The 116,830-nt window shown below is 31.6% G+C and overlaps 9 protein-coding genes across 9 annotated transcripts; 3 read left to right on the forward strand and 6 right to left on the reverse strand.

Annotated features, from left to right (window-relative positions):
* Positions 1-23,528: 23,528 nt before the first annotated feature.
* LOC132737445 (PAT complex subunit Asterix-like) lies at positions 23,529-27,904 on the reverse strand. Its single transcript, XM_060724735.1, has 4 exons — positions 27,753-27,904; positions 25,677-25,776; positions 24,510-24,607; positions 23,529-23,710 (listed from the first exon to the last, which is right to left on the reverse strand). The coding sequence occupies exons 1-4, from the start codon at positions 27,800-27,802 to the stop codon at positions 23,641-23,643; spliced, it is 318 nt and encodes a 105-aa protein (XP_060580718.1). The 5' UTR covers positions 27,803-27,904; the 3' UTR covers positions 23,529-23,640.
* Positions 27,905-34,996: 7,092 nt separating this feature from the next.
* On the forward strand, positions 34,997-42,844 carry LOC132737446 (serum paraoxonase/arylesterase 1-like). Its single transcript, XM_060724737.1, has 9 exons — positions 34,997-35,155; positions 35,556-35,626; positions 36,381-36,436; positions 38,791-38,938; positions 39,646-39,763; positions 40,560-40,769; positions 41,216-41,297; positions 42,019-42,153; positions 42,535-42,844. Exons 1-9 carry the CDS (start codon positions 35,091-35,093, stop codon positions 42,754-42,756), a joined length of 1,107 nt encoding a protein of 368 aa, XP_060580720.1. The 5' UTR covers positions 34,997-35,090; the 3' UTR covers positions 42,757-42,844.
* A 135-nt stretch (positions 42,845-42,979) lies between these two features.
* Positions 42,980-49,783, reverse strand: LOC132737447 (serum paraoxonase/arylesterase 2-like). The gene is made up of 9 exons (XM_060724738.1): positions 49,588-49,783; positions 48,860-48,930; positions 47,842-47,897; positions 47,285-47,438; positions 46,681-46,801; positions 45,106-45,300; positions 44,502-44,583; positions 44,002-44,121; positions 42,980-43,417 (listed from the first exon to the last, which is right to left on the reverse strand). Exons 1-9 carry the CDS (start codon positions 49,650-49,652, stop codon positions 43,238-43,240), a joined length of 1,044 nt encoding a protein of 347 aa, XP_060580721.1. The 5' UTR covers positions 49,653-49,783; the 3' UTR covers positions 42,980-43,237.
* A 2,500-nt stretch (positions 49,784-52,283) lies between these two features.
* LOC132737448 (serum paraoxonase/arylesterase 2-like) lies at positions 52,284-58,028 on the reverse strand. Its single transcript, XM_060724739.1, has 9 exons — positions 57,900-58,028; positions 56,994-57,064; positions 56,662-56,717; positions 56,185-56,338; positions 55,416-55,536; positions 54,783-54,983; positions 54,241-54,322; positions 53,369-53,497; positions 52,284-52,985 (listed from the first exon to the last, which is right to left on the reverse strand). Exons 1-9 carry the CDS (start codon positions 57,962-57,964, stop codon positions 52,809-52,811), a joined length of 1,056 nt encoding a protein of 351 aa, XP_060580722.1. The 5' UTR covers positions 57,965-58,028; the 3' UTR covers positions 52,284-52,808.
* Positions 58,029-64,358: 6,330 nt separating this feature from the next.
* LOC132737449 (serum paraoxonase/arylesterase 2-like) lies at positions 64,359-69,004 on the reverse strand. The gene is made up of 9 exons (XM_060724740.1): positions 68,795-69,004; positions 68,476-68,546; positions 68,030-68,085; positions 67,467-67,623; positions 67,018-67,138; positions 66,343-66,543; positions 65,628-65,709; positions 65,110-65,241; positions 64,359-64,646 (listed from the first exon to the last, which is right to left on the reverse strand). The coding sequence occupies exons 1-9, from the start codon at positions 68,857-68,859 to the stop codon at positions 64,473-64,475; spliced, it is 1,059 nt and encodes a 352-aa protein (XP_060580723.1). The 5' UTR covers positions 68,860-69,004; the 3' UTR covers positions 64,359-64,472.
* Positions 69,005-71,854: 2,850 nt separating this feature from the next.
* Positions 71,855-77,167, reverse strand: LOC132737450 (serum paraoxonase/arylesterase 1-like). Its single transcript, XM_060724741.1, has 9 exons — positions 76,916-77,167; positions 75,721-75,791; positions 75,206-75,261; positions 74,842-74,989; positions 74,535-74,655; positions 73,909-74,112; positions 73,456-73,537; positions 72,549-72,686; positions 71,855-72,080 (listed from the first exon to the last, which is right to left on the reverse strand). The coding sequence occupies exons 1-9, from the start codon at positions 76,978-76,980 to the stop codon at positions 71,907-71,909; spliced, it is 1,059 nt and encodes a 352-aa protein (XP_060580724.1). The 5' UTR covers positions 76,981-77,167; the 3' UTR covers positions 71,855-71,906.
* Positions 77,168-80,207: 3,040 nt separating this feature from the next.
* LOC132737444 (serum paraoxonase/arylesterase 1-like) lies at positions 80,208-85,741 on the forward strand. Its single transcript, XM_060724734.1, has 8 exons — positions 80,208-80,292; positions 80,801-80,856; positions 81,763-81,913; positions 82,381-82,501; positions 83,604-83,804; positions 84,375-84,456; positions 84,834-84,974; positions 85,426-85,741. The coding sequence occupies exons 3-8, from the start codon at positions 81,832-81,834 to the stop codon at positions 85,597-85,599; spliced, it is 801 nt and encodes a 266-aa protein (XP_060580717.1). The 5' UTR covers positions 80,208-80,292; positions 80,801-80,856; positions 81,763-81,831; the 3' UTR covers positions 85,600-85,741.
* Positions 85,742-86,577: 836 nt separating this feature from the next.
* On the reverse strand, positions 86,578-91,547 carry LOC132737441 (serum paraoxonase/arylesterase 1-like). The gene is made up of 9 exons (XM_060724732.1): positions 91,432-91,547; positions 90,990-91,060; positions 90,577-90,632; positions 90,222-90,369; positions 89,481-89,601; positions 88,869-89,072; positions 88,338-88,419; positions 87,577-87,714; positions 86,578-86,918 (listed from the first exon to the last, which is right to left on the reverse strand). The coding sequence occupies exons 1-9, from the start codon at positions 91,494-91,496 to the stop codon at positions 86,712-86,714; spliced, it is 1,092 nt and encodes a 363-aa protein (XP_060580715.1). The 5' UTR covers positions 91,497-91,547; the 3' UTR covers positions 86,578-86,711.
* Positions 91,548-93,776: 2,229 nt separating this feature from the next.
* On the forward strand, positions 93,777-99,809 carry LOC132737443 (serum paraoxonase/arylesterase 1-like). Its single transcript, XM_060724733.1, has 9 exons — positions 93,777-93,931; positions 94,151-94,221; positions 94,979-95,034; positions 95,368-95,518; positions 96,771-96,891; positions 97,363-97,563; positions 98,051-98,132; positions 98,692-98,829; positions 99,452-99,809. Exons 1-9 carry the CDS (start codon positions 93,867-93,869, stop codon positions 99,623-99,625), a joined length of 1,059 nt encoding a protein of 352 aa, XP_060580716.1. The 5' UTR covers positions 93,777-93,866; the 3' UTR covers positions 99,626-99,809.
* The last annotated feature ends 17,021 nt before the right edge of the window (positions 99,810-116,830 follow it).

Consider the following 116,830-nt stretch of genomic DNA (forward strand, 5'->3'; position numbering starts at 1 on the left):
CTTCTTTTCTATGAGATAGTAATTTAAAATCCAGTGCACCCCACAATATATAAACCATGCTATTTCATACAATTTCTTTCAAAATTACTATTCTTACTTCAGTTCAATTTCACATATATTATTTATTCACAGCCTTCTATTTTGAATAAAAGTTTTGTACCCATAGCAAATTCATGATATGCAAATTATCATTTAATGATTACATTGTACCAAAGGACTTGATAATCTGAGACTGGACAATTAGGTTATATTGGCATCCAAAAGCAGGAGCCAAAATAGGCAATGCCCACAACCTTTCATGAGAAAAAAGGTTGGTAATAAGCACAAGTTTTGTAACCACACGAGCAAATTATCTGATGGGCACCAACTTTTCACAGAAGCAAAATGGGTAATGGCACCCAGCTATCACAGGGGCAAAATGGCTGTTTGGCACAGAGGTATCACAGGAGCAAAATGGATGATGGGCACCCAGCTATCACAGGAGCAAACTGGGTGATAAACACCCAGCTTTCACAAGGAGTAATTAATCTCATGAGTCAAATTATCATACAATTTAGGAGCAAAGTAAAGGAAAGCCAGGTAAAAGGAGCCAAAATATGTGATGAGCAAACATAATGATTTTGCACCCATATTTATATTTATATGAATCAAAACGGGTAATGAGCACCAGTACCACTGGAGCAAAAAAGGTGATCATCACACTGGCACTCAATGAATGGAGCAAAATGGGTGATGGACACACTATAACATTAAGTTAAAATGGTCACCCTAGCATAGGAGCTTAGACAGTCATGGGCACCCTGTGAATAAAGCAAAATGGCTGATAGGCATCTTACTAAAGGAGCAAAATGGCTGATGGACACCATGACTTCTGGAAGCAAAAATGGGTGAATAGCATCTAGCCATGGCAGCAAAAATGGGTAAGTGTGCTGTACCTTCTAGTCAGGAGCCAAAAGCAAAAACTGATTCTATGATTCTACTGAAAAACATCATGCAGAAGGCAAACATAGCCAAAGACATCAGATAGATATTGCTGTCACCTCCTAAACATGTAATTCTGCCTATTTTTTAATGGACTCAAAGTTCTGACTCCTAGCTTGCTTCTGCTAAACAAGTTTGTTAATTATTCAGGTTTTCAGCTGATTTAACATGTTTGGTAATCTTTCCTAGGTTGATCAAACTATAACCAGCTCTCCTTGCTCCTGGATAACTGGAACCAGTAATTACCAATTTCTCCACAAAAGACCAGCTATTAAAGCCACATGACTTCTCAATCAGCAATTAGAGACAATTATGACCGACTCAGTATGTCTAATATTAATTGTCAAAGAGAAAATTTTGAGCCGGGTCATGACAAAACCAACATAATGGGTTTGCGACCAGCATGGATCCAGACCAGCCTGCGCATCAGCGCAGTCTGATCAGGATCCATGCTGTTGGCTATCAGTTTCTCTACTTGTTATAGGGTTTGTAAGCGAACAGCATGGATCCTGATCAGACTGCGCGGATGGGCAGGCTGGTCTGGATCCATGCTGGTCGCAAACCCATTATGTTGGTTTTGTCATGACGCGGCTCAAATATTGCCTCGCCCAAAGGATCGAACCAGTGTTGCCAGGGCTACAAATCCAATGCTTTCCCTACTGATCTAAACCAGCGGTGGTATTTTTTAAAAGAGAGTAATGAAGAAAAATTTATCTATAATTATTTCACCTTAAACAATTTGTATCTAATTCAAATAATATATAAGGAAATAACTGCTGCGGTACATTTTTTAAAGATGATGCTTCATAATTAATGATAATTACTATTACTGATTACTATAGATACATTATAAATAACAAATGAAACAACTTTCACGTAGGACACAGTGTTTAATCTATTTATAACACACAGTGTGACCGATGTATTTCAGGTATATTTAATACATTACGACCCTACATGAACTTTTGTCTGTACGTTTTTTTTTGTGTGTTAACAAGGTTTTAAATGATTGAACGAGGTTTGTTTAACTACTAGTTTTCTGTGTTGCCACCAGTAATTTTTTTTACTATTTTTTTGTGACAGCCAAAACTATATTTAAATAGTGAAATTTTAGCATGCTTATTTGTTACTACAGTTTTTACCCACTAATAAGACATATTTTAAGTATCATTTTAATACATGTATACAATTATATGCAACAAATATACATGTAAAATATTGTTAATTTATGTTATTTTTAATTTATGCAGCAAATATAGAATAATTATTCATCCAGTTAGCAAAATGGAGATTGAAATTATACTCAAATAAGTCTAAACAAGTCTAAGCAAAACAACAACAAAAACAACGAAACTCAAAATTGTTTGCACGCTGCTTTGAAAACTTTAAAACACATTAAAAGCTTTGTGTATACTGTATACTGAGTTTTTCTTCATTCATAAAATTAATGCTCGCATGATTTTCGACCACAAAAATGTAATATATTATTTCTGAAAACTTAGTTTAAATACGTTTTGAATAAATCGATCACATCTCTTTTTTATGATCAACAACTTGACAATATGAGTCACTTTCATGGGAAAATACCTTTTAATATGTTAAAATTCAATGCTATATTTCTGCTTCTTGACTAAGTATTACTTCAAATCTTTGGAGTGGCGGCTTGGCCAAGTGGTTAACGCGTCCAGCTAGTAATCTTTTTTAGGATTGCTGACCGCGTGGGTTCAAACCCTGTCAGGGTCAAGCCGTTGTTTCCTTGAGCAAGAAACTTTACATTCATTGCTTAGTACTGGTTGGTTCCAGGGACAGATTGGAAAGTGTTTCAATAAGCTTAATTATAGCTTCCATTTGACACAATCGACCTAAAATGAATTTGCATGAACTAAATCCATGGTACCCAACAACATGTATAAAATACAAGATTAACTTATGCTCTTACTCGAATTTGCTAGGAAATTAAATTCTATATTACTGAACAGTTAACCAAATAATTAAATTGAAAAGAAAGATTCACCTGTAAAAAACATTAAATCTTGGGCTAATAGAGAGTAGTCACTTTGCTCGCAGAAAAACGCGGAATATTTTAAGAAACATGTACAACAAAATCTTTAAAATTAGATTTGATTAAAATAACATTACTGCCAATATCCCGAAATTACTTGCGCATAAACAGTGCAATTAACAGGGTGCCCTGTGTCAGGTCAGACTGCATACTAGATATTTATATTACTGTAATGGACGACAAGCAAGCAACTGCTCTAAATTTCTGGCGATGATGGCAATGACGTAAAATTAGCATTCAAAAGGCAATATTAAAGCTGTGCGTCAAAAAATAAAATATTACACTTAGTTCAGTTAAGTTAGGAAAGTATAATGCATTTAAGTCACTAAGTACAACCCTTATAGCTATTGGCAAGTTTTTAAGTAACTTCAGCTAAAAATATCCCGCACTACCAATTGGTTTGATTTTTGGCACCAAAATAGCCTGGTTTATCACTCAGTCCAGCATGCATGCCTGTGTAGGCATTTAGCAGATACTTTACTTTTTGGCTGTTCCGGCAATCGGCAATCCAAACTCAAATTTCTTTTAATTTAAAATAACTGATGTGTCGTGTTTTTCGGCCACACAATTTTATCCGACCCCCTAAATCGTTGGTCTTAAAGTGCATGGGGTACTGATACAATAATTATCGTTCTTGAATTAAGTGCCGATAATAAACAATAATAAACGGCAATAGCAGATTACAATACGATATCAGTGTGAGGTTTTAACAGAGTAAATGGTATCACAATTAAATCTTAAACCGATTTTTGATACACTGACAACACCGAGGTAGGGAAAGTTGAGCATAATGGCCGCATTGTATTAATTGTCGACAGTGCGTTGTGGTATCTTGGTACTACCCTGCACTGATGTTTATCTATGAACAAATTTACACGGCCCATATGACAATTTTCCTATAACTATTCAATATAAATATAAGCCCTTTTCTATCACAGCATTTTATATAAATAGTTTTTCATTTATTGCAAGAATGTGTGAATTTAATATATATATCCTGAGTGTTTAAAAGGTATACGGTGTGTGGTATGAAATATATCTCCCATTTCATTTCCAGTGTTCTATATTTAGTTCTTTTTGCTACTTTGCTGCAGTCGAGGACGTTTAAATTTTATGATTCAATCACTCTTCAATACTCTTCAAATAACATTAAAGGTGAGCGGTGGCCTAGTGGTCAAGGTGTCTGCCTCTCAACCCAGAGATCAATTGGGTTCGAGCCCTACTCGGGTCACGACCATGGTTCTTCATACGACACCAGTACTGGTTGGTTCCAGGAAGCGGACTCGAAAGTGATTAATATAAGTTGCAAGAACTTGTTTCGCAAGCGAGCTAAAATAAATATGTTTAAACATTAAAGGTGCATGCCTCCATATGACCCAAAATATTAAAAAAATATTAAACTTTTGAAAAAACTACTGTGATTTTTAGGGAAGTAATATGATTCAAGATTCAAGTAATAATTTACATGTTTAGTGTGGTAAATAATAGATTTTGCAGTATTTATCACCATATTTCTACAGCGTTTGTCATGCAAAAGGGCTATTTTTACATATTTTTGGTAATTTAGGTTCATCATAAGTCTAAATAACTTTCTTTGTTCACTTCACAATATTATACTTTAAAATACATTTTCAAAGTTTTCATAAAAATTTGCATGAATCTGGAGGTATGCTGCTTTAACACCAAAATGAACATTTAATTATAAAGTTTGTTTGTTTGATTGGGCTCTTTACGTCACACTGACACAGTATAGGTCATACAGCGACTTTCCTGCTTTACTGGTGGAGAAAGACCTCAGGTGCCCCTTGGAGCATTATTTTAGGAAAGAAAGAGCACAGGAGTAGAACCAACAATGTTCCGTAAGCTAGCTGGATAGCTTCCTCACATGAATAAATCCAAAGTCCCTGCCGGGATTCAAACCCACAGCGGTGAGGGGCAAGTGGTTTGAAGTCAACATTTAATTATAAAGAAGCAGACCTAAGTTATAAGCTCAGGAAATGTATAATTGGAGGCATAATTCTTTAAAAGAGCTTAGCAGACAAATATTGCACAGCTTTATTGACATAAGTTTAAGTCATATAAGGGAAGTAATTAAGTAAAAATGTCTTTGGATTATCTGCCCCTTAGACATATACCCTATTTCAAATTTGACAGTAAACATGTACTCTAAGTTTAACTCATAATAATGCGAACTTAACTCATAGCCGTACAAATTATAATGTTTAGCAACAAAAAAGGTTTACCAAGAATTAGTTAGAATTAAAAGGGCATAACTAAGCAGACAAAATTAAACAGTTACTTTCCTTTTGAAGTGCTTTAATCAAAATTAAAATTGTACAAGACAAATATTCAAAATTTGAAGTAAATACCTTCGGTAGTCTTTGAGAATTGAACAGTACTAGTAAATAGTTTCAAGTTGAAAAAGAGGGATAACTTTGCTAAAATGAATTTTAGGAATTCTGCCAGTCTGAAATGGCATATGATAATGATATTTATACCAACTTTAAAATGAATAGCCTTTAATAGTTTCTGACAAAATGGGCCTCAACAAAAAGATTGACCAACTCTAAAGTCAATTCAATGCCGAGTCAGTCATGACAAAGAGGAGCTAACAAGGAAAAAAACCAAAACACGGCAAATTATAAAATTTAGCATTTGAATGTGATGAATTGTAATATATTTTCTATTTTTAGAATAGGGGGCTAATGAGGGCCTCTTTACCTCCTTATATCATTGAATGTCCCTAAACTGGTGAGGGCGAACAAAAACAAACTGAATAACTGTATCTGAAAGGCATCTGAGTAAATTCAGCCTGTCCAGTGCTATATTTGACTTCATCAGTCAAAATGACATAATTCCATACCAGACAATAATAATCTCAAACAGTCTAGCCAATATCCTAAACCATATAAAATGTAAATATATATATACACACATTTGGCTGTCTGTAAAACATACCTGTATACTTATCTATAGTAGAGTGACATTCTTTAAATGCTAGGCTAAAATCTACACACAGTATCGCCTCATTTTTTTATCAGCTTACAAAAATGATAATCACTTAATGCAAGTTTTAGATTGAACAACCTTTTCAAAGCATATTTACCAATATCTTTATGAACATTTCAAAAAGTCCTTCCCGAAACTATAGCCTAAATGCCTATACTATATGGTTATGTTGACGCTGAAATTATTTCTATAAAACCTATCAAGACATTATGAGCCGGGTATTAACTAAACGTAAATGTTACACTTATACCTCAATTGTTTCATAAGGCAGCAACATCAAGTTCAAGGAATTTTTTTTGGCTTATTTCATAGCCGATATATTCGGTCATATTTCCAATTGAAAATAGTATGTTATTTTCCCAATCCACAGGAAAAGTTCCCAATTGAACGTTTCAAAATAAAAATATTGAATAACAAATTCTAAAATCTTTGAAAATAAGAACTTCTTCACAGTGCTTAATTCTGTGAAGATGCCATCCTAGAGTTGGACATTTAATCACTGCAAAATTTCAGTCATAATTCTTTCCCAATTTTTAACAAAACATTGCTGAAATTCCCAATTCCATGGGTATGGGTCATGTTTCCAAAATTCTGGAAAAAAAACACTTAGTTCAAGGGCTCACTGCAAAGGAAAAGGCTTAAATTAAAATTTTAATATGATGCTAAGTATTCAATAGCTGTCCTAATGGCAGCGTGCTCCAATTTTCTCTTCATTAATTTTGTCATGTAAAAAAAAAATAATTTTTATCAAAACAAAAGTCCCATTGACTTTTGACCTGAAAATGAATGTGGCATGTAGCACACATACAGGTAAAGGTAAATGAACTTTGATTAATGGCCAGTTAAATGATTTTTTTATTACAAATTCTAGTGACCTTGACCTTTGACCTGAAAATAAATGTGGCAAGGTTCATCTGTAGGACTACAAAACAGTTAAAAGGGTGTTAAGGTGTTTGCCTCTCAACCCAGGGATTGTGGGTTAGAGTCCTACTTGGGTCAAGACCATGTAAATTCCACATATGACACCAGTACTGGGTGGTTACAGTAAGTAGAATCCAAAGTGATTAATATAAGTTGCAAGAACTTGTTAAGCAATTAAGCTTAAATAAATATGTTTTAAACCCATTCAATTGCCAGACTGATATTTGAAAGACTGACAACACAAAAACCCATAAGAACACCTCATTCCCTTTTTCTGCCTGAAGTTGATAGATTCTTGATGAGAACTGTTTGGTTCCTGGCTACTTCGTGCAGATTTTTCGTGTGATTTGACTATGTATAATTTCCTGCTCATGACTTTCTTTCATATATATATATATATATATGACATACATGTATGAATATCAAACTGTGTAATTCAGTTAAACAGTCAATACTGCGTACAATTGTAAAACTATTTTATAAAACCACAGGTTTAATGATAAATATTGTATGTATATTACTAAGTCTGAAAGCAGAAGTTACATCAAAGTTTATAGACATATTATTAAATACTGAAATAAATATCACTTAAATTTCCAAAAGTTATTCAACTTAATTTACACGTTATAATTAACAAAGCGAAAAAAGTCGGTTAAAGATGCTTTTTTTTTGCTGCCTCTCCTACATAAGAACATTACCAATTATTAACGTCCCCGAATAAAGATATATATTCCCGATAGACATACATGATTGAGTATGAAAAAATCTTTTTCCTAATCTGTGTTATGTACAGAAAATTAGTAAATACGATTCCCTAATTCTCTCTTCGGACCACTAACAAAACTAAATGCTGTTAAATATTACACGCATAGATAAATGATTTATGCTATAAGATCACCGACATTATTTACACAAAAGACAGAAAATCGGGTCAAATGATCAAAGGCAAACCAAGAAAAACATAAACTGTACTTAAGTACAAAATGTATAATGCATTTAAACAAAACCAAGGTGCGTTTAAATCAAATTTTTTTAAATGTATGTACAGACAAACTACAATTTATGGTCGGTTTTAAATGGTATTTGAAATGGTCCTAAAAGAAGTTGAAGTTCGCTTTACTTGCTACTTTATACATTGTTACTAATAAGTAAATTGTTGTTATCATTTTTAAATGATAACAGTTCTGTAATAATAATATCTGTCATATGTTGCGGTTCTGATCGGAGTATCCGTCCCAAGGGGACTTTGCCCATTGGTTGGCAAGCCTTGTCCCCTTGGAACAAAATTATTCCGATCTGAACCGCAAACCTGTCAGATATTTTTCCTTGCATATTCTACCATTATGCCATTATATTTCAAACTCTTTACTTGAATAAAATAATTTTCCATGGAAATTTATGCTAGTACCCAATTAATTACAACTATATTCATTACGGTAATTTAATAACATTATCATTAAAAGGCCTATTGAACAGCATACGACTCATTCCCCATGCCATATGAACCGAAGATTCCGGCATGGGTAAAACCAAAGTTTTACCAAAATAGTTGGTAGGCGGACTCGAACTTTGCCATATTAGACAGGAAGTCACTGAAAACAGTAGGTCACTATGGCAGTTTTGACTGTATGTCTTGAAGTTGGAGGGTGTAGCTAGCTATTTAGCAGAGATATGCATTTGTTCAAATTCTATCATGGGTCAGGCAGTCAGACTTTATAATTACAACTTATGCATATAAACAATATCATTTTGTTTCTTACCAAGAATTTTGAAAAATTAATAAAGTTAACTTTGATATAAAGAACATATTGTCAACTTAGTGCAATAACGGGTTAACTCCTTATATACGAGGGCTGTCCGGAAAGTTCGTAGACAAGGCTATAAAATTATTATAAGCAGTCATATCAATATGATGATTAAATATTTTGCTAAAGTATTTATATGCTACATATTTTTAAATTAAAAAACATTATAAAAGTAATATTCGCAAAGCGCCAATCACCATGGCAACATGATCAACGGATCACGGAGCACTTTGATTTCATGACGATAGCTACTTGAATAATAACTTGCTAAAAAGTGTATTTTTTACGCAACTCTCGTTTTAATTTTGCGACATCAAATGATACTATTGCATGATATTTTGTGAAAATTATGACGTCATACGTAAATAAACAGCTTGTTAACGACGGTTTTAGGCAATGAAGGTGCGTAAATTTTGTGTTGCAAAATGACGTCAAATTCAAGGACGGAGCAACGTAATGTTATTTAACTTTGTAGCAACTCTAATATGGGACCAACTTAGATTTTAGCCGTTACTTTAAAAACAAATTCAGCCATAAATTGTTCAAGACAACTTGCGTTTAAATGTCAAACAAGATTAAGAAGCGGTAATGACAGAATTAGGTAAAAGAGCGCCCCAGACGACCATAAGTAGCATGGCCAAAATATCGTAGATTACGTTATAAAATTCTTTGAAAAAAACAGACATCTAACACACACTGTATGGGAACCAGTGAAATCTTTGTTTTTAAATAAATTTTAGTGTATGAAATTCATAAAGTAATGGCAAAGGAACAGACATTTATTAAGTATACGCCATACAGGTACCATGGCTGTTGAAAACGGAAGAAATTGAATAATCTGTAAACGTGAAGTTAATTTGACGCCGTTGACGTTGTCAAAGTGCTCCATGACGATGTATATATGTTGTATGTAACTACTGTTAAAATACAAATGCAACTCACAGTTCAGTAATCTTTTATAAATGTGTTCGCTAGATATGTATAATTGTGCTGACAAAATTTGTACAACATAATTATGTATTGTCATAGTTTAAAAAATGAAGAAGTATATGAACTTTCCGGACATCCCTCGTAATTTAATAGGAGTTGACCCATTACTGCACAAATTGATAATTATAATCACTGAGACATTTATGCCTAATTTATATAAACCAATGAGATCAGGGGCAACCTTAGAATTTTCCACTTTTTAACCACCAGTATATATTATGATATATGCCAATTATTCACTTACAAAAAAAGATAATAACTCTGACAGCAAATTGTAAATGCTTTATATTGCATTAATGCATGACAATAACATGCACAATATTAAACAAACACAGTGTCCTTCCATTGATACAGAACAAAATAAACTTAATATATTTGTATTACTTTGTTAACTTAAAGCAGCATGCCTCTAGATTCAAGCTAATTTTTATAAAAATTTTGAAAATGAAAATGTACTAAAAATAAAATTCTGGGAAGGGAACAAAGAAAACATTGCAAACAACACATATATATTACAAAAAAAGAGGTCAAAATCTGCAAAAATAGCCCTTACTGAGTTAGTAACACAGTAAAAATCTGGCCAAAAATACTGCAAATTCTGAATCATAAATTGCATGTCAAGCAGCCACCAATTTCAATGTATCTAAGACTTTAAAATGCATTTTCTTAGATTAAGAGATCAAAACATTAAAGTGAGAGGAATCGATATCATATTATCTTATAAATTTTTCAATGCACAATATGATTTAAGAAATCTGCCAGTCTAAGTATATTTTTATAAACAGGGCTCATTGTCATAACAGGAAAACTGCAGTCGGGTGACCTAAGTAGGCCCACTGAGAGACAAACACAATTACCAACAAGGATTGAATTCACGAGTACATTTAAGTGAACGAAACCCGTGATCCGGACACTGATCATCGCCCTCATTCAGGTGGGGATCCCAACATATTTTCCAGGGTCACAAACTTTTCAACAAGCCCAGCATATTCCAGAAAGTGTCTCATTCAAGACATTGGTTTGATTGAACAAAAATGTTTGCATGATTTTCAATAAAGAAACGTGAGTTGATATCCAAATCTCAGAGGGGTTCAACAAACTAGCCATACTCTTAAGTTGGATGTGAGGGGCAGTCAGAGTCATGACCCATTTATAAACACCCTCTCCGTATCTTATATCATCTTAGAGCATTAAAGCCATAATTTATACGATATGTAAATATCAGGTATTAGAAAATTTAAAAACTTTAAAAAATCAAGCATTGCCTGAAAATTACAGAATTCTAAAGACATACAGAGATTGCAATAGGACTTCAATATACAAAAAGCTTAAAATATACTTGTATATACTTAATGAAGCAAAGGACATAAAATAATTACAAATGAGCAAAATGACTTAAAATCAATGAACACAAACAAAAATTGTTTCTCTTACTATATATATAATAATTATATTTATCACACACCCGTGCCGATTTTGCGACTCCGTAAATATGGTATTGCACGGCCGTGCATATATTTTGACGTGACGTCATTAGCGTTATACAAACATAGTGTAAAGACGCGCTATATGTTAGCGTTATACTATAGACGCGTCAATGAAAAATGACTATCATTTCACTTAAACCGGTCTTTATTTTAGATATGTGATAAATAGAATATTAAATTCGTGTAAGTTCAATACTGACTTTATTGCACTCGTTGAATAAAAAAATATTATGCTCGCCAGAGGCTCGCATAATATAATTTTATTCAACTCGTGTAATAAATTCAGTATTAAACTTACACTCATTCAATATCCTCTATTAATTTAAATCATCTCTAAATGCAATCATGATGCAAGAGGTCTAAGAAAGTTGTTAAAATCACAAGAAAGGAGTTAGGAGCAACAAATCTTGCCACTCATGCATTAAGAGGGCAAAAAGTTGTGACAAAAAAACCCACAAGAATTGTCACTCATGCAAGATGGCATGAAAATATTTTGAGATAATAATCACACTGCCCTTGTTAGAATTATTTGCTACCTTTAAGTCAATAAACTTGTTACGGTGATACAAATCAAATCTGCTGTAAAACCCAGGCACAGAAGTTTATCATTTTAACATATTTGATATACCACCTACAAAGACATTCAAATAAAGGGACGTAATTCAACAGTGTCAAATTGCCAATAATTAGGGCAAATGATGCTATTGTATTTCATTTTATCAGTGATTTGTCAATTTAAGTCAAAGCCATTCTTCGCTGTAGGAAGGAATTTGTCAAGTAAGTAAACGAAATAATGGATTAAAAAAGACTTGTAAATTTGTCAAATGAAATCTGATTATAGGGTCGATATAAATAATATGGATGAGAATATAAAAAGTTGAGTCCACTTTTTGAAAGGTGACAATAAATAACACTCAAGCACACAATAGTATTTACATAATCTACAGGCATTCTGTGACTAAAATAAAGTACAGACGGAAAAAAAACAAAAAAAAAAACATTATTACAGCATAAATTATCAATAAATTTTTCGTGATAATTTGTCTTTTAATTAGATTACTGAATTTTGCATATTTCATGTGTCATTCCCAGCAGATTAATTTACAAACTTTTTTAAGCTTTACACAACCATTATTAATTTTTATTCTTCTAAAAACTCAAAAAGTACAGCACTAATACTTAAAATGCATATAAGACATTACGCTTAAAAATTCTCAATACCTCCTTGCCGAGGCCCACCCTGCCCATCATCCCCCCCCCTCCCCATCACACACATAAACACACACACAAACAAACACCTGGCTTTCATAATCAAAAACTTGAACAAGCATTTTTAATATAGTATTATCATTATATAATAATGATGAAAATTTGAACAAACAAAATAACATTTCCCATAAAAAAATAACATTTAGTAAGACATATATCATTAATAACCATTTATAATAAATGTAAAACCCCATTAAAACATATTGTCAATTAATGCGTCAGAACGCTCGAGACTACACGTACAGACTACACGAGTGGTAAAAAATTCATTGGTGACGATCTATTAACTCTCCGTCACTCTCGACTTTTTGATGACATGACCTGCCCAGGCCGAGCATGGCTATGTAATGTACCGTAATGGAATGTTATCAACAATTAAATCCGATGTTAGGAATGTAAAACATCCCTGATCAAGCTACTATGTATGCTTTATAGTGTACTCATTTTTATGATAGTGTAATTACTTTTCGAACAGCATACTTCAGTACTGTTGTTTAGGCCGGTTTTAAACGAAACCATATCAGGTCGTAAAAGTATTAAAACAACGGTTTTTATTACCACTTGTCTGTATGTACTTGTTCTTGACAAGTGTTGAATTTTTGTAGAAATTTGTACATTATAGGTTTGTACTTTGATGATGTTTGATAAATTGCACTACATTTGCAAATAATTAATATTATTATACTTTTTTTAAGTTTTTATTAAATTTTCGTTCAGTTTAAATGTTAATTGAACTGTTTTTGTTGATGTTTACCAGCAGTGTTCACTATTCAGTCAGTATTTATTTTCAAATGATACCTGAAATAATGAATGAACGGTTTTGTCCAGATTGGATGCGGGACAAGTTTAATTTAGATAATTAGAGGTGTAAGGGTTAACCCCTCCCCCCCCCCTCCACTACCCCCCTGACTTTAAATGCAGACAATTACGTAATAGAAGCTAAATAAGAAAAAATTTGACAATTTAATCCTCTCAAAAAAAATAACTCGCCCTCTTCAATAATAAGGAAAACTTAAATGTTTTTAATTATTAAGCTTCATTTGCTCCTTTTGAGTTTTTTAAAATATTTTATTTTAACTAACTTAGTCATTGACCTACTTTAAAGTAGACATGCTTATAGTTTATTCCTATAGACATGACATTTAAATGAAATTTTGTTAAATCATCACAATTCAGAGCACATGTTTTATAAGTGCGATATAGACTGTCAGAATTTTCAAATTTTGGCATTCTCATTGGATGAATAAGTTTGGGAAAGATTTATAATCTTAAATGATCCCTTAGATATAGTCATTAACATAATTTAGTCTGGGTAATATAAAGCTTAAAGCTACATGCCTCCAGAGATTTGTCAAAATATTTCAATAAAATCAAACTTGATAAAAAATGTACTAAGACGTAAGGAAAAGTAAATTAGTTTCAAGATTCAAGTAATATTTTATACATGTATATTATTTGCAATTAATGACTGATTTTTAAGTATTTACAACTAAATTTCTACAGGGCTGTTTTTGCATATGTTGACCAATTTTTGGTAATTTTCTTGGATTGCAAGTGCTGTCTGCAATATGTTAATTGCTTTATTTATTTATGTCACAATATTTAAATACATTTCCAAAATTTTCATGAAAATTAACACAAACCTGGAGGCGTGCTGCTTTAACATAATTTACATTAATATAAAGCTTTAAAAAACGTAGCTTTGGTTACACTCAAGTTGTTACATTAATTCTTGTAATTGTAATTGTTTAATTATTGAAACTTTCAATAATGTAACAAACAACTGAAACTTAAATGAGAACATGAGCAAATCTATTTAATTGTAACAACTTCAGGAACGATGGTTAGGAAACTACACGCCGTTATGACTGAAATACTGTTGGGAAAAGGCGTAAAATGAAACAAACAAACAAACAAAATAATTGTAACAAAACTTTTATTTCAGTCCAGCCTTAAAAATCTTGATCACACTAGTTAAGATTGATCCCCTTATAACTGCAAAACATTTGAAATACTTGAAACAAGAGAATTTTCAAACAATCGTCAAATCCCTCGACTCTGGGAGGTTGTCAAAATGCCGACTTCACTCAAATTGGACTAATTATTTGCCTTTTTAAGTTATAAATCCCGATCTATAATCAATAAATTTATCAATATTACAAGCAAGAAAGTAGAAATTCATAATGATGTATATATAGATAACACAGTTCGGTAAGTGAATATCATATCAATGTTGTACTACCCACAATAAACATTAAACCGAAATCTATTGAAAGACTACGTAGCCCCAATACCGCACAAAGAGGATTTGGCAAAAGAACAACTATTTTTATACTATGTTAATCCAATGGACTGCATGGTTTTATTACTTGCAAACACTTTGTACCATATATAGATATACAGAAGAAAAAAACATGTGTATTTAAATGCTGTCAGCTGATATATATACATTATATATATTGCACATTAAAACAGTAATGACAAGAAACATTAACATTAATATTAATGCCTGTTTATAGCTTTTAATTTTAAAGGGACTCCACAGAAGTTTTTTTTTTCACAAATAATTTTCTAGATTAATGTTCCATTTGATATATGGTCTAGACCAATTACTTTCGCACAAAATTTAAGATCATTCACTCACTCTTTTTTTCCAGAAAAGTTGCTTTTGCTGTGAAAAATTAAATTATAATAAATATGATTTACAATTTATGTTTCTGTATCGAGTTTGAGTAAATTTCTAAATTATCCATTGCTTATCTTTCTGCTTTAAGTGCCCCTGAGCTGATTCTATGTATTTTTAGGTTTTTGGACCTCATTGTTGTTCCTTTAAGTAACATAGCTCAGGGAAAATAGTATTATATTATTTTTCCAATCCACAGGAAAAAATTCCCAATTGAAAGTTACAAAATAAAAATATTGAATTACAAATTCTAAAATCTATGAAAATAAGGGCTTCTTCACTGTTGCGGTGTTTAATGTTTGCAGATCTATGCCATCCTAGACAGTATAATTCTTTGCATTCATTAATAATAATAATAATAATAATAATAATAATATCTTTATTTAAAGAAGGTTACACATTAAGAACATACAATAACAATCATATATATCTTATTTCCAATGTGGCCTTCTGAAATAGAAAACAACAACAACAACAACAACAGAATATGCATAGGTAGAAAAATGAATGTATAATATGTAATTTTTAAAATATTACAACTGATATATTTTCGACAGACACTCAACAATTTGTTTAAACATATACGTATATTGCATCATTTGTTCGTTCGTTCATATATTTATTCATTCATTCATTCACTCATTCATTCACTCATATGAACATCAAGATATGCTTTGTATTTTTCTTTAAAACTTTTAAGGTTATTAGCATTACGAATATTTAAAGGTATATTGTTCCAAATGTTCATGCCATAATAAGAAAATGTGTCTTTAATATAATTTGTTTTAGGTCTTGTCCATAATACAATATCTTTTCGTGACCTAGATCTTAAGTTATATATTTTGTTGTCGGATTAAAACAATGCAAAATTTAAGTCATGAAATTTTTCCCAATTTTCAACAAAACATCACTAAAAATTCACAATTCCATGGGTATGGTTCATGTTCCCAAAATTTGCAGATCTATGCCATCCTAGACAGTATCATTCTTTGCATTCATTAAAACACTGCAAAATTTAAGTCATGCAATTTTTCCCAATTTTTAACAAAACATTGCTGAAATTCCCAATTCCATGGGTATGGGTCATGTTCCCAAAATCCTGGGGAAAAAAACCTGTAGCAGAATCATCAAACTTATAATGAGGCCAATATAGTTTCAAAATTTAGTCTATAAAAATTGTCAAAAATTATTTATGACGAATGTGATTTTATGCAACATTTCTGGCACAAACTGTCAAGAAAGGATAAAACAAAATCAGAAAAAATAATCATGTGAACATTGTCAGTGAAAATCCAGTTTGCTGTCAGCGTTAAACCATTACATTGCCATTATTTTGAATAATTTGTATTAAGATGTTTTAGGTATATTATGGAATTTATGCCCTTTTAAGATCATAAAATTCATAGAAATTTAAGACTGGACAAAAAACTGACAGCTAAACTGATGTCTTAAATTAAGTTAACTTGGTTTTAAACTTAGTGTCCACTGTGTGTTATACCCGAGAGTCATGTTTGAATTCATGCCATTGTATTTCCAGATGTTTCCCTATTCTAAAGAAGCTACCAACATAATTATATTGACACTGGACATAATATGTATTGCCAATGTATTAACAGTGTAATTCCATACTGCTTCAGTATTGTTATTCAAAATCAGTGTTTTGTCTGCCAGGGTTGCCAGCATGATGTCAGAGAGCTTTTGCACAAGAGATTAATAGGAGAGCAAGATTATGTAACTTAATTCCTTCTTTAAGCCTGCTTAAATAATGTCATATATTATATATTAATATTAGACAATTGGTTTACATGTCATACATTAGTTTCCATTTATTTTATGACAAAATTTGCTAATGCTGGACATAATATTATTTTCTTAGCAGCAATCTGGTACATATCCAAAAGAGGCCAGGTGAGCTATTGAGATTTCTCTGACAAATAATTAGATACAATTCTGGTACATTTTGTAAATCTCCAAACAGCAAACCTTTTTAGTGAATAATTATAGAAAGTTGTGGGAAATGGTCCTTGATCAAAGTTGATTTAACTTTTTTAAGCACTGATTATGTGCTTTTCAAATGTCTTTGAAAAAAGGTCTGCTTGTCATAAGTTAAACTTTTAATTATTCAGAATTAAGTATTATAAGTCATTATATATGCAAGGTTGAACAGAATCATGATGGCATATTTAAAGAACCTAACTTGAGTCACAATTGTGAATGGGAAATGATTGTGGGTTTTAATGCAAATTATGTTATTTCATCCTGAAACATTAGTTTTCTCCACATTGTGTGCATTTTAAAATAAATCATATTATTCAATCATTATAAGCTTATATAGAGCATATATATAACTTTATAACTCTTTATAAGTATAAATTGAAGGAAATACATGTTTACTCAAGTTAAAATTACTTATGATCACTTTGACATTGAATGTAACATTTAAAATATACTTGTTTAGTTTGTATATTTTAATGTATGTAAGTTTTGGCTACCATAACTTTATTATGTGCTTTTTATTTTGATGTCTAGCAGCTAGTACTATAAAACCTGTTCGCTGAAGTCTCTTTAGCTATATATGTATGTACTAAGATAAAATCTCCAGGTTCACTGACACACTAGTCTAGTGTTTTATCACAGTACTACAACTCCTATAGTATAAGTGTATACAACTGTACAATTAAAGTAAATTTATATAGTACTACAAAAATGTGCATTAGGTAGATAAATATCCTTAAGGTTGCCTTACACTTAAATATAATTATATACATGACTTGTGTACATTTCTTACTGTCACAATAATAACAACTTATTTACATATGTGGTATTTATACTAAATCAGTTCTTAATACGCCCTTATATACATGTAATTAAATTCACCTTTTAACAGTTTAATTACGTATTAAAAAGATCAAAGGAAGATCAAAGACCGCCGATCCGATTTAACCGAGGGTCGTCATAATACACTAAAAGATGTACATTACCTGCACTGCAGAAAGATAGAATAAATCCAAGTATCAAAGCTGATCCCCCGGGTTTTCTCATTCTATAAATTTATTTTATCAACAAATACATTTGTACCTTGAAATTGTCATTTTTCTTTTCATATTTTCAATTACAATACACAAAATTTTACTATACACACGCAATCTTTACCAGCTTACAACATAAATGACACATTTCTCACACGGTGACAAGTATTCCTCGTTTCTAAATATATTCCGACTGTCGAATGAACACAGAATCGTCATATCCATTCAATTTCAATTATCCAGTATGAAAATCTGACCGTTAATCCATCCAATTAACACTTTTGATCCTAATTAAAACTTCCAAAAAACTTTTTTCCCACCCGATAACATTATGCCAAACGTTCCACTTGATGTAATATGTCCTGCGCGATATTGTCAAAGTTTATTTCCCACTTGCGCATAATAAAAGCTCATGTCATGACAAATCCGTTTGACAAGTAGCCAATCAGGCTTTACAAATTTACCTGTGGGTTAAAAATAGACAAACACGTGTTTCGACGGGTTAAAATGTAAACAAATAAAATTAGTACAATTTATCTTGCAATTACACCGATAATTAATCCTGACACTGACATGTATGCACTTTTGACTTATTTCCCACTTCAGGAAGATAATTTTCCTGATATAATTAGTGTAAATTACGGATGCATTAGGTTCCGCCAACGGCAAAGTAACAGCTAAGAAGTAGGCCTGTGCAAACACAGTAAACTCGTGCAACATGCGCTACCTTGTAGATCATCTGATACGGCGACGACTTATCTTATATCTCTATCTATATCATTGAAAGAAACTGGTCAAGAGATCTGACATTAATTGACTCGTTACAGTATTATTCTGTATCAATGAACCCATTATCTGATATCTCAGATGGTGTGTTTTTTGTCGCCTCTTAAGAATAAAAGAAGGAAACTTCGTATCTTATCCGTGAAAAGGGGATAAATGCTGTACACATTAGAAAAAAAAATTACACATTATTCAATATCATTGGATCAGGGGTTTGGCCAGTTAGGAAGCTGAATAATTCTAAGAAACCAGTATAAGAATAAAAGCACACATCGTCGGATACCCACGGTTGATTAACATAGCATATTATGTTAATGGTTTCGACCGTGGGTATCCGACGATGAAAAGCCAGTGTGTTAAGCAGCATGCTTAAATTAAGGTTATCTGATTCACTAAATGCAGAAGTTCTCGCGAAAATTGCTTGTATGTTATCATTCACAACAAAATTCAATTAATAAAAGAAGATAAAATCATATTTTGTACATGTATTTGAAATCTATCGGTGACAGACGCAGATAAAATAGATATCATTTTTTTGACATTCTGACATTTAGCGGTGTATGGAAGTCAGCTTTTGATTATATTTAAGATTTTTAGATAGGCCTGTCTTTAATTCATTCATAGAAGGGTCACTACACTTTAGCCTATGGTACGATGTCTGTTTGATATTAAACAGAAACGGTCGCAGTACAAAGTAGCTCTGCTTATCAAATTAAGATATAAAAAAAGCATTCTAAGTCATTTGGAAAGAAAAACACATCTAGCATAAATGTTTTCTTTTCTGCATGAATTTACGATGTGTAAGAACGATATTGGCATTATTACATGACAACCTATATTATATAAAAACATTTTTGACATGTAAAGAAATGGTGTATTTTCGAACAAAACCTCTTAAATCCGTGCTCGACTTTGCTAGACGTCACTCACTTACGAATGCCAGGTATTGTCGATTAGTCTATGAACCGTGAAATAACTGGAATGGTAGACAAATCAGAGAGGAAACGAATCGTGGAAAATGCATCATGAACGTTGGAAATTATTTCACTGACGCGATGATGCCGAAGAAAGACTTGATCCGCAAACGCCCAAACTTGTTCGTCGCATCCAAAACCTTTCATTGTTTTCATTTATGATACCATTGCATTTTAGATTAAAATTTTCTCATGTATTTGTACAGGTGCTAATGGGAGCCTATGTGCATGCTTTGAGCCACGCTTTTGTTTTCTTTTTACGTAGACCATGAAATTATACTTACAGTGCATTTCATAAAATAATTAGATTTCAACAAGAAGTTATGCATGCGTCAGTGTATAAAAACTCGGAACAATCTTTGGTTATATTTGCATAATGCTTCCTCCATGCATCAGTCATTTCTTACACCAACTCCAGTCCTGGAGGAATGCACGAGATAACGGAGAAAATGAACCCGAGTTAATTCCCGCCGTCCCCAATGTAACAATTTCTTTTTTTGAGCCAAAAATAACAAGGAACTGGAGCGTTATGTTATTAATGACTTATATATATATTATTAAAATTTATTTTTTATGTCACCTACAGAAAATGCCTGTCTGGAATTCATCAAAAATGTGTAGGTCTTGTAACATTAAAATGCGTTTGTCATTTTGACACCAACCATATCCGTGCCACAAAAATGATTGATAATTCTGAGAAAATCTAAGCCTTGTTGCTAATGAAGTTGACGGAAATAGCATTGTAATGTCAGTACTAGCCAGGAGTTGGAAGTAAAATGCACGCGAAGGTTATTTCTCATTCAGTTTTCTTACTGGAAATATCTTTCTATAGGTACCTGTGTTACTGGGTACTTTAAGTAGAGAAGATATGCTTGTTAAACTAATACCGCTATAAGAGAAAGTATTGTTTTCTGATTTTCTTGAATATAATGCTGTAGTTGAAATATCTTAAAACTTCAAACACGTTTTTAGACATGTTTCCATGAAAACATACGCATTAAAATGACTTTAATAGTTCATTTCCTTGTCCTTCGGAATATATACTACACAGACCAAGATCTATATTTTGTTATACATAGTCGTTGATTTGCGATCGAAAACGAATCACAGAAACTGTGAACTGAACTGTGATTTCACGTTTTCGTTTTCTCGTGGCAAAATGCGCCGTGTTGTCGCAAAAAAAAATAATAAAAATGAAATAAATAAAAAAACAAACAGAAAATGTGCCGTTTTTTACGTTTTTGCTTGCATTGCGCCACTTCAATCAAAGCAGCCATCAAAGTTAATTCTATAAAAATTGTTGCCACCCATTCCATGCAAAATGGATTTAAAAGACCGAGAAGCGTTAACTATGGGCAAAATAATAAATAAGTTGAAAAATAGACACCTTTAACGAATAGTTTCTCTTCATTGAAGTCAAATGTGTTGCTGTTGTTGCAATGTCAGTATAGTGGTAAGACTTGTATTCTGTTAGAATATTATGACGTATTAAAACCTAACTAGGTTTTTGTTTGTTTGTTTGATTGGCTTTTACATCACACAGACACCGTATAGGTCATTCGGCGACGTTCCAGCTTTACTGGTGGAGGAAGACCTCAGGTGTTCGGATTCGAACCCACATCGGTGACTGGCAAGTAATTTGAAGTCAGCGACCTTAACCACTCGGCCACGGACGCCCTTCCCAACTATAGGTTAATCCAGCATCATTTTTCCCGTTGGTGTGATTTATTGAAGCGAATGACATTGGCGTGAAATAATTATATTTAATTGAATGAAATACGTGTAGAATGCTTGATATAAATTTCAGAATCAAGTAACAAATGCTAAGATTTTGGGCTGGTCCTCTTCATACTTATAACCATTACACAATTTCAAAACGGTGATTTTTATTGTACTGACGGTGGATGATGGAGACTAATATGGAGACCATTCCTTTATGTTGTATTTAAATGTAATACAGCATCGACACAAGATGTGCATCAATTTTTTAGCTGAATTCTTGAACATATCAGTGGCTACGATTTAAGATTTGAAGAAAGAAACGTTTATTTTCTGGTCACACTCATTCTGTTATCAGATTTCTAGGCCAATATTCACTCAGTCGTGAGTAACATATGTCAATGACTCAATGTCAGATACATTAACCAATCGGCCATAAGTTTTAATTAGTGTTTGAATAATGTATTACACGGTAAAAATCTCACAAAAAACCCTCATCAAATACATGTCAAGGAGAACAACAAGGATTTAGACTTCACCAGCAGCACTTCCTGTGTATTGGCCAGCATGGACCTTGTAACTACATGTATCCTTTGCTTTTGCCTGGGGTTTCAAGAACAAATTGCTTAAAGGGACTCCACTGAGGTTTTTTTTGACATGACACAACTGGGAATAAATTTTTGAAATAAATGTTCCATTTAATGTAGTTCTAGACCAATAACTTCAGCGCAAAATTTCAGATCATTCTCTCACTCAAATTCTCCAGTATAACTATTCTTTTTGTGAAAAAATAACCTAAACTGAAAAGTGTTGCAACTTTTAAAATATAATTTTCAATTCATTTCGGAGTACCGAGTATATTTCTTAATTATCTATTGCATATGTTTCTGTTTTAAGTATCCCAGCTGATCTTTCTAAGAAATTCAAAATTTATGTTACAAGGATTTTGGACCTAAGTGAAGGCTACGAACAGTAAGGTATCTGGCCAGATTCTAATGAAGTAAAGTACCTGGCCTAGGAGCCTGTAAGTTTTTGTTTCTATTAACATTGATCAAGTTGAATAAAAGGAATTGTAAAACTAATATTATTCTATATTTTTAATTGTTTAACTTTCTAAAACATTATACAGAAATAACTGATACAAACAAACTCAATATTTGTTTCTCTTTATTTTAATATTCTAAAATTTGTAAAAAAAAAGACCGATGCTTCACATTGCACTGAAAACACTACTACACTGTACAACACAAGGCAGACACATTTTTGTGGTAGACATTCATCTCATAGTCATACAATAATATGGTACTATAAAACATGGATAAAACATAAAAAATAATGTGCAAATTGTACCCAAAATGATTCAATGACAAAATATTGTAATTGAATAAAAACATAATTTACACAAGAAATCTGGAAATATTGTCAACTTGTAACTAAAGGGAAGTTACTCTACATAAAATTACAATTTTAACTTAGTAGTAGTAATGTTCATCTCTCTTTTAACCCAAGCACAAATAGCATTTGATGAGAATTTCTTAATAAAATAAATCAAATAAAAACATAATTTACACAAGAAATCTGGAAATTGTCAATTTGTAACCAAAGGGAAGTAACTCTACATTAATTTACGATTTTAACTTGGTAGTAGTTATGTTCACCTCTCTTAATAGCATTTGATAAGCAATCTAATATCTAATCTCTTTTCCTAATAAGCAATCTTTTAAGACTGGATATCTTCATATTATACATATAATATGTATATTAAAGAAATAAGTACATAACAACATTGTGTAATTTCTTCTTCCGTTACTAGATCCACAGCATTGTTAACACTAAATTTGCTGTTCTGTCTTTTATTGTCTGATTATATTCTTGGTTATGATGATTTTTAATGTGATGTTTCAAAATGATGATAACTAAGGTCAAGGTCATTGCCATGGCGGGGTCATCGGTTGAGGATTTTGTAAGTATGACATCACTACTGCTGATATTGATAACCTGCAAATTGAAAAAAGACAAATTAATGCAAAACATTATTTTCACACAAAATAACCTTTGAAACATACACTTATAATTTCTAATTTACGGTAACTCAAGCATATTGACCAGTAAAATGCCAAACACTCTCTGGAATATGCATCACCCTTTGTCAAAAATGTGTGACCCCATCTGTTTAAAGATCCCGGATCTACACATATATCGATTTGAATGAAATTTAAAAAATTAAATTTTTTTTATAACATTAAACAAAAGCAAGATAATAACTGTCTGGTTAGCATAATAGTTGGACTGTGAACTGGGCCTTGGTTCAATTCACTGCCATTGTGAATGATCAGGTTATTCACATTATACGGTACTTCTGCTCTGGCATGTATAGAAGTTATCAGCTCCTTGCCAAAGTGAAGGCACTAATACTAATTAACTGCTTGACAACCTGCCTAGGAACGATGAGGGGGCTGAACTGTGCTCTGGTGAATCCAAAAAGGCTCACTGCCGTGATCTGGTGGGTAAACTACTTACACCATCACCACCAAGCAGGATTCTATCACATAAACAAAGTCTTAAGACAATGTACTAACATACTGTAAATACCTCTTCTAAACAAGCATTTTCAAAAATTCTTATTCTAAATTCAAACAATAACTTTTTGCACCAGATACAACTGTATATAGCTTTATACACTCCAAATTTGAGCTTTTGGTGTGTGCAGTTAAAACTTTTATCCAATACATGTACTAGGATAATTTTTGTAGCACAGAATGTACAAAAATCGAAATTAATCCACCATATAACTTACATAAAACTACTCAATGTTTGTTTGGTATCCTCTGAAGCCCTGGAGTTGGCAAAACTGATGAAAGAGCAATATACAGCACACCAGGCACACCACTTCAACTGCAATACAAAATCAAGTAGGCCATTATTTTTTTTATTAATTGTTTACTTTATTTTTATTCATATTGTGACAAAATGTTACGTATTCTTAATTTATTTTTCTGGTGTCAGAATACTTTAAAATATCTTTATCTTTTGTGGCAATTCGAAATTTTTATTGTAAATCTAAATACATGTTTGTGGTTGTAGGATGTCACACACACCTGTTTGTCAGCAAACATGGCTGTGCCTACTGGTTTGTAGAAGTCAGTGATTTAGTGAATCAAATTCTGTTATAAACTGTATAATATCATTATCTGAACGCAGAAAATTTGCAAATTTACTATCTATAGCATACTTTTTCTGACAATAATTTTTCATTTTAACACTGCCTTTCTCTTTAAATGTCACTGTAAATCATTTGTACAATTACCATGACAAATCAGCTGGCACAATAGTAACCATTTTGTTACAACCAAGTGTAAACAAATTTCAAATAATATTATAAATCTCAATTAACTGCTTTCTATTCAAATTCTTTTTTTGTGTGTTAATACATCAATACTACAATAATGAAGAATAATTTCTTTCAATCTATGTCACAGTTACAATCAACGTATTTAAAACTGTTGATGTGAAATTAAGCAATCATTATACATTGTTGAATATACAATAATGATTGCATTGGACTAGAACAAAGCTGCAAAACCTATATCAGATTCGGCTAGCACCTCTTCAATATAGGTTTGACAGCTCTGTTCTCATCCAATAGAATTCAGTATTGTACTCAACAATGTAATTAAAAGCTGGTTTAACCTTATAATATAAGACATAAAGCATACCTTCATCATAAGCCCACACATATAAGCTGGTTTAACTTTATAATATATGACATAAAGCATACCTTCATCATAAGACCACACATATAAAGTGGTTTAACCTTATAATACAAGACATAAAGCATACCTTCATCATTAGACCACACATATAAGCTGGTTTAACCTTATAATATATGACATAAAGCATACCTTCATCATTAGACCACACATATAAAGTGGTTTAACCTTATAATATATGACATAAAGCATACCTTCATCATAAGACCACACATACTAAATATCATGCCAAGAAGATTCATGTAGTCAGGTGTCGGGTCATCTCCAGGACCGCTACTGCTTGGAGGCTTATATCTGAAATGATGAAACATAAAGTTTAAGACACTACTACAGAAGGATTCTGGAACAAACCACATACCCAACAAAACATAACACATAGCTGTATAACCTAAAAGGTGCAGTTTGTTTGTTATGTTGTATACTAACTAACATCACACTGTACATTTATGGTAATGGTCAAACAACTAGCTTTCTTAAGAGTACTTTAACTGGTAGAGAAGACCACTGATACACCAATGCCAATGATTTCTGGATTGAGTCCGCACCTTAGTAGAACCACCAACCTTCCATTTCAAAGCTAGCTGGATAACTTCATTAAATGACAGAATCCAAAGACCCTGACAGGATTTGAACCCATAGCTGCGAGAGACAAATGATATAAAGTTGGCAGCCTTAACCACTAAGCCAAGAAGGCTGAGTTCAGTAAATTTGGCACAAATAGATGTAATTTAAACCAAATTTATTAACAAGTTTACAGAGCGAACATTTCAGTAACACGAGTATCCTTATATTCAAACAATAGTTTTGAAACTTGCCATAGTACTGCAAAACTATGGATAATAAGTTTGCTAGTTCTTCATCTATGGTTATTTTGGTTCCCTGTCCTTTTATATTTGGAGCATGCCAGGAATCAGTACCAGTACATTTAGGTTACCTGCACTTATATTTATCGTAGAACGTTGGGAAACAGTTTTTCTGGTTTACTGTCTAATTATGGTTCCAACTCAAATTGATATTCGTAAAACCTTGCCAATTACACAGATATATAAATACAACGAATAGGAAGCTCCAAAAGTAGACGATAGTCAGATTCAGACCCACAATCCTTTGCAGGTTTCAGTGATAATCGGGTTTTCCCTGCTAGTCTCAAATTTTCGCTCTCTCGTTAAACTTTGCTGATATCCGTGTCAGAATTATTGTTTGCATTGCCAACATGGATTTTCACCGCAGAAATATTTGTATGGAAAAGTGTGCATTGTACGTTTAAGAATAAATAACTATTGCTTCTTATATAAGTAAAAATTATTATTCTTTTTGTCGATGTACCTCCGGGAATTCAATGACTGCAGGACAGGGCGGACCGTGAGACAGGGCGGACCGTGACTCGAGACTAGGCGGACCATATTTTGGGACAGGGCGGACCGTCTCGGCGTCTGTAAATGTTCTGAAATTTTTATATTACTACTGTAATCTAGTTTATATCATAAGTGTTTCGTGTTTTGTCTTAATTACATCGTCCAATCAGCAAATTAATATACAATTACACATGAAATTTTAAAACTAATTTTATATTTTTACTTTTATATTTGCTTTAAAATATTGATATGAAGAACAAAAAATCAATAATTTAATACTTTTATTACATTAATCCACATATAAATATTTTTTAAATCACTGTCCGCCTCATCTCGAGTGACGGTCCGCACTGTCCCACAATATGGTCCGCCTAGTCTCGAGTCACGGTCCGCCCTGTCTCTCAGTCCGCCCTGTCCATAATTCAATTCAATATGGAGGTATTTTAGCTACTTTTTTCCAGGATGCATCAAATCTCTGAAAATTCCGCCACATATGATAACTTGTGAGAACAGAATTCCGTCGATACTGAATTTAACTGTGTGATGTCACAGTTTCTTCTCAATGTATATTTAGCTCCATGCCAATTACCATCAATCATTACCGTAAAACCAAGTTTTGCCAAAGTACATTTCCCGAAATGGGACTCTTAGCATAATTTGTCACCACTCACCAATGTTTTTTAGAAACTAGTAAACATATAAAACATGAAATGTTCTTTATTTTTTAACGAAAAATAGTGTGTAGAAGTGTTGTGTGAAACTGTGAATTGGCTGAAAGTGTGCAGACTTGTAAAAATTTCTCTATCCGAATCCATTACACGACCGAAAACTCATCAATTTACAATAAGCCGATTATCAAGATAAATAAATGAAATAAGTACCAATACCATTAGTTTCCTATATATCAATTATTACCTTGTTATTTTGTTAGGTCTTTTTGGGTCATTTACCACGCTGGCTGACATCTTTAGTGTGGAATTTGATGTTTTCTATAATTGACAACTACCGGAAGTGGCACGTACGTACAAACTAAAATTACGAAAGTTTATGGTTGATACGAAAAGTTTTTTTTTTTTGCGAAAAAGACTTCTTTGCGCGAGTCGACATAGAAATAATCGCTTTTATAGTTAATTGTATACTTCTTTAACCTTAGTAAGTGTACATACTTTTTTCATGCGGATATGTAAGTTAAAAACAAATACTTATGCAGATAAGTTTACGATGGCACTAGATTGACACACAAAAACTACGGTATAAATAAGATCGCGCTACGATAAGATTTATTTTTGAAATAGTGCATTTATCTGTTTAAATAATTATGTTAGTTTTATATTTATGCATTCATTCAATAATTTTACAGAAAATTAAATTTCAGAACCAAAAAAAATATCTAAAAAAGTGCAGTTTGAGCCGAAAATTCATACGTACGAAATTAGCTCAAAGTGCCGTGTGAGCGAAAATAAGATCGGGTCTACGAAAATAAGATTTATTTGTGATATAATGTATTAAAAATGTACTTTTGTTGTTATTAAATGATTTGTATGAATGAAATAATAAAGAAAGTAAATATAATTATAGTAAATATCCCATATAGTATAGAAAGAAGGCATGCGAAAATAACCAAAGATGGCGAATACGAAAATAAGATCATAACTTATAAAATTGTATTAATTGCAAATACGATTGTAAGTATTTAATCTTCTCTTATAAAACAAGAAAAGGTAGATAATACCAAAAATATGTTTTGCATAAATATATTACTAACATAATTATTCAAACAGATAATTGCACTATTTCAAAAATAAATCTTATTTTCGTAGCCGCGATCTTATTTTCGGTATCCATCTATACCCCACAAAACTATATATAATTAAAAGTCTCTGATTGACACAAATAAAGTCAGTCCAAGCTAGTGTACATACTTTATTGTGTATTGTGGCAATAAAAACATTGTATGGGATTAATCGAAGAGTGGTGGCCTAGTGGTTAAGGTGTCTGCTTCTCAACATGTACGTGGATGGCTTCAAGCCCTAATAGGGTCACGACCATGTCTCTTCATATGACACCAGTACTGGTTGGTTCCAGGAAGCGAACTGTAAAGTGCAAGAACTTGTTTCGCAATCGAGCTTAAAAAATATGTTTAAACCCAAAAGGCATCTACGATTAAAGTCAAATTCGCGAATGTTTATAGTATTGAACATGTTCAATTATCTATATGACGAGATTCATGACATGTTGTACCAAGTATGAAAGTATTTCTGAAATATTAACGTACGTGTACATGGGATCATGGGGATGACAGAATTAAATAGTTGTGACAAGAGGAGCCTTCGGGACAACATTGCCATGGCCTTTGGAGTAGTTAGATCTTTGGTCCATGAGGTGGCAAAAAACGAACTATGGATTATACGATGATAAAAAGAAATAGATAAATAAAACAAATCTTACAACATAAACAACGAATTGAAAATTGTCTTTCAAAGACCATGATTTCATAATTATAATAAACAAAAAGTCCGATTTCTAGAAAATAAATATCAAAACATCAGATAGTGATGTGATATTTGATAAGAAAACCTTACATTTTTGATATTACTGATAAAATTACAAGTTCCAGTTATCTTACTGAAGATCTTATCGATGACCTTAGGGCAAAGAAAAAGAAAACAACAACAACAATATATATTTTAAAAAAACAACAACATAAAACCGCTCAGCCATTTGGAGTAAGATTATACAGGGTCAGCGGCGGGATACAAAAGTCCATGCAGCAATTAAGTATATGTTAGTGTTCATCCGTGCTGTTCTACAGAAATTAAAAACTTCGACGGGAGCGATAGCGACCGGAGAATGTTTCTAATTTCTGTAGAACAGCTACGGATGAATACTAACATATTTATGTCAAACTTTATTGGGCCTCATTAATATTTATTTTATTACGTCACTACCAGTCCACTAAATATTAAACAATTACCTGAATGGTGGGTTTGAATTTGACCTTATATTATTTGACTTTGCGCGCGAAGACGCATGTTCACCTGTAATATTGAGGACCAAAGGGGGTTGTAACGGTGCCTGGACTCTATATTGGAGTTATTTGTGACCAAAACTAGGGCCAGACCAAAAAAAAAAAAAAAAAAAAAGGATTGTCACCTGTTTTTTTTTTTTTTTTTGGTCTGGACCTAGTTTTGGTCACAAATAACCCCAATATAGAGTCCAGGCACCGTTACAACCCCCTTTGTTGAGGACGGCATATGGCTGATGCGAGTTTTTAGAAACATTTAATTTCGGAAAACATCTTTATTGATATCCAGTATTATTTATACATGTATACACAAAATGTCATGTGTTAACACAAGGTCACGTAATGTATTTAAAAAAAAGTAACGTCTACTTTCACTTTCTGTCTACCGAAAATAATGAATAGACAGTATGATTGCTATTGTATGTTCTTAATGTGTAACCTTCTTTAAATAAAGATATTATTATTATTATCATCATCATCATCATCATCATCATCATTATTATTATTATTATTGTTATCATTATTATTATAGTCAGATATACAAAAGCTACATTAAATAAATATGTAAAAAATATTTTGCCGTCGGCCTAAAAACCAAACATTCTACAGTTTCATTAACCTGTTTAACAGTATGGTTGTAAATCTCATCAAACATTGTTCATAAATTAGGATTTTAAACGGAAAACCCCACGGTAACACTAAAGTTCGTATACGAATTTTAACATGCAAATGAAGACTGTAATAAGCTCGTGTATGCGCTACGTCACAGTTGAACACAGCAAATATGATATTTTCTTGTGCAAACACATTTTAACCGTTTTAGCTTCACGGTGCACTTAGTCTGGGGTTCAGTGAAAGTAATCATCTCGTAAAAAGATTAAATTTGTATGAAAACATCCGTTACCATGCGGAAATATACCGTTAAATTAGGACTGCTACTTATAGTCATGTTTGTTGATTTAATATTGATGTACGGATGATCTGAAGGCGGAGTTTCTCATTCAAACAGAAATTGTACTTCCCATTTCGCCACAATGATGTTACCCATTTGTATGTTAATAAAACTCATTTTGGTTGTCTGGACACCAAAATAAGACCTGGAGTCGATATAAAACACAATTTATTAATGAAATGTCGCTATTTAGTTTTTTATGAAATTTATTAAATGTAGCTTTAATTAATTATGTTTTTTGTTTTTTATCCCAACAATTGCATGAAAACCCTCAATCTTCACCCCGCTAAATGGACTTCAACGTGAAGATGGCAGTAGCAGTAGCAGAGCAGTAGCAAAAATGTATGGGAAGTAAGCAGTGGCAGTAGCAGCAGTAGAAAATGTGAAGTTAGCAGTAGCACAGCAGTAGCAGTAGAAAAATTATAAAACGTGAAATCTGCAGTAGCAGTAGTACAGCAGTATCAGTAGTAAAATCATGGAGCTAAATATAAGATATATTGTTTATATATCTGTGGTTAAATTATAAAACGTAAAATTGGCAGTAGCAGAGCAGTAGCAGTAACTCAGCAGTAGCAGTAGCACAGAAGTACCAGTACCACAGCAGTAAAACGTGAAATTGGCAGTACCCTTGGCACAGCAGTCGCAATAGCAGTGGCACAGCAGTCGCAGTAGCAAAATTATAAAACGTGAAATTGGAAGTGGCGCAGCAGTAGCAGTAGCATAATAAAAATATATGAAGTTAGTAATAGCGGAAGCACAGCAGTAGCAGTAGCAAAATTATAAAACGTGAAGTTGACAGTAGCAGTGGCACAGCAGTAGTAGTAGCAAAATTTATTTTTGCTACATATGTATGGGAAGTAGGCAGTGGCAGTAGCAGCAGTAGTAAACGTGGAGTTAGCAGTAGCACAGCAGTAGCAGAAGCAAAATTATAAAACGTGAACACAGTAGCACAGCAGTAGCAATTGGCAAATTATAAAACGTGAAATTGGCAATAGCAGAAGCACAGCAGTAGCAGTAACGCAAAAAAAAATATTTTCAAACAACTTTATATTATGGTTTCGTGGATATCCGTGATGACAATCGGAACATCCTCGGTTAGGCTATTAGTCCTTATCCGAAGAGTGATGGAAAGGGCCGATTTGCGATATAGAAAATGTTATTTCGAGGTAACCATTTACGGCTGTGCAGTACATTTCTAAAATAATTGATTAACACATGTTTTGAAATGGTAGATACAAGAACAACATAATAAATAGGTATTTAATAACAACATCTTATCATATAATAATGACCACATCATAATGACCACATTCAATTAATTGTTTCAAAATGAGCAAAGAATTTATGTTATTAGCTATGAAAAGAGAGACTAACCATAAAGTACTATTTATTCATTAGGAGTGAGAAGAAATCATCTTGTAAATAAAAGTGATATAGTGAGTTAGAAGAAAGCACACTTTTCCATGAAATTAAAAAAAACAACACTACACTTTCCAATGTAAGAATGCAGCATGTAGTAACCATTTTAAAGGTTTAATGAACGAATTTACTTGCAGACATATAGAGGCTGCAATTTACAATGTAAGAACGCAGGATGTAATTTTGGCAGCGATTATCTTCCATTAACAGAGTTGGTTACAGCAATATCAGAACTGCGGTTCTATAAAAAAGAACATGACTTTTCTAATATGTTTTTATTGCCTATTAACAGTCCTATTTATTTACTTTCAGTACTCGTTTGTGTCTAGTCCTTTATCATAGCCCCTCGAGCAAGGACACGAATGTCAGCCATTGTAAAACACTATAGACCTAAAAGCTACATTAACTATTTAGGTGTGAAAATTCAATTGTATTACTCAATTTCTTGTTTACTAATGTGATAATGTATATAGGGACTACAAAATAGTTATAAATCAGAGCGGGCGCTGTGGTGCAGTGGTAACACTGTCTGACTACAAGTCTAGGGGTTGCGAGTTCGATCCCCCGCTACTCCACTAAAATACTAACAACAACATTTATAAAATGACTCTTGTAATGGCGATTTCAATATAAAACGTAATTCACACACTTCATAGCTTTCACAATGAACGGTACTAACGGAGCACCATTCACGCACTGACAGGCAGGACACTACTCACGCACTGACAGACAGGACACTACTCACAAACTGACAGACAGGACAAAACTCACATACTGACACACAGGAAACGACTCACACACTGACAGACAGGACACTACTCGCACACTGACAGACAGGAACAGTCAGGACATTACTCGCACAATGACAGACAGGAACAGATAGAACACTACTCGCACACTGACAGTCAGGACACTTCTCACACACTGGCAGTCAGGAAAATACTAACATACTGACACACAGGAAACGACTCGCACAATGACAGACAGGAACAGACAGGACACTTCTCACACACTAACAGCCAGGACAATACTAACATACTGACACACAGGAAACGACTCGCACAATGACAGACAGGAACAGACAGGACATTTCTAACACACTGACAGACAGGCCACTTCACACCCACTGACAGACTGACCACTACTCACAGACTGACGGACAGGACACTTCTCACAAATTGACAGACAGGACACTACTCACACACTGACAGACAGGACACTTCTCACAAACTGACAGACAGAACACATCTCACAAACTGACAGACAGAACACATCTCACAAACTGATAGACAGGACACTATTCACATACTGACAAACAAGAAAACGACTGACGCACAGGACACTACTCACACACTGACAGACAGGGCACTACTCCCACACTAACAAAAAAGGAAACAACTCACACACTGACAAACATGACACTACTCACACACTGACACACAGTAGTCTAACACCTACCAACAGGACACTACTCACACTCTACACTACGCGACACACCGTACCAACAGGACACTACTCACACTCTACACTACGCGACACACCGGACGCTTCAGGCACACAGTAAACGACTACAATAACACACAGAGCATAGAACGCACACACTGTCACACATAGGGAGCTATTGACACACACTGTACACTATTCAAACACAGACATACTAATAACACACTTGACACCATTCACACTCTGACACATATGGCACATAGCATTACTCAAACATAAGAAATGACACGCACTGACACACAGGACACAACTCAAACAATAACATACAGACACCCAAAGCACGCATGGCACCCCACACAAAACGTACACACTAACACATTGGGTGCTACTGTCCATGTATGTGTTTGGATAATATACGGTGTTATTTGGAAATTCCGCGTACATCTAAGAGATAAATAGTCTCAAATTTGGCATGTGTTGACCATAATGTAGTTCATTTTGTATTGAAATTTGAAGTTTATCAGCATTTTAGTTTAGTGTAAATAGTGTATTTGATAAAAGTAAAAGTTACAGAATTATGCATTTTTTATGTTTGTTGTCTCGTTACGTGACCATTAACCAGTCTATATTGAGATAATCTCATTTAATGATCAAAGAAAGTGTTCGAGACCCGAGTATACGTCATATGGACTTGGATTTAAACGATGTTCCAGTCAAAAAATTAAATATCCAAAGGCACAAGTTTGTAAATTTATCTTTAATTCCTCAGCCGTTTACACTGATATTGATCAAATTTCAAATTAAATGCAAATAATCGAGCAATCAATACATTTCTGCAAAGTTTGATACCAAACATTCCATTATTTGGCTTAAATGAGAGTATTTCGAATTTCCCTGTTTCCATGTACACATTTTCTTTTGCAACACAGTATATTTTATATTCTATAAACATTGCATTTGGACAGTTTATTTTCATAGAAAAATCAAGTTTATTTCAAAAATGTACTTGAGAACATCTTGTTTTACTGATCATCAGCTTACGTGCATATTCTCACACGGCCCAACTGCAAGAAATATTTAACATAGAAACAGACATAGACAAGATAAAAGTTCACCTAATAAAGACACAGGCTAATATAGTCATAATATACTATATTACGAACCATGCTATCCCTAACAATATAGTTATGATGCGGTATAAATGATTTTAAAAAAGTATAATCTATTTACTCAATGCTTTACCGCTACGTAGCTAAAATATGCTGACAAAGACACACCGCCTCTCGTCAGCAATATTTTGTAATAGAGGTGAAAGTTTAAAATAGGTGAAGGTTATGGAATAAGAAAACAAAACAACGAACGAAACTATAAATTTATTTCACAATCATTTTAATGTATAAATCAAACTTAAGCAATGTTTGGTTCCGCAGCTAAGCTAGTTTTCCTCGGTTTTATCCTTAAACAGATTTTGGACTATAGGTTGTTAATTGTAGAAAATATTATTATTATTATTATTATTATTATTATTATACCCGTTTAAAAGTGCTTTAACGTTGATATTTTTTGTTAAAAAATACTTAAAAATACATTTTTGTATAGATTCGCGATGAGAAATGTCTTGTAAAATAGAAAAGAAATATCGTGAAAACCGTAAACATACGCCGTCTCATAAGTGCAGTAAAGGTTAATACCTTCTAGTTTTAAAAGGAGTTAACCAATTATTGCAATAAGGTGACGATATCATAATTTTTATAAATCGTTATTATTCACACGAATTCTCCAAAGTCACATATAGTATGCGTTTTAAACAAAAATGAACTACTGTGTAATACTCAAGAAGAGTTCAAGAATCTTAGAAATATGTTAAAATTAATTTCAGGGACTGGTTGGATTTTGACCGTGAAATTATTTTCTCTGTTGCTCCTGGGAAATGCCGAATTGTTCTCCATGGTAAGAATTTACTTTCTAGATTTATTCTAAGTTAAATGAAATGTGACACAAATTCAATCTTTTTTTCAACTAGAATAAGCTTTTTATCTATTCATCTCTCGATTGTTGCTGCACTTACAAAGACATAATGATATGTCTCAAAAAATTTTTTGTCACCAAAAAGAATAGGTAATTAGATGAACAAAGTTTAACGTTTAAAAATTTTAACAACGCACATTGTTTTAACTGCAATATCTGAAAACTTTAAAAAAACATATTGCACAAAGGTAACTCTTATAGATTATTTTGACCGTGACCGGAACATGCAATATTCAAAGCATAGATTTGCAAGGCAAAATTAATTATGAAGAATAATAGAAACTGTTATAGCGATCGGATGCTTTTGCTCACCGCATATATAGTACGAGTTATGATTCAGCACTTTTGTAACGTTGTTTTCTATTGGAAAATCTTGACGTTTTTATAAAGTGGTTCCGATTATATATATAATAGTTAATAAAGAGCCATATACTAGTAACCTGTCAAAAATCTTTATAACTAATAGTATTCTTTTATGGAAGAAAAGCAAAAGAACCAAGATAAAATGATTTTTATTCCAACATTTAGGCAAGAAATACCAAATGAATGCATCAAATAAGATGATTTTATATTCCAATAGCAAGTTGGTATACCCGTGTCGATTGCAATTAATACTGTGAATGAGATTAATATATCTGTCTGGAATGATACTAATAGAGGTATAATTGTTTTACAGAGGGAGGCTCGGAGGATTTGACTCATATTGGTAATGGTGTCGTTGTGTTTTCAACGGTAAGATATTTACTTGTACTAAAATAGAGATGAAAAAAACAACAGAATCCCAAAAGAAAGCCCAACACGTCAAAATTGAATATGTTGCAGGCTCGGTTTGATTAAGCCGTTCATAGACGGTAGTGGTAGTTGCAAGCTACCGTCCATGCCCCCTAGCACCGGCTTAAGCAGAATCCAACATTTAAAATAAACTGGCAAAATTTTGAATTTTTAAACCCCCGTAGATGTGTTCATAACCCACTTAACCTGCTTAATTTCTGTATTTGTAATTAGTTTGTCCTGTTTTGAATTGGGAATAGTCCATTCAAAGTTTGATTATTTCAGTATCTTTCCAAATTAGATGTTAAACCCTTGACTTTGATTTTAAGATCATTTCAGTTTACTTTACTTTTTTTAAAAAATATGTGTACAAATGTGAGGTTTTTACACTTGAAGCTTGTGAGGTGTGAAGAAAAGAAAAGAAAGCAAGCAACAACAGCAAATAAAAACCTAAAAAAACTAAAAATAAAAAACAATAACAAAAAACAAAAACAACAAAAAAAGCAACAAAAAAAAACAAAAAAAAACAACACAAAATAAAACGAAATACTCCTCGAACACACTATCCCTGTGTTGAGGAGCAACCAGTTAAAGCACTAAGCCAACGCTCACCCTAACCTTGCCTTTTCAGTTAAATTCATTTGATTTGTAAGCTATTCTGCCCACCATTGTAAAATTAAGAATTTAATTAAAAACCATAAGAATGTAATTCAAGTCAAGGTTACTGTGACCTTATTTAAATAGTGTTATAAACTAAACAATTAAAATAGATTAAATTAAAATAGATTATTATCAAAACAAGCAATATTACATAAAATAGGTTTACTTAAATCCTATAGTTGACAAGTCTAAGTTTCGATTGACCTGACGATGTCGGTATTTTGTTTAACATGACAACGGTGTCTGGCTAAGACATCAGTAAATAACAGCGTCCATTATCTTACTTTCATGTCTAGTAGACACGAGGCGTCTCAAGGCCGAATTTGTATTTTAATCACCTCCACCCACTTGTTTTTATATATTGATCCCATGCGAAAGTGACCTTGTTGAGTTGGTAGATTTTGTAAAATTAATCTAAGTAGCTTTTTAAATACTACTTACGGATAAGAAATATTTTATCTTTATTTAAGGAAAATATCATGTAAGGATAAAATTTCTTAAGATGTATATTGACTACGAACCCTGATTTACAGAAAACATCCTCGATTTCAATTACCAAACATTTTTTTTTCGGCAAATATTTTCAAATAAACCCTCTAAGATAATCTAGAATATGTTTGACTATTGTTATATGAGGCTACAACACAAGTCATATCATTTAACAAGAGTTGTCGGTAGGACAGCAACGCTCGACTATTCTTAGTGCTTGATAGTAAAAAAAAGCCTTGGTAATGTAAAATTTTCTAAGTTAACAAAAGGGCAAAATTTGTCTTTAAATCCATGTTACAGATATAGGCCTTGAAGAGAGCCGTATTGTGTTCTCAAGGAGAAGTAAATAATTTCAACTTGTTTCAAAGCCAGATGTTAATAGAATATAAAAATATCTGAGGTGGTATGCAAACTTAAATGTAAATTCTAATGTAAATTGTAATGCTTCATAGAGTTACCTCCTCCTGTCTACAGGTTGGGGTCATGATAGTGAAAAAGTGTGCACAGTTTCAAAGTAATAATATAAACATATTATGTCAATGGACTTTGAAAATATTTGAAGTATTTGAAGTATTAAAAAACTTTAACGAAAATTCTTAGTCGAAACAGGAGCATAATTCTGTTAAAATGCTTGATACAGTTACCTTCTCCTGTCTACAGGTTGGGGTCATGATGGTGAACAAGTGTGCAAAGTTTCAAAGCCATATGTCAATGGACTTTGAAAATATGTGAGGTATTACAAAAGCTTTAACGTAAAATAAAATCGAAAAAGGGGCATAATTCTGTCAAAATACTTAATACAGTTACCTCGTCGTGTTTACAGGTTGGGGTCATGATAGTGAACAAGTGTGAAAAGTTTCAAAGCCATATGTCAATGGACTTTGAAAATATTTGAGGTATTACAAAAACTTTAACATAAGTGGTTACGCCGACGCCGACGCTCGGGTGACTACAATAGCTCTGCTTATTCTTATCGAATAGTCAAGCTAAAAAGAAAAAAAATATTTTGCAATTTGAAATACATGACCTTTTACGTGTAAATTAGTTTTATAATTTCTGAAAAGAGAGAGAACTTGCTTTATTTTTCTTCTTGTTCCAACTCGTTACATTTTCCGACAGAGGAAGAATAACTCAAATTTTCAATTGCCTTACGTTTCAATTTTCAGGGTTTAGAGGCTTCAGAAGGATTGATAAAAGCAGTTGATTTAAACAAAAGTCTAGAGGCGTTTACTCTCAATATTACAAATGCTCCTGCCAGGAATGATTTTATGTCCAAACCCCATGGATTGTCCACATGGCGAGATCCCAATACTGGTAATTGGTTATTTTATGATTGAAAACTGATATAAGTTCTACCTTTATTATAAAGAAGATTTGTTTGGTTGTTTGGGTTTCACGTCACACCGACACAGTATAGGTCATATGGCGACGTCCAAGCTTTACTGGTGATAGAAGACCTCAGGTACCCTTGCGTCCATTATTTCAGACACGAGCGAGCCCCTGAGTAGAACTACCGACGTCCCGTAAGCTGTATAAAAGAAGAGCAACGGACATACAATAAAAATATGACCAAATGTAAAATTACAGGAGGATTGATTATTCTTTAAAAGAAACTATGTCAAGTGCAATATCTTTCACGACAATTGGGCAGGTACAGATTTAGTGTGGATACTAATGATATATATACTATAGTGTCAGGAACACTAATGGCTGAACTGACTGCATTTATGTAGAATAAAATTCGTCAAATTAATTTTCATCCCACTTGCGGAGACTGAATGTGATAAGTTCAGGACAACATCATCCAACACATCTATGCCGTGTTAAATTGTCTGCTCAGTTTACCATTCGGTCTGTACCTATTTTAAAATCTTCCTTGAAATGTTGAATGGTTTTGTCCAGATTGAATGAAGAATAAGTATTTTTAGCTTGCAAGAGTAAGGTTGCGTTCATTTAAATCTGTTATTCTATGTGTTTGTTATTCTAACAAAGAATATAAAGTATAATTTCGTGTATTTCAGGGAAGCGATATCTGTATGTAATATCACATGCCACAGAAGAAAGTATTGAAGCATTTGAGATTGAAGATGATTTGAATTTAAGATACCTTAAAACGTTTACAGACTCGAGTTTTAGATTGTAAGTCATCGTTATATTTCATAGCTATGGCATCACAGCATGACATTAATATTATTAAGTTTTTATTAGTCTTTGAACAAGAGAAATTGATAACAACCAAAGAGAGGGTCAATGAAGGCTGTCCCCACAACATTTAGATACATATGACAACAAGGAAGCAAGCAGCGCAACACCAAGCAGTAGTTACCCACACTTGGTCGATTTACGTATGTTTTACTCTAAAGAAAATGTATCCATGATCCACAGTCTCAGGTACATTGTAGTTGGACAACACGTTCGTAATATAACCACACAATAGCTTTGCTACCAAAAAGGTTATATTGTATAAAATAGTTTTCAGTTCCCATCTGTGAAATTTAAAATGGATAATATGTATATGGATTGTTATTTAAAAAGAAACACGTAAATGCTAATTCCAGTAACATGTAAACAGTTTTTGTTGTAACAAACGTTAATTCAGTTTTGAATTCACAAGGCAACACACATTGTAGGTATACTGATTGTTTTGTGATGTTAAAGAAATTGTTAGGTTGTTTGCAAATGAATAATGTCGTCATCCATTTAAATATAAATTTAGTATTTTCTTCAAAATACTGGATCTCTATAGTTCTTATATGTGACCCTTAATTTGTTTTAACTTTCGTAAATTTACTTACCAAGAAACTTTTCATACTACGCCAATAAGGAAATGGTTTCACCTGAGAGTCAGAACAATAGTAAGAACACAATGAGTTATATTTATGTGATATTTTTAGGTAGTCCCAAACTATATGTAATTCGTATATTCTATTTGCAGTGTAAACGACCTAGTCGTTGTCGGGAAGGATAAGTTCTACACTTCACAATTTGCTTATTGTTCCATCCATGACGAATCATATAAAATAAACCTTGAATGGCTCTCCCATTGGAAAAGTGGAAAAGTGTTTTACTTTGATGGTCACAGAGCTCGGGTTGTGGCATCAAACCTCCGTCAACCAAATGGAATCAATGTTTCCCCGGACGGAAAGTATGGCATAATATTAGTTACCAATTTTCATGTGTTAATCAGAATCCTTACTATAAGACATGTATTGATAAATGGAAAACCCAGTTGGTCACCTTACACGTCAAAAAAGTATTTCTGGTTTGGCATAATACAACCCGAAAATGTGCAGTATTGATATTATACTAGAACATTCCACGTATATAAACTATAGCACCGCCTCAACTTTGAAATAAGTTAAAAACTGTTTTTAATGATTGAGCTTTTTGCAGGGTTATTAATACATGTACTTGTAAATGTATATAACGGACAACAAAAAGCTAATATTACTAATATACAAAGTTTTAAATTTTTTAAATTTATTTTAATGCATGATATTGTTTGGTCAGGAGAGGCTTACTGACAATGAAATGATAAAATGGTACACATAATCTGTTAGTATATGTTTGTATATTTCTTTATTTGTAAAGGGTGTTGTATCTAGCAGAATGGGGAGCAAAGACTTTAAGAGCATATAGAAGGGAAACTAGTAACAATCTTGTTGAATTATGGGTAAGTATATAATTGTAAAGTTTGCTTCGTATATACATAAATGCTATCACCTAAGTGAGACTTTTTGTACACCATAATGTATATATAACAGGATTAGGGAAAGCAAAAATAAATGGATAGGATTTTCAGACTCGATTTAGATAAATATTTTTGTGCTCTATTTAAATAAAAGCGAAACAGACTCCATCTTGCATTGACCCATTTCCAAACGTATCTACATAGCATTTTGAAATGTCCGTCAGCTTAACTCAACAGTGAGAACCTTGGATAAAAAAATGCAGAGGTAGCTGGTTCAATCCTCGGGCAAGGTGATATTTCCTGATTTAAATTTGAGTCTAATAATCATTTGTCTCTTACCGCTGATTCACTTGCAAAAAAATACTTAGTATCTGTTTGGTTAATTCACCATCCCCAATATTTTATAAAAATGTGCTAAAATCCGCATAAATCCCCCAAGACTGATGTGCAAACGAACAAGGGTATTGAAATGATTGATTACAATTTGCAATAAAAAAACAGACAAGATTAGGTAAAGAATCATTATCTATGATTATTTCAAAGTAATAAACACAGATGCTTTGTATAATGTGGAAATGCATATAAATCGAATTGCAGTACACATAATTACTACCGAGTTTATTTTGCTTAAACAGTTTAAAATAAGTAACTTTCAGACCATTTATTTCAAAATACACGTTAAATTCTATTGTTGACATTTCAGAGTACGTATCTTGGAACTGGTATTGATAATATCGAAGTACAACAAGACACCGGCGATCTTTGGATCGGATCCCATCCCGTTATGTGGAAAACCATTAGTCTTATAAACATATTTGGAGAGAAACTTCCCGGTCAGGTATGCGATTTGCAACCTATTTAAGTTTAGGTTTGAAACTCAGGTTTTCTGTATTTTGAAAACGATACACATATAAAATTTTACATGCATAAACATAAACAGACATTGATAAAATTGTATAAATTTGTACGTAGATATTAAAATAAACACTTGCTTGTATACGATATTTATTGCCTTTGGGACTTCACTTATCATTTTCAGCACTGTTCGCTATTCACTGAGTACATATTTCAAAATTGTGTTCTAAAATGATGGATGGTTGACTCTAGTTTTAAAAAAGACCTTTAAAGTATTTTTGATTATTGAAATATTGCTTCATAGCAATAGTTGGTCCAAAACCTAGTTTGGATATTTTAAGAAAGCTTTTTTTTCTCTGATTAGGCGTTGCGAATAAAGATGACTGACAATGCTATCTCCGAGATTGAAGAAGTTTACTCCGAGGATGGCAATATGTTATCAGGAACATCATCAGCAACGTATGTCAATGGGAAGCTAGTGATTGGAACCGTGTCCAAGAAGGCCGCAATATGTGATATGGACTATTTGTCAGACAATGGTGATTCGGAAAGTGACAAGCTTCCCGGGACATATATTAACATTTGAATACTTGTAGATGTTTTACTACAACCTTTGTCAAATAACTTTTTACATGTTTTTATTATCATACCACTTAAATAAATGTTGGTTAAAAGTAAGAGTTTGTTCTTTTGTGCTGGTTTCAAATGTGGGAAAGAAAAATTGTGCATTTTGGGATGGTCTGGTATTATTATCAGCAAAGTATCATATCAGGTTTTCGTTTCTTCATTTATATTATTAACTAAATGAATATCGTTTTAAATATCTTTTATTTATCGATTCTGTACCAGTATAGTCCGGATACACATTCAATTCAATATACAAAACATTCACTTCACATACAATTTACTGATATTTAAGTAATTGGCTCTGAATTATACCAGGCGAGTTAGAACTGAGATCAACACACTTGACACCATCCTTCAGACATTTTCAGCTTCACATTATCAGTCTTATACTTGATGCTAAAAGCAAATGTCATTAAATTCTTGTATCTTCCCTAAAAGTTCTAGTTGTTTGGTGTTAAGTAATTCACATCACAAACAATAGCTTGGTCATTGACAGAGCCAACGACAATTTTCCCGGCAGCAAATGTTGCTACAGATGATCCAGCTATGTTTCTACCGTCATCTTGGTAAATTGTTTCCATCTCGGAGACCTTGTTCTCTCGCATTTTGACCCGGATTACCTGTATAGATATAGAATTGATTGTAATATGAGTATTATTTATAGCCATGAAAATTACGCTGGCAAGGAGAAAAAATAAAAATGTGACCCAGAAAAAGTGACTTATGTCCCACATTCCCAGAAATCATACTTGACAATCGAATTCATACAATACTTGGAATGGGGAACATTTGAACATTACTTCAAACCCACAATGAAAGGCTTTATATGGACCGGTATTGTAACGCAGTCTACAATTTTGGCTTTTGATCTTGATCTTTGGGCTACGGACCTTGCAAACTACAGTCGTATCAACAATTTGAATAGTTTTGCTCAGTATAAAATCCACTAAAATTGGAACAACTTGATCGCGCACGATTGTGTACAAACTGACAGAAATAAAGACGGAAGGCCAAGAAACACTTTGAAATTGATCATAGTAACTCTTCTTGATCACGCTAGTGTTTATATCTCAATACCAATAGTATTTAGATATATATTTTTTTAAGATTTCAAAACTGAGTTTGATTGACATACTACGAAAAATAAGCATATTTTGATACGATTAAATAATGAACAAAAATCACAAACTAACTGACACTATACCTGACTTGGACGTAATCGGCCCATGAGAACTTTCCAAGTGATAGGAATTGCACCTATCCAAAGGTCTCCCGAGTCAGGGTCAACCTCAATATTGTCTATTCCAGTACCAGTATTCACGCTCTAGAAAAAGACATGTTAAAAGAAGACGTATCATTTGACAAATGTTAAACAATCATAGAAATAACCAATATACGCAATTTCAAGAAAAAAAAGTATTTAATCAGGTATTTTGAATTATGATCAAACTGATTGTATATTATAGTTTCAATGTAAACCATCCCATATTTAAAGAATAATGTTGGCATCGGCTATGTTCATCGGCTAGGGCTATTCACCACTGGTCTGGGGTTTTTTGATGCGTAGGAAATGACATAAAACAAGTGCAAAATATATTTATTGCAGCTGATAAAGATGCTATAGCTGGACAACAACCATCTGAACATCATAATTAAATAAATTCACCATTGTATATTTTTCATTGTATATCAAATGTACTTTACCCATTCTTCTACAAGATTGTTTGACGAGTCTATTCTAAGGCCTTTTAACGAACGTGTTCCCCATTCTGTGACATATATCATTCTAAAAATAATATTTGTACGTTAGCGGATATAACAACACTTTAGCATGATAACAAATATGACAAAAATTAAAAAGAAGCAGGGAAGCCTTGTTACCGCCCATTGGGCGGGTCCTCTCGAGACGGATATTCCGATCTGAACCGCAACATATGTCTTTTGACATTCGTTAACACCTTTCTCACATAAAACCTTGTTCTAATAAATCTCAAGTCAAATAATGTGTCGTTAATAAACTTCTGCAAATTTAGGTACTAAATTGACCACCGTTTTGTTTCCATTAGTATATACGTTCTACAAGTGTGAATATATCATATGAAACGGGCAAAATTAGAAAGTTTTATCAAAGTGGATGAACGATATCACTGTACAATGTCTTGCAAGCCTATCGATTAAATGCGAACCACTAAACTTTATAAACGTGAAAGTAATTTGTTAATATATGTAAACACCAGAATATATGTATGTTTCGCAAAAATACAAATTACTAAAATGATTTATCTTTAGAAAACAAAGCTTAACTTACTTTTTATCTGGCGAGATATTGATTCCATTAGGTACATGGTATCCCTGGATAACTTCTCTCGCTTTATTACCATCGTAATAATAGATACCACCAAATTTAAGAAGACTTATCCATTCTAAAACTATGTATTTACGAAAATGTATGCTTTTTGTTATGTAGAACTTATCTTTTCCAACAGCAACCAAATCGTTCATCCTATAAGAATAAAAAGGACAAACAATCAAATACTCAATTACATTATAAACTTATTCAAACTAAGTTAACATGCAAAAAAGTCACTTGACTTATTAAGATGTACCCTAACAGTTCTGGTTGCATCATATGTTTGTGGCCGAAGAATTGCAGACATCATACCTGATACTTGACCGTGAAAAACATCATTGAAATATGTTTTGGAATATGAACAAGATGACAATTGATGTTTACACACGCCTACTTCTAACATATAATGCTACTTCTAAATTAAACAAGGAATGGTTTTTAATGAGCTGAGCCTGTATTTTTCTCAATTTTGTCGTTTTAGGCGTTCTTTAGGGATTCCGTTTCTCTCTATTTCCTGTGCCTCTGCCGTGCAGATCTACCTTAAATTCTACAATTAATCAACAATAATCAACGAAATAAAACGTCTTATGTTTAGAATGATATAAGGAGGAGCAAACTGCAATGATTCATTTGTTGGGTTTTAAGACACACCGATACGGAATGTCAGGAAAAACCTACGTGCCCCTCCGTGCATTATTTCTTTTCTGTAACTGATAAAAAACTTTTGTCTGTATTTTAATAACCTATGGCCCATTTATTGCAGATTAATGAACAAAATGACTCATGTCATTTTCATTCATGAAAAGTAACTAATTTTTATTCTATTTCCTATTTATTATTAAAGAATGACTGATTTATTGCACATTAATTAACAAAGGCTAATTCCATCCACATTATCGAGCACATACTCATCACAGTATTGTACATTAATAAACATCGACTGATTTATAGCAAATTAATAAACAACGGCTTAGGTTATCAACATTAATTAACAACAACTTATTTATTGCAAATTAATGAACAAAACGACTCACTTTTTGAATGTCAATAAACAACTACTCACTTATTGCATGTCAATAAACAACTACTCACTTACTGCATTTTACACCGGTTTTGTCGTTTTTATGCGAAAAAATTAACCACTCAGGTCTACGGCCTTCGTGGTCAATTCATACGCATCAAAATTCCAAACCGGTTTTAAATAGCCGATAAACACCGCTAAGACCGATATTATTTCTTAAACAACGCCTCACTTATTGCATGTCAATGAACAACGACTCACTTATTGCATGTCAATAAACAACTACTTACCTTATTGCATGTCAATAAACAACTACTTACCTTATTGCATGTCAATAAACAACGCCTCACTTATTACATGTCAATAAACAACAACCCATTTTATTCACACTATTGAACAACTATTCATTTAATTAAATCCCATTCACGTTATTAGATCTATTTTGCCTGTGTACATCATTTTTATACAGATAATCAAACATGTAGGAGTGAAATATCTGAAAAAAGCCTTACAATTTGAAAAGGGGATCTGTAATTGATCTGATGTACTGAAGTTCAAACGATTTCAAAACCTCAAAAACTTCAACCCGATCTCCCTCCATTGGATGAGTAATCACATACAGAAACAACTGATCTAAAAACAAAAACACAAACATTGCATCAACCATGTAAATAAGTTTAATAATGACACTTTTTGGAAAATAGAGTTAACATTGTCCAAAAATAGATTTAACATTGTCTACCTATAATTAAAATTAACCTTTCACTAGAAGGGCAATCAGATAGTTTAGGACATACTACTGTTATTTTTTTATGTTGAAATCTAAGTAAGAATATAGAACAATACCACACATGGTTTCAACTACAATAAAAAGTTTTCAGACATTATAAATGTCCTTACTTTATATACCTAGAAATCAATTATTACATATATTTTGTTCTTTGCATGTGTTGTATCCCTTATAAAATGATAAGTCTGATGAATGAAACTTTCGTTTCCGTTGAGGAATGAATTTCAAGTTTGAGATTAAAAAAAAAAAGAGAAAAAAAGATAATATAAGAAATTATGTAATAATGTCACTGGAAAAATTATCTCTTTTTTAAAAAAAATTCTAACCTGTATTTGGATCTCGCCATGTACTTATTCCGTGAGGTCCCGCCAGAAAATCTTCTCTTTTAGGCGCGTTTATAATATTTAGTGGAGTTAACTTGTTGTGATTTTGTAAGTCCAACATTTGCAGCTTTCCAATTGATCCGGAAAAACTCAAGCCCTTTGTGCAATGCAAATCAAAATATAAGAAATCGTCATTGATAAAAAACAATATGTCAAAAGAATAAACGACTTTACACATTTCTGCAATTGTCAGGAAATTATGGTGCGGATCGAACAAACCGTTTGCACAAAACCCAAATTATTATATAAGCAGAAACAAGTTTTCGAATGAGTCTTTTTTAAATATTATGAAATAAGACAGGACTGTGTATCTTTGAGAAATAATTTCTTAAGCTGACGAAAATGGACAATAATAGCTCTTATGATCCGATATCATGACAATGAATATGAAAGACAACTAGTAATCTTTACAGTAGTGATATTTTTCTTATTTATTTTGTTAACATACTATAAGCACAAAAAAATTAACTACTAAAGGAGCGAAACAATATTCGACTTACTGTTGACATCAAGAGAACCCCGTTAACAATGTGCGTAACATCTTCTGCCCCACCATCTACAAATACAGTTAGTTAAAAACAATGAATTACAATTTGCATACATAATATATAATAAATAAACAAAACCGACTTACTTCTTCAGTCACGATGCATGATACCGTTCTTAAGAAATGTAAGTAATTTTATTATTTTTGTGCAGAGCAAAATATGATTTTCTAAATATACTTATCATAGATGACTTAAGAAAATGACTTTTGGAATCATGACAGCATTTAGAAAATGAGCAAACATTTTCACAATAAATACGACTGATTTATTATAACTTACCATCAAATAGACGTGTGTCCGCTAAACTTATATATAAACTTAGGAATAAAAGAAATCGTATATCCGATAAAATATGATTATAAAAAGTAATCAATAAAATATATCCATTAAAATTACACTATAAAAACCAAAAGACGTGTGTCCAATTAAAAGTAAATAGAGGAATTTCCGATAATATGAAAACTTGCGTTACTGCCAATGAACATGTATTCTATACCTGATGCAGCAACAACAACAACAACAACAACAACAACAACAATATCAACAACAACAACAAATGTTTATCTGATGAATAACATAGCCGAAAAACCTATATTGGACGAGTTGCAAGTCGAGTATAATATAGATTTAAAAGATGTCTGCCAGTCCAATAGAATCAGTATTATGCTCAACAATGTATAATGACCTCTTTGTTTTACACCACCATTTCTAACATTTAATAGTACGTCAAGGATTTATGAATATTTGGACTATTAGAAATGGAAACGAAGCTTTAGTACGATATGCATTCAATATAGATATTTTGGACGCTGGAAATAAAAACGAGGCTAAATTAATAAGATAATAATGATGATTTCTATTAGAATATCACGTGGTTCAAAAGCTGATTGTTCGTTGGTTATATTTTATACGGTGTGCAGTAGGTATGTCTATATACGGTGCGCAGTAGGTATGTTTCAAATAGTCTTACTTTCTAAGATTGTTGTACAGTTGCCTGGTCTGACATTAAGAATCACATCCTTTTCCCAGTCTAGCCAATCTCTGTAATACACCATAGAAAAAGACTCCCTAGTCAACGGTTCTAATTGTTTCATCTTTAATTAAAGAATATTGATATACTTAATGAGAAAACCCATGATTTTAGTATTCCAGAAACAGATATGCATTGTATTAGATTTTTTTTGTAAAATAGCTACCTGATCGCTTGTGGCTACTGAATAAAAATTAATATAAAATCAGAAGTTTATAAATTCAATTCAATAGTTATTTGCGATACTCAGCATATAATATGCCACAAAACACTATAACATGCACACAATCGCTAATGATTTATATAAACAATATTATCATAAAGTAACTTTTATACTTTATATATCAAAAGGAACAAAAATGCCTTTGAGAAAATACTTTTAATGGCCACAAAAAAAAATCTTTTTAAATGTTTGATAGATATATAATGCAAATATACAATAATTTGACTATATTTTCAACTACATGTATTCTATATCACGTGTGACAATATAGTTATTTTTAGCCGTCACGTGACCGTCGTATTATTAAACGGGTTCACAAACTATGACGCATAGAGAGCCGTTTATATTATAGCGATCTTGGGTTCGAATAGGTTAAATATTATAAATCACGCATTTAAACAGAAGTTGTTTGTAAGTATATAAGTATTGTTTCACACACACTTACCTATAGTTAAGGAAATATCTGAAACCAAATCCAAAAAGAGCTATAAACACAACTTTTCCAATCATAATTCAGTGATAAACTCCCTTGAATAACGCTAAAATCCATTTACGATTAAACCTATCTTACTCTATAAAAATATTGCCTGTGTGTAAATGATAAACATTCGCTCAACAGATTTATCATTTCTCAGCTGTTGATCTACACATCACACTTTAAAAACATTGCGGTCTACACGGTTTACAAACATTGCGGTCTACACGGATAAACTATAACACCGTTTGCGAATCAATATTGATGCATGGCAGTAGCTCCCTAAATTTATGAAAGTACGAAAAGTCATCTATTTTTAAACAGGTCGAAAACTCCTTAAATGTGTTTAAGCCATGTGACTAAATCAGGAAATAACTCCAGTAAATACACCATTACAAAGTTACTAATCAGTATAAAATTCATATATACTCGTATATGTTTAATTGCAACTTTTGACTATACGAAATCGTCACACGTGTGAAAAAGCGTATATATCACAAATTGTAGTGTCCTCATAGTTCACGTTCAAAGCATTGTTTATTATTATTTATTTAAACAATTCAAATGAGTTTTATGTCAGTTTCATGTTGATGTCTTTCACAGTTTTAAAATAATTTTACTTTATAGGTAATTTTGGCGATAATTTTAAGTTAAAAAGGGCAAAACTCTAGAAATGTAGCTTTCAGAATAATGACCCTTGTCTCACAACTGTACGCTGTCATGATAAGCAAGTTCTCCAAGTTTCGTGTGAATACCTTTTAAAATCTTTGAAATATGGGCTATAATCTCGATGATGACAATACAGCAATCTTCGAAACAGACAACCTTTACCTCGCTTTAGTTTGGAGGTTCTTCTTAACAGCAATATAAGGCACATAACTCTTTACCAATGGAATTGGCCTCAAGAAGGTCGCATGGCATGACTGTTTAAAGGATCGGCGATTTTTCTTAGATCGACTGAAAATAAAGCAATCATTTTCAAAGAAATTCAACCCACAGTGGTCTTACAACTTCATGAAAACGTAAAAAATTTGTTATGTGACATTAACGTGCACGTAAGAGCATGTTATTGCCAAAATTTACTTACTTTATAGATTATATTACATTGTAGGGTCTTCTTTACAGCAATATAAGGTTCAAATATCTAACGCAAGGGAACATGACGGCAAGATAAAATCGTGTTTTGCATTGACCATTAGTTTTTTTAGACATATTAAGTGTATACATTTTCGTTAAAAAGCAAAAATATTTGGAGCCACTTTTGTGATTCTTATGCGTAATACAAAAACAGCGGGTGGTACGACTGTATAATCATATGAACACTATCTATTGACCAGTATTACGATATAATCACATGCTGAAGTAATGACATAAAGCTTGTTTGTGAAGTCTTATGTCGATACTTTTGTTTCCATTTTTCAGATCATCCGCATTTATCTGCCAAGAAGTGTTTGGTTAAAATACCATGTTTTTTTGTTTTATATGTTAATGAACAATATAAAGTTTATGAAATATGCATAAGTAGAGAGGTAAATAGTGAAGGTTCCTTTTATTTAGTCAGATATATATCGGAAATCTGGGTCACGATTACTGCTAAAAAAGATTCAACCAAACGTTGTATGTACCGACAGAAAAGGCAGTATGACAATGACAAAAACATCCTATTGGTATTGTGATGGGATTGCGCAAATAAATAATTAATTTAGGACGATCCCCAGGTTCTTTGGTTTACAACAATTTATTGAACATTATAATGACATGTATTCTAAATTGATAAATTTACAAAACGTATCAGAAATTTCATGTTCTCAAAAACATTTCCGAACATATATGTTGGGGATTTACATTTAAGTTTAAAAGATATAAAACAAGTGCCTAAAACTTACTTTGTGCTCAGTGTTGTTTTTAATTTAAAACAAATAAAGCATTAAGTAAAATTGAATAGATGCGTCTGATTTGTTGATATATCTTCTGATTCATGTTAGACATTTTCTCAGTTCTAAAACATTGCTGTATGTAATTGAGTTTATACCAAAAATGCTGAATAGAAGATATGGATGAAAATGAAATCGAAGAAGTTGCAATACAACCGGACAATGTAATGTAGTTACAGGTTCGCATCCAGTGTTGATTGTTTGTTTCACTGAATTCATTATCTTAGTTTCAATGGATCTTATCAGAAGCAAGACAAAAGTCATCGTAAAAGGTTCTTATCCTGCAACTAGCAGGATAAGCAGGCTTGTGTTATTGAAATTACAAAAAGAATTAAAAGCGCTTTATAAGTGCAAACGTTTTTCACATATATAAAATTACTACGGGCATATGTATTTCTCACATTTAACGTCGAAGCAACGAAAATTGCAGCATCAATAGCATATCAAAAATGAAATCATCTCAAGATGGCACGTGCATTATTGAGTACTTTTTGTTACAAATAACTTTTTATAACTAAAGGCTTTCAATGTTTCTTGATTAAACATTTCATCATTTTACTATGTTTTAGTGATCCGCTAGGTGGCTTGAATAGTATTTTGCACTTACCACTATCAATGGCCGTTTTTGATATACGTTCTTTTCTATTTCACTAATCAGAAACAACTATTTTAAGTTACTTTGCATAATTACTACTTTATTACTTTATTCAAAGCATACAATTAAGCGACAAATCAGTTCAGTATGTTCATCATCATCATCATCTTCATCTTCACCATCATCACCACCACCACCATCATCAACAACAACATCATCATCATCATCATTCTTGTTAAATTGTTATTCATATTAAGTATTTGGGAAAGAATTTGATATTGAAGTTCTTTTATAGTTACATGTATTTGAATGCACATTTGAATATTATTTGTTTTAACAAATGATGGACGAATCACAGTTCTGTCTGTAGATGACATATAATAAAAAAGCCTCAAACTGAAAATGCTTAGGTAAGTGGCGACAAAACCTTACGTTACATCTTAACAAAATGTGTTTGGCATTTTATGGACATAATATTAACTTTTGCGACAACTTATGGTTTGCTGAGGTTACAGAAATCCAACATATAAATATGTCGAACATATAAATATGTCGATGCTGCACAAATTACATTACAAACACTAGTTCCCCTCTGACATACACAACAATAGGTTTTCTGTCCTATAATACCAGGGATCATATGGATAAAAATCACGAATTGTTTAGTTTGGAGTTAGATAATCCACTTTACAAACAACTGTCTGCTCCCTCACGGTTCCGACGATCATCTTCCCGGCGGCGTAGGTTGCGGCTGTCGATCCAGCACAGTTATCTCCGTTATCTTGATAAATAATTTCCATTTCAGAAACTGAGTTGTCCTGCATCTTTACTCGAACGACCTGGAATACAAACAAGAATGTTAATTTCCACATGCAACGTATGCATAAATTCTGTAGTAAGTATTTACAATTCCTCTGGTTTTAATTGAAACTCCGCCTCCCTTAAACACACAGAAAAACACACAAAAGACAACAACAAAAACAACAACAACAACAGCCCCCACACTATTAGAATTGATAAAACAAACGAACAAAACACTATTATCATTACAATTCATACATAATTTTTAATTTATTATCATAGTATCTGGAGCAATCAAGTTCAGTTAGGTGTTTACATTATTTAAACTTTTTTGAAATATCATTTTGGAGAAGCCCTGAAAGATTATACAATTTAGCCAGAAGAAACTCCTCCACTCTAGAAAAGTTGACATCCGTTTTACCTGACCAACAGGGCGCGACCCGAAAAATAAATCAACGATTCTCCAAGTAACAGGATGACAACCAATCCACAGATCTCCGGTGTCAGGGTCTACTTCAATATTGTCAATTCCAGTACCTGTGTACGTACTCTAATGTACAAAAAATATTGTTTGTGAGTACGTAACTTTACAAATAAATAGGAACATAAATGCATCGTTTCGATAGTTATAGACTTTTTTAAAATATATCGATCATTTCATTTTGGAAAAGAAAAATTTTCTATTTCGTGAAAGATCCTGTAACTCGTTTTTTGTATGGTTTGATATCATATATATAAGGATAGGGATTCTTATTTTCTATATTTGATATCATATATATAATGCTCAAATGAAGATTGATTTATAAATATTTTAAATTCCAAAAAGCATTATTTGTAAAGATATTACCGACTTTACAATTCATGTTAATAAAGGGAGGTAACTAGAAATTTATTTTCAATAAAATCCAAGTCAAATTTGTCAATAAGAAATGAATGCATATATTTTAATGATTACATATAATATGAACAAATATTTGCAATACAATGTTTGAAAATTGTTTTAGAAGCATAATTATATACATAATATATATAATTTATCTTAAGTGTGGTAGCAACCTGAATTACAACAAATACTTATATTTGATGAACGACCTAATGGGTGCAGATCCAGACAAATATTCATGTACTTTGATAGATAATATACTATGCTCGTATTGGGTAGAATACTTTAATTGCAGACATTAAATTTTATTGAAATTCAGGGAAATTCTTACTGTCTCTCATCAAATAATTTCAACACTGATTGTAAAAATATTGTGCAGCCACAATTAAAGTAACTGTATTGAAACTTACCCAGATTTCAGCAAGATTATTTGTCGAGTCTCTACGAAAACCTCGCAATGTCTTTGTTCCCCATTCTGCAACATAAACTACCCTAAAAGATAAATAAAAACACCCTGATAATGAACTTAAAATTAAGGAAAATATAATTATAATATATGCTTCAATTTATAGTTAAATTTAATTGATGTTAAGAAATGTTTAAAATTCAATGATTCAATATTTTTTATTTGTTTTTTATTTACATTTAACCGATATAAGTACATGAATTATATAAGTGTCCCCTACAAAAACTTGCAAACACCACATGTATATTTGAGCCGCGCCATGACAAAACCAACATAATGGGTTTGCGACCAGCATGGATCCAGACCAGTCTGCGCATCCGCGCAGTCTGATCAGGATCCATGCTGTTCGCTATCAGTTTCTCGACTTGTAAAAGGGTTGGTAAGCGAACAGCATGGATCCTGATCAGACTGCGCGGATGCGCAGGCTGGTCTGGATCCATGGTGGTCGCAAACACATTATGTTGGTTTTTTTTTGTTGTATCTTACTTTTTGTCAGGTGAGATGTTTATTCCATTGGGCATGTAGTATCCGGTTGCAACTTCCCTAGCTTTGCGACCATCATAGTAAAATATCCCGCCAAATTTCATCCCACTGAACATTTCCATGTTATATCTTTTGAAGTCGCGGAAACGGGCGAATTTTGTGATGTAGAATTTATCTTTTCCGACCACAACCAAATCGTTCATGCTGCGAAAATAATTAATGTTAATAATTATGAACGTTTGTTTTTTCAACTACAAATTTATTTTAAAATACCTCTAGTTTAAACATTATCAAGAGAATATATGTTGTGAACAGAAGAAATTTGTCAAGGTTCTTGTTGAAACGCAGTATAAAAAACTCATTCTTTATAATTAGATTACTTGCAGCTATAACAGTAATTTGTAACAAAGCTGGCAAGATAAAGAAGTAATGTAACAGTTAAGTATTATTTCGTAACAAATCTTACCAAAGATACCATATTTGTAATGACAAATATATTGTTCGAGTATGAACGAGTACATACAAAAATGTATTGTACAAATACTGCGTCAGTTAGAACAAATATAATATATTGTTGTTGAAATATTCTTGTGTGAAATAAAAAATAGTTTAAACAAACTATGAGGATGAACGTACAAGTCAAAGTTTGGGTCTGTTATTGTCCGGACATAGTTTAAGGTCAATGAAGTTAGGACCTCAAAAACCTCTATGCGATCTTCTGGTTTCGGATGACAGATCACATACAAAAACAGCTGATCTAAAACAAGCAAAGAAATGAACGTGACCTTCATATTCGACAAAATAAATGAAAATGTCACAGACTTACTGCATATGCCTATTTAAAACAAACCTCAATCCTTTGGTATATTAATATGATACGGATCATTACTAGAATAAATAAGGAAAAGCCTTAGAATCATGAAATAATATTTTTAAATAACGATAACTTTATGTTAATGATAGAAAACTATTTCTCGTATGTTAATGTATAATCCATATTAAATAGAATCTACGAGCTCTAACTTAGAATACAAAAGTTCGAACTAAACAGTTTACATTTCTTTGTTTGCAAATTGCCGAAACCTAAAAAAAATAAGCTTAAGGAAGATCAGAAATATTCATGCAACATCTATCATGCTCAAATTTCTGGAAAGATAAACAAGCGAAAATGAACAATTGGGCGAGTAATTATTTCATCATACGATGCAAAAATAAAATGATTTTATGGCCGCCAAACTCCAATGAATGTATTCTTTATTAAATAAGTTGAGAAATGTATACACATTGCTTTTATGTACACCGTCAGTAGAAATCTAGTCCACGCTCCATCGTAATGTAATTTATCTAAAATAGAATAATAACGACATTTCTACATCTTAACATAAATGTAAGACTAATTACAGACCTGTGTCAGGATCTCTCCACGTGCTAATTCCATGCGGTGCTGACATAAAATCGGCCCTCGCAGGTTTATTGGTGATGTTCAATGTCGTCACTTTATTTCCATTTTTCAGATCAACAGCTTTAATCTGCCCTGGTGGTCCTAAAAACTCAAATCCCTAAAATACGAACCACCGCTATGAAACACATTACTGTGCTATAAACTACACATCATTAAATTGACACAAATATATTTTAACAATTTTAACATTTTCATGTTACAGGGTAAGATATCCTACCAAATTCAATTGTAGGGATATTTCAGATATCGAAAACATATACTTTATTAAATTTAGATAGCAAAATGACTAAATCGAAGAAAATCGGTAGGTTTCATGAAAATGCGATCAAGTATTATTGAAAAATTATTTCAAATTCATGAAAGTAATTTTATGTTCAGAAAAAATACGTATTAAGTCAATTAGATTTTAACTCATTTTACCGTTGATATCAGAATAATACCGTCTCCTATATGTGTAACATCCTCCGATCCACCATCTACAAATATCGCAAAATAAACAATACTTCATTCACAAAATTATTTTTTTTACAAGAAAATATGAGGAAAGTCTTGGTGATAACAAACACATGCAGTTACATTTTGTAATGTATCTCTTGTATTTAGTGCTTTCATGATAATAATAAATGATGAATAAATATCCTGCTTTTTTCAGTTCATTTTTTTTGCAACGTCAAGAAAATAAATTTAAGAAATAACAACAACAACACGTGCGCGCACACACATAGTGAAAAAAAGAAAGTATATTGTCTTACTCTTTAAAATGGTTTCACAAGAGCCTGGGGTTACATTCATTACAGCATCATTGTCCCAATCAAGCCATTGCCTAAAATTTAATCATTTAGTTAGAAGTATAATTTGAATCGGAACGCCTCGCCGATAATTCATAATAATCTCGAATAGGTATAGAAAGTAGTTTTAACACTTGACCTCCGATGTAAATATATAAATACATACTATATGTATTGAGTAGCAAATGTATTTATTTGACATCCATGGTTGTTAAAATATTATGATTGAAACGTATGTATGATTGAAGACTGCACATTGACATACAATTATAATCAAATCAACAAGATAACATTTTGTACAATCATTATATAAGAGTCCTTTGTAAACTTTCACTCTTACATTTATATATTTTCCGAATAAAAATCGACTTTTACTGGTAATAATGAAATAAACACAGGCAACAAATTCCAGTCTTTACTTACATAAATATAAATGCAAAAGCGTACAAAATGTTTTGCAATATAACGGCGTTAAATTAATCATTTGTGTACGTGTGAAACGTTTCAAATGGGATTCGAAATTTGATAAATGTAAATGTATTAAATTTATATTATCTTGCACATTATCTATATTTTATCTTTACTTTAAATGGTTCAAAAGCGCACACTGTTATATCACAAATTTAAAGTACACAATGCTTTATTGATTAGAAAAAGTTATCATTGAACATGGCAAAACAATTATAACGGATATTAAAATAGATACGGAGGACGCGACATTAATAAAGTGCATCTTAATTTTGAACATACCGCTTTTTTTCTTTTTTGAAAATGAAAATTATAACGCAATTATATCTTTATACAACCTTTTCGTCAAACAAGTATTATGGCTACTGAAGAGTGATAAAGATGTATTAAAGAATGACGTACCTGTAATTAAGCAAAAAGTTTATGCTGAATCCAAGAAGTGCAATTTTAATTGCTGCCGACAACATTATTACACAATTTCTTTTCCACTACCTTTTTCTTACACAATTTCAATTTTACTCAAACAACATATAAGAAACATTATTAACTGTTCGATATAAATAGTAACCTTTATTTCGACTACATCAATTTAACAAAGAAAAGAATACATAAAGACAAGATAATAATAACCATCATGATTAAAATGTGTTTCTTGTCAAAATATGTTGTTGTCTTTTTCTGTAGAAAGGGTAAACGTGTGTTTTATCATGTTATTCGTATGGAGTTGGAACATTTAGGATGCGTATCGTATAAAGTTAATAATATAGAAATATTCCTGATAAAGATAAAAAAATGTAAAGAACGAGCTATTTTGACTTTAATACAATAGAAGTTTGACTCAGATACATGGCCAGCGAGTTACATTTTGAAATCTGTCACAGGACATCAAAAATCAAAATAAAAAAGTTTTTAAATTTAATGAAAATATTACAATTTGTTGAGGCTTAATTGACCTTTAAAACCTGCCAGAGACAAGCAGTTATAATGAAACGGTTTTTTACCAGTGTATAGCTATGTCAGCCTTCAATACCTACATCACAACCATAACACCAAAAAGGCTACTAAATATTACAATTTTGATATTAAATGCTGGGGTATCCATCACCAATATTTAACAATGTTTCATACTGATCACTAATCATTGTCTGTTGTATTCCAAATCAAATACAGATAAAGATTTTCTCACTTTTGTATACATACGAAATTAAACCAAATTAAATCAGAAGAAAGGAATTGAAAAATGTCTTTCCATTGTAATGAGACAATTCCGTGATATAAATCTATATTAGCAGTGTTGGCAATATTTAAAGGGAGACACAGGCAAAATTTTCATATTTTCGTTTTTCATTAATTATTCTGTAAATAATGTCCTCAAAATGAATATACTAGGCAGTCACAGGAACAATTCTGTTCTCATTTTAAGTATTAAATGATGGTTTTCTAACCTGACCCACGTGGGTCAGGTTAGAGCCTTAAGATTTCACAATAGTTGTCACAGTGAACTTTGGAAACGTTAAAAAACATAACAAATGAATGACTTCATACAATATCCACAGCATCTGTTATTTCTGTAATTTTCAGCGTTTGTCTAAGTCACAAAACTCGTTTTTTAAACTTCTCAGTGATTCTGGCGGCTTCTAAATTTCGTTCAACATATATAGGTATATTTACGCTTCAAAACCCCAAATATATAGACTTTAATACAGCAATTCATTCTGGGATTTTGAAAAAAAATGCCATTTTAGCTTGATTTGAATTCATAAGATCATTTTAATATTTTTGTCATTAATTTGCCTGAGTTTCCCTTTTAGCTTATATTTAGCTTGTTATCTAAATGTTATACTGTAAAATCCTTAAACAGTTCTATTATGTATAGAAACTCCACTTAAAACGATATCGCTTATAACGATATACCCCTTATACCGATGCTGCTTTTAAATTGTTTGCATCTCGGAGATAACGATATCCGGATATGACGATATCAATTCGGCGATTCTATAAATATCTTTATAAGTGGAGTTAACTGTATACGAAGAATTAAAAAGCAAAACTAGTTTTTGAAGGTACGAAAAAAAATCAAATATTGCAAACAAACCCTTGCCTCATAGAAAATAGATTAAAATCTTAAGCATTCCGTTTTTGTCAAATACATCTACATTAAGCTTTCAACTAACGTATGACTTAAATATTTTAAAACATAAAGCACCGAACATGACGACCTTACTATACTGATACCTATGTGTGCTTTTACATTTATCATATAAAGTTAATCTCCGAGTTAAAGGTAGTCCGCCCGATATTTTCTAAATGTTTTCTAACATATTTTATTCATAATATGCTCTTTATTTTTTGAATGATCCTTTCAATTTGAGTAGTTCAAATAATGTTGCTTTACAACATAATCTGTGTCAAGTTTTAATTGTTTGAATGTTTTTTTTCTTCAAATAAATTATTTTTGTAGTACAAAGTATGGTAAGCATTTTTTATTTATTTAAATTATATTTTGTATTATTATAAATATCTATTTTGATTATTATTGTTTTAATAAATTAAAACGTAGGCATTACAATCTTTGCCAATCAGTAACTTTTGTTCAAAATATCTTATTAAATATGACTTACATTTTAATTTCATGATCGCATAGTTCTCGTATCAATTTTGTTTTACATAATAGGCGTGGGGTGTGAAACAAATTAATAGGCAGCTTGCGACTTCAAAAAGACAAAAAGAGGATCTTGTTCAGTTAATTCTTCTGCCAAAAAGAAAAAAAAGTTGATGTGACTGAGTTTGTTTATGGTTGGCAGTGGTGTATGCAAGGTACTGTCAACAAATATGTTTTAAAAAATTAATGCCATCTCTAAAATAAAACATAAAAACAGTATTTAAAGAAATTAAAACATTTACGCACTTATACATTTTGACCAGGAAAAAAGTTCATTACTATATCATTTATGAAATATCTAAAATTCATGTTATAGTAAGAAAGATGAAAATATCTTTAAAACAGCTTTCTTAAATTAGAAAAGAGTGGCACAATTTGTCTACAAATTTCAGAATATCAACGTACAATGCTGGGAATAAAGTAATACCTCTGTTCATCCCAGTTAATCGACAGAAATAGTAAGCACATTTGTATCTAGTAGTATTTTATTTCAGTACATAAAGTTCATCACAAAATTTTGTTTATCGTTCATATATACAAATCACAGTCTTATCTGGACTGGCCCTCAGTTAGTGATATAAATTGTGAATGATATAAATCTGCCATGGAATAAACATGTATACATTCACACATATTCAAAGTTCATATGATAGTTTCTAGGTCACCATATGGATAACAAAATTCCTGAAATAAAAGTACATTCATGTGAAATAGCACAAATCTTATTAAACATACTTTGTATTTGGTTAAACAATATAAATATTTAAAATTGTCTTTGAAATATATGAATATATGTAAACGTATGTCGTTCAATTATATGTTATAGATATATTTCATGTTTATTATTAACGTTTATTTATCAAGGTAAAAAAATACCTATTAGTCTAATAAATATATGTTCTTTCTGTTTTATATAAAAAAGACTAGCAAAATCTTATAAACATTTATAAAGGCTCAATTAAAACTAACAATCAAAATCAAAATATTAAATAATCAAAGTACTGAAAGTGATACAAACTGCAAGTAATGTAATACAAATACGTAAATGGGTAAACAAGTATACTCTGAGGCTAAGGTTTCAACTTGCCCTAGTATGTATACTACTGAAATACATTGTATTATAAGTACGTATTATCACATTTTAATAGGTTACTAGGTTCTGGGAAGGGCTTAATCTAATGTTGTAAGAACTTGTTGCCCAACCCATTTGCATTTTGATATATACTCATTATTTGTATGATATGTTTGTTAACATGTATTTAATGCAATAAAATATGTTTAAGCTAAACTAGGTTACAAATTTATATCCCTGAGTTTTGTTCTCTTGTTTATTTTCATTTAATCGTGCATGTTGTATGAAAGGATATATAAAGAAAAGTTATTAATCGTTTCTAAGACATTTAGATGTTAAAAATCGACCATATATACCTAACTAAAGAATGCAGTTGGAGTACATCGGGTACTAAAGCAGCTGACCAACAGAATGCATCCCTAGGAAAAGGCTAACTAAAATAATTAAATAAATTGCTTGTGTATCTTAGCTATAAAGCATGGCAATGGTAATCTTCAAATACCGTTGAACAATCAGGGATCACATGCGTCGCCTAAAGTTAGCCAATTGTATGTTGCAGCTAATATGTAGCAGAAGACACAAAATCACGAACAGGCCAAGATGCGCCTTTTTCCAAGTGCCATAACTCCTGTCAAAAACCATTTAACCTGATACCCGTTTAATTAGCGCCGATGCAAGAACATGAGGTACCGATCAATTATGTAAATTGCTTTTAAATGTAATTGTATCAGTTGTATTAGAAAAGAAGTCCGGAAGAAACTTTAAAAATACAAATCAGTAAAGGGCTATAACTCAATATACAAAATCACTGAACCGGAAAATGCTGACAATTTGCACAACTCGACGTACTGCTGGTCATTACTGTGACGTTTGGTTAAAATTGTACAAGTACAGTAGTTTCTGAGGAGTAGTTCGGACAATCTTCTGTGTAGCTGGCAACACAAAAATTATAAACAGACCAAAATATCTTTTTCATTCAAGAGTAATTTCCACAAGCACTGGAGCTAGTGATTAATCCTGTAAAATTTCATTGAAATTGCATCAGTGGTATCAGTGGAGAAGTCCGGACAAAACTTGTTAAAACTAGAACTGCCACTATCATGGCGTGAATACCCCCGCATACCACTTTGTCAGAATCAACAGTGGCCATTTAGAGCTCAAGGACAACCTCCCTGCCAAATCTGAGGTTACTAAGCCAGTACATTGCTAAGTTATGTATTCTACATGCTTCAAATGTGAAAATGTCAAAATCAATACATTGCGGACAGGACATTCTTTAGCAATTGAGAAGAAAAGCTTTTTTTTGTCCAGGTCCCTGTGACCTTGACCTTTGACCCAGTGACCTCAAAATCAATAGGGGTCACATTATTGTGATGATCAACATCCATGCCAAATATGAAGACTGTGGTTCAAAGGAATCTTAAGTTAATGGGTGGACAAACTTTTTGAAGTCAAAGTCCCTATGACCTTGACCTTTGATCCAGTGACCTCAAAATCAAAAGGGATCATCTACTAATCATGATCAACATCCATGCCAAATATGAAGACTGTGGGTCAAAGGAATCTAAAGTTATTGGGCAGACAAACTTTTTGAAGTCAAATCCCTGTGACCTTGACCTTTGACCTGGTGACCTCAAAATCAATAGGTGTCATCTACTAATCATGACTAACCTCCATGCCAAATATGAAGACTAAGGGTCAAAGGAATCTTAAGTTATTGGGCGGACAAGAAAAAACCGACGGACAGCCGGACGACGGCCGGACGGACAAGCTGATTCCAGTATACCCCCCTTACAACTTTGTTGTGCGGGGGTATAAAAAAGAATCATTACACGGCCATAACCGGAAAAATGCCGAAATTGCATTAGTAGTTTCTGAAGAGTAGTCAGGACAAGTTTTGTGACAGATTAAAAGACGGACGGATGGACTGACGGACGATCAAACAAATGAGAAGTGATCCCTATATGTCGCGGCAAAAATCAATTAAAACTAATATTTCAAATGCTGATTGCAAAGTATAATCAGACGCAAATCACAACGATCTATGTTATCGAAATATATATCTCGTAAATGGATTGTATTCATAATGTTCTCTCTTTCAGATTCAGTTCATGTTCGCCCTTCTAAATCTAATACTGATAACGTGAATAAGTGATGAATCCATCTTTGACAGTCATCCACTTATTTAAATGAGGCAACGAGAAGACATTTCGGTAAAGCCGTTTAACTAACATGTGACAGTTTACGTACGTGATGGTACATTTCCATCAATATGGCAATCTACAGCAATTCAAATATTTGTTAAAAGTAGCTAATCGCGCATGGTATAGATATGACGTTTTTGGAAAAGCAACATATCTTTATCATCTGTCACTATCTAACAATGACATTAAGTAAACTTTCCTTGTCTACATGTGCTTCATTTTTTACTGCACCCTTTTGCAAAATTACCATTACGATATTCTAGCTATGAATTAGACGAGTTGACAACAAAGCCTTTTTTGCTCTTTGTCTTCATCCAGAATCACGTCGTCAACATGTCAATTATGATCTCCATGCAAAGCAGTGTAAGGGAGCCACTAGCATTCTTTAGGACACTTTAAGTTAAACGATTCATACCTTAGACGTTTTGAACCTCTTGTATCAATTGCTTACACTTGCAAGAGGTTCAATACGTCTTAGGTATTTCAATACGTCTAAGGTATGAACGTTTTGTCTAACTAAATTCTTTAATCTGCAATGCCAATTTTTGTAAAAAGGCAACATCTATAAAGTAAGTTAAGATGTCTCTGAATCGAATTATTTTCATTATCAATTCAGAAGATAAAACTGTCCTGTTTTATCAAAGATTAACAGAAATCAGGTCAATATCGATTTCCTCCATTGATGACATTTTAAAGCAATTAAGAACCACTCTTACAAATTTGATAACTTGACCACAAAAAAGGAAAAGATATTATTTGATACAATGTCGTAGCATTATAGCATTATCTGAAAACTTAAACTATATCTTGGTCATGTTTTGCATAAATGCGATTGATATAAAACTTTAAATATGTTCTACAACAAACACTTCTCATTATGGAAAACAAACAACATAATATTCCAGAAAGTTAATTTTATTCTATTTCTCAAATATGCATCAAAACACTACTAAAACATGGAGACATAATTTAGTTTTTTTTTAAATAATGTTGGTTATATATAGGCACACCTGCTATAAAATATATTATTATAATCATCATTTTGTAAGATATTTCACATTGCAGACAACGGTCTGCTTGTAGACTGTTCCAATGATAAGTTTATCTTTCTGGTAACTAGCTACAGTTGAACCACTGCATTCTGTACCGTCATCCATGTAGATTTCTTCGACATCGTCAACAAGAGAGTCTCTTATCTTCACACGTATCACCTTGAAATAAATTTCTTGAAATATGAATACCATTTTCACTGTGGTATCAGTCCATTTTAGAAATAACCTGTTTATGTTAATTTTATAATATCAGAATACATTAAGGAAAGTCCAAAATGAATCTAAATCTTGCCAGATGAGCATGCAGTTATACAGTTAAAGGTAAGAAAAAACCAGTATTTTTTCTAATATAAGATCAGACACTAATAGATTAGTTCATTTAACTAATTTCTAATATAAAATTAAAAAGTAATGTTATCAGTTTGTAATAAAATATGAGAAGGAATATGTAAAGACTAGCAGTAATACAATGCAAAAGTTTTGTCTCGATTCATCTGACGAGTAAACTATAAAGACTAAACGACGCGGCACAGTCGTTTTCTTTTTCTGAACACTGAAGCATGTAACACAACTATTCAAAATCATTTCCAGTATAAGTGACATTTCATAGACATAAACCTACCTGAGACGGAGGCGTTACGCCAAATATGTTTAAGAAATCCACAATCATCCACGTAGTTGGATGGCACCCTATCCAAAGATCTCCTTTCTCGTCTACCTCAATATTGTCAACACCGGTACCCATATCTATATCCTAAAACAAATTATATGCAAACACATGAAGACATTAATAACTGGACCCAGTGGTCATACAAAATGATGTAGATTTTTTAACCTTGATGAAAGAAAAGAAAACAATATCGCCAAATTGATAAGAATTACATATAGATTAACTGATATAATTTGATTAATAGTTTAAGTTATACGAATACGTATCTCGCGGATAAATATCACAAATGACTTTCACATACAATCATTTTATTTTCAAATTCAAAATGTGTACGCAACATGATCTAAACTTTTTTCATCGCGCAATGTTGTAAGTATAAATCTATTTTAAATGACAATTTATATAGTCATGCGAAATAATTATATTCAAATTATTATATGTATCTGTATTAAATAGATCGTATTTCATACCCATGCTTTTACAAGGTTGTTGGTCGAGTCACGTCTGAATCCGTAAAGCCTCTGGCCTCCCCATTCCGCCATATAGATCATACTGGACAATACAAAAAATCCATGTCTTTACAAAACTTAATAGCAACATCTTAAAAGAATCAATGGTTTTGGAAAATAATCTATCAATGATCTTAAAAATTGCTTTTTCTAAAAGCAGTTAAAAGTAATGTAACAAGTACAATCACTGAACCTGTCTTCAGTCGAAGTAGTTCTACAGGATGTTAGACACATCATTTAACATTTCAACGAATAAGAAGACATCCAGCTTCATAAATCAAACATATGAACACCTCGAAGCGGAGATCAAAACTTAGGTCTTCAAATGCGATGCACAATAATTATTCACAATATTAACACTACTAAACAACTACTAAACCAACTATCTGATTTAAACGTGATCTTTTACGTTTCAATGAAGAACAACTAAAAATATTTATTATAATTTGTTAATTGATCTTAAACTTTAGGAAATATTAAATAACACGAGCATTTATTATTTTCAACATTTCCAAACGTCAAAGTGAATTCAAGTAGAATTCTGCTCACTGTTTCCTGTTCTTGTCCTTTTTTGACCAATATGCTTTGAAAATGGTTAAAAGATTTACAGAAACAGTGCTACCCCCGAAACTTATACACATATTTTTAAGGATACAAAATCATATGTTTCACATACCTTTTGTCTGGTGATATGTTGATTCCATTCGGCAAGAAATATCCTGCGGAAACTTCTCTTGCCTTCCTACCATCATAATAAAAGATCTTGCCTTGTCTTAGATGGGAAAGATGTTCAAATAGAATACTATTTGTGTCACGGTACATAGTGTACTTAGTGATGTAGAACTTGTCAACATCAACTGCCACTAGATCGTTCATGCTATAAAAGAGACACACAGAATTAATGCTTGTATTTACAGAGATAAAAACATAGTATTTACATATACATATTACACTGACTTTATTTCGAAGTTGGGAACATGTTATGCATTTCTTTATCCGGTATTGCATCGGCTAGAGGAATAAAACTTTGTTTTCTCGTTTTACAGGTGATTGAAGGCTTAATAACTTAATCCTACTCCATATGCTGGAATTGACAGTGATTATCCTTTGTGGTGTATTAATATTCACTAAAACCATTTTGATATATTCATTTGTTGCATTAGTTGTATCCATAATTTTAAAATGCTTATAACGTCATGTTTTTTTCAGATAATGCACTATGCTAGTTCTTTTCAACTAATAACTTCTATATATAACTAATATGTTTTATAATTATACAAGGAATAAATTCAATTTGCAAAATGTACATTGAATTTGTAAAATTAGACGTAGAAAGTGAATCAATACATACTAAGTAAAACTTGGGTCGGTTATGGTCTTTATGTATTTTAATTGTAATGGCCACAACACTTCAAACACACGAATTTTGTCCTGAGATGGTGGATGCGTCAGCACATACAGAAAAGTTCTTCCTGAAAGAAAACAAACAAACAAACAATAAACATTAAATACATGTATATTTCTATCATATGACTTTCCTTGTTTTCAATGGAATATAACGATGTCGAATTCTTAACGGAAATAAAGCGTGTTTGTTTAAATAAAGTTAAAGTTGTGATTGTGTTTCTTTCAGTTAGTCATCTGATAGCAAAATTTGACACTTGAAACTCTCCCATGAAAAATAATCAATCATGGCAAATAATTAAAACCAATAAAGAAATATGTTACCATTATATATACTACATTCAAAACAGGTGATGTTGTTTAACCAAATAAATAACGAAAGCAACAGAGACCTACCAGTGTTTGGATCTTTGTAGGATGTCATTCCATGCGGCGAGGCTAGAATATGTTGCTCTGAATCTGGCACATTGGTTTTGTTAAGGGTGATTAGTGTAGGTTTAGCATTTATATCGAGTGCAACAACATCACCAGTCAGCTTCCCAAATTGAAACCCCTTTAATAGTCGCAAAACATCGTTGATAAAATGTAAACATGATATATCAAACATGCATGTATGTATGTTTTACGAGAAAAGGTGGCGTTGTGAACGCATCTGAACATTTCTTTTTCCATTTCTAATCATTGTTGTGACACGGCATATTAAAAGAAAGTTACGGCTGGAAATGACATTTTTGAAATGTAACATATCTAGTCAATAACTAAATGTAACATTAATTGTTTGGAATAACTAGTACGTCCAAACGTCACCATTAACTAAAATATTAAAATACTATATGAGCCTTGATGTCTATAGCTTTGAAATACATGTATCACTACGAACATATGCCGTCATCGATGACTTTAACATGACAAAATATCATTGACAGGAGTGCAAAGACTACAAGTACAGAAATTGTTACCGTTGATATGAGGAATATTCCATCGCCAATATAAACAAGATCTTCAGAACCACCATCTGTGAAATAAGTTATTGAGGAAAAATATAACTATAGAGCTATCACTCTTAAAAAATAGAAAATGATATATACCAGCGTAAAGAAAGATCTTCAATCATAAATCCTGTAAATCGTGGACCGTAAAGAACGATATATACATGTAGCTTGTTATAAAATATAAATAAGATCTGGGACGGGCAAACACAAAATCCGTCAAATTACCATTTTTGCGAATACCAATTTTAGTGGTATTATTAGACGTAACAATTTTTATGTGATTTCCTTGGTATTCTTTATTTAAACATGGAATAATGCTAACATCATGCATGTTCATGTTGTGTGTCCTTGCGGAACGTATCGTCTGCAAAAAAAATGAAGAAATTTTTGTTTACAAAATAGCATACATGTACCTTCTGCAACTGTTTTACATGGTCCAGGTCGCACTTTCAAGAGTCTTCCCTGATTCCAATGAATCCAGTCCCTATTAAACAAACAGAGAAAATTTGATCGAAGAACATCATTTGAATATTGCATGAAGATAACACGAAATGGTTTTGACGAATAATGCATTTCAGTGCGTTATTCATGTCATCAATTTTAAAATTTATCGTCGTTTGAATTCTGTCTGACAGATTTGAGCAATTGTAGAACTATGATAACAGCTTTTTGGAATGACTTAGAACAATTCTTTTGTTAAGCAGAATAAGACAAAACATATAAAACACTTACCTGTAAAATAGAAAGTAATTGAAAACAATTCCGAGCAAAACTAAAAAGACACCGGTTGACAACATGCCACTTTTCTTTAAGATTTAACTTGCATGAAAATATTTGCAACACTAAGAACTTATTTTCTGTTCTAATTTTCTACTTTAGAAACAAACTGTACTGTAAAAGAATCTTGTAGAAGGGCAGTTATCAGTTCAAAAGAGTAAACCCGGTCTCATTAACTGGAAAACGCTGACGTTTTCATAAACAACTTCGAGATATCAGAGTAACATAAATCAATGACTTTCAACACCGGAAAATAAATATACTTTGACTGACAAGGTTTATCTTGCTTGTCAGATATGAACTAGTTCATATTACGATATAAGTGACAGTTAAAGTAAATATTTGATGTACTCTAAAACCAGGTGGATTTTTTCACATGGTCTGTGCCATAAAACCATTATGAATCTATCTTACTTTTCTATGAACCTTTCTTCGCTTTGTCTGAAATTATTTGGGACGGTCTATAAACAAAACTATTTGATTACGATTACGATCCAGAAATTAACGAACGCTGATTCAACATTTGCTCATTTTTCCCGTCAAAAGAAACCAAAAATCATCCATTTCAAAATCAGATTGTGATGTTAAATTAATGTTTATGATAGATGAAACAAATTATATTGTGTTATACGTCATGAAATACAGAAATCTGACTTTTTACCTAGAAACATAGATTTTAATTCAGTGCAATTTAGAAAATAGTTATTTACAATGACTGACCTAAGCACTCATGATTATCTGTATCACGAAAGTCAGAAGCATAAAAGAAATGTAGAATTGAGAATGTAGAGCCCTTGTTTATATAATAAATTATATTAAAAATATCTCGATTTCGAAAACGATTTCGGAAATTCCCATTTTTAACGTAACAATCCTACCCCGGGAAATTTAAATACCCCTGAAAGTCTGAAATATTGAACTACAGTGGTATTCATTGAATCCATTGTGAATTTCGTTGGACATTCAAGAAATATAGATGTAAATAACACTCATATTTACGTATCACAAGTTTGATAACTGATCATTTTGGCATATTCTTATTTTTGTCTGCTTGAAAGAGAATTGCTGACTACATTTGCCGATGTCACTGACTTTTATAAAGAATGCCTCCTTGATATTATTGTGTTTGATATTCATGCTGTAAAACTATTTGACATATATGAAATTGACAAGGAAAGTATTTTATTAATCAGGTATTATCAATTAAGTACTATTTATGGTATAGAAAAGGTCAATTTACAAGTCATATATAGAGTTCTGAATGACACGTTTACAACGGACATATAAATAAAATTACTCACTTTAACAAATTTGCTCTTATATCTAATATAATAAAAATAAGGCTAAGCCTCGGAGCGAGTTGTTTGACAGAATTAATCAAACATTTCACCATTATCATGTTATGACCATATTTATGAAACCCATCATGGTCTTCGACGGCTGCACACTGCATACTACGTATTAAGATATCAACACACTAAGAACTGCACACTTTCGGCCTCACAATGCTTTTAATAATATTACGCACTATTTTCAACTTTTCATTCAATTCATGTTTGTATTGAAGATAAAATGAATTATCTCTATGGAGATAAAAAATCACTTAAAATCAAAGTTCGTTATTAATAATTTAATTTCCCACGGAAGGTGATATTGACAGTATATATTTCTATTTATTGTATATTTATTGATATATTGCTTAAACAAGTATTTAAGACGATTATTTCTCAAAAATGTACAGTAATTTTTTTACGTGCTTTATGATTAATTTCATCACACGATCGTGAATGCGCTAAGAGTCTTATTTTGGGAATAGAAATTTCGCGAAACTTCGTATTAGGATTGATTTTTTAAGATGTTTCAAATGATCGTACTAATTCCTGGCGCTTCTTAAATTATAGTACAGAAAATCTGATTGTACTGATTCCCTTTATGATCCAAAAATAGTAATAGGACAGGGAACCAAAATTACCTCCAATGAAGAGCAGGCAAACTTATTACCTAATATTTTGCTGTCCTCCGGCAAAAGTTTTCAAAGCCATCACTTTTGAAGATACCCAAGTTACTGTAATATTCTCTTTACGAGCAGGCCCGACCTACTCTTCAAGCTCACCATAAGTGACCACAATTAATTGTATAACACTAATACGCTTTAAAGACGCAATATATGGCGATAGAATCTCTCAAATTAGGGTAAAACGAAACGATTTAATTACATGATCATTAGATGCTGTTTTCTGTATATATTTTTCTTAACTTGCTGCCCTTGTCGCCAGTTGGATCTGGTCGTCGACAGATTTGAAATACTTGTCTCTAACCGCTGTGGGTCAAGGGAATTCGATGTGAGAAGTCAATTAGGTAACAAAATATCGGCTTTTGTTGTTTATTTTGTAAAAATAATCAACGGAGAGAACGACTTGTGTCTCCTCTACATTCAAAGCTTTATAGTAACTATTACTGATACTGTGTTGGTAAAACTTGAACACTGCAATTGTTTCTACAAGACTTAGTGTCTTTATTGAAAAACATGGTCGGTACCAAAACTGTGCATTTTTTGTCTACGGTATTGATCTTTTAATCGTAAGATGAACAATCTGTTATGTTATTATAAATTAAATGGTGTGTTATGTTACCTTATGTGTTATGCTATCTTGAAGGAAATAATGTCTTTAGTCATCGTAGGGTCGTGATTTGCTATGTTATCATTAGGAACGCTATGGGTTTAATCAGCTAAAGAAGTAATAAACTCTCAACGCTTGAAATATTGGAATCAATGATCACGATGGACAAGAAATATATGACAACACAGGGTAACACTTGCAGATGTAATATAGAAATAACATCATATATAAAGACACATTTGCAATAGAGGAAATACATGCCGCGTTAGCACTCTTTATCATCTTAAATACAAACAACTTCGTGTATATGTAGAAGAGCTTTGAAAAACTTAACAAACATCTTTGAATAGATCTTTAAAATTTAATTGTCATTCATATAAGGCCTATAAAAAAATTTATATTCAGATCAGATTCACATTGGTCAATATCTGCTAAGCTTGTTAATGTTATGGTGATAAGTAATTCACATCGCATACGACAGTCTCAGCTTTGACTGATCCAATTACAAGTTTTCCATTTACATATGTCGCCGCTGTTGAACCATACAATTCGGACCCATCGTCAGCGTAAATCTCCTCTACGCTAGACACCATGTTGTCTTCCATTTTGAAACGCAATACCTTAAAAAATACCGTTTTTATTTCAATCAGTACCAATATGTTTATCTTAAATTAGAAATAGTTTGTTAAAGCATCGACTGATAATTGTAAAATTAAAAAAAAAATAATAAAGAAATTGTAACTTGTGCCATTCGTAAAACCATATAAACAAAAGATGAAATGGTTAAACTGCATTGTACTATTTTGTTTGCGTTGCGTATACATGTTGAGTAACAGTCAACTTGTGGCTTTCTAGAAGAAGAAATTACATGTGTAACTATCATATTTCTATCAAGGCTAACCATCTTCATAAATCAATACCAGAAAGATTTTAAAACATAACAATATATGGACCTTTCGAAAACGAAGTGCTTAACATAGAGAACAACAATATAGTATAAATGTTTTGTGAGTTAAGGAAAACACACATGATCTTTCTAATAAATTAAATTATGAAACACTCAAAATTAAAAAAAAATATAGCGATACCTGTGATGGCAACGTCAGTCCAAACGCATTTGTCATATCATCTAGTATGCGATACGTTACAGGATGACATCCAATCCATAATTCGCCTGTATCCTGGTCGACTTCTATGTTGTCAACCATTGTATCCACGTCATATGACTATTGAAATACAAAAAAAACACCCTCATTTAACATACAAACAAAAATAACAAATATATGAAAGCTTGATCTGCAATCAACAAAACAAGAAATGAAAATAAATAAATAAATAAACAGGAAAAAATACAATAAAATGAAATTCACACTAATGATAATGCATAGATCCCTGACCTATCTATTATCAGATAAGTAAATACAATAAAAATTTCACTGCAACCTATTTGTTTACAAAATAGTATTAATATTATTTACGGGTATTCCAAATTATAAGATTATGCTTGAATACATTGCTTTTCCTTACGGAATTCCTCATCAAAAATAATGTAAGCTTTCACATTATTCATAGAAAATTCTATTCAAGAATTTGTAGAACAGTTTCGGAGTCTCACTTGGTATCTACATAGTACTAATCGCAAAGTTTTAATGCTTTGATATATTAAACATTGCAACTGTACCGTATCACATGTATCGAAATGGAGTGAAAGTAAGTGTTTACATATTATACACTTACGATATTTTTAATACAACAAATGCGTTTTATTCAAGAAACCTCTGAACTCTTATGCTACACATACCATATGTCATTTTCAAATTGTAAAAGATTTCAAGATTGCTAAAGTTTGTGTCTTATTAGGCTGAGGATATATTATCAAAGTAGATGTGCAGCCATTTCATGCTTCCATTTCAAAATATGTAAATAAACAACAATAGTTGCAATAGTTTAAAAATCATTCAAGATATTTATGACGCTAACTTAACATGGCATTACCCACGCCTTTGTCAAGAGATTGTCGTCTGCTCTGTGATAACCAAGAAGCCTCTTCTTCCCAAACTCCGACACATATATCATTCTGCAGTATAAATGTATATACAATGTACCTTACTACTGTATTAATTAACCAATATTTTAGTATATTTTAATTTTAAAATTATTATAATTTCACACTGAATTTAATTAAATTAATGTAACCTTAAAAAAAACCCCAAAAACAACAAACAAACAAAACATAACAATAAAACTAGCAATACTAATAACACATTTCTTAAGACGTATGTTTAGAAAATATATTTGTCTCTTTTTAGTAAAGTGTACCAATCTATTTATACCAATTCAGATAAGTATAAATGCAATGCATCACATGATGGTGCATTTGTTTAACTTTGTTTCTTGTATGTTGTTCTATGTATAAGCAATATTTCAATATTTTATCAAAAATCTCACTTTTGGTCAGGTGAAATGTTGATACCGTTTGGCATAAATAGACCAGACGGGATAACAGCTCTCGCCTTTTTGCCATCATAGTATAGTACAGCTCCCCATGCACTTTGCGTCATGTACTCAACTGTTCGCATTGGTTTGTCGCGATAGTGCAGCAACATGGTGATGTAGAACTTGTCACGCCCAATTACGACCAAATCGTTCATTCTAATAAAAATATCAACTCCATGAATAACAAATGAAAAGAACTGTTGCTAAACACTGTATTTATATTGAAAAAAAAATCTGACAAAAAAGCTATACAAATTATACATCATGGAATTAACTCCACTGGCCCATTTTCTTGTTTAGACGAAAAAAAGTTAAAAACATGTCTTTGAAAATTTAAATAGTATTTCTAGGAAAAAGGAAATTACATTGAAAGTCAGAAAGATTATTATTTGCTAATGAATAGCTTTTTTTACATTTTTGGGCATTGAAAATTCAGTTATTTAAAAAGAATCAGCTTGTTATGCTATTATATATTCATTACTCATTTTATTGATAAATTTTTGATAGTTTTAAAATGTCGAACTAAAGAAAAGTATTTTCACATCTTACTTCACTAATGATAAAAAGGCGATACCTACTCGCCAAAAAGTGGATCGGTAATGGTTCGTTTATATTTCAAAACATTATTCTCTTTAACCTTGAATACTTCTATCCTATCTTCTGTTGACGGGTGTGTTAAAACGTATAAATATACTTTCCCTACAATATAAAGTCAGTCCAAATTTACAACAACAAAATCAATAAGATAATCAAAATCAAAAGGTGTCTTATATAGAAATATAGTTACGTAAGACTTTATTGTTCAAAAAGATGCAATACAAGTTAATATTTGAACAAAATGTATGATGGAACGTCACAAATAAACACTTAAGATGTTTTACAAACCCTTTTCATCAGTCCAGGTTGAGATTCCGTGAGGCTTTGTCATGAAATCCTTTCTTTTGGGTGCTCCACGAACTTTCATTGTAACAACTTGGCTTGTGTTAAGATCCAGAGCTTTCATAACGCCTTCACCTTCTCCTGCGCCCAAACCCTAGGTAATAAATTAATATAATGTAATCCAACAGTTCTAAAGAAATTAATGAAAATCATATAATGAATTTTAATCGGAAATTGAAATTTTCATTGTCATTGTCATAATAAATTTAGAAAATTACCATATGACTGACTAAGACGCTATGTAACATTTAACTAGATGAAAAGTAATTAGATTTTCATTTAAATGAGTTTTGACTACTTTATCCCTTACTGATGATATAAGTACGACATCATTGCCAATAGAAGTGACATCTTCCGAACCACCTTCTGAAATATATTAGGATAAATAGAGTAATTAATCAAATGTATGAAAAAATTGCATCATTAAAAAAAATCTGTGTGAATTTTAAATTTTTATACGCGGACGTCATCAGAACGATAGACGTAACACGCATACTACCGAGGAATGATATCACTTTTTTCTGACATTTTTGGCGTTCATATCACAATTGTAATGAGTTTAAATGCAATGTATATATTATGATATCTTTAATGATTGTTGAAAACAAGTCAGTAACCTGGTTAATATGTATTTTTCATGCCCATGAATTAATTAGAGATTTAAGAGAAAATCTATAGAAAGAACTTTAGCAAATTATCAACAAACTAGTATGAAATTCTTTAAAAATATGAAGTAATTTTGCTATCGTATATTGAATGAAAATGATTGGTAAAAAAAATAAAATATATATGTGCTATCATGCTTAAAAAGTACTAAATTTCCACCTGTTAACACCTGTTTGCACGGTCCGGGTGCAACTCTATAAATAAACTTCTTATTCCAGTCGACCCAGTCTCTAACAAGTAATATAAGAAAATATTTTAAATTATATCCAATATATGAACAACACATAACATAGATTCCTTTAGACGGTTAAAGTGTATAAAGATATATATTTGTTGTCTGTGAATTGTAAACTTTGTGTTTATTTTGAGATAAATCAGAGTACTTATAATGAAATTTGTTAGTATAATTTTTGAACGCATGTAATCATTGCTAAACCTATTTTGAAATAGCAATGGAAGATTTTGTTCTAGAACATTTTATTTTGTGTACGTACATTATCCATGTAAATTGAATTATTGAATAGATATTCTTTGTAACGAATAATCCAAGAAACGACTAAAATTTAACGGCAACAATATAATTCTCTGTTTTTAAATGTTTTTTTTTTAAATATTTCATCACATATTGCTTTATACACTTTAAGATACGTGTTCGCCTTTAATATAAACGATTCAAAACAGAATTGTATAAAATCAAGTTGACATATGGTATCCGTACGGTATATTTCCTTTATTTGTATGCACAGATGTTTAGAATTTTATTTATATAATCAGTATTGTAGGTATAATGATCCTTAAGCAAAATTATGTTAAGTTTTAGATAACTTTTGATACGATGTTAACAGCGTCAATTTATACATCTTATACCTTTCCATTGATTAATGTTATCTTTGTTTTGTTTCATGTTTTACGTCATAGAACACATATATGAGAAATCCCATCAGGTGCATGAGTAATACATTTACAGATATTTTATGGAAAAATCTGATTTTTTTTTAAAAAAATGTATTGATAAGTAAATTATTGTCAACTCATCAACAAAGAAAGTAATTAAGACATTAAAAGTGGCACTTAAAATCTACGAATATTACCAAAAGTATGTCAGAATATGCCACAATTACCCTGACTGCGTTAGTCACACAGTAGAAATATGGTGATAAATACTGCAAAATTATTGTCATTAATTACATATAAAATGTAAATTATTTCATGAAATGTGAATATTTTTACTTTTCTTATATAATTACTTCTTAGTATAATTTTCTCAAGGTTGATTTAATTGAAATATTTTGCTCATCTAGAGGCATGCAGCTGTAAAGCATTTTGAACAATCAGAAAATAATACTGTACATACCTGTATTGTATTATGTATGTGGCCAAAGCACCTACGGATGAAAGCGCTAAAATGTTGCTCCACATTTTTACATTAAGTTTATCCACATGAAATTTAGATACAATTATTTCATAAACATTTCTAAAGATATGTGAATGAATAACTACAATATGCAGTCATATCATTTAAATTATTATCACATAACACTTTTGTATAAACCCAGCCTCTTGTTAGTTTTCTTTTGCCGAGAGTACACCTAGCAATGGATCAAGTAAACGCGATATAACTTTCAGTGAACATTTTTCTTTGATACATCACGCTATGCTGCAATGTTCGGCTGAATACATTTTGAATATATGGTTTATTTCAAATACATATTTCTTGTATATCAATTTCAAAGAAAATGTTATTCATGACAAAGTATTAAATAATGAAAGTAATGGAAAATACTTTGTAATAAAAATACTTTAAAAATTGATATTCTTGTATTTTATTAAGAAATCAGAAACTGTGAATATTCGAGTTAGAATTAGCATGAAAATATGCAACCAAATTTAAAAAGTATGAAGCTATATATCTGAAGCAAAAATTATTGTTTGAATTTTAAAAAATGCCCAATAAGTCTAAAAACTATTTAATTTAAATTTTAAAAATCATTTTTTTTTTAAATTTTAATGTCATGTTGCCGTATCCAAAAAGTTTCTGATTGGCCATATTGTTTAGCTATCTTTTGTTTTGTTTGCGTTTTGAAAAAAAATTACAGTAAAAGTAAATTAATATTTCGCATGGAAGTAAATGTAAATTGTTAATGTAAATCTGAGTGCGCAGGTTTTTTTTATGAAAGAACTCAGATAAGTCGAGACAAAGATTTCCAAATATCATTTATCAAATTAAGTTTTATTATTATTTCCTCAACAAACATACATACTAAAGTTCGTTAAGTCAAGAGAGAGAATATTTTAATAATCCAAAGTCAGTTTGCTGTATTTATAAATTGTGCCTATTGAATTGACAATGCACGCAATTGTTTAATATTATTTGAACAAAATCAAGCAGTGAAATAAAGTCAAAGAAATATTAATTGTTTAGGATATTTTGGTAGACATTTATGGTGAAATGTATTGACATATAGAAATTTCTTGCACAAACTACGTTTGGGAAGGTGCATTTCCGCGTCATCGTCAAATACCCTTTGTCCTTTGTTATAAAGCTGTCATTTAAACGACAGTATGCATTCATACTGTGTTTTGTTAAAAACTTAGCACATCTTCTCCGAGTGTGTTTGTGTGCGCTCAAAAGGTGTTCATTTTACTGTTTAACCAGAGACTTATCTTTAAAGCAAAAGAGAATTAATCGAAACACTTTATTATGAAGTTATTTGATAAGTTAAACATAATTATAAACTGAAAGCATAGAACAGTATTTTATCGTTATTATACAAACGGTCAATGGCTTCTTTACTCCATACCTATGCCTTTTTTTAGTAATGCATTTGGCACCGGAAATTTTCTTATCGCTTACCCTTCCAGATTTCTCGTAGATATAAACATAAATTATACAAATTTACTTAACCTTGAATCGCCCATCTTAACCTTTTTGTCCTTAATCTTTGCAAGAAAAGTAAACCATCTGAGATGGAGATAAGGTTAGGGGAAACAGAGGTTAATTATTTGTTATAGAACATAAAAAAACTAGGAAAGATGAAACAAAGTAACGTAGTTTTTTCCTGTAAATGTTACTTAGTTCAACCTATAGTATATTATATAACACAAGCGTAAATAGAAATACTACCAGATATTCTTATATACTATTAGTAAATAATAACAATTTATTGAAAAACTAAACAAAACGGTTACTATTATCTACCCGGTGCACGTCGTTGCTCATTTCACACATTTAAAATGCTTAGTGTCTGTGATTATATTTGTGTGCATCTGAGTAATACCGTGCAATATCATGCAACAATGCAAAATTATCAATTATCGACGCAAAATTATCAATTATCAACGCAAAATTATCAATTATCTAAATATATTATAGTATTTGTTAAAAGTAAAGAGAAAAGCGCCTTTAATATTTTACACAATCGGAGCGTGCAAATGGGATATATCAACTCTCTATGGCTAAGAAAGTAACCTCTGAAAGTAACCCGTGCCAAAGGTTTAATATTAGATAAACAGTTTACTTGTATATCATTTGTATCTAAGGTGTAAGGTCAATTTGTGAACTCGCATCGTATGTGAACCTTAATCATAATACAATTTTACTTATTCAGTATATTGTTTCAAAATTTAAAAAAAAAGAAATGCTGTCAAGTGCACTATGGCTTGCTGTAATTGGGACAGGATTTTATTATTTCTTAGACTACAGGTGATTGCCTTTAACTATAGTTTTACTTATGTATGTATGAACATTTTATATGAGCAATTCATAATAATAAATTAACTATCATTTAATCATCGAAATACAATTCAATCATTTAATAATAATTAACTTATTTACCAATTTTTTTTTAACTTTATTTAAACAATACATGATAAATATAATAAACTGTAGTAAATTTTATTCGATAAATTTATTATTTCAAATGATATAGTGAACTTAAATTTCATGTCTAATTTCTCTTTAGTAAAAATACATGTAAAGTTTATTACCTTTCATTTTTCCTTCATTTGTTTTTGTAAAAAATCAAATATCATTTCAATATTTATTTGTTCCCTTTTCGATTTTTCGTTTTTACAACAGTGTAACTTACAACCACTATAATCTCAATTTAATTTTAACATGTTAACATCAACAGTTCAAATGCCTAAAACTGAATTTAAAGAATGCTAGTCTAAATGCTTTCTCTGTTTTTTGGTATAAACATTAAATAAAAATTGAAATGAAACTTTGCTTTGTGCATCTAAAAAAACTGATATGATAAAAAGATTTTTTTCTGTTTATGTGTTAGTCTTCATGCTGAATTCCAAACTTAAATCTATTTTTCAAAGTTGAAATAACACTAAAAGGCTTAAAATTGCTTATTTAACACATCCGCCATAATAGATATGCGTGTTTCAAGTAAACATATGTCTTTTCTTTTTATGTGATACAAAAAGACTATTTCATAATTTTATTTCAGTTTTGTAATTATACTTATTTTTACTATTTACACTCTATTTCCAATTTTATTTATAAAAAAGGTATTAGTGTCAAATTGTATCAAATTACTCATTTTCGAGAGTTTTAATTTGCTTTTACCATTCCTAAAGATCATCTTAAATTATTTAAGCATTATAAAAATCCACTCACAGAAAATGTCAATAAAAATTCATTTACTTCCAGGGATTGGCTTGATATTAACAAGAAATACCCATATAAAGTGCAACCTGGGCAATGTCGATATGCCATAGAAGGTAGGCTTTGAATACGTTATTTGAATTCAAGACATTGTTTGAATGAACTAATGAGTATTTTTCATACGCATAAAGCAAACTGGAAGTGCTGTTTTAGTGTATTCAATTATTTCCTGTTTTTATATCTTGAATGTTCCTTTCTTTGTACACTTTCCTTAAGTTTTATTGTTTTAATGCAGATTTGTGAGAACAATAACAAACAACAAACAAAGAAACAAAACAAAACAACACAAAACAACAAAAAAAAAAAACAACAACAAAAAAAAAACAAACAAACGAACAAACAACAATATAGGTTACTATTCGTTTAGAAATCAAAGAATCAACAATACACACAAAATAAAAATGAAAATAAAACAAAACCAAAACAACAACTGACAATTTGTTAAGAAGTCAAATAATCACTATGTTATTTAAATATGTTATTTTAAGAGAATATTCATAGTATTTTCTTTTATTACCTTTATAACATTTATTAAATAAACATCTATATTTTACATTCAAACAGATGGTGGATCTGAAGATGTTATACACATCGGTGACAGCATAATACTTATTTCTTCCGTAAGATTTTGTCTTTTTCTTCCAAGAAAGCAATATGTTTATATTTTAAACCTTGCTGTGAAAAGCGTAACTTTTATGTCTCAGTGTTTACACATTTAACTTTCGATTAGTTAACATCCATAGTTGTCTGTGTAGATTAATCCCCCAATTACGTCACAACCGGTAGAGGGAGACGATACCGAGGATTGACTTTGAATTATGATTTTTTTTAAATTAAGATTCATTGATTCAAAGGTTTCATGGACAATAAAAATATCTGGATATACTTAATGCCATTTACTTGCACAACCTTTTGTTCTGTAATATATAATTGTAATAAAAGCGCATTTACCCTCAGAAACGCATACATGTTTTCTTCTTTACAAAGGACATACATGGGTTTAATACTATTTAAGACTTGATCTAGAGTATATATTATTAGTTATAAAACAGGTAATATGGCTTAAATAAACGGTTGTTTGGGATAAAGCCCATGCCGCCAGGCGATGGGTTTATTGCAAACAACCGTTTAAATATAGCCATAAAAGCTGCCAGGAATATTCATAACGAATTTATAATGAAGCAAACTTCCCTTTTTAGAGACAAAAGTGAGATTTCTTCAAAAATTCACAGCAGATATGTATTTAAACTGTATAAACGTCACGATAAGCCAATGGTTAGCGACGTTACAAACCTGCAGTATTATAAGGACGATTATCACCTAAAGAAAGTAGCAATGAATTGCACACAATTTGTCATGAAAGAAGCCAAATGTGAACAATATTGTAATTGTTCTTCCATAAGAATGACTAAAGCACTATGACTGTATTAAACTCCATAATAAAAAGTTTTAGGGGAATAAAAGTTATATCATTTTAGAGTCTGATGGACATTTAAAGTATATGCTTTCTTTCATTGTTTCCGCAGGGATTTGAATTTGGGGCAACAAGTGGGAAAATAAAAAGTCTGAATTTGAATACAAGCGAAGTGATAACTATGCAAATACGGAAGGAACCGAAAAGAGAAGAATTCCTAGCAGGAATCCATGGCATTACGTACTGGAGAAATCCAAAGTCAGGTATATTTATGAATTTATTTACCAAAAGACTTTAAAAGCGATAATCGATATCATACACAGATTGTTTTATCAACTACACTTGTTTTGTTCATTAGCCGATAACTCTTCTCGAAGTCTTCATTAGTCTTCATAAAGATTCTTAACTGGGGAGAGGTGATTTGATCGACTCGTTCATGGTAGATAATGGACGGTGACACCCAGACTCACACGCCATCACCGGATTAAGCAGTATTTGACCTCCAACACTAAAAGTATAGGGACCAATGATCCCCAAGGACCGAAACGTATAAGAAACACTGAGATGAATGAAATGTCACATAATGTATCTTATATGTTGAATGGTCGACCGATTTACCAGTTAGGCAGTTTTATACATTCATGCAGATTCTTTTCACCTACATACTTTACCATTTATACGCTGCTTGCTGTCATGAAGGTGCTAAATTACAAATTTCAAATTTGTCCAGGAAAGTTGTTTTTGTATGCGCTGACACACCCCTCAAAAGAAGACAGAATAGAAGTATTTGAGATGTCAAGCCCGACGGAACTTACATATATTCGGACAATCACAGACCCCTTATTTACGTAGTAAGCCCATTTGTTTTTATTTCAAATACAATTTTTTTTTCTTTTTCATTACATTTATAGTATAACTTTTTAAACTGATGAGATAATCTAAAAAGAACGTTAGAAGAAAACAATGGTTCATAATTGCATTATATAATAATTATAAACAGATGGTTTTTGAGATAATTTTACTTTCATTTATATACATTTTATTTTTTATTTTTTTCATCCTGTCCTCCAAAGTGTCCCTAACATGATTACCTAAACGAAAAGTGTATACGAAAAACAAATTAGGTCTTCCCGTGGATAAATATTAAATAATCTCATTATCACTAATTGTTACCACAAAATGGTTTCAATCACTTTTCAAATTATATTGCCAATCACAACGAACTATTGTTTAATAGTATTATAATTACGAATTATATCAAGGTTGTTCGAATTCCAAATATTTTCTTTATAAAAAGATTTTTTATTTCATGCTTTCCAAAATTTATAAAATATAATTTTCACTGTAGCCGGACTATATCTGATTGCTGATGAAAAGAAAATCAAACTAAATGGAATAACAGGCAGAAATAAATGCCGCCATATGTAAATTTTGCTTCTTTAGGAAACGAAAGTCGATGTAACCATACATCATGTTAAAAATGTAACAAAATTAGAGAAATTTAACAGAACTATATATTTCAAAATTGATGAGGTGTCATGTCATGATGTGATGACGTCACAAAGGAGAATGCACGACGTTACGCGGCAAAATCAGTAAAAATACTTAAAATCACTTAAAAAGCATGAAATAAAAAGAAATTTGTTTGTTTTACATATAAGATTGAAATATATTTCATTCGTGAACACCAGCTATTATTTTTTCACTCGTGGCTACGCCACTCGTGAAAATATTGCATCTGGTGTTCACTCAGTGAAATTATATTTCAATCTTACATGCAAAACAAAAAAATATCCTCTATAGATTAGTGTACCCAACAGTCAGTAAGATAGAGGTATAATATATATATACAGTTAAAATTAAACATTTTATTCCGTTTGCGTTGTTATCTGTAATGTCAGACAATGGTATATTTTTTATCAACTATTGCAGTAAAAGAAATATTCATTTCAGTATGAACAACCTTATTGCAGTTGGAAAGGACAAGTTTTATATCACCAAGTTTTGGCAGAGTCGGGATAAATACATGCAGTATGCAGAGGTGATGCTTCGAATGAAGACAGGTGGAGTATTGTATTATGATGGGAAGAAAGCTCGCCAGGTGGTCGGTGATCTAGAAATGCCGAATGGCATCAATATATCACCTGATGGAAAGTAAGACATGATATGAATATCTAAGCTAATTGTGTTCTTGGTAGATATAAAATATAAGGAGTGTAACTTTTTTGTCGTCTATAATTCTTGAAATTTCTTGTTTTTTTTTTAATTATTTCTTTGACATTGTGTCCTATACTTGTAGATGCCATAGCCTACATCTTAAAGGCACATTATCCTTCAGAAACGTTCTATGTGTGTTCTATATTTTTTTAAAACGAATTTACAGCAGTTTTTTTCGCTCGAGAAAGCATCAGGTTTGAAATAATATGTGTTAAAAATAGCCAAATGTTATTACAAAGTAGCGTAAAGATTTCTATATTAAATACTTAATCCTTATAAAAAAGTATTGAATTCCAGATGCAAGAGAACCAAAATGACGGTCCATCTACATGATCAGTGACTAACGTTTTGAAAGCTGTAAAATGACACCAAAAAGATACAGTTTTGAGACAATGAAATGTTGTTATTTTAGGGTTAATGTGCCATAAGAGTCTTATTTTTATCATGACAGCAACGACTCATCGATAGCAAATAGTTATAATTATTTTTGTCCTTTCTTATTATCAGAACCGTCTATGTAGCAGAGTTTAACGCGAAGAAACTCCTAGGTTACAGCAGGGACAACACAAACAATCTTCAAAAATCTTGGGTAATGATTTAATTCAGTCATTTTTGAAACAGTCTGAATATAATTACATGTATACAAGTTGCATTTACAAATTGTATTTTGTATTTTTTTACAATGAATAATACTTCTTCAAACTGTTTGAGAAGCTAGCGGCAAAACGTGCAAAGTTTAACGATGGTATTTAATAATGTAAAGGATTATTTTGGTTAAAGATTGAAATATTTTGTATTGTTATCGAATGGAAAATCTTTCCTGCTTTTTTTGCAGAAAATATTAATTAAAATTTATTGTCATTTTAATGGCAAATGTAAGAATATGGTATATCCGTAGTTACTGATCAAATCAGTAAGATGTATTTTAAGTGATATATTTAATTACTATTTTAATTCCATTATAAGGAAGTGTATGCAGACACTATGGTGGACAATATTGAAGTTGACCCTGCATCTGGAGATCTCTATGTAGCGTGTCACCCGATCGCTTATAAGATAACGGACACTATTCTTAATATTTTTGGGTTTACCCTTTACCCATCCCAGGTACATTTACTTTCGTCAGACAATAATAAACTTGTGACATTTTACTGTTATGTGTGAAATACGGCATTTGTAATTACTAGTAATACTATTCAACAAAAATATGCTTTCGTTTAATCATTACGAATTGTTTAACATATTTTATAAAAGTTAAAATTTGATTGAATCATTTATTGTAATAAACTAAATCACATGACATAGAAATTGGATTAGAATCCGTATAATTTGGAACAGAAATTCATTTTCACTGCAAATGAAAAAACAACAAATAAGTTAGTTAAATGCATCTATATTTACCGTATAGGTCGCATGAGAAGGACTTAAGTTATTTGCTAAGTTGATATCAATGTTATCAGTTCTTTCATAGATATTAACACGAATCTGAAAGTTTTTTTAAGATTAAAGTTCAAAATCTCCTTCTATTCAGTGCTTTTCAAAAAATCTTTGCATCCAGGTACTCCGATTTAAGATGCGTGACAACATGGTCTCCGAAATAGAAGAGATATACGCGGATGATGGTTCTGAACTGGTAGCATCTACAGGGGCCACTTATGTGAACGGAAAACTTGTTATTGGAACGGTGAGAGACCAGCTGATGGTGTGTGACGTGAATTATCTCTCAGAATGAATATGATAAACTTATACGACATACCGTGTTCAGCATTCATGCAGTACATCGAACTCAGAAGTACTCAGAAGATGTAGAAGATTTCACTTTAGTGATTATTGAAATTGCTGATACACGAAACGAATTGTAAAAATCATATTTTATAATAAATCTTTAGTGCCTCAGTTCATAACAATGCTTTCACGATTTCTTTTGTTTTTGTCCATAAGTTTAGATCAATGTTTAAGTAAAAAAATTCAGGTTATGAAACAAAAAAAATTAAGACGAAAGTAATTAATGGCATAATATATTAAAATAGTATTTTTCGAAAGAAAGTGTCTCATAAAAAATTGAAACTCAAAAAATAGGCTGAACAAAAATCCAAATTTAATATTGAAGCAATAACTAAACGATTAATGCGGTTTTGTTGGAGCTTTTACCACTTGAAAATATTCTACATGAGTAATAATAGAGAATTAATTATAAACATTCTAAAAATATTATTATAATTTGAAGGTAATATTGTTTAGTGTGAAAACAATTTTGATAAATAAAAGGTTTAATAGTAAACAGTGCAACTGCAGAAGTGTAGGATATAAGATTAATTCATTTACATATAATATAAGATTATATATTCTTATTTCATTTAAACAGGCAAAAAATAATGTTTGTTTTGAGTTTACGTTTTGTTTCAGCACAAAATCACCCTTTTTATTTTTCATTTCAGCTTCAGTGTTTAAATTTTCTCTTTAAATATGTACTAGCTACTCACGTTACCAGACTTTTGCGGATTTTTTTAGTAAATTGTTCTGAAGCAGGAAAGTGTTGACTTGCTCTCCAACCATCCGTATTAACCTGGCCTTGTCCCGAATAACTTCCTTCAAAAATACATTTCAGATAAAATATTTGTTCATCGCAACCATCTCTATGAAAATGTTATCAATGATTGGATCAGACAACTGGAACTTCGAAATATTTATTTGAGGTGACCCTTACAAAGGGGCCAAATAAAATTATCAAGGCAATTCATCAATGAATCAGTTTTATTTGTTAAAATGTATTCATGTTTGAACATTCGTAGTTCATCACTAAAACTATAAGGAAATCCTCATATTTCATTGGTCTCATTTAGATCAATTTATCAATGTCTGGTTATTTGATGAATGCGATGGTGACAGATAGTTGACCTCGCACAGGACAGTCTCAGCCGTGACAGTTCCAATTACTAGTTTGCCTTTTATATATGTCGCTGCTGTTGAACCATATAATTCTGACCCGTCATCCGCATAAATTTCTTCAATTGAGGACACCATATTGTCTTCCATCTTTAAACGCAATACCTGACATAAATATCAGAAAATTAGAAAAGCCTAAATGAAGCAAAACACAAAAACTAAAAAAATGCAGAATTTTTATATTACAGTAATTGAATCTTGCATAGCATATATTACTTTAAAATTCAAATTAAATCGGTTTAAAATTTTATTATGTAAAATGACTTTGACAAAGGTAGTAAAATAATAACAAAGTAGTATTGTTTTTGGACATATTAAGTTGGAATCAGTATAAATGAGTAAAAAAAAAACCTTATAAACATAAAATTTTATTTTCGTACAAAGACCAGTAGGGGTACTTAAAACAAAAGGAAATGCAAAAGATGATTAAAACATAAACTCAGTAATAAGTTCAAATTTGTATTTTTGTGCTGTTTTTATCCGAATTTGAGTGAAAAGCGTTGCAGCGTTATTCGATTTTAAATCATTTTTTGATAAGAAGTATTATTCTTGATAACGGAGTAGCGAACGATCTGAAATTTTGCACACAAGTTATTTGTCAAAACCTACATCAAATGGAACATTTACTTTTAAAAAGTATTGCATGTCAAAAAACCTTAGGAGTTTTTTATATATTGAAATGTTCCACAGGACATGTTTTTGACAGAAAAGCAGCTTGCACGTTAAGATCGACATAAAGGCTATTATGCCGACAAATAAATACCTGAGACGGCAGGGTCAGTCCAAATGCATTTAGCATCCAGTCCAAAGCTCTAAACGCTATTGGATGGCATCCTACCCATAAATCACCTGTATCTTGGTCTACCTCAATGTTGTCAACCATTGTATATACATCATACGACTGTAAACAGAAATAAACATTAGAGTTATATAAATGTGGCAAAGTTCAAAACAACAACATCAACAAAACAATATGTTTTCATCATCAGTTATTTCATCTTTATCTATCTTTAGAAGTGGTATTAAAAACCCATATTTCTTAAATGAAAAGGAACAAAAAAGGTGTTTCATTGAAACAGGTGTCAGATTTGATTAAAAAAGAGAAAAAAACAGTGGGTTCAGAAGACAGGTAATATTTGTCATGCATCAATGGGGCAACTTTATATCTTCATATACTATTTATCTAGATAAGATTTTCGCCAACATAAGAGAGATTTACCATCCAGATCTGTAAATATAAGGCTTACAAGTTTATTTAACTACCTTATTTTTATTCAATGCATGAAACACTAAAAAGTACATACATGTATAAATTTGCCCAATATATCTTAATTTAAAATATTTCAAAGGTAACCATAATCTGACCAGACAAAAATAAGAATACGAAACATATTTTTTTAAGAAATTGGCCCCTTGTTGGGCTTGAACCACCAACCCATAAATAAACTCGGTATCCTCATTGAAAACGACTTCTTTTCAGGAAGGAGGTTCTGCAGCAGGCATCTAATAGTTTAAATTTATTACCCAAGCTTTCGTCAGAAGGTTATCTTCCGATCTGTGATAGCCGAGTAATTTCTTGTTTCCAAACTCTGATACATAGATCATTCTGCAGAGAGATTCATACCCATACTGTATACCCAACTAGGTCAATTACTTGGTGAGAGACAAAGACATCTATGTGCAGTACAATAATAATTACATATACGAACCATAATTGTATATTTTCATGTTACAATAATGCTATACGAACCAATATATAGAATGTTCATTACAAAGGTCGAAAACAAAAAAATACATTTCAAACATGAGCTTAGTACAAAGGTATATGAATTGTAACCTAAACTCAATTAGGAATGTTTGTTTTGATGAAGGTGTGAAGCCTTTGTTCACGAAAATGTCATTACTATTTACTTATTTGATTAATGGACAATTCTATGTGAATTGTTAGTAAACGTCTAAGAAAGCTGTTATTATAAATGTCAATTCCAAAAAAAATCCACGATCACGTATTAGTAGAATTGACATATAAATCTCAAGTTTTATTTAAAAACTTACTTTTTGTCAGGTGAAATGTTAATTCCATTTGGCATAAAAAGACCAGATGGTACAACAGGTCTTGCTTTTGTGCCATCAAAATAAAGTACAGATCCCCATGCACTTTGTGACATGTATTCAAATGTACTCCGAGGCTTGTCACGATAATGGAGACACTTAGTAATGTAGAACTGGTCACGCCCTACTGCTACCAAGTCATTCATGCTGAAAAAGTTAAAATTCTTATTTTTTTGTCATAATGTTGTCGTCAAAGACCTGGAAATTTTCAGCAATCAGAAAGTTGTGGCTGTTTGTGATTTGTGGATGAGTGGATGCTGCATCATTGCTAAACGGGTTTGGGGTTATGACTTACGAGTAGTTCCTAAGTCCATACATCTTACTCATATTTGCATTTGTCATCACATGAATTCATGTTAGGTCTATATCCTTTATTTGTTTTAAGAGGGAACTAACATTTGAAATATGTTGAATGAACATTTTGATGATATAAAACAGACTGGCTATTCAAGAGCATAAATAGTATCTAAATAATTTGTATAAATGTCAATAATATTTATTCTCAGATATTTCGTAAAGTAGGTCTTAGAAATCTCAGAAATACATGATACATACTTGCCAAATAGTGGATCGGTGATTGTCCGTTTATATTTCAAAACGTTATTCTTTTTCAGTTTGAAAACTTCTACCCTATCTTCTGATACCGGGTGTGTTACAACGTATACAAATATCTTCCCTGAAATGAAAACCAAATAATATAAACCATTTTCATTGCCTTCAGGGTCAATGTGTTTAAGTACGTTTAAGCAATCCCTTACGAGTAGTTTAGAAGTCCATACTTTTAACTCATACTTGTTTACAAATGCATTCATTTGCACGTCAAGCAATTACTGTAGAATTCCGTATTTTACGGAAGTAAGCTCGATCTATTTTTTTGTTCTTTCTGTTCATATGATTTCTTTTAACTTAAATCAACGAATGTGATGGCATTATATATTTATGTAGTCACTTTTATCAAAACGAATATTTAAACAAATCTGAAACAGGAGAAAGTAGCTCTACATGGCAGATTTACTAAATATGAAAATATGAATGAGATTAGGAAAGCTGTTGATTTGAATAGATAAAAATAATATCATGCAGGCAGATACACAGATTTAAGTAAAATATTAAATATTCTCAAAAGGTGAATGGAAGTTAGGGAAAGAAAACACGCACGAACATACGCATGCACGCAAACACTCACACACAACAGCAATAACAAAAATCAACAAAAAAGCAAAGCAAAAAAACAACAACAAACAAACAAAAAACAAAAACAAAAAACAACAAAAACCATCGACTTTATGCACATACCATTATCATTTTTCCAGATAGAGATTCCGTTGGGCTTTGTCATAAAATCTTTCCTGTCAGGTGCTCCTCGAATTTCCATGGTAACAACTTGACTTGTGTTAAGATCCAGAGCTTTAATAACCCCTTCTCCCTCTCCTGCTCCCAAACCCTTTGTCATAAAATGTATTGATGTTTTAAAGTTTTGCAATGGACTATATTACACATATAACCTCAGTATGAATGCGCATGAAATAAATTGATATTTGAAAATTGATTATGAGTATAACTGAAAAAATGTTATATCCAAATTTGAATAAGGTTATCAACACCTCTATAAAAGTGTTTATTGCATTTTATAATACTAAATTTGACTTACTGATGACATAATAACTACATCATTGCCAATATATGTGACATCTTCCGAGCCTCCTTCTGAAATATAAAAGAAAGGTGGGAGTTTTATGAATTGTATTTGTAAAATTCTAAAAACGTTAAAGTATCATATCGTCATGTTATTATAAAGGTTGATCTTATTTGGTCGTAACAATTTATTGACTATAACTTGACTAAGTATACTAAAGTTACTATTACTAGACAATATTGAACTGACTATTACTCGAATGTTTGTGTCAGTAAGACTGCCATCAACGAAAAAAAACTTTTACAATATGGCTGATTCCTTTTGCTTTCTTATTGTATCTAATAGATATACAATGAACTGTTTTATTAAAGACAAGGCACACGAATGATTTATTTTTTTATTTTATTCATACATTTCAATCTTCTAACCTGATAGAACCTGTTTACATGGACCTGGTGCGACTTTGTAAATAAACTTCTTGTTCCAGTCAATCCAGTCCCTTACAAAAAAAAGAATAACGTTCAATGTGTTTAATGTATAACTACATATAATATTCAGCAGCAGCTGTAGTTTAGTGGTTAAGGTGTCTTTATCTCAATCCAGGGGCCATGGGTTTAAGTCCTACTCGGCCCACAATCACGTTTCTTTATATGACACCAGTACTGATAATTTTCAGTTTTTAGAAGAAACTGTAATTTTTACCGGGGTAAAGAAAAACCTTACTACGTAAGGAACACTATTTTCCGAATTAAAAAGCAAAACATTAAAAAAGAAAATGCGGAAACATTATAGATTGTATATTCCTTTGAAATTATATTAAAAATTGAATTATTTTACAAAACAAAAATAAGAATCAATGAAAAAACATACCTGTATTGTATTATGTACATAGCCAATGTGCCTAAAAATACAATTGCAAAAACGCTGCTCCGCATATTTACGTCTAAATCCCCGTAAAAACTAAAGATAGATGAATAAGATATTACTTTCTTTTGATAAGGATTAGAGGGCTGAGAATCTATATCATTTAAAGCCTCTTTTCACACTGTAAAATATTTTCTATTGCTTCTTGTAATTTTATATATAAACTAGATCAAGCATCAAGCATACCGATATATTCCACAAAATAAGTACGTTTCTGTTAAATGCTGGACTGATGCAAAACCAAATCTGTAACATTCTCCAATTTAAACTTAATATAATGTGCCAAATTGAAAAATATTTTCCATAACGTATTGTCAATCCCCCACCCTCTCCCCCAAAAAGTAATAGCATCGATATTTTTGTAACTTATTTTTACTGTATTGATATATCAACATCTACTTCGTCCAATCAATTCAAGTTGGACCTAACAATTCAATACGACAAGAGTAATAAACGGATATTCACTTAAATAATAGTACGTTCAAATTCGTGTACTTTTATAATTATTGCTTCCCTGTTTATGGACGGCAGCGCGAAGTGCAGACAAGTGTTCAGGACCCGAGAGATCTGCTTGAGCATTGAGAATTGCCCTGGTAATTTTGTTATAATATGGCCTGACTGACCTCTAGCTATCTTTATAAATTGATTTTTAGATCATGGGGATCTTCTTAGCTGCTTAATTTATTGACGGATCAAGAAAATAGGTAATGCTCCTCTACACATTATTTAAAGAGTTTGGTTTTGTTTTTTTGTTTGTTTCATGTTACGCCTTTTCCCAACAGCATTGAGGTATTTCAAAACGCTACTCTTAGAAAAATACCGCTGATATCATGGTTAGCTTTGAAATTATCACAATGTAGAGTTAACGTGCTCACAACAGCATGTTATACAACAAAGACGCAGCTGTATAACTGTTGCCACGTGCTAAACGTTGTCGTATTTCTTTACTTCCTTTTTTTTTGGGGGGCGGGGGGGGGGTCACACATTGCAAATGTATGGAACTGAAAACTGCTTAAGCTTGTGTTATGGGGCATGTAAGATGTTGCTTTTTTCCGTTTTCTGAACACACGAACATTGTTCATCATAGCCAGTCTGTAACCTATATCTTTGTTGGTGTTTCATTGCTTTTAAGAGTTATGTCTTATTTCCAGAAATGTTTACTTGTTTCGTAAACAATATTGGTAAAACATTATTTTATTTATATTTCTCAAAATCTTTCGTTTTTGTAGTCTAATTACACTTTCAAAGAAATGCCATTTGCGAATTACCTAAGCCATCTTTTGTTTTGTTGTTTCTTGTCAATTAGTACAGATAAAATGATTCAGTATTTTGCACGGGCGTCAAAATGCTACTTTTTTACACTTTGCTCCTTTATGACGAACAGTTGCAGATTCAGCACTACATTCCTCAAACAATAATCATCTAAAATTCTCTAAAATCATTATATAAACGTTATAAAAATAAATGAAAGGATAGATCAACAGAGGAGAGCAACAATCATTGAATGCAACCTACAACAACACACAGGAGGATGACGGATAAACGAAAAATGTATTGCCTTTGCTGAAGAAGGAAACTGTTTTTTCATTTCTGAAACATAATCTGCTTTTAAAAACCACCGGAAAGGCTGATTTTCAAAGTTTAAAAACATATCATCCATACATTTCTTTCAATCAGTTATCATTACGTGACAAAACACATAAACAGCAATGGACAACCAGACGTAAGCAATGATTACAATTTTATAAATAAAATACGCAAATCTAAATAATTTAACTTTTGGACTTAAACCATTCGGCATTGAGTGTGTTTTAATAACATTTCTTATCACTTTAACTGTTTATCCGTGATCATGCTTGAAATTGATACACATTATGTATACAAACGTCAAAATCCTGATAATGTACGTTTCAAACATGTTGAATAAACCAGTTGAACAACGTTTAAAGCCAACTTGTGTTGTGGGGTACAAGGGTAAAATATTTTGAAAGAAATTTCCTAATTGAGTATATTAAAATGTTAATCTTTTAAATAATTCCTTTAAATATTTTACTACATACATGTGTTTTTTAATCACAAAACCTGAAGTCAGTTGATCAATTTTTTTTATCTTTGAATAAGCAGGTTTTCGAGAAAATTAAGTGGTATATTTGCAGTAGCTCTGAAGAGCATTGCGGTAACCACCTTTCACATTTGACAGAACTAGGTCGTCAATATGGTACCTTTCAGTGTTATTGGTCATGAACTCTAGTTTAATGTAATGATTAAATTGTAACATATGCCAAGACTTGTTCATTTATGATTGTATCGTTAGATTTATTTTACGGTGTGAAGTTAATATTAATTTAATTTCAAACCATATCATATTATTTGTTTGAAAAATGTTTGCGAGTTCGCTATGGCTTGCATTGCTTGGGACAGGATTTTATTATTTCTTAGAATACAGGTGAATTATTTACTTCCTTATATTCAAGTTAAAATTTGATTTTATTATTTTATTTGATAGAACAAAATTATTGTCAAGAACAAAATTATTCTTATATACATTCATAAATGTTAATATTATTTCATCAATAATATTATTTTATTAAGCTTTCTTATACTGTATTATGATTGTATTATTGTAATATACTATGATAATTATTGAGTTATATAAACCTTTCAGAGATTGGCTAGACTGGAATGTGAAGGTCATTTATAAAGTTCAACCGGGTCCTTGTCGATATGCATTAGAAGGTCAGTGGAACACTTTGTAAAGTTATATTAGTTTTGATTTAACCCTAGACTGTTAATGTCACATAGTGTCTTTCCACTTTAGAGAACATTGTTATACGTGACAGAAAAGCTTTTGAATTTCTGTTACAATATACTGGTACTAAAAAAAGTTATTCTGTATATATATCTGGATCAACTTTGCAAGAACATGGTTTGTATGGTTTTTTTAATAGAAACTTATTGTAAAGAGTAAATTTTGCTACAGTCTTTTTATAAGTGTTAAGCCTTAAAACTTAAGTCTCAAAAAGCTATTAGCATGACACAATACATATATAACTAGAGCTACTAGGCAAGGGCAATATTCCATTTATACAAGAGTATATATATATATATTATACCTTGTCAAAAGTCCTAAAATCTAATTCATCATTGTGCAAAAAAGGCTTCTTTGATTAAAATGAAATAATAATACACGAATTTTCAGCAGCTGTGTATATATGAAATATATACAACTGTCCAATTAAAATCAACGCTACAAACGTGTAATGTATTGACATGATAAATTAAATATTCTTTCATTCTAATATTTTTTTGTAGTTTAGGAAAGTGAAATTTAGCTCGAAATAAAAATTAACTAATATGTTAGCAACTTGAAAATTGAATTTAAATGTTAAGATTCTTCGACTTTGTTTTTCTATGTATGCAATTTAACTGTAGAACAATACATTAAATAGACAAACAATACGTTATAATTCATATTTTTTTAAATATTTTACAGGCGGTGGTTCTGAAGATGTTATACACATTGGCGGCGGTATAATACTGATTTCATCCGTGAGTTATAATAATTTCTTTTTAATAACAAAAGATATATTTTTTGGTCGTTTCCTTTCTTGTTCTTATAAAACAAATATTATTTACATTAAGTTACAATTTTTTAGTATTGTTTTAGATACATGTGTTCAATCTTGACGTCTCTAAATTGCCCTACACTTCCTGTTATTACCTTCTAGTATAATCGAATCGCAATAAATTTTACTAAAGAATTACTTCGATAGACAGACTAATCTTTTAAAAAGTAAAATGCTGTTTTACATATTTCAAGTTATAGTTAAAGGGGTCTTACGGAGGGAATAAAATATTTTGCAAATGATATTGTTTTCTAAGGGATTCGAATTTGGAGCAAAGACTGGTAAGATAAAGAGCCTGAATTTGAATACGAGCGAAGTGGTCACTCTGAATATACGAAATGATCCTAACAGAGAAGAATTTCTTGCGGGCATCCATGGTATAACGTACTGGAGAGATCCCAATTCAGGTCAGGAAAATGTGTTAGTTTCATTACTATTTTGTTAATTCATAAGTGATATAGTGATATTTCATGTAATCGATATAGCTTTGCTGTTTTAACAATATTAGGGATCTTCGTAAATTATTCCTTGAGCAGATGACATTTTTAAATGGCATGACTTGACCGATCGTGAATTTGCGTACAGAAATGTCACGTGATTATGGTACAATTATGCGTACCCGAAAATCGTTTAAACAGCAAAGGAGTATCTGTTTTGACTGACAGCGTCTCCAAAAATGTCCCATCTCTTTGACCAAAATTTGCAAAGGTTAAGAATTATGAATTGTGCTGTCACTTATTTTGTATACATGTTGTTCATAATTTGTAATCCCATGATGATTTGTTTTGGAACGAACCATGGTCAATTTAAGTTTGAAAAGCCTGGTTTGTTTAGAAGTTAGCAAATCTTCATTTTGTACTTTCATTTTGAAAATTTGAGATCGTTAAAATTATATATCGGTCTTATAAATTTATTTGAAATCAGAGTTGTTTGTGCCGTGTGGAGGCCGTAAAAAGACCCAAGTACATCCGATCACATAATTTATATTTCCTATCCTCTAAGATCGTTCAGCACGACTTTATTGTTGTGTTTGTGCTATTCTTTATGTCCAACTATTTGACCTTTTCTAGTTAGATGGTTCCTTCTTGAATATTTCTAAATCACCTTAAAGGATATGTTGCCTGCTTTTAAACTTTGTCTTCTGATGTCTTATCGGTGATATGCAGGCTTGATAACCTCTGATCTCTGATCCCCTTTCAGAATTCCATTTTGTTTAGTTCCGCCCTTTGTTTACTCGTTTAGGGCGCAAGCTTTTTTATGGACTGACACGAAAATGTCGCATGAAAGGTTCGATGATTACCACCGTATAAACACATCTGCGGATGTTTCTAAATACAAAATAAACACCATTTCATGTTAAATGTTAAAAACTGCTTAAGCCGGTGCTAGAGATTGTGTGGACGGTAACTTCCATCCATGAACAGGCACAATCAAACTTGGCCTGCAACATTTTCAATTTTGTCCTTTTGTGCGTTCTTTAGGAATTCCTTATTACTCTCTTTTTACATACTAATACTTGAAAGCTATAGCTTTAAATACGTTATATTATATATTGATCTGATCAATTCATTTGATTCGGGAGTAATGAAACAGACCTGAAATCATTTGAAACTAAGAAAGTAATTTTTATGCATGGATTCTGAAATCTTTACTTTACAGGGAAGATGTACCTGTATACACTGACACACCCATCTAAAGAAGACAGAGTAGAAGTGTTTGAGATGACCAGCCCGACAGAACTCACTTATATTCGGACAATCTCAGACCCTTTATTTACTTTGTAAGCCCAAAAGTTAACTGCAAAGTCTCATTTTCCAAAATAATGATATAAATATGTGCCATTTTAAAGGTCTTTGCTTCGTTTCCTTGTGAAAAAAACTCAAATGACTGCATTAATTTTAAATTCATTCTATGTAATCTAAGCTCTAAAATGAAAGCATAAACGTTTATAATTTCTACTAAAACTATATTTCTTATACGAAAACAATTCACCAAATATGCCGCGGATATTGAAATTATGGTTAAAGTCAAACAATTAAAAAGGTTTAAGACTACTATTTTATTATACAAGTATTTGAAATAAAGATATCGTTCACCATCTAGAAAGAATAAAAGTTATGAAAAGCCATTTCCTATCAAGGTCCTTAAGGGTCTTATAACCTTATTTTGTACCGTGCAGTACCATTCTAATTTTGTCTGAATAAATTGTACATTTGTGTGCAGTAATGTAACAGGATATTATGCATTTTAGTATGAACAATCTTGTTGCTGTTGGAAAGGACAAGTTTTATATCACCAAGTTTTGGCAAAGTCGGGATACATACATGGAGTATGCAGAAATGATGCTTCGAATGAAGACAGGTGGAGTATTGTATTATGATGGGAAGAAAGCTCGTCAGGTGGTCGGTGATCTAGAAATGCCGAATGGTATCAATATATCACCTGATGGAAAGTAAGTTGCACCTATGATTATAATTATGTGTATCCGTGTCATTTATTTTTCTTTTAGTGTTTATTACGCCGAAATCGATACACGTTCATGTCATATATATAGGCGGTCGATCCCTCAGACTAATGTCTCCGCAATGACAGACATCTTATCCACCATGATTTCTGAATTAACGTTGAAAAACAAGTGAGCATTTGACTCATTGTCTGAGATCCATTGTCATTCGTCTTGCCCGAGGATCAAACCAGTGACCTATTGATTACTGATCCGATGTTAATTAAACGGGCATACTGTATTATCATACTTCTGAATTCCATAATTTGGAATATATAATTTTTAGGTATTTTTATAATGCTATTAAAGATATAAAAATGAATTATGTAACTTTTAAGGTGAACTTGTGCCATTTATAAAAAGGATGATAAACAATATAAATCGTGTTTATAGTTGATAATTTTAAATATTGTTTATCCCATTCTTTATTTTACAGAACCGTCTATGTAGCTGAATTCAACACAAAGAAATTGCTCGGATATAGCAGGGACAACACAAACAATTTGCACAAATCTTGGGTAAGCGTTTTTACATCGTTTTTATCATCTAGTCTTATTACATCATAAATATCTTATCATAAAATGAATTCAGCTGTATTGAAAGCTTATCTTACCACGAAGAATGAATAATTTCGTAGCAATATTGCAAAATCGATAGATTGTTTCCAATTAACAGACTCAGTAAAAAGTTGCCTGCAATTTGTAGCAAATAGTCTTTATCTTCATTATACTCGTGGTACTCCATCATAGCTCGATAAGGAGAGCAGGAGTCGCAGGAACTGTCGAAATGTCTCAATGACATCTGATCTCTTGCGTTAAGTCTGATGGTCATTTGTTTCTCACCGCTGAATCAGAAATTGCATGGAATCAGAGGTCGATCATCTGTAGAGAAATGCTTTATTTCTATTAAGTTTTTAAGGAAAGTCGATTAGGTTGACTGACTGCCGAGGAATGAACAAAACGTATAAAAAGCGGCGTAAAAATAGTGAAATAAACAAACATTATTTTCCAGATTTATTTTGTTTCTTAATGTATTACTTGTCAGTAAACAGCATAAATTTGTTTTGATATTTTCTAGGAAGTGTATGCGAACACAATGCTGGACAATATTGATGTTGATTCTTCTACTGGAGATCTTTATATAGCTTCTCATCCAATAGCGTATAAGATTACAGACAGCGTTTTAAATTTCTTCGGATTTGCTTTTCCATCTCAGGTATCTTATATAATGATTCATTGTCAAATAGACCACTATGCTGATATTCAAAGGCTAATTAAACATCAGCAGTGAACAATTTTATTATTTCTCTATGCAGCAAGGGCAACGTGCGTGTGTTTAAATGGAATCATTACGTAATAGATGTGTCTAACATACAGAAATTAGCGCTGATTGCGAAATAATTTGTGATAAAGGTAGCAAAATGTAAACATCATGTTTTTAACTGGCATACACATGTTTAATCACTAGAATGGTACTCCTACTAAATGCAAAAACATGCAGAGAAGATAAAAATGGCTAAGCCGCTGTATGGTCAATTGGTTTTTTTTTTAGAAAAAATAACATGAGCACAGAAATAAAAAATCTTTTGCAAAATGAAACATGATAATTCTTTTAAGTCTTAAATGAACCTTAAAATTGTTATTTTGCCTTTTTTTAAATACATATGTTTTAGCTAATGTGAGTTTTCGTTTTGCTTTTTTATTCTTTTAAATTTCTCATTTGCTTTTCAAAAGAATGCAAACTAATTTAAAACAAATTGTTTACATTTTGGACACTATGAATTTTAACAAATTTATATAAATATCCTTTAACTTATTCAGTCACAATTCGTTTCTAGGTACTCCGATTTAAAATGCGTGACAACATGGTTTCTGAGATAGAAGAGATGTACTCGGATGATGGTTCTGAACTTGTAGCATCTACGGCCGCCACATACGCGAACGGAAAACTTGTCATTGGAACGGTGAGAGACCAACTGATGGTGTGTGACGTGAATTATCTCTCGGAATGATTACAGGAATCAAGCTTCTAACATTTTGACAACACTCAAAATTTGACAGATCGAATTTTGTGGAAGGTTGTTCAGGAAAATTGCAGTATTAGAAAGATATTTTTGGACTGGCTTGATGTAAAACTGACTGTATCAGAAAACAATGTATCTCATTAATATAAAATAAATTAGATAGTTACCATGAGTCTATGTGTTTACTTTTGGATACTAGTATCTCAAAATGCTAAATCTATACGATACATGCATATATTTACGCTCCCTTCGCATCTCACTGAATACATTCACGTTACTTCAAAATGATAGTGAAATATAAGACAGATGCGCAGGAGAATAGGATGAATTTTGCACCACTCTCTCCCTTGAGTTTGAATATGAAAGAAATACAATGAAACAACTAAGAAAGATATTGTTTAGAAGAATATCATACGTTCTACGCAATGCAGTACATGCCTTTACAGTCTGAGATTAGTACTACAACTAAATACAAGTATTCCATTACATTCAAATAGCAATAATATAACATACATAAATAGGCATAAAATAAACATTTCAAATGTTTCAATATTCGTTCAATGTTTGCAATAATTGACAATGCGACAATATAATTATCAATGAGCAAATTATTATTTGAATATAAAATGAGGTGTCACTTGGTTATATTTCACAGTAATGAGAAATGACATTGAACCACAAGGGCTCCTGTTTGTAGATAGTTGTGATAAATCATATCAATTACAATGTTTGGATATTTCGGTTTCCTGTAACAATACAATATCTCGTCCCAGTAAATAAACATTCTATATAAGAGAATGCTATATATATCATCAAACGAAACCGTTGAAACTTGAGAAACTTTTTATTTAATTAAACGCCTGTTTCTATTTAAAAATATTCAACGGCGTTGTACAGTACCTATAAATAACCGTTGGTGTACGAGTATACACAGTGAATGTACAACCCGACGTTGACCCAACGTTGGATCAACGTTGAATTTTGGTCGCGACGTCGGTGACCTTCATACAACGTCAAATCGACGTTGAATCCCCGACGTCTAACAGACGTTGCATTTTGACGTCGGCTCGACGTCGGGTTTTGGTCGGTAATCTGACAATAGGTAAATTTAATTTATGAAACCAATATATATATAAATGAAAGCATAAACAGCGAGAATTTTAAGTTTAAGTTTAGAAAGGGAACATTATATATTTATTTTCTCCATCAAAACAACAGTATCACGTGGGTGGCTAACGTACGATATTCGATAGGTGGCGCTCTGTAAACGGATAGTCGCAGATCAGTATGAAATATATTTGCTCTATTTTCGTTTAAATAATATCTTATCTCCTCGAATTAGTCTAAGAAGTGTTTATATAATTTACAATGAAGTTGTTATCATTTTTGAGGGCTTCATTTTATAGTGGTAAATAATTTAGTAAATTCGAATTTGCGACTTATCGGATTTGAAATTCAATTGTATTGGCGGATAAAAAACGACGGGTTGACAGACAAAGTTGTGTATTCCAAACAAAAGAAAAAGGTAGGCAAACATTATATATTGTTTTTCAATGCTAAAATACCGCATGTTTGCATGGATTCGATGGTTATTTGATCATTGAAATGTTTGACTGGTAAAACTTAATGTCACGTGATTTCGCGAGATAAATATTTTTGTTTCCACGTAAGAACACTTTATCATTTGCTATAGAACAGTCTGTATAATCGGATCATTTTTCCCACACTATATCGCCATGCCAAATAAATGCACAATCAATGGTAGGAAATATCCTAGCAATTGAAATCAATAAAAAGTTAAATGCAGTACGTAAGACTCTTATTATTCAAATGCTGGTAAATGAAAATTCCTCTTATTTCTTATCAACATGAATTTCACTTATATGAGGGGCCAGTCATTTACACATGTATCAGATGCAGTTTGATTTTGATATCTGTGTAGTTGTTAAACTACTCGTTGTTAATTGTAGTACTTTACCCATACTGTAAGCATACCATGTGTTTCTTATATTATGATAATGATTCATGGCATTTGATACATGTAAATGATACGACTTTTGTAAGATATATCTGAAAGCACATAGTATTTGACTAGCTATCTTTTTATTAATGTAATCAAACAACATATTATCAATCAGAAAACACATTATCATAGTTATAAATCAATAAAAGTAATAGTTTGTTAAATAGCCTGCTTATCAACAAGTTGTATGCTCGTATCATAAAACGTTTTTACACTAAGCCAGTCTGTCCTATATACACTTAGCAGACCAGATCATGCTGGGCAGAGATGATATCTATAAAAATGACAGTAACATGTGAATTTCTTTGATGTTGTATGAGCATTTGTACAAAGTACTTTGAATATAAAAAATAACAATATCAATTTTTGCGGGAGTAGAATTAATTTGTTATATCAGTTTTTCATGCGCTTATGAGTTAACTAAGATTAATAGTAATTTGATTTTGCCTATTGTATTAGACAAACATCCTTTCACCACATGGTTAAATTCTAAAACGATTATATTTCGTCTTTCAGATTGTGAAAAGTATGATAATTCAACATGTGTCAAAAGTTCATGAGAAAGATGAAAATATTTAGAGGAAAAGAAAAATGAAAACCTACCAAGATTTTGTGACAGGTATATTTCAAAATATTATAGAAAATACAGTGATCTTATTACCCTTGATTTTATAATGAAATTCTTCACGAAGCCATTTTTATCAAAATTAATAGATATATACAGTAGGTACACGAAACTACATGGTTTTAAACTAAATTAAAAATAATAAGTGCATGTATCTTTTTAAGTAGTTGGAGAGTTTTGTTAGAATTTCGTTTAATTATAATATGTAAAGTGATTTATTTCTTGCACTTGTAACTGATTATTTTTTTTTTTTTTAATTTCAGAAAGTGTGATGAGATCTCAGGTTGGAGACGGTAATGATACGCTTAAAGTATGCCCCAGATCGACATAGTGGAGGAGGACGAAAGAAGCTAGAATACTAATGAAGATACATGAACATTGCTATTTATAGTTATAACAAAATATTCAGAATATTGTTCCATTTAACATTCAGATCTAGATTCAGTTATAAAATACAAAGACAAATATACATTTAGTGAGTTGGATAGATGATTGAAAAATCCCAAACTCAGAGTGATCAGTTCAGTGGTGATATAAGAAAAAACACATGCATGGATGTTTGCTATATAAAATGTCAGTGTTAATATTCAAGAAGGATTTTGTTTAACATGCTTAATTAATACATGAAGCGTTATTAAAGTACATACCGTCAAGTTAAATAGTTTCAAAAAATATTATGTAAATCTTGCATTTGTTATATATAGTACCACATTTCTTGTTTTGTACTTGTGATTCCGAGTATAAAATAAATTGCTAAAATCATAAGAATGCTTATTTTTAACCCTATTAAAGAGCTTTAAAATGAAAAAAAAATCATATTCCAAAAGTTTTGAATGAGGTTAAATCATGGTTAGAAAATTTGGTCAGATAAGGTTGGCATATGGTCAGATAATGGTCAGAAAAGGTTGGATTATGGTCAGAAAAAGGTTTGATTATGTCCCAATAATGGTCAGAAAAGGTTGGATTATGGTCAGATAATGGTCAGAAACGGTTGGATTATGGTCAGAAAAGGTTGGATAAAGGTCATTTTATGACGTTGTGTAGACGTCGGTTTCTGACGTCTAAAAAACTTTCAAATCCAACCTTCTGCCAACGTTTACCCAACGTCAGGGTCTAACGTCAGTACAACGTTGGTACAACGTCTTTTGTTTGCTGGGAAGAACATGTTTACACGTTATCAAAGTCTTGTTGGTCTATTAGAGATGAAATGAAGAGGATGAGCCTGCAGTAGAAACTGTGTATACTTTTTCTTTTCAAAATACTCTTTAAAGCTGCACGCCTGAGCCAAAATATTTCAAGAAAATTAATATTTAAAAAAATGTACTAACATTTAAAGAAAATAAAAACATTCAAGATCCAACTTAAATTTTACATGTTATGTGCGGTTTAAGACTGATCTTGCAGTATTTTATCACCATATTTCTACTGCGTTACTAACGCTTATTTTGCATATTTTACCACTTTATTGTCATTTACTTGGATTGTAAGTGCCGATTGCAATATGTAAATTACTTTATTTGTTAATTTACCTCACAATATTTTACTTTAAAAAACATTTCTAAAATTTTAAAATTTTTATAAAAATTGAAATGAATATGGAGGCGTGCTGCTTTAAACGTTTCACGAATAATGATTAAATGTTTCCCTTTAACATTTTTATTACTTGTATTATTGGTATTTATTACATGCTTTTCGGTGGTTTATAGAAATATATCAGTGATATAAAAATGGTAATTTCACTGTTTGAAACAGTGAAATTACCACTTTGATAATTTCACTGTTTTGAATTTAAGCCCCTTACGTTATTTCAGTGAAATACCAGCGTGCACAGTACTGGGAACCAACTTAATGACGTGACGTCGTAAATGACGTCACGTTTATATTATTATTTGGCGCGTGGCTGCATTCAATATTAGGTTAAATGTCCTTTTAAAACGTTTCTTTGCATATTAATAAAAAGAAAATTTGTTTAGTTTAGTAAGATTTGAAATATATTTTCACTCGTGAAATTTCAGTTGGCTACTCGTGAAAGTATACCTTTTGGTGCTCACTCGGTGAAATATATTCCGATCTTACACTGAACTAAACAAATATCCTCTATATGAAAGTAAAATTTCCTGATAAAGAAAAAATCCCGCATTAAATATCAACGTGATATTTTAGATAAGACCCACACTATATTCCTGAACTGAAATTGTCAGAAGAAGAACATAATTATGAAAGCATATACATGTATCCATACAATAAAGAACAGCCCTATATGATTTTAACGGATGAAAACTTGTTTAACCTATTTATCAATAATACAGTTTATCATTTTTTTCTTTATATCACCATTTTACTGAAATTTAAAATTGGCGTCCGTGGCTGAGTGGTTAAGGTCGTTGACTTCAAACAACTTGCCCCTCACTTCTGTGGGTTTGAATCCCGACAGGGACTTTGGATTCTTTCATGTAAGGAAGCTATCCAGCTAGCTTACGGAACGTCGGTGGTTCTACTCAGGTGCCCGTTCGTGCCTGAAATAATGAATGGAAGAGCATCTGAGGTCTAAAGCCAGTAAAGCTGGAACATCGCGATATGACCTTTACTGTGTCGATGTGGAAAAAAAAGACTGAAATTTAACCTTAACAATTTCAGCTGTAAAAAATTTAACAAAATGAATAAATCTGGAAAATAGCTGATCCCTCTGAAGCAATTAGAACAACTATTGATTTGAGTCTGATCATGTGAGAAAATGAAACGTTACATAGTGTCTTACCCAACCTAGCACCAAATTGGTCGTTAAATAATCTCCAACATAAACTCGCAGGAATGACTTTTCGTTTTAGTTAAACGCCGAATAATATTTTCATATAGCCTAAAATACAAAACGTAAGAATATCAACCTAATGTCTTTTATAATCTTTTCAATTTTAATCTACAAAAATGTTACAAAGACACCAGTTACTTCATAAATATTACAACATGTGTACTAAAAAGGACAATGACATAATAAATATTGGAAAAAAATATGCAATCTACATTCATTTCGTTTTAAATTTCAATTTTGAAATTTCTTTTGTCAGGTAAAAGACGTGGGTTTTTTACATTTTTTATGTGAGATATACATGTATTTGCTTGAGGCGGAATACGTCATGTTTAAGCGACTTCAGTCTCCAAGTATTAATCATTGTAGGTCTAAAGCACTAGTAGGTGTTAGAATCTTATAAAGTCACCAATTGTACATTCATGGAAATAAATTCTGATATGTAAATATGTTTTTAAAGTTTCAATAAAAGAGATAATATGTACGTATCAACGATAACCATATCATGTATATTATAAATTAGATCTGTAAATTTTGAATAAGAATTGACCTTGTAATAGACCGGTTGGTTACATGTATATCATGGTTATATCATGTCATTAATGCGTTTTGTTTAAAAATATAACGATTGTATTATTACTGCATACCACCTTTGTGTAAATAAACATAACAAAAACGACATTTAAGTGTTGATTATAAGATTATTACCTGTTTGCTCGTTCGAACAGTTTGACCACGTTATGGCTCACTCTTTTAGTGTTTTTTTTAAGCCGGTGTCGCGTAATTATCACATGCGTGGTAATATTACCACGCGTGTGATTATTACGCAGGGTCGTAATTTTCACACGGTTTGGGGTAGTGCCGTGATAATCACACGGACGTTATTATATTTACACTTAATATTCTTGAATTATATATCATTTTTTTCCTAAATGATTTCCGCGTCTAATGGTGTAAATTTTATTAAAAAGCTATGATTTTCCACCGCATAGGGGTATCTTAAAATGTAAACTTAAAACAGAAATTGTTCTTTCCTAAATATCAGCGTGCAATCTTTCGATACAGACATTAATATGAATAATGCCTGATACAATTGAAAAAATATTTTTTAGTTTAGGTTTCTCTGTTTTAAAATAGTTAAAAAAAGTCTGTTTCATGGATTTCCCTCCGTTTTTTTTATATTAGTCCCCCTTTTTAGCTGAAATATATAAATTAAGTCTTATTTGTTGCGCTTTGTGTGTTTGCATGCAATTCAAGATAATAGTAAAATCCAAAATTAAATGAACAGAATAAATAAATAAATAAATAAATAAATAAATAAATAAATAAATAAATAAATAAATAAAAGGAAGACTCGAAATGGCAAAGATCTAGTTATAGTAATGGTGTGAAAAAGGGTTAAGTATACGGAAAGCAGAGGTCCATGAAGGTGTGAATTCTTTTTTAATTGGCATGACATTTCCATAATTTTAAACTTATATAAAAACCACGTTCCGTTTTTGATACACCAAAGAATGTACATGTGCATATGCTGTCAAATGACTCATGAACCTGAAAAAAGTGTTGATCTGTATAACTTCGAAGTTATATTTGTTGATATTTGATATTGTTGTTAACTTTCCCGCTATAGTTAATATATTGTGCGATATTTATATATGGTTCTTAGCCTCGTTTATTATGTTTATTGCAAATGTATTATTTTCTCATGTTTGCATGATCTGAGTGGAATAAAGAATAGAATAGCAATGTAACTCAGAAATATGTCAGGGATATGTTAGCGAAAACATTGTCAATTATTTCAGAATATGCATTACATATATATCATTATTATAAGATAGAGTTTTCAACAATTAAGACATCAACACTATTTCAGTAGTTTATGAAAAATAAAAAATATTGCTTTCGTGTTTCATATAATGAATATGAAATTTTCTCAATTTTAATTATAAATTATTTTATTGTCTGATGTAAACTAAACTGGTCAGATATAGCAATGAATTGATATTTTTATCAACTGGTGTTTTTGTTAGTTTGGCCAACCTAACAAAGCTGTATATAGCAATGAATTGATACTTTACTAAGTTGTGATTTTGTCTGTTGGGCCAGCAACATTAAGATATCATCAATCAATCAGTTTTTGTCAGATTGTTTTGAATGACTGATTTCTGAAATTTTGTTAGGTCAGCCTAACACATTTGTATTACATCTTGAATATTTAAAGAAATATCTGGTCAATTTATGATGTAAACTGGCCAAACAATTATTGAATATTCCTTTCAAAAGTTTAGGCCAGCCTAACTATTTAAACTGTATTTAGCAACGAAGTCATAGTTTTATTAAACTTGTGTTTTTATCTTTTGGGTCAGCCTAACAGTTTAAATTTTAAGATATCATCAATCAAGATAGTTTTTGAATGACTGTTCTTAACGCAATGAACTGGTCGAACAATTTTTGAAAAAATCCTTTTAAAAATTTGTTGGGCCAGCCTAACAAAGCTGTATATAGCAATGAATTATTAACTTGTGGTTTTGTCTGTTGGGCCAGCCTAACAGTTTAAATTTTAAGATAACATCATTCAAATAGTTATTTTGCGATAGTTTTGAATGATGATTTCTAAAATTTTGTTAGGCCAACCCAACACATGAGAACATTCCTTTTATTTTCTTATTTTTATAAAATGTGTACTGTTTGTTATTCCTGATAAAAGCTGGTCAAAAGTTTGTTAGGCCAGCCTAACGTTTCGTTTATATAAAGTCTATAATCTTATTTAATTGTTATTTTTGATTAGAATATGGTTTGTACAATTTTTGAAGGGAATATAGTTAAATATTCCTTTCAAAATTTTGTTGGCCTGCCTAGCAAAGCTGTATATAGCATGTTTTATTAACTTGTGTTTTTTGTCTGTTGGGTCAGCCTAATAGTCTAAATTTTAAGATATCATCAATCAAACAATTATTTTGAGATAGTTTTTGAATGACTGATTTCTTAAATTTTGTTAGGCCAGCCCAACACATTTGTATATTTTTTAATTTTTTATAAATGTTATAATATTTGTTATTCCTTGATGTAAGCGGTAGTATTGAATGACTGTGATTCCTAAAGATTTGTTAGGGCAGCCTAACACATTTGTTTAAGTTTCTGAATGTTCATAAATATATCTGGTCAAAAGTGTGTTAGGCCAGCCTAACACGATAAACTGGTTGAACAATTTTGATTGGAATATAGGTTAGACATCCCTTTCAAAAGTTTGTTGGGTCAGCTAACAAAGCTGTATGAAGCAATGAAGTGATATTTTTTATTAACTTGTTTTTGTCTGTTGGGCCAGCCTAACAGTTAAAACTTTAAGATATCATCAATCAAACATTATTTTGAGATAGTTTTGAAATGGCTGATTTCTTTGTGTTAGGCCAGCCCAACACATTTGTATATTTTGTAAATTTTTTATAAATGTTTTAATATTTGTTATTCCTGATGTAAGCTGTAGTTTTGAATGACTGTGATTCCTAAAGATTTGTTAGGGCAGCCTAACACATTTGTTTAAGTTTCTGAATGTTCATAAATATATCTGGTCAAAAGTGTGTTAGGCCAGCCTAACACGATAAACTGGTTGAACAATTTTGATTGGAATATAGGTTAGACATCCCTTTCAAAAGTTTGTTGGGTCAGCTAACAAAGCTGTATGAAGCAATGAAGTGATATTTTTATTAACTTGTTTTTTGTCTGTTGGGCCAGCCTAACAGTTAAAACTTTAAGATATCATCAATCAAACATTATTTTGAGATAGTTTTTGAATGGCTGATTTCTTTGTGTTAGGCCAGCCCAACACATTTGTATATTTTGTAAATTTTTATAAATGTTTAATATTTGTTATTCCTGATGTAAGCTGTAGTTTTTGAATGACTGTGATTTCTAAAGTTTTGTTGGGTCAGCCTAACATATTTTGTTATAGTTGCTGAATGTTTATTTATCTATATTTGTTATTCTTGATGGAATCTGGTCAAAACTTTGTTAGGTCGGCCCAACAATTAAAGCTGTATATATTTACTTGAATGCTATTTAAAATAAAAGTACCTTACATTTTAGCTTGTTGTTTTCTTGCTTGTCAACACTTATGTGAAAATTAGGGCGTATATTTGCCATAGTAAATTTAGCAAAAACAGCATTTTATTTGGGATTTCGTGTACATTCCCTTTTGATAATGTATTCTGTTTACAGAAGTTTTCAACAATTAAGACATCAACACTATTTCAGTAGTTTATGAAAAATAAAAAATATTGCTTTCGTGTTTCATATAATGAATATGAAATTTTTCTCAATTACAAGTTACGTGAAATGTAAAAAAGGCACAATTACGGATTCGCGCTAATTACATAATATAATATGATATAAAAGTAAGTTAAATTCAGTATATGTGAAAACTAGCTCTTATTATTCATCAGTGTACCTTAAGAATTTGATAACACATCTTCTAATCTTTTAAGGTAAAGATAAATTGGTGCAGGTTGATGCTGGCTAAATAGTCCGAAATTAAGGGGGAAACATGTAAGCTATATAATAAGGGTATTGTTGTTTCAATGCTACTAAATAACGATAACCCTCTTCGTAACAAAAGCTATTCATTGTGTTGGTGATGAATTTCGCTCTAGTGGGTGTGTGGTAATAACGTGATGATCAGACGTACTGTCATATACTTAATCAGACATACTAATAATACATTTTTTTTCCAAAAGGTTTTCCGCAATATAATTTCTTTTTCAATAATACAGCATTTTATGGATTTCTTTTTTATGACAACAAGATGACCAATCGTAATTAATAATCATAGTTTTGTTTTTAAGGTTTTTTTATTACAAAGAAAATATCTTTCAATGACGATAGTACTGGTACTGACCACATTGAATGGCAATGATGATATTGGTTGTCGCCATGCAGCTCCACATAGTAATGATGACCCTCTTAGTAATTATAATAATCATTGTGTTAGTGATTATGAGAAATTATTTCCACCAGTGTGATTATTACGCTACAGCTTTAATATTACCACGCGTGTGATTATACGCGGCGGCCCGTAATAATCACACGGTTGGGGTAGTGCCGTTAGAATCACACGTACGGTCTAAGATTTACTCCAAAATGGTTAAATCATACACCCATTTTATTTAAAAATGAATTCCGCATCTAATAGTATAATTTTTGTGTTAATTATTAAATTTTCTAACACACGGGAAGTGTTTTAAAAAAGCATGTATTGCAGCGATTTTTAAATAATTATGACAACCTTTCGTGATGAATAATTATAATTATTATTATGTTCTGATAAATATATTTTTTAAAGTTTTAGTTCTAATTTTTGAATGTGTTATATTTATCGTGTTTTCACTTCGTGTTCAAGACAGTTGTGATTTTTAAATATTGATAATAAGCTATGTGTGATTTTTATATTTTGCCAGGGGATGTAAATAGACAATCATTGATGTGTCATTTTTTCCATTTGAGAACATTGAATACACACATTTGCATCCAAACAGGTTTAATTATAAGACAAAACACAGTTGTGATTAGGATGATAAATGGGCAACGGTAAAAATATATGTACAAAATGAGCCAAAATTGTTAAATTTCAGAATAATTGATTATTAAAAACATTTCTAACAACAGGAAAACACAGGACAGACAAAGTTACGTCCCTTTACAAAACTACCTCATTAAATAACTGTAGACTGTATACATATATAAAGTTATATTTTATATATTTAGTGCTTTGAACATATTAATACATACGTAACAGTGAAGGAGTTCAATGAGAAGGTAATTGATATATATTTAAGGTCACGGGGTTCTACTGACTATTCAAGCAACGTTGACACAAATTTTACAATTTGAATTTTTCAACTGTGTAATCAATTTATACATCGTCGGATACCCACGGCCGAACCATTAACAATTTATTTTTTGATTGCATGTTATGTGACATGTTTATCAATCGTGGGTATCCGACGATGAATTTATAAAGTGGTTCGGTTCTGTGACCAGCGTGTGATTATTGTGGGCGGCGTAATAAGGGCACGGTTATGGGTAGTGCCTAGTCCTATAAATATAACGTCGCTTTGAGATATTTTTGCTTCTGGTCAAAGCAACGTCATATCGAAATTGCTCAAAAACCATAGCATGTTCCGCCAGAAAATCGGGCGGAACGAAAAACAATGAAGACAGCGTGTATTTACATATTTTTTGACCTATTTATGAACAAAACTAAAAAAATAAATACCTTTTGTCAAAATAATTAAAACTGTCACATCCGAAAAATCATGATTAAATCCTCTCATGTATTTCAATTTTCCTTTTACAGCCGATAAACAAATGGCGGCCGTTAAAGTGCGGCGAAATCTGATTGGCTAATTTCAAATGCAAGCGTTTAATTGAGTCAGAACAATCTAACGGAATATTTTTTTAACGAAATAAATTGCCCATGCACCGTCAGTGTGTTCGAATATATTTTTTCCGTTCAAAAATTTGGAATCAATCTGTAATCACCTTGCTTAACCAGTATGGCTGATAGACAAAAATAGATTGATGTTTATATTTTATTTTAAATTGATAAATACATCGTTTGACAGTTTTTGGTATGATTGAGCATGAAATTGGGAAAGAAAATATGATAAAGCTTTTGAATAAACTTGAAAGGCAGGACAATAGACATTTTTTGAATTTTTTATGATGCTATGCGTTTTTTTAGCAATAACTATTAGACGTCCAGGCTTGACCGACAAAAACTATTATAACAAGCCTGTAACGTCTAATATATTGGACTAGGGTAGTGCCTGATAATCACAGGACACGACTTTATAATTAATCAGTTTTATCCGAATGATAAATTATGATTATTGTATTCTAAAAAACCAGTTCTGCGTTTAATGTATTTTTTTTTAGAATTCTACTATTTGGTATTACCACGCTTCGTTATAATCACACGGTTGGTAGTAGTGCCGTGATAATCACACGTACGTCTTGTGTACACTCCAAAATAACACGAAAGGTCTCAACCCGGTACGAATTAGACCCAGCCCATTGTAGTCTAGAAAGTAGTTCTTTAAAATTATGAAATGGCCCAATTTAAGTCATCTCTAGTTAGATTGTTCATAATTAAAGTGTATTTATTTGCATGTGTGTAGTTTTTGTGTGTTATATGATGACTTTAAAAGTTGTTTTTTGTATTTCTCCAGGAACGTCATTTGTTGGTGGAAGGTTAAAGATGTACTACCCACCAGCTGTCAGGAGTTTTTTAAAGTGGTGAATTTAAACAGTGTTACAACAGAATGAAGATTTCTGAAAAAAGTAGATGGCTAACCTATTATATTTTGGCATCATTTGACTTAGATAGTGTTAATGTATAAAGTTGAAGACAGGTTATATAATTCATCATAGAACATTGGATCCAGAATCTAAACCTCAAAATTTGACTGATTTACTATAGAACTAATAGTACGAAAATTCACCGGGCCGAGTCCAAGATAAGATAAAAATGTCAAAAATGGGAACTGGTTGATGGATATGGATGAAAACTTTGCATCAGTGTTGTGTTTATGAATAGAAGTCAGGGAAAATAAAGGATTACTGACAGGTTTGAAAATTTTAAATTTTATTTCAAATTTTAAAATTTGACATTTTAAATTGGGACATTATGTTGTTGTGTTGTTTTATCTCCCCTTCAAATGTAGATGTCTGCTACTGTGTCAGTAAGCAGGGAGAAGGGTACAGAGCTTTTGCATGAAGGATTAAACCACATTTATTGAATTAAAAACTGTAAAAATAAATTTAGAATTAAAAAAATGAAATTTAAATTTTGTAAAAAGCAGTTTATAGATTTGATAAAATTTTTATTTTTGCACCCTGTGTTAAGCAATATGCTATTAAATCTAAGCTTAATTTTTATAAGATTTATATAGAAAATGATAATTTTTAGAGAAATGCATCTTAAATTATGGATAAAATTATGCATTGAAGGAATTGGGGAGTGTGTGTTTCAGATTGTTACATTGGTAAAAAAAGTGATGGCAAGCTCATTCCAGACAGCTCTTAAGGGGCCCAAGATTCACCGGCCATGGGATTCGAACAAGCACCATAGTATGCCTATTGCTCATATGGACCACACATTATATGTTTTGATGTTTCAGCAAAGGATTGATCTGTAGTAATCAGTATGTAAATATTCACTATTGTCCTGTATTTAAATGAAGAAGAACTAACAATTGAACAGACAAATGTGATTTATATTTTGGAAATATAGGCATTTTCAGTGTAGTGAAACTTGATGTTTTGCTGTGTTGCAGAATGTATTTGCTAGTAATATATACACATAAAAGATTTTCTAGTCATTAAACAGTGTTATTTTATGGATTAATTGCTCATTTAGAATAACACAAAGTTGATATAATGTTTTGTTTTTGTAGCTGCTACAGCAGTTAAATTAGGTTAGGTTTATAATGTCTAAACTGCTATTTTCATGCAGGCATGCATTTTTCAGAACACAATACTTATATATAAGCTCTTGTGGAATTAGCAAATCTAGCCATTTATTTAATTAAGACATTATTTTCTTTCTTTTTCAGATAGAATTTACAGCATAAATGCCCCTTATAATTTTTTTTAAGCATGTACTAGTGTTCATATTTTTCGACCATGCAGTTACCAAAAAGCCTGGTTTTGAGTATATGACCTTACCTTATCCTGTAAAGATCTATAGAAGGACTCCTTCAGCTCTGTTTTTGCAGCAGCTTTGTCAGGACACATTGAGAAGGGTAATAATTATGTCTAGTTTGAACTTCAGCTATTGGCCGGTAGCGCCTCCCAATGCTCGGTAATATTTGGGTAGTTATTTTGATGTATTTCAGGAGAAAATTTCTTAATTCTGACTATATTAAAGACTTCTCAATGATTTAAAGTGGGGGACAGTATGTGTCATCTTTTTAAAGCCTTATTGTGTGAGAGTTGGCTAATCTTACTTTTCAGAAAGACATAGCCCATGCGTGATATGGTAACCTCTTTGCTAACCTTAAGATTTACCTCTGTTTGTCTTTTATTGATATCTTAAGCAAACAATGTAGGGTGGTATGTTGGTTCTTTACTTTATTTACCATGGTATATAGGTAAAAATCATAATCAGTAAGTTTTATTAACAATATTGAAGGAAAAAAAATTTTGAAAAAAGCACATTTAATTTGGGATTACTTGTATTTTACCCCAAAATTATCATGCTCTCATTTAAAGAAATGAGTTTCTATTACAATTTTAAGCAATAAGGGTCTTATTCTTTCATAGAAGTAACTGTTATGACATTAGCCGGTAACATTAAACTTTATTCAAAGAAAAATCCATTTACAGAATCAAAAGATATGACAGAATTTGTAGAATATAAATTTTTGCGTAAAATTCTATTGGCCGAGCCTGACTTTTCGCATGAAGGTTCATATTTAAGAAATTTTACCGCATTAATGTAATTTGTTAGAGGACATGTCAAACCTATATGACTGTATTTGTATAAAACTAAATTACTAGGAAATGAGTATAAAGTTTGGCTTAACTTAAATTTTGGATTCATTTAGGTCTCAACCCATGGTACACGAATTAGACCCACCCATTAGTCTAGAAAGTAGTCTTTAAAATTATGAAATGGCCCAATTTAAGTCATCTCTAGTTAGATTGTTCATAAGTTAAAGTGTATTTATTGCATGTGTGTAGTTTTTGTGTTTATATGATGACTTTAAAAGTTTGTTTTTTGTGATTCTCCAGGAACTCATTTGTTGGTGGAAGGATTAAAGATGTACTACCCACCAGCTGTCAGGAGTTTTTAAAGTGGTGAATTTTTAAACAGTGTTACAGACAGAATGAAGAATCTGAAAAAAGTTAGATGGCTAACCTATTATATTGTTGGCATCATTTGACTTAGATAGTGTTAATGTATAAAGTTGAAGACAGTATATAATTCATCAAGAACATTGGAATCCAGAATTAAACCTCAAAATTTGACTGATTTACTATAAACTAATAGTACGAAAATTCACCGGGCCGAGTCCGAAATAATTTTAAATTAGTATAGAGCTATACCATTTTATTCCAAAATAAATTCCGCATCTAATGGTATAACTTTTGTGCGAAAAGCCCGGGAATGTGTATTAAAAAAAGCCTCATTTACTGGAATTTTCATATGAGTCGCCATTTTTCATATGAATACATATAATTGTTTTTATTTTTCTGGTTATATAGTTTATATATAAAAAAACCTTAAAAAAAAGCCACCAGACGTTAAAAAAATATTTGATTAGTGCAGTTTGAATAAAGTGATCAAGATAACGTTCTAAATCAAAGCACTGCAATCACTGAGGTATACATTTGCCTTGACATTACGGCATCCAGTCTTGCATAAGGATTTTCATAAAATCACATAAATTACTGTTCAGGGAACAAAAGATATTTTATTAAATAACAAGAATTTGGGACAGAAGTACCTGGGCCCCCGCCTCGGGTAAGTTTTATATGAAGCGTAAAATTATGCTGTTTCAAAAGATTGAGTATGGGATCTTAGGACTTTCAGTCCAAAAATTATGTCAATGCTAGATCTTGCAAATGCAACAATAAATTTTAAAGAAATAAAATGAATGTTAAGCTTTGACCTCTAAGTGTGACCTTGATCTTGGAGGTAGGGGTGCAGGTTTGGCATGACATATGTTATTATTTTAACCATTTGTACCAAGTATTTTTAAAATCCCTTGAAACAATATGAAAAAGTTCTAGATGCGGACACAAAATGAACCCTCTTACAGACTATTGTTAATCTTTGACCTCCAAGTGTGACCTTGGAGGTAGGAAATCCATGTTTTTGGGCCTGACATATCGTCTTATTATAATGATTATTTGTGCAAAGTTATTTTTTAAAATCCCTTGATCTATGACAAAAGTTATGGACTGACACAAAATATACCCTATAACCACTTTGATAAATCTTTGACCTCTACATGTGACCCGTGACTTTGGAGTAGGGACACTTGTGTTATGCATGACATTGTCATCTTATCATTGTGACTATTTTGCCAAGTTTTTTTCAAAATCCCTTGATTTATGAAGAAGTTATGGACGGGACACAAATATACCATATAACAGACTGGTTAACTTTTGACCTCTAAGTGTGTCCTTGACCTTGGAGGTAGGGTGCAGGTGTTGTACTTGACATATCATCTTATTATTGTGACTATTTGTGCCAAGTTATTTCAAAATCCCTTGCAACTATGAAGAAGTTCTAGATGGACACATATCTACCCTTTAACAGACTATGTTAACTTTTGACCTCGAAATGTGACTTTGACCTTGGATGGTGGGATGCGGTGTTGCCATGATACATCGTCTTTATAGTGACTATTTGTGCCCAAGTATTTTTAAAATCCTTTGATATATGAAAAAGTTATGGACCGGACGGCGACGCAAAATATACCCTTTAACAGACTATGTTAATCTTTGACTCCAAGTGTGACCTTACTTGGATGGTGAGGTGACCGGTTGTTACGCAGGGACACATCTTCTCTTTATTGTGAATAATTATGGCAAATATTTACAAAATCCCCCTTCAAAGATAAAAAAGTAATGACAGGACACAACATTATACCCTCAAATAGACAATGTTAACCTTAATTGAGCAAGTGCGACCTTGACCCTGGGGGTATGGGTCTGGTTGTTGTGGCCATGACA

The sequence above is a fragment of the Ruditapes philippinarum genome, unplaced genomic scaffold, assembly GCF_026571515.1.
Source record: "Ruditapes philippinarum isolate M1 unplaced genomic scaffold, ASM2657151v2 ctg1684_1_1_1_1, whole genome shotgun sequence".
Classification (NCBI taxonomy): domain Eukaryota; kingdom Metazoa; phylum Mollusca; class Bivalvia; order Venerida; family Veneridae; genus Ruditapes; species Ruditapes philippinarum.

Excerpts from the sequence above, each read along its gene's own strand:
- LOC132737445 (XM_060724735.1), bottom strand. The coding sequence starts at position 27,802 with ATGTCAGCCAGCGTGGTAAATGACCCAAAAAGACCTAACAAAATAACA. Across the intron at positions 24,608-25,676 it reads TGTGTGGTCTTATGATGAAG|TTGAAGTGGTGTGCCTGGTG; the intron begins GTATGCTTTATG and ends TTTGTATTGCAG. Across the intron at positions 23,711-24,509 it reads CAAACATTGAGTAGTTTTAT|GTTATCAATATCAGCAGTAG; the intron begins GTAAGTTATATG and ends TTCAATTTGCAG.
- LOC132737444 (XM_060724734.1), top strand. The coding sequence starts at position 81,832 with ATGCAAATACGGAAGGAACCGAAAAGAGAAGAATTCCTAGCAGGAATC. Across the intron at positions 83,805-84,374 it reads AATATATCACCTGATGGAAA|AACCGTCTATGTAGCAGAGT; the intron begins GTAAGACATGAT and ends TCTTATTATCAG. Across the intron at positions 84,457-84,833 it reads ACAATCTTCAAAAATCTTGG|GAAGTGTATGCAGACACTAT; the intron begins GTAATGATTTAA and ends TTCCATTATAAG.
- LOC132737450 (XM_060724741.1), bottom strand. The coding sequence starts at position 76,980 with ATGTGGAGCAACATTTTAGCGCTTTCATCCGTAGGTGCTTTGGCCACA. Across the intron at positions 75,262-75,720 it reads GTGCAAACAGGTGTTAACAG|AAGGTGGTTCGGAAGATGTC; the intron begins GTGGAAATTTAG and ends AATATATTTCAG. Across the intron at positions 74,656-74,841 it reads AACCTGGACTGATGAAAAGG|GGAAAGTATATTTATACGTT; the intron begins GTTTGTAAAACA and ends TTTATATTGTAG.
- LOC132737441 (XM_060724732.1), bottom strand. The coding sequence starts at position 91,496 with ATGCGGAGCAGCGTTTTTGCAATTGTATTTTTAGGCACATTGGCTATG. Across the intron at positions 91,061-91,431 it reads ATGTACATAATACAATACAG|GGACTGGATTGACTGGAACA; the intron begins GTATGTTTTTTC and ends TTTTTTTGTAAG. Across the intron at positions 86,919-87,576 it reads GACTGACCCTGCCGTCTCAG|GTATTGCGTTTAAAGATGGA; the intron begins GTATTTATTTGT and ends TATTTATGTCAG.
- LOC132737447 (XM_060724738.1), bottom strand. The coding sequence starts at position 49,652 with ATGATTGGAAAAGTTGTGTTTATAGCTCTTTTTGGATTTGGTTTCAGA. Across the intron at positions 47,898-48,859 it reads CTGTACAACAATCTTAGAAA|ATGGTGGGGCAGAAGATGTT; the intron begins GTAAGACTATTT and ends CTGTATTTGTAG. Across the intron at positions 44,122-44,501 it reads ACAATCTTGTAGAAGAATGG|AGCGTGAATACTGGTACTGG; the intron begins GTAAAGTACATT and ends GTCTTTTTCTAG.
- LOC132737443 (XM_060724733.1), top strand. The coding sequence starts at position 93,867 with ATGTTTGCGAGTTCGCTATGGCTTGCATTGCTTGGGACAGGATTTTAT. Across the intron at positions 94,222-94,978 it reads TTGTCGATATGCATTAGAAG|GCGGTGGTTCTGAAGATGTT; the intron begins GTCAGTGGAACA and ends AATATTTTACAG. Across the intron at positions 97,564-98,050 it reads AATATATCACCTGATGGAAA|AACCGTCTATGTAGCTGAAT; the intron begins GTAAGTTGCACC and ends TTTATTTTACAG.
- LOC132737448 (XM_060724739.1), bottom strand. The coding sequence starts at position 57,964 with ATGTTGTCGGCAGCAATTAAAATTGCACTTCTTGGATTCAGCATAAAC. Across the intron at positions 55,537-56,184 it reads GTGGAGAGATCCTGACACAG|ATCAGCTGTTTTTGTATGTG; the intron begins GTCTGTAATTAG and ends TGCTTGTTTTAG. Across the intron at positions 53,498-54,240 it reads ATAATCTTGCTGAAATCTGG|AGTACGTACACAGGTACTGG; the intron begins GTAAGTTTCAAT and ends TTTGTACATTAG.
- LOC132737449 (XM_060724740.1), bottom strand. The coding sequence starts at position 68,859 with ATGTTGTCAACCGGTGTCTTTTTAGTTTTGCTCGGAATTGTTTTCAAT. Across the intron at positions 67,624-68,029 it reads GAATATTCCTCATATCAACG|GGGTTTCAATTTGGGAAGCT; the intron begins GTAACAATTTCT and ends CGACTATTAAAG. Across the intron at positions 65,242-65,627 it reads ACAACCTTGTAAAAGCATGG|GATATAGATATGGGTACCGG; the intron begins GTATGAAATACG and ends AATTTGTTTTAG.
- LOC132737446 (XM_060724737.1), top strand. The coding sequence starts at position 35,091 with ATGTTTGGTTCCGCAGCTAAGCTAGTTTTCCTCGGTTTTATCCTTAAA. Across the intron at positions 38,939-39,645 it reads ATGGCGAGATCCCAATACTG|GGAAGCGATATCTGTATGTA; the intron begins GTAATTGGTTAT and ends CGTGTATTTCAG. Across the intron at positions 41,298-42,018 it reads ACAATCTTGTTGAATTATGG|AGTACGTATCTTGGAACTGG; the intron begins GTAAGTATATAA and ends TTGACATTTCAG.